A 135,662-nucleotide genomic window follows, 5' to 3' on the forward strand; every position below is an offset into this window, starting at 1 on the left:
CATTTCCCATGACTTAGCAACAGGAGATATTAAAGTGTGACTGACATTCAATAGGACAGTGTGTTTTATGATCACAGATAAGATGTGTTATGTTCAAGCAAACTTCAGTTAAAGCACAAAACAGTAAACATCAGTTGGTTTAAAAAATAAATGTTAAATCCGTTTTAATATTTATATTAAGCATTGAACTGGCTTAGTCTGTACCACTGTTGCCTCACAGCAAAAAGTTCCTGGGTTCAGTTCCCAGGTGGAGCGGTCTGGGCCCTTTCTGTGTGGAGTTTGCATGTTCTCTAATACTAAATTGCCCTAGGTGTGTGTGCATGTGTTTGCCCTGTGATGGACTGGCGACATGTCCAGTGTGTTTCCTGATTTTCGCCCAGTGAATTGTACCCACCGCGACCTTATTCGGATAAAGCGGTGGTAAAACAGAATGAAATAGTGTATCCCAAGTTTACACAAAGTGTAAGATACTACACACTAACACCGTTGATGCTACACATCACAGAAAACATACCTGTCCTCTCCAATGCCTGGGATTTCATCTTTTTCATCCGCAGTGTGAAACACACATGATGCTTGTGATTCTCGGGGAATCAGCAGGCGTGTCTTCTCTGTTTCACAAGGCATCTTGAGCCATCTCTGCAGGAGCACAAAAAGAACACTGACATTCATATTTTTGTTTTTTAATCCAAACAGAAAGGTTAAACTCATAACTACAATGTTGTGTAGCACCAGTGAACTGCCCTCTAGTTAAGACAACTACTACTTAAAGGTCTGGTAAACATAAATGTACTTTAAATAGACTAAAATGGTTCCTAAAAAGTGACTTAACAGTTTTAATTAATAGAATCACTGCTCAGATGTTTGGGAGCTATAACCACATTTCCTAAAAAGAGTAATTGTCAGGGACTGCCTGTATGGATGGGAACCTACTTGATTTTGTGACAGATGTAAATGACCCTTTTAACCCCAGTTACAGATATTTAAAAATAAAATTGAAGATGGTGATTGACATTGGGAAATGTCAATGCAAGGCACACATTTGTGTCAAACTGGTTTGACTACTAAGGATGATCAATTCAAATCCAGAAAAAGTTTTGGGAGTCTTCCTAGGAAAGTTGGGAGAGTATGTAGAATGAAAAAACTAGTAATTTTGATAATTCTTTTGAAATGAAATACAGGTTCAAGACAATTTACAAATCACAGATTGTTTTATTGCATTTAGAACTGTCCAAGCTTTTCCAGAGATTGGGGTAGTATTAAAGTTCAAGATGTTAATGCAGTCAGACTGTGTTCTCGTGCAGTTTGTCACCAATTTAATTTATAAAAATGTTTCCACGAATTAGAAATATTTCTTGAACAAGTAGCTATTAAGGAACTTTATAAAGTTTTTTTTTTTAAACAAAGTTACAGCAGAGTAACACTCCTGCAAGTTTAATTTGTTTGATAATCCATAAGTGGACAGTATATGGATGCCCAACTCTCCCTTGAACCAGTGCACCACAAAAGACTTTCAGTCTAATGATAATGAAGGTAAAAGAAAAACCAGCAGTCACTTAACAATAGTTGCAGGGGTAATCTGTAAACTACGGGTTTAATATCTATACAAAAAACATCAAGCAATAAACTGAGCTGTAGGAACAGAAGATTGTGCTCCTTTAGACCATTAAAAACTCATTAGCTTAAAATAAAAAACACAAGAAGTCATTTAGGAATCACAGTACTTCCGGAAAAGGTTCTATACCCACCATCACAACCTGAAAATGTTGGAAGGTGCGTGAATGGAAATTTATATTAGGATTTTAACATTTTTACGCAGTTTGGTTGTGACATGATAGGACAGGTAATTAATGGTTACACAAGATTCATCATTTCACAAGGTCAGTATCAAACAGTCATGGAGTCATTTGACTAAATGAATATACTTGTGTATAAAATGTTGTAGTCAGACTTTTTGTCCCTGAAATGTAAACATTTGGTTTGGTTCTACCAAAAAATGTGTGTTTAGTCACTGTGGTATGTGGGCAGCTTATGGGTGCTGAGCTCATTTGTGTCTGAGAAAAAGTTAAAAGGGGGGGGTAGACGCAGCCATAGTGGATCTACAAAACACCACCCAGGCAAGGGACTGGGTATCAGAATACACTTAGTTACATACACAGCTCTCCCAAGGGAGGAAGTCAACTAATCCTTCTGGTCGCCCAATTCACCTCCTTTATGTTGGTGTTAGCAATGCTATTCATTCATTTATCGTCTTTTCTGTGCATGCGCTAAACAAACAAGCGCAAAAATTCTATACATCAACGATTTGTGGATTATTGTGGCTTGTTTAAGTCTGTGTGTCTTAAGTCTAGCTTGTTATATTTTAAAGCTAACTGCGCTACTCTTTGTTCTCCAGGTCTCGTCTGAAGGCTGTTAAGTGCAAACATCTGTACCGAGTTCCCGTCATGCTGCTGCTGCAGCTGCTACACACTGAACTTCCCGTTACTGTGTATGTACATCTTAATGAAGCCTGCAAATGTAGTCGTACTTATTAGCACAATTCCAGACCGTTAAATGTTCAACAAACACTCACCATGTAAGGTCCCTGTTCAGCCCCAGGAAGTGACTTAATCTCGGTACTCTCAGTCATCTGGTACTTATTCTCCTTCCCAAAATTAAACCTTTCCATGCCTATTGAAGCATTTTATTCAGAACCGCGCATATTCACTTCTGCACTCGGAACTACATCCCAGTTCAAACTGCGCTTTTTCGGAGCTCTTCTGAAATGTCGATTTTTTTTTGGAAGTTTCAGAGAGGCAAAGCTTCAAAGAGGACGCAGGGGGGAAGACAATTTCAGACAGGAAATATTTATGTATTTCGGGAAATAGCGAGACCGCAGTAATTAAGCTGAGAAGCTGAAGATAAACAGTGCATCTTCATGTTCCAGTCTGATAGCACAATCTCAGCGGCTGCTTAGACTGAACACTAACTTCAGCTTTATATTCCACTAAAACTACTTTAAAGAGAAATACAGGGTGTCCCTAAAGTCTGGACACATAGTTAAAATGCATATTCCAAATACAAAATCTTTTAACAACATTCTTTTTCATTTAAATATTAATCAACAGCATCTTCGATGTGTTTTCCACTATTTGTGATGCAATATGTATTGTGTATGTAATGTGTATTTCAGTAAACATATAGTTAGTGATATTTTCTCTGAGTCCAGACTTTAGGGTCACCCTATATCCTGTCATAAGAATAACCAAATCTAAAGCTTGAGCCCACTTCTTAAATTATTCTCCCTGATTTTTAAATTTAACAAAGCTGCATACACACAGATTAAGGCTTTCGAATCAGACAAATGTATCCATTTATTTTTAAAACACTTAGTTAACCTAGTCTAGGTTGCAGTGTGTCCTGTGTAATCTAAAAACACCAACTGCTGCCAGTGTGCCATCACAGAGAAAATAATTAAGCCTATTTTATAATGGTGTTGTATAGAAACCCAGAACATGAATTACAATGTGTGATCAACACAGTTTAATTATTTCTTTATTAGGATTTTAACGTCATGTTTTACACACTTTGGTTACATTCATGACAGGACAGGTCATCACTGGTAATAAAAGATTCATCAGTTAAAGTCTATAATGTCAAACACAATCATGGAAAAATTCGTATCTCCAATTCACCTCACTTGCTTTTGAACTGTGGAAGAAAACCCACACAGACACGGGAAGAACACGCAAACTCCACACAAGGACCCGGGCCTCTTTACCTGGGAATCAAATCCAGGACCTTCTTGCTGTGAGATGACACTGCTACCTACCGAGTCACCGTGCAACCCCTGAATGAACATACTTGTGTACAGTATAAGATGTTGTAGTCAGATTTTTTTCCCAGAAATGTAAACATTTTGTGCAAGTTTGGTTCTGCACCAAGATGTGTTGAGTCAGCATTGTATGTGGGCAGCTTATGGGTGCTGAGCTCATTCGTGTTTGAGATAAAGTTCTTTATAAAAAAAAAAATTATAATAAAAAAAAAGTAGTGGATGCAGCCATAGTGGATCTACAAAACACCACCCAAGCAAGGGAAGAGGCATCAGAACATATTTAGCAGTTTCAAAACAGTGTCCTCATTAATAAAATTTAAAAAAGGCAGATTTTAATGTGTAAAAGAAGTCTCAATTTTGCACAAATTTTAGTTGATTTTTTTTAATGCCCAAGTTATTCAACCTGATGTCATATATTACCATACCAGCCCATAAAACTCTTAATGCTTTTATTTACTGAAGCAAGGTGTTTTCTTACATTCCTCCAACTAGTTTCAATTAGGATTTCTCTGATTGGTACCGACTGAAATAGTTGGAAAGCTTGGATTATTAGCTGCCATCAGGTTCTCATAATTATTTGTAAAACTGCCTAAATTTCATTAATTTATGTCTTTTTAAATATCAACACAAACTTGATTTTAATAATAAAGAAAAACAAAAACATTTATTTTGATAGGAACAACAAGTAGGCCGATGCTGATATGGTTCAATGACTGATAGGGCACCACCCAAAAACACATTTACAGTTGCAGACACTTCTATCCAGAGCAACTTACAGAAGTGCTTCCTCAGAAAACATTTCCTTTAGTACAAGTACACAAGTATCAAATCTGCTGAAACCTTGTTAGAAGCCTGTTAGAAGTATAGGCAGAATATGTAAATAGTAAAACGATTAGTGCATGTTAGTTTCAATGCCAAGAGATTTTCGACCAGAAAGAGGCAGGCAATTCGACCACCTGGATGCTGGTTCAGACAATAGCATTTTGCCAGTCTTCCTCGAAGGGGCTAGGCAGGGATACACCCTGGACAGGGTGACGATACCAGAACAATACATGCACATACAATTACTTAAACCTAGGTGCAATTTAAAAAAGCAAATCAACTTTTGCAAATTAAGGTTTTTGGAAGACCATAGAAAACAATGACATTTTTGTTCAAGCCCCACTACCACCACTGTTGGGCACCTGGGCAAGCCCCCTAATTCCTAATTACCCCCATTGTATTTTCATACAATTGTAAGCCACTTTGGATAAAAGCATCTGCTAACTCTCATAAATGTCCAGTTAAGAAATAGGTAACTGGGTAAGAACACACCATGGGCAAATCATCAATCCACTGCAGGACACAACACTTTCTCACACATGAATTCTTAGTGAACACCCCATCGTGTTCAGGGTTGCAGTGGGTCAGATGCCAGCCACAAACACTAAGTGTAGAAATAGAAGGGTCCATTGCAGGGAAACACTTACCCATATACTCACTCCCAGCTACAATGGCTTACACATAATTAGATATGTTTTTTGAAAAACTGTTAAACTGTTGATCATAAATAAAGCCTATACTTTACATGTACAGTAATGGATACAGATGAAACACAATTGAAAGGAAAATTGTGAATTATAATTGAAGAAACAATTGCAAATGCTTTTTATTCGTTACACCGTGGGAATGAGGTTAACATTCTGCTAACTAAATGGGATAAAATATTTTCAATTATTCTAAGTTTTATTTAGCTTACAATTAAATGAAAACAGGATTTCAAATTCAAGATTTTTTAGAGTGCTGAGAAAAAAATAATTTACCCCTCAACAATCTGATATTTACTATTACGAGTTTGTCACTTTAAAATTTTTCAGAATTTTCAAATAAAGAATACAACATGAGTAAACCAAGATTGTATTCAAAACCTATTACCCATTTGAAACATTTATTGCCCCACTTAACAGTAACAATGTCAGTGATAACATGTAAGTAGTCTTATAAACCACAGTGGGGGAATTTTTGCTCACTCCTTTTTAGTTCAGCTACACTGAAAGGTTTTCAAAGCATGTCTACAAAGTTGAATCAGTTTAACTGGACACAAAGTTAGGACCAATTTTTGTGTTTAGATAAACTGATTCAACTTTGTTGTGTGTACCTGGATCTTTGAGTATGCATCAGGAGTTTTCAAGCATGAACTGGCCATTTTAAGGACTTGCCACATCGCAACAATGGGATTTGATTTGGGACTAACTCAGCCACTTTAAACCCATAATTTGGTTTCTTCTGAGCCATTCAGAGTTGGATTTGCTTGTGTGCTTTGGAAAACCACCCTGCTGCAAACCCCGGCCACTTGGGATATGACCTAAAGCTTGACAACTTACCGACTATATGATGTGTCATTTATTTTATATTATTTTATTCTTGTCATGTGTCTAGAGCAGGAGTAACTTCTTGCTTTTTGCTCTTTTAGACGCTCTGATAAAAAATGAGTTACTGTGAGGGGCATAAGCCCCATCACAGTTACTCGTTTGTGGTTTACTAATAATGAACTTTTAAAGCATAAATAAATAGACACATCTGATAAAATAATGTGTATTAATTGTTTTAATAAGTTTTAACTGTTTATAATAGAAGAGGGAAACCTGAAGCTTATTAAAATGGAACATGTTCCTTTTAAATTAACTGTGCATTTAGTTTTTGCTTGTAAAAGGTACATTTTCAAACATTGTTTTTTTTAATATCTCATTTCCAAACGATAAAACTGTACTTAGCTTGTACTTTTCTGAAGAAGCTTTATATCCTGCTTGCAGGTGGAGAAACCAGAAATATTTGTTTGCTAAGCCTTTATACTAAGTTTTCCCGCTCAAAAAAAACGGAAGTGACATCACACCACCCTTGTTTGTCGATATAAAAAACTGAGTGGGAGTTCTGAGGATTTTGAGTTTAGTGTGGAAGCTGAGTGATTAATGGAAAAATCTTAAACTGTAGTTTGTATGTGATAAAACAGACTGTTAATCTGAATAAACAGACTGAATATTTTCTTGGTTGAGTTTGGAGGTTTATTAAACATATTGATGTTGCTCTGCCTGACTGCACAATGCTGGAAACTTAGTCATAACAGTTAACTGGAGAGTAAACTCATACTAGTACAAAATGCATTTTTTTTGTCACTAACACATGCATGAATAATTTTGATTGTCATTACGTGTTTAATGTCAAGTACATGTACAAACTAAATACTCTTCATTGTAATTTAGAGTCTAAAAGCTAAAAACCATGTGGATACTGCTTGCATATATTTACCTCAATAAATTGCAAGAGACTAGTAAATATGCTTCATCTCTTCTCAGTCCCGTATTTGCTGAAAGCTTTTGTTGGTTCTGATTTTGCTTTTAAACATGCAGTAACAAAGAACTTTTTTAAATATGTTATGAATTTAAATATGGTCAATGTGTTGTATTATAAAAAAGACCCTAAGTAATCTTTGTAATTTAGTGAACAGGTCAATAGCCTTTTGAGACATGGTCAGGTTGATTTGGTTCACTATGTCATTAAGCTGGGAATATATTGTAATGTTTATTATAATATTTAATGGCTGGCACAGTGGCTCAGTGAGTAGCAATGTTGCCTCACAGCAGGAAGGTCCTGGGTTCGATCCCCAGGTGGGGCGGTCTGGGTCCTTTCTGTCTGGAGTTTGCATGTTCTCCCTGTGTTTGCGTGGGGTTTCCTCCCACAGTCTAAAGACGTGCAAGTGAGGTGATACAAAGTTGTCCATGACTGTGTTTGACATTAAAACTTGTGAACTGATGAATCTTGTGTAATAAGTAACTACCATGTCTGTCATAAATGTAACCAAAGTGTAAAACATTATGTTAAAATCCTAATAAATAAATAAATTAATGAATGTTTACTGTGATGGATGTTACAAATGTTTTTATTAGTAAATCTTACAAGTTTAAAGAAATATTTGAAATGGGTGTCAATGCAGAAAAGTGAAACAAGTTTCATTTTATTATTTAACCCTTTAATGGTCTGCTCAACCATTCCGTTGAACTTACTATGAGTCAACCCAATTAATACTTGGGTAAAAATAAGCTGTATTTTAAAAAAATCTAGTTTGGGCCACATCTGCTCCTTGGTTGACATGTGTCAAACTCAAAAATATTGGTAGAAAACAGCCTTTCTAACCTATATGTCAACTTGCAAAATCATCCGTGAAAGTTGCATCATTTTTGTGATCATCTCAACTGTTTGGTAGAGGCTCATAAAAAATACTGTGTGCACTAGTAAAATAATATTGTTTGTTGTTGGTATAGTCCCAAGAAACTAAGACATGCAAAGAAATAATTTGTTTGACCACAGATCCCATTATTTTCTTGGTGAGACAATTAAAGTGTTAATATAAACTATGTGGCCTCCCCTTCTCATTTTTGAGATCAGATGTTTTGACCAAACCCATTACTAAAATCGATTATAAAATATTTTATTTATTTTCTGCCCCCTTGCACAAAGCAAGGTCTATGAAGACATGGTTTGACAAGTTTGTTGTGGAGAAACTTGATAGTGAGCAAGGCTTTCTCAGGCTGACCTCTAAAGGGGGCGGCACGGTGGCTAAGTGGGTAGCACTGTCACCTCACAGCAAGAAGGTCCTGGGTTCGATCCCCTGGTGGGGCAGTCCAGGTCATTTCTGTGTGGAGTTTGCATGTTCTCCTCCGGGTGCTCCGGTTTCCTCCCACAGTCCAAAGACATGCAAGTAAGGTAAATTGGAGACGCTAAATTGTCCACGACTGTGTTTTGTATAACCTTGTGAACTGATAAACCTTGTGTAATGAGTAACCTGTCATGAATGTAACCAAAGTGTAAAACGTTAAAATGACGTTGACCAACACATCAATAGCCAAGGTTTTTAAAGTAAATGTCTAAGAAGCTAATGGTGAAGTGTTTGCTTACCATTGGCCGTATATTGTATATAGTATATAGTAAATACTACTGAATCTTTTTTTTTTCATAAAAGGATTAGTAATATAGTTTGTTTACAAAATGTTAGCACAAAGGCAGGGTAGAAATTCTGTGGCCCCCATCTTTATCTGCATATAATTTTGCAAAGTCTATCATCCAACCTTCATTTGGCAAAATAAAAAGGGTGGCTAAAATCATTTAAAGGAACAGCTTTTAATCATTGGCTGCTGGAATTGAAGGTTGGAGGAGTAGCAAGAGGGATTAAAGTCTTTGAACAGCAAAGCTCCACATACACTCCGCTTTGCGCTCCAGGCCCTGCTTATGCTCTCACGGATATTGCTCTGATCCCTATAAAAACATCAGAGGATCCAGGCGCAGGTCCATGGTGTCAACATTTCTTTTCAAGCGCGGCGTGAGGGATGAAGCATCACCATGGGTTTTATGGAGTTTTACCTGGAGATTGACCCGGTTACCTTAAATCTTATCATTCTCATTGCCAGCTATGTGATTCTACTCCTGGTCTTTCTCATCTCCTGCATCCTGTATGACTGTCGTGGCAAAGACCCTAGTAAGGAGGATGTTTCAGAGCCTCCGGCCCCACAGCAGCAGTCTCCCGTACGGCTCATTGTGATGGAGAACTCACCAGCACCGGCACGCTATAATGAGCAAAACAACACGACAAAAGCCCAACACAACCATTATGTGCCATCCACCCCGGACCCAAGAGAGAAAAAAACCACACTGGTATAGATGTACAGTGGGTCCCGTGGTTGGCGTACACTGCTTCTTTTTCTTCTTCTTTTTACCTTAGGAAATAATTAACCTACAACTAAACAAGCTAAAAAGGTAAGTCATGGACAGGTTACATTAATGTTAATGAAATACAGACAAGTTTATTTTTAAGCTGAAGAAATCAAGCTGTGCTTGAAGCTCAGAATACTTTATGAATACTAGTAAAAGTACTCTGTATTATTATTTTTTTGCTGACCTGCAGAAATTTAATTTCATACTTCAGTTTTGGCGACAGTAAGTAGGTTATTTGAAATTAGGTTTTGTAATTTAACAGCATGCTATTATGCTGGAAAAGAGCTTTTAGAGATGAAGGGATTATCTCTAGCTGCATCACATCAGAGCTGCATCAGCTGCCAGCACTATGCTCATTTAAACATGCAAAACACATCCTATTTATGTATTACATGAGTTATGTAAATGAAGTGTTTTACAGCACCAGCCTGTCTGGCCATTTTGCAATCAAAGTTAACCCTATTATTTAGCATACTTAAAAATGTATGCTGAAAAGGTACTTTACCTTTTTACTACATTACCTTTTTATTGTATTGTAGTCCCCTGCCTGATTTCAGATGGCTCCTAAAACAGTGTAAAGTCACAGTTTAGTCACAAATACCATCAGCCACCTTACATTAAGACAAATTCAACAGATTAAAACAAGAATTTAGTTCATTTTTTTATTAATGTATTTACTATTTATGCTTTATTTATTTTTACAAAATATTGGTAATTTACAAACTGTTTAAATGACCTTATCTTAATTTTTAAATCACGTCATGTTATTGTGACTGCCAGACCATGAAATATATTAAATAATTAAATTCATTAAATGTTGAGTTTGAAAGTGATTATTAACATGATAAAAAACCACTACAATGCACTTGAAACAAATTAAGTTGCTCTAAGTATTTTCCCATTTGCTGAGTTCTTCAGTTAACAGTAAATATTTTTTTTTTTGTGTCCAAATAAAAACTGTTTTACTGTAATAATACTTAATTGTATTTATTTTTTTATTATTATTATTTCATTTTCATTTTAACTGCTTTATCCTGGTCAGAGTAATGGTGGGTCCGGTTCGACTGGGAAACATTGGGCACAAGGCAGTAAAACCCTGGATATGCCACCAATTCATCGCAGGGCTTGGGCCCCCTTAGACAAAGTCAATCATGTCTGTGTAGATACCGGCCACTAACACTGCTGAGATTCAAACCTGGATCTCAGCAGTGGTGGACAAGCATTATAAAATGCTGCTTCACCTAAGTGCAAATTTGATTTTAAATTTGATACTTTGTTAGGTTATGTTTTATTAATACACATTTTACTTTGTTTGATAAATAAAATAATGAGCAATTGTTTTCCCTTTTATTTCCCAATCTAGTCATTTCCAGTTCCTGACTGTGAATCTGCTGCTGCTTGCACAGCCCCAGTCTGATCAAGGAGAACCAGATCACCACACACCCCCTTCGACACATGTCCAGTCTGTGGCCACTTCTTATCACCTACCAGTGTTGCCACGCTAAGCTCCATGTAACTCCTGTCTCACTCACACAGGCGTCCTGACCAGTCCAGTCCAGCAGATTGCATTTCACAAGGCTAATTGTGTTTGTGTGGATGCCCAGAGACTCTGCTAACACTGCAGTAGTGTGAATGATGTTAAGACAGAACAGATTTATTTTATAATGCTTTATTAATAAAAATAAGACTTTAAACAAAGACCCCTCCCCCCTGTGGCTATAACAGCATTTATTGTGTCTGCGGGAATTTTCGCCCAGTCAATTAAAAAAATGTTTTTAAGGTTAGTCACTTATGATGGATGAGAAGGATGTTTTAAATTATCCCAAACGTGTTAAGTAGGGTTGAGGTCCTATATGTGTGCAATCTATTGAAGTTTATTCACACCATAGTTGTCAAATTATGTCTGTGCTTTGTGAACAAGGGCACATTTATGCTATAACAAAAAAGAACCCTTCTTAAATGGTTGTCACATAGTTATAAGCCTATAATGTATTTTACACATTATTAAAGGGTTTTATATTTTTTATTCTTATTGCATAACAACATCTAGCAAATGATAAAGGTTGATATTCGACCTTCAAGCTACTGCCTATCTTTGAACTGCTGCTCATGCATTGTCAGTTTGCTTGTATGAGGGAAACATCTGCCCCTTTAATTTGATTTATTAATAAATAATAATAATATAGCAACTTACTGGTAAGACCTATACCTGACATGACAAGCTCAGAAAGAGTAATTGTACCTGCATGTGGGGTTTCAGCGAGATGGTGGTAAAATGCTCACAGGTAGTATGAACATGCCTAGAGGGTCTGTTCCTTTCTCCTTTCTGCATTATATTCATGGGCAGTCTCGGATCAGCCTGAGATTAACCACAGATCCCAATCTGTTCTCTCTGCATTTACAAATAGCTTTATATAACTTCATGTCCATTTCATAAATGCCACAGAAATCCCTGCAGGAAGTCATCAGTGTTAGTGTGGGGTAATAGACCACACCCATAGGAGGGCTACATAAAAAACAAGCGTGAGATCTGCTTCAATCCACTGTCAATGTAGCACAAAGCCAACACTACAGCCCTACCATCAGTAGAAAGAGAAAGAATAAATGATCTCATTTTTCTTTTTCAGTTATTGTTTTGTTTTTGGAGGGGTACATGTATTTTTTTTCTTAAGACAAATAGAACTGGCCTAAATATGATCTATTTTTCATGATGACATTTACATTACATTTAAGGCATTTAGCAGACGCTTTTATCCAAAGTGACTTACAATTATAACACGATTTGAGCAATTATGGGTTAATGCCTTGCTCAGGGGCCCAGCAGTGGCAACTTTGTGGTGGTGAGCTTTGAACCGGCAACCTTCTGATTACTAGTCCAGTACCACTGAGCTACCGCTGCCCTGATGAAACAGATGTGACTTTGTGTTAACATCAACAGTTCAGAGTTCACACGCAATATGGCATATTCAATTCCAAAGAAACACAATATGTATATAATTATGTAAATAATAGCTACATTTGGTAAAAGATTATGTTAAAAAACTTTACACCCTGTAACAGAGAAGGTCGTGCCTCGCTATTGAGGCGCAAAGTGAAACAAACCCCAAACCCAGTTTGCAGTGCGCTTAACCAAATGAGCACAATACTGTGGCTAAAAAGACACAAACAAAAAGGGGATGAGCACAAATAAATACAGTGGCCAAAATAATCATCTTCCCCTTAAAGCTTCTTTGAGCGGTCCATAAAGGTGGAAATCAGATAGCACTAAATCCGGACTATAAGCTCTCTCAGTCTCTCAGACACGTACAATTACTACTCCTCCCACCCTCACCGTTTCCAACCAAAATATTTTAACACCCAAAAACTTTTTGAAGATCACTCGTATATTCATTTATTCATTCATTTCTTAACCACTTATCCTTTAAGGGTCACGGGGGGGTTGCTGGAGCCTATCTCAGCTTTTCAATGGGCGCAAGGCACACAAACACACCTATAGGGCAATTCAGTATCTCCAATTAACTTGACTGCATGTTTTTGGACTGTGGGAGGAAACTGAAGCTCCCGGAGGAAACCCACACAGACAGAAAGGACCCGGACCACCCCGCCTGGGGATCAAACCCAGGACCTTCTTGCTGTGAGGCGACAGACTGAGCCACCGTGCCACCCTCCTTGTATGAATTTTCTCCATATTAATGTCATTTTTTAAATAAATTTTATTTAGGGCAACCCAAACCACACATTCGCTTACTTACTCATTTACTTACCCACACTTTGGGTCAGTTTTGAATAGTCAATTAACCTACTGCATGTTTCTGGAAGGTGGAAAGTGTACTGTTTAGACAAAATCTGTGCAATCTATGCATAAGTTAAAAATCAAACCCAGGTCTTTATGAACCCTAAAGATAGGTAGAGGTTTGCCACACAAAAGGTGCCAAATTTAAGACAGTCTGCTAAAAGGAATGGACCAAAATTTTAACAGATTGCATTAAAAGTCCTTAATGTAGTTATTGCCAATAGAGACTGTGCGACAACATACAAATGCTCAAATGCTTGTCAATACTACACTGAAAGTGGTTTTATATGTTTCCTCTCACAGTTATATTAGTTTTAATAATCAGCAACAAAGAAAAGCATTTAATGTAATGACAAAAAAAGAGAAGACAAATAGTTTGTAAGAATTTATTTTGATCATGGGCAAATAGAGAAAGAAAAAAAGAACATTGTATCTTTAAAAATTAAGCATGCTATCATTAATTCCATGTTTCATATTAGTTCCTTACATTCAACACTCACCCAAACAAGAAAAACAAATTATCTTTCAAAAGCAATCAATAAAACAGTGTGTTGACCTTAACAATAGCACTGACAGGAAAAAAAATCTGAAACAACCTTATTTACCCCTACTGATAAATAAACTCAAGCGTATGAATAGAAACCAACAGATGGAGACTGACCACAACCACTTAATGCATTAAATAAATCTCTTGGATTATACTTTACTAATGCCCATGCAGAAATCCAGCAAACTTGAGCTTATTAAAGCTTTTTTTCTGTGTACCGAAATACCCTTTAAAACACATCTTCATAAAAGTATAGGAAAAATACTGTACAAAACCAAGCAGAGCTTTGTAATACATTAAAAATAGTTCGCTTTAATATAACATTACATATAGATTTTTTCTCTTATTTGGTCAGGAATAAAATTTATAATCTAGTTCACAGAAATAAAAACCTCACAATACATTCCAACCATACTGGTTCCAACACAACACCATCTTCTGTTTTTAAAACACACACTGCCTTTCTCTGGGAATCAGACAGTGCTAATAAAATAGAGTTTTTACTTTTCATTTAACTTTCATCACTCACTAACAAAAGCAGCTGAAATGTGAACACATATGTGTGCTGTATGTGTTCAGTATACAATCCGATATACATCCAATCCAGAAGTATGATGCTATGAATAGATTATAATTGTCTTGCAATTCTTGGGAAAGGAACATACTCAACACAAGTACGTAAACGCAAATGTCAACAGGCCAGATCATTGCAAGCATGCTTTCTGTTGTATATACCAAATGTGCATTGTTATATTACTCTGACAACTATAAACGTCAGTACTCAGCGCCAAATCAGTCCCAAAGTTTTCCTTTTTACTCACAATTTTTTAATGTCAGTGAATATTGACGAATTTTTTATGAATATGTTTGTACAGCCAAACTAGCTTCATCTAAAGTTGCTTCTGTAAGCCAATCTGGACATCAACACACTTGTACTTTGAGCAAAGACGAACACACAGCGGTCACAGCACCTTAGAATGCAGATTGTGCTCACAATAAGATATAAATAGCATCCTAACACATTTAGAAAAGCAATGTTGTGTCGCTGGAAGAGTTTGCATTTTTATATTTGTGTTTAGTATGTTCCTAGCCAAAACAAAAATACCTACAACTGTACCATAAAACGTTAATACATGATATATGCATTTAAAAAGCAACCCTCAATGGTAAATGTCAAATGGTCACATGACATAAGATGTTTTTTTACTGCAAATGGCAACATAAACATAGGTCAATGTATTATACATAATATACACTGATCAGCCATAACATTAAAACCACCTCTTACTGTCCATTTTATCAGCTCCACTTACCATATAGAAGCACTTTGTAGTTCTACAATTACTGACTGTAGTCCATCTATTTCTCTACATACTTTTTTTAATCTGCTTTCACCCTGTTCTTCAATGGTCAGGACCCCCACAGGACCACCACAGAGCAATTATTATTTGGGTGATAGATCATTTTCAGCACTGCAGTGACACTGGCATGGTGGTGGTGTGTTAGTGTGTGTTGTGCTGGTATGAGTGGATCAGACAGCAGTGCTGCTGGAGTTTTTAAATACAGTGTCCACTCACTGTCCACTCTATTAGACACTCCTACCTAGTTGGTTCACCTTGTAGATGTAAAGTCAGAGATGATCGCTCATGTATTGCTGCTGTTTCAATTGGTCATCTTCTAGACCTTCATTAGTGGTCACAGGTCGCTGCCCACAGGGCGCTGTTGGCTGGATATTTTTGGTTCGTGTTCTATTCTCAGTCCAGCAGTGACAGTGAGGTGTTTAAAAACTCTATCAGTGCTACTGTGTCTTATCCACTCATACCAGCACAACACACACTAAAACACCACCACCATGTCAGTGTCACTACAGTGCTGAGAATGACCCACCACCTAAATAATATCTACTCTGTAGTGGTCCTGGGAGAGTCCTGACCATTGAAAAACAGCATGAAAGGGGGCTAACAAAGCATGCAGAGAAACAGATGGACTACAGTCAGTAATTGTGGAACTACAAAGTGCTCCTATATGGTAAGTGGAGCTGATAATATGGACAGTGAGTGTAGAAACAAGGAGGTGGTTTTAATGTTATGGCTGATCAGTGTATAATTTTATTGTTGTCAGCAATAACCTATAAAGAAATAAACTGGATATATAGAACGCTGATTGGTTGCCTCTTGCAATGGTATTCAAGCAGTGAGGTGGACCCAGCTTGTTGCTCACAGAGAATTATATGCAAAATATACAAACTTTATTATCTACAGAGTTATAAATCTGTAAAATGTATCCATGCTGTTATAGTAATGTTTAATAATGAACCTGGCTATTTACGTCTACACAAATGTTTTGTTTTTATCATACAGAAATTCAGAAAAAAAAAGAAAGTAGGTACTGTAAAGTGAAAATACGATTCAGCTGACAAGGTAAAAAGTAAAGCAATAGTTATGTACAAGAAAACTGGACAGTTGTTATAGAAAAAGGTTCTGTGCTTTGAGCCAAGTTTATTTATTGCGTGTAAAATCCTAATAATAATTGTGATGTATTTTTCACCAGAGGTAGTATTTGTAGGAAGTGGGGGTCAAAATGAAATTTACAAGTACCAAGTTTGATAAAATGGTTTCTTAGTCCTAGTTAATAACTGAAGCTAAACATTCTAATCTTTAGTTTGAGTAACAGTTCTATGTAAAGACACTTACCTTCGAGGTAAGGCCTAAATATATGTATTTCAGATGTATTTTCACAGCACCCAACTGTTTTGCCACCTCTGTGCTGATTTACCACCAAATATACAGTGGTACCTTGTAACTCAACGTCTCCTAAACTCAAAATCTTTGGAACTCAACACCCTTCGTCGAGAAATTTAAACTTAACGTGTTCAGTTTGTTTTTAAAATGTATTTATTTCATTTCAAATTAACAATGAACAGTCGTTTTGTTCAGCGCTCGGCTTGAGCGGTGCGGTAATACGTCATCAAAGTGTGCATATGCGATGAATCTGCATTTGTGTGGAATAACCGTCAGATTCACTCTGAAAGCTCCACATGTATCTGTGTTTAGCTGGATTTTCCTCCTGTTTCACTTTTAAACTTGTGTTACAGCTCGGGGTTCTGAGAAATTGTAATAATCAGATCTTTATTTCAGTGTTTTTATATTATATTTGTGTTATTTTCAGTGTATAAGTGAAAACAACCCGATTATTTTTACATAAGCCTAAAATATATGCAGTTCCACGGGACCATGGAACGCATTAACAGGTTTCCCGAACATCCTTATGGTGAAAAATACCTTGAAACTCAACTCCTTTTAAACTCAACATCAGTCCCAGAACCAACTGACATTGAGTTTCAAGGTACCACTGTACTCAACAGCTTTTAACACATAGCGCCTGCAAATTTAACTTTTAACATCCTTAAAATAACTGTAACACTGTAGATGTTATACAACAATCTAACTTATGTACAAATGTAGAAAGAAACTCTAGAGATTTCTGAATTACATTAAAAGAACTCAGGAATGAGAACTTAACATTCTTAGTAGCATCCACCTGCTGTAGTAGCTTATATCAAAAGAAAAACACAGGATGGCTGAAATTAAAGCAGTGTGAACATGACTACACACTAAGTGCATTCTCATCTCAAAGTACCAAGAACAGACTGAGGTGAAGGTTAGCAGGATCAGATGCTCAACGGGTCTTACGCCGTTACACCATCCTTTAAACTGCACACGCCCTACAGAGGACCATGCTGAGCTTCATACTTGGCTAGAATATTCTTACAGTGCCCCAGCTCCTTCCGCAGATCAGCCACTTCCTGACGCAGAGCCGAGTTTTCTTTCTCCAGGAAGCCGGCTCGGATGGCAATCTGGTTTTCCTTTAAGCGCCGGGCATCCCGAGATCTCTTGGCAGCCACATTGTTCTTCCTGCGCCTTGCCCAATATCTGTCATCCTGCACAGAATAGACAGAGTATGAAAGAAAAACAGGGTTTTAGCTGCTCTGAGATTCCTACATAGAAGTAGTTCATTTTTTTTTTAAATATGCTTGCTTTGTTTACGCCACTAAATGTAAGAATGAAGAAAAAAGCTAAAGGTTCAGCTTTGTAACCTTTTTATGGATATCACCATTACAAATACAGAGAAATAAAAGAGTATTTCCCCCTCCTGGTTTTCTTTAGAGGTGGTACGATGGCTCAGTGGGTAGCACTGTCGCCTCACATCAAGAAGGTCGTGGGTTTGATCCCTAGGCGGGGGGGTCCGGGTCCTTTCTGTGCAGAGTTTGCATGTTCTCCCCGTGTCCGCATGCGTGTCTCCCACAGTCCAAAAACATGAAGTTAATTGGAGACACTGAATTGCCCTATAGTTGAATGGGTGTGTGTATGTGTGTGTGTGTGTGTGTGTGTCTGCCCTGCGATGGACTGGCGCCCCGTCCAGGGTGTTACTGTGTGCCTTGCGCCCATTGAAAAGCTGAGATAGGCTCCAGCACCCCCCACGACCCTAACTGGATAAGCGGGTAAGAAAGTGAGTGAGTTAGTGAGTGGTTTTCTTTATTTGTGTGTAATACTATTTACATTTTACTAAGTAAGTATACTAAGTAACTTTACAAAGAGCTTCACTAAGAAAAAGAAACTAGTAAGGTGTAAACTAAATGCACATTATGTCCATGTTTTGTGTATGCCAGTGTCATTTTAAGGCTGCAAGCTACAGTGTATCACAAATGTGAGTACACCCCTCACATTTCTGCAAATATTTCATTATATCTTTTCATGGGACAACATTATAGACATGAAACTTGGATATAACTTAGAGTAGTCAGTGTACAGCTTGTATAGCAGTGTAGATTTACTGTCTTCTGAAAATAACTCAACACACAGCCATTAATATCTAAATAGCTGGCAACATAAGTGAGTACACCCCACAGTGAACATGTCCAAATTGTGCCCAAAGTGTCAATAATTTGTGTGACCACCATTATTATCCAGCACTGCCTTAACCCTCCTGGGCATGGAATTCACCAGAGCTGCACAGGTTGCTACTGGAATCCTCTTCCACTCCTCCATGATGACATCACGGAGCTGGTGGATGTTAGACACCTTGAACTCCTCCACCTTCCACTTGAGGATGCCCCACAGGTGCTCAATTGGGTTTAGTCCATCACCTTTACCTTCAGCTTCCTCAGCAAGGCAGTTGTCATCTTGGAGGTTGTGTTTGGGGTCGTTATCCTGTTGGAAAACTGCCATGAGGCCCAGTTTTCGAAGGGAGGGGATCATGCTCTGTTTCAGAATGTCACAGTACATGTTGGAATTCATGTTTCCCCCAATGAACCGCAGCTCCCCAGTGCCAGCAACACTCATGCAGCCCAAGACCATGATGCTACCACCACCATGCTTGACTGTAGGCAAGATACAGTTGTCTTGGTACTTCTCACCAGGGCGCCGCCACACATGCTGGACACCATCTGAGCCAAACAAGTTTATCTTGGTCTCGTCAGACCACAGGGCATTCCAGTAATCCATGTTCTTGGACTGCTTGTTTTCAGCAAACTGTTTGCTGGCTTTCTTGTGCGTCAGCTTCCTTCTGGGATGACGACCATGCAGACTGAGTTGATGCAGTGTGCGGCGTATGGTCTGAGCACTGACAGGCTGACCTCCCACGTCTTCAACCTCTGCAGCAATGCTGGCAGCACTCATGTGTCTATTTTTTAAAGCCAACCTCTGGATATGACGCCGAACACGTGGACTCAACTTCTTTGGTCGACCCTGGCGAAGCCTGTTCCGAGTGGAACCTGTCCTGGAAAACCGCTGTATGACCTTGGCCACCATGCTGTAGCTCAGTTTCAGGGTGTTAGCAATCTTCTTATAGCCCAGGCCATCTTTGTGGAGAGCAACAATTCTATTTTTCACATCCTCAGAGAGTTCTTTGCCATGAGGTGCCATGTTGAATATCAAATTTAACAGCCCTGCTCCCCATTTACACCTGGGACCTTGACACATGACACCAGGGAGGGACAACGACACATTTGGGCACAATTTGGACATGTTCACTGTGGGGTGTACTCACTTATGTTGCCAGCTATTTAGACATTAATGGCTGTGTGTTGAGTTATTTTCAGAAGACAGTAAATCTACACTGCTATACAAGCTGTACACTGACTACTCTAAGTTATATCCAAGTTTCATGTCTATAGTGTTGTCCCATGAAAAGATATAATGAAATATTTGCAAAAATGTGAGGGGTGTACTCACTTTTGTGATACACTGTATATGGTGTCCTAGGTGCCCACTCCTTTAGGCTATTGGGTACCACTAAACACGTATATGCATGTCTTATAGTTAGTGTACGCTTAATACGTAAGTACAAGTTCATATAAGTAAAAAATAAACACAGAGAGTTCTAAAATATCTATAGAGAGGTCAGCATTTGTCTTTGTTGTAATTTGATGTAATTTTTTGCATTATTACAAATCATATAATCCGCATTAAAATTTGAGTATTTGAAATGGCCATATTTATAATAGGTAAAAATGAATTTAGATTTATTAACATAAATGAGCTTTTGTCAGCAAAACACCAGGTTAATTTTACAAATTACAAATCATATAATCAGCATTACAATTTGAGTGAAAAGTTGATCCTTTTAAAATGTACTTTTAAATTACAAATTTACTATTTGAAATTACCATATTTACATTAGGTAAACAATAGATGTAAATCTACTAACGTTTTAGCTTTTGTCAGGAAGTGAGATGGTTAATTTTACTGTGCAATAACTGTGCATACATGCTTTTCATGTATGTATTTTTTAAAAGATTCAACTTTTAAGCAATTAAAAACATAGCATTACACTTACATTACACACCAAAAATGAGCATGTTTATTTTTATTTTCATCAACCACTTCATCCTGGTCAGGGTTGCAACAGGTCCAGTTTGAGTAGGAAACATTGGGAGCAAGGCAACCCACTGTAGTACTTCAGTCACCCCCCTTTAGACATGGCCAATGACATCTGTGTTGGCAGATAGCACAGCTGGGACTTTACCCTGGCTGGTAAGCTAGCATAATAGACCACTGTGCCAATCTGTATCTGTAGGCATAACATTATGACCACCTTTCTAATTTTGTGTTGGTCCCCCTTTTGCTGCCAAAACTGCCCTGGAACTGCGATGCACTGTGTATTCTGACACCTTTCTATCAGAACCAGCATTAACTTTTTCAGCAATTTAAGCTACAGTAGCTCGACTGTTGGATTGAACCCATGTGCATCAATGAGCCTTGGCTGCCCATGACGCCGGTTTACCACTGTTTCTTCCTTGGACCACTTTTGATAGATACTGACCACTGCAGACCGGGAACACCCCACAAGAGCTGCAGTTTTGGAGATGCTCTGACCCAGTCGTCTAGCCATCACAATTTGGTCCTTGTCCTGCTTCTAATACATCAACTTTGAGGACATAATGTTCACTCGCTGCCTAATATTTCCCACCCACTTACAGGTGCCGTGATGAAGAGATAATCAGTGTTATTCACTTCACCTGTCACTGGTCATAATGTTATGCCTAATCGGTGTAGTCTAAGTACCCAATGTTCAGTTGCACTAATTGCACTTTTACTTGGTTTAACTAAGACAGATGACATTGACATAATTATTAATTCATGTGGTGTTGCTTTAAAAAAGAGTCCTGACTGTAAAATCAGCTTTAAGCAATTTATTACTCTGCAAATCTTCTCATGGATCCACTTTTATTTAAACAAATTAAAATGGCTAAGCCTTTAATCCTAACCTCAGCAAAACTAGTGTGGCCCTCGATCACACAGGCCACCAAAAGATGAATGAATGAACTACTGGGCTTAAGCCTCTTAGCTGCAGCCTGACGCATCATTGGACAGTTTCAAAACAGACCCTTATACATGGCAGTGGAATCGTCAATGAAAACAAACTCAATATACTCATGTGTTTCTTCTGTTAAGGGGCAGCTGTTCTTTATAAAGAGCTAAAAACAGCTGGTGCACACACACAACACACATCCACACAGTGTTATATCCAATCTACCTTAATGTCTTCTGGGATAAAGACTTTGCGAGATTTCTTGATGATTGGTTTGGGTTTAAGCTCTTCTTCAGAGAACTTGCGCTTGCGAGGGTCAAATGCTTCCTGGCCGGGTACATGGGCAAGAGCAAGGTCTGTCGGGTCAGGCTCATAGTTCATCAGCACTTGGATGGACTCTGGATCAACTGGACTGGGAGTGTTGCGTGATGGAGGCAGAACTGCTGTAAAATACAAAAATATAAGATACAAAGCTTAAAATGTGTGAAAGAACCGGCACATAAAGTCTTATGAATTGGGATTAAGTTGTAGTAACACCACAAATCCACTAGATGGCAACACAACACATTAAGCAAGAACGCAGAAGGTTTCTTTTAAAAATCAGTTTTAAATATATACTGTCATGATTAGATCTAAGTGAAAACAAATATTACTTTTAAATATAATCAGTCATGTGATAATCGAAAAAAATATAAAGTCTGACTTTTGCTGAAAACTGGTTTTAAACAATCCTACAACTAGAAGCTATTTACATTCATTTATTCATTGGGCAGGAAGCAGGAAACACCCCAACTGGCCGAGCTGCATGTCTTTGGACTTGTGGGAGGAAACCGGAGTGGACACAGGGAGAATATGGAAACTCCACACAGACGGGACGCTGGCCGTCCAGCCAGAAAATCGAACCCAAGACCTTCTTAATGTGAGATGTGAGGCCACAGCGCTACCCACTGCACCACTGTGTGGCCCCCATACACAACAACACAAATGAATTTACAGTATGCAAACTATACTGTATGCATACACTAATGTACATTAATTGTGCTTTCTAGTCGTTTGTTTGTTTATTAGGATTTTAACGTCATGTTCTACACTTTGGTTACATTCATGACAGGAACGGTAGCTACTCGTTACACATGGTTATATCGAACACAGCACATTTAGTGTCTCCAATTCACCTCACTTGCATGTCTTTGGACTGTGGGAGGAAACCGGAGCACCCGGAGTAAACCTACACAGACATGGGGAGAACATGCAAACTCCCCACAGAAAGGACCCGGACCGCCCCACCTGGGGGTCGAACCCAGGACCTTCTTGCTGTGAGGAGACAGTGCCGCCCGCTTTCTAATTGTAAGTTCGTAGTTATTATATACATATTGGTTAAGACTAATCTTTAAATGCAACTCAGAATACTAGTTATTATTGCTTTTATGTGTTTTCACAAAAAACTAATAATAAAATCCTCACACTAAAAAGGTTAAAGTGGTAAAATTTTAATGTTATCCTAAATGTCAGATCAGTTTGACTGAGCAGTATAACATAATTCTTTACTTTTGAGTTCTAGTCTCTGTAAAATGTGTTTTGCTACATCAAAATCATTTAAAATAACATCTTCAGGAAACAAAACTTAAATATAACATTTTCTTTCATTCGTTTGGGTTCACAACATAACATCAGAAACAATAAAACATAGGTGTTGACTTATTTTTATTTAGATCAGAAGTGTCCATTTTTCCCATAATACAGTATATACCAAGTCTACAGTCTAAATAGAATTCATGTTTTATTTTACGTTATAATTCACAATTAAATTGTTTAAATTCTAAACCTGGTAAAATGCTGGCTTCAAGTTTCCCTGGGTGAATATGTAGAAGGAGCTTATCTCAACTGAGTCCTCTCTGCAGCCACATATCTCCCAGCACAGAAGTGCCAATATTAGCTGCAGAAAAACAGTCTGTTGATATTTTTTTCTTTCTTTCACTAGTTATGAAAGGTTAACAGTTCGTTGCAAATAAACGACTGCAATAAGGGGCTGTGGTTCAATTATCTTTTATTATTTATTCTGTAAATAATGCAATAATGTCATCTTACTATTTTTTGAAAATGTGTACACACTGTGCTTATAAAAGCAGAGGTGTGTTTAAACTAATGACATATGGGTCAGTTTTAAACGTGAATGTAAAGTGTTAAGGCAGAAAGAGCATTGGTGTAAAAACCAAGTAAGATATTGAAAAGCAAGTAAGCACATTTGTTAAAATGACCACTCGATTACCAATTACCGAGAGTGGTGTCCTGTCTATTAAAGCACATGCGTAGAAGCCTTTGGACAGATGGGTTTGATTCACTCCATTTTTATGTTTTACCACTGCTATCATGGTCAGTGTTGCAGTGGGTCCGGTTTCGCCAGTATCACTGGGCGCAATGTAGTAACACACACCACACAGGATGACAATCTATTAAGGGGTCTCTGCCTTTTCCAGCCAAAACCAATCATGTCTGTTCGTAGACACCTGACTGCCTAATAGAACTGCTGGGGATCCGAACCCTGGATCCCAGCAGTAGTGGGCTCCATTAATAAATTTGTAGCACCTGTTTACCTTATGGACATACCCAATATCCAATATAATATACCCAATATAATTTCAAAGATTGAACTTTATATACACGTACATATCACCGGCTAACAGGTGTAATGAATTAATTATGTAATTATATAGAAAATTATATGCTTTCAACTTTGCAGCCACAGTTTAGGTAAGGCCCTTTTTTGTTCCAGCATGACTGTGACCCTGTGGACAAAACAAGGTCTATAAGGGCATGAAGAAAAGCTTGGTTTAAAGAAAGTCCAGTGGACCACAAATAGCCCTGACCTTAGCCCCACTGAACTGCTGTGGAATGAACTGGAACATTAATTGAAGCTTTCATGACCAACATTAATGCCCAGTCATACAAATGCTAGTTTGACTAAATGGGCACGAATTCCCACAGACATATTTTAAAGTCTTGTAGGTTTACGGTCAGATGCCCAAATACTTTTGGCCATACAGTGTATCATATGCAACTTATGGTGAGCTTATTATACACATAGACATGTGATATAAATTTCCTTAGTAATATAATGTTTCTATAAAATACACATTTCTGAAGAACTCAAACAGAATTGTCTAGTCTTGTTAAGACAAGAGCTCCTTTAAGAATCGAACCAGATTTTTGTGTACTGGAAAGAAGGTGCACAGGTGGTTCAGCTGTAAAATGTGGTAGCCCACTACTGCTGGGATCCAGTGTTTGAATCCCTAACAGTACATTTACATACATGATTGGGCACGTCTGGGGTGGAGGGTGGCCAAGGACATATGATGAATTGCCGTCCTGGTCCAGTCCAGGGCGTGTTACTGCACTGCATCCAGTAATTCTGGGGAAGCCATACCCAATACAATCCTGACCAGGCTAATGCCAAGTTCACACTACACGACTTTCCAAGTCGTCAGGTCGCTGTACAGTTCACACTATACGACTGAATCTCCTGCACTCGGGAGTCTTTCAGTCGGTGTATATTTCACACTACACGACTGATCGGCGATAGGGGGTTTCACACTACACGATCCATCACCAACTGGAATCGCAGACGAGCTTCTCTGGTCTCCCTTTTTTTCTTTCTTTCTTTCTTTTTTTTTTTTACAAAAACACACGTGAGAAGTGACGAGAAGTTTAATGATACCACGTCCCAAAAAATGAACGTCAACAAGTAGCGAGAGATCAAAGGGTTTGTGCGCTGATGTGCAGCGTAATATCAAGGAGGAAAAATAAATGAATCTGAGTGGATTTGGCAACACGAACAGTATATGGCTTGTTTTGTAGTAAGTTTTGCAATGCAGCGTGGGTATTATGTTTTGTAGAGGACGATCAAATCAGAAATACTGTAAAAAATCCTGTGTTCTCATTGGCTGTTCGACATGTCACTCATTCCCAGTTGCCCGTCTGAGATCAGATATCTGGCGTGCTAGAAAACTCAATCCAGTCGGCGAGCGCTTGGCGAGCCGGTCGGGTCGAGTTGTTGGATAGTTCACACTTAGCGACTGAGAGCTGAGTTTTGAATGCCGAGCAAACGCTGAGTTGCTCCCCCTGGAAAATCAATTGCCGACCAGTCGCCGAGCGAAAATCAGGGCAAAAATCGTGTAGTGTGAACTAGGCATAAAGGATGAAAATGAAATGAAACTAGAAATTCTGTTCAGTTTCTATTCATAGGTATTTTAGGTATAAGTATTTATTATATAATTAATTATTATTATTTATGTTATTACATTAAAATTACTATGTCATTGTTTTTAATAATTATTCATTCACTTAAGGAAATAATGTGTATTTCTTTAAAATCTGCTTAAATGTTATTTAGAATAGAATACACAATAATAACATGCTTTACATCTTTTATCCTTTAGGAAGCTGGCATGGAAAAATCTGTTATAAAACCTGATCTAACTAATCATTGATAATTGTTTTTCTCGTATAAATTAATTAAATAATAAATAATAAAAAAGTAAAGCACACTGTATTGCCCCATTCGCATAATAAAATGTTGTTTATGGTTCTGAATTCTGTACTTCAGTTGCCAAAACTTTGAGTAGATTGTACTATATGCAAATCAGTATGCAACCCTATAACAGTTGGCTGTTCTATTTTTTTTCAGATGTAGAATTAATATTAATATTTTTATAACTAAGTTGACTTGATGAGAAAAAATTTGTTCTCTGTTTATATAAATGTGTTTCCTGTTGATTAACATTACACATATAATATGTATCCTAATATGCATTCTAAATATATACCCCCAGTATAGTCTAACACAACTGGTCTAGTCAGGTGCTCACACACAAATCACCACTTGTGTGGGATGATGGGCTGGATGGAGAGTCATCTACTTGCTACCATAACAATGACTTCTACTGTCTGGTTAAGGCACAGGCACGAGTGGTAGAGAAATAGAGGACGCATAGCAGGGTTTTTTGTGTGACATTATTTTACTTAAAATTTATTATAAATATAAAAAATAGAATAGAATATAACTATAATTATATCATATTAAAATTACCATGCTAGGTTATCATTATTCTTTGGAAAGGTGTGTTTTGATCCTTTCAGCTGTGTTTTTTTGTGGTTTTCTGGTTTATGCTGTCGTACTGTCATAAAGTGCTTTTACCTGGTTGTAAGGGGCTCTGCAAACAGCTTTGAGGAACCATAGGCGTGTGGATGGAGCTGCTGACTCGGTTGCTAAGATCCATGACTGAGACTGGACTCTGTTGTTGCTGTTGCTGCTGAGGACACTGCGTTTGCTCATGCTGGACTGGGCTGGATGGAATGCCATTTTCACACAGAAACTCTTCAAGGTCCATGTACTCCAGCTGGAAATTATCTGCATCATAAGGCAAGGTCTTGCCCCAAAGTACTGGGCCCAGGAAGGCAGACTGCGGGACATTCCTCTCATCTTCTAACTTCTTCTCCTTGTCATAAACTGAAATGGTAATAGACCAAAATGTTGAGATGACTTGGTATTAACAGTTATACATTGTTACAGTTGTTTAATTGTTACAAATTAATGATATTGCAGGTCTTAGTATGTACATGAAATTAACCTTATATATCCAAAATGATGAACATCCAAACCAAAATCAAAAACAGAACAAACAACAACTAGCAGCAATTCCTAATACAATACTTTAACTGGCAATCCTGTGTGGAGCACTGCAGGATAAAGAGCGCTTTGTAAAAACAAAGTGTGTGTTTGTTAACTACACCAATATGTGGGCTTTTAAATAATTTAATATTTTATAGGCTACTATAATATGGGTAAGTGTGTGACGGATGGACACCCTGTGTGCCCAGAGTTTTTGGTTAGGCTTTTCGACACTGATTAGAGTGGCTACTGAAGATAAGTGAATAATTTGATAAAGTTACTCTAGTATTCTTGCACCTCTTAAAAATTCAGAAGGTGGATTTTGAGTTAGTACGTAAACGTATGAGTGTGTTACCCTCTGATGGACTGGTGCTCTGTCCATAGTGTAAAACATGCTGGTTACTAATCACCTTGGTTATTGCGGACCAGCTTTTGTTCCTACAACACTTCATATTGTTGCCAACTGCACTGTAGCGATAACCTGTTGCTATTTTGTTCATGGGTTAAAGGTTGGACACATTATAATGGCCATTTTATAAACTTGGTGACAGATTTATCTAAATAACTGTAATAGTGTGTGCTTGTTCTATTGCTTATAGGGTGGATTTGGGCAGGGAAATTACCTTATGAAGTGTGTTAAAATGTATAAATTTTTCTTATCCTTTTACATGTGGGTTAAGATTCGTTGACACTGTGAAACTGTTCCCTGGTGGACCTTTCAGAACCACCTATGCCAATAAGATTATAGAACAGCATAATTTCAGGTATTCTTTTAAAAGCGTATTATCCTAGAGTTTACATGCATTATGAATATGATACTCTTTAAATGTATTCAATGAAAGTAAAGTATACCTACTATTATACCTAAGTATAATAATAAGGTTTTGAAGATATTAAGGCGAGTGTATTTAATATTCATACATGTTTTTGAAATATTTTTCAAGTGCAAAAGTTAAGGCATATATAGGTTCTATCATTGGACAATATGATACAAAGAAATAGTAATTATGGACAAATAAAAGCCATTTTTGCCTTTATGGAGAAGGTGTTGGATAATTTTCATATAGAAAACAAAATAAATATGGAATGACACCAGTGTTTACCCCAACAACACCACTCCACCCCAGTAAAGACAGGAAAAACAGGGAACTGCGCATTGCGTGAGTGGATTCCCTTCTATACCAACTCACATGCCTTTGTGCATACCCGTGGTTTATGGGCGAATCCAGCTCACTCTTCCAGGGTGGTTCCCATGTGAGACCCAACAGGCTGTGACACCGGAGCGAGTTCCCGGAAATAAACAGAAAGCTAGACTGGATCAAGCGATCTGGCATCACGGCTTCAGAATAAAGCAGATATGCAAACCGTGGTATATATAGAAAACCTTCCACCTGAAGCAAATTAATTTTTAAGGGGCACAGATGACTGTCAATCAGAAGAGTTTGACAGATGACATTTACATTTACATTTTCGGCATTTAGCAGACGCTTTTATCCAGTGCGACTTACAGAAGTGCTTCCATAGTAAACATTTCATTACTCTAGTCTAAGTAAACAACAGTCCAAGAACACAAATCTGCTAAAACCTGTAAACCTGATAAAACCTGATTTTTTTTTTATGAAAAAGAAATGAATTAGAGTGTTAGTAAGTAAGTAAGTACAAGTCAGCTTAAGTGCTTAGTAAAGAGGTGAGTTTTTAATCGTTTTTTAAAGACAGCAAAAGATTCAGATGTTTGGACAGACAGAGGAAGTTCATTCCACCATTTGGGTGCCAGTACAGAGAAGAACCTTGATGCTTGTCTTCCTCGAGTCCTGGGTGAAGGATCAAGTCGAGCGAGACTAGTGGCTCGGACGTTGCGCGGTACAGAGCGGGGTTTGATTAGACCTCGAAGGTAGCTTGGGGCTGGTCCATTTTTGGCTTTCTAGGCGAGCATCAGTGTTTTAAACTGAATGTGTGCAGCTACAGGAAGCCAGTGAGAAGAACGCAGCAGTGGGGTGATGTGGCAGTGTTTGGGTTGGTTAAAAACCAGACAGGCAGCTGCATTTTGAATGAGCTGCAAGGGTTTAATAGTGGACATAGGAGCACCTGCCAGCAGGGAGTTGCAGTAGTCCAACCGTGAGACACGTGCGTAGCTGAGCTCTATAACCCCATTTGCCAGCCAAACTAAGCAGCGCAGAGGGATAAAAGGCATTACTTTATTTATAAGTATAGCATTTGTTGGTTTCTTTGTCTTGTTGTTTTATGAATGCTGTTGCTACACTGACTGCAACAATGTATCTGTATGGTAATCATGTTTTACAGACTTGACAGGCTGATGTAGTATCTGTTGTATAGTAAACCTAAACACAAAGTTCACTTTGCCAATGAGTAGCCACAACACAATGAACAATAGATAAAAAACAGTAAAAATGTAATATTTTGATTAGAAAAGTAGAATTTGACGTGGTTAGGTTATAAACATGTCAAATAACATGACTTCCAGCTGACAGCTTGACCTGACTGGCATGACAGCAAGAAACAAGCGATGACATTTTTATAATGTTGGTCCTACCTTCTTCTTGATGTAATGGCAGTTTGATCGGGTATTCCAGGAGCGATTTAAGAACTCCGTTAGTTGAAGGAGGTAAAAAAGCTGGATTCATCACAAGCGGTCTGGCCATGTCTGCCTGTCTTAATCCGCTCCAACAGAAACGTGAGGCGAGATGAGCGCAAAAGAAAATGCGCAAAAGAAAATGCGCACTCTGCTGTGCAAACCGGTGTGTTTGTATAAAATATATAGATACAGATATAAAGTCAAGTTAAGTACACAGAACACGTCTGTGTGACTTATCGTCCTGCCCAACACAACACAGTATATACAGTAGACTACTGTAAATTAGACTGGAGCTCTCACACTGAAGAGTGCACTCTCACTCTCAATCCCTTCATCACTTCCATGTGTCAACATCAAGCAGAGTGACGTCAAACCTCAAAAGGCTGGACCAACTCTTAGCTGCATTAAATACAAACTAATATACTCATATAGTCAACACAGGACATTCAAATTAACTACAGTATTTTGCCTTTAATGGAATGTACATGAATATATGCGTGACATATGAGTAACCCAATGAAGAAAAAGCAAATATAAAGTTCTAAAATTTGAGTTCACACACACACACACACATATACACACACAGCAGCAGCAGCAGCAATGTTAATCAAATTCTTCATTCATTCATTAACTGTCTGTTTTACCACTGCTCTATCCTGTTTAGGGTTGCGGTGGGTCCGCTTCAGTGGGCGAATGGCAGGAAACACTCTGGATAGGTCGCCAGTCCATTACAGGGCAAACACACATACACACACACACACACACACACACACACTTATACCTAGGGGGACTTTACTATCTTCAGTCAACCCACCTGCATGTCTTTGGACTGTCTTTGGAAACCCACGCAGAGAACATGCAATCCACACACAGAAAGGACCAGGACAGCTCCATTTGAGAACCGAACCCACCAAGCCATGGTGACGCCTAATCAAATTCCTACTTACACTTGTGCTCATGTCCTACATACGATATGACATTCTGCTGTAATAAAGCTTCCAATTTGCGCAGAATGTTTACAGTGCACCTCCATTACAGATATGACAACATCTTTTGGATCATAGTGCTTTTAAGTCGTCTTCTAAATTTCTGTAAACAGTACAACAAAATCTGGGTGGTAGATGTCACACTGTCAAAAATATTTGGGTTATTTTAAGCATGAAAAACCCTAATTGGTCTATCTACTGTTTTAATAACAAGCTTTCTGAACAAATAATTAATTAGTATAAATAACAGTCAATTATAGAATGTAAAAGTATTAATGAAAATTAAATATATATGTTTTAGAGATGTAGGGAGCATATAAAGGCTGTTTAATCCTGCACGTCATGATCAGGACTGCACTATAAAGGTCTGAGTGAGCAAACTTATAGAATGAGTACTATTTTACAGAATGTATACAAAAAAAACAATACAAAATATTTTAGTATAATATCCAAAGCTGTCTGTATCAGGCTGCACAGGGGGCAGAGAGGACAGGGGTTTGTTTGCAGCCCCTATATAGCACGTTTACGGGCAGTTGTAGCCTTGTGGTTAAGGTACTAGACTAGTAATCAAAAGGTCACTGGTTCAAGTCCCACCACTGCCAGGTTGCCACTGTTGGGCCCCTGAGCAAGGCCCCTAACCCTCAATTGCTTAGGCACTATACTGTCACAGTACTGTAAGTCACTTTGGACAAAAGTGCCTGCTAAATGCTGAAAATGTTTATATAGCATGCTAATATGTGGTGTGCATTTAATTTGTTTTATATTTTTATTCTCATTTCTAGCTCAGGGGCGGGGGTCAGTGCCTATACGAGCCTCCAAACAAGATATATTTACCACATACTGTGGGAAATTGGGATTTTTAAACTTTTTCTTATGTTTTTGTCTGTTTTAGCTTTTGGTATGTGTAATTATATGATATAATTTATCCTTATTAATTATAATTCCTCGTGTGTGAAAGTAATTACGTTGCAAAATGTGATTTAAAACTTATAAACGGTCAAACAAAGTCTGCACCTTCATTTTCATTTTCACAACTTCATTCCTCCTGTTAGCTGGCACGAGCTGAGCGCGCTGAGGAGGGAACAGCGGGTCACGTGATCCTAACTGCTTGACCTACTTTTGTCCAATTGACGCGTGCGCACCCGAGTGACAGCCTCTTCTAGTCACGTTGAACCTCACGCGCAGTTGTTTTTCTGACCAAGCACATCTTAATCAGTTTGTTTTCATCAACAGAAGCTTTTTTCTCTCAGACAGATTTATTAAACCTGTAAGGCTTATTTTCTTATTTAAAGTCTCCTTGGTAAATGAACGCTAAAGCAAGAAATTGGAAAGACGGTCATGATAAGTGGCCACTATTATTTGAAAACTATTCCATCACGAGGTGCAACATGTGCATCCTGCATCTTGCAAAAAGTCTTTCAATTAAAAACATGACATATATACTGAACATACCCATATATACTGTTTACATATAATATAAAAATAGTATACCATGTAGAATAGTGTATATAAACATTAAATAGTTTATATAAAATATATTTTGAACACCATACAATGCATGCATTACATTTATAATTGTAACATTTGTAACCTAACTCAAAGAATCACATTTTGGAACTCAACACACATACTGTACACAGAAGCAATGTTGATCAGATTCTTTCTGAATAGGATAAACCACAATTTGATTCTGTTCAGGGTCGCCGAGGTGGGTCCACTTCACTGGGCGAAAGGCAGGTCGAAAGACAGGTCGGCAGTCCATCACAGGGCAAATACACATACACACATTAACACACACACATAGCTAGGGGGCTTTTGTATCTTCAATCAACCTGCCTGCATGACTTAGGACTGTGGGAGGAAACCGGAGCACCCGGGGGAAACCCAAAAGGACCAAGACAGCTCCATTTGAGAACATAACCATATATACTGTTTATATATATTATAAAAAATAGTACACCATGTAGAATAGTGTATATAAACATTAAATAGTTTATATAAAATATATATAACACCATATAATGCATGCATTACATTTATAATTGTAACATTTGTAACCTAACTCTAAGAATCACATTTTGGAACTTAAAACATATTTTCAATTTTTAAAATGGCTCAACACTTGATTCTGATGTGCACACACACACACACAGAAGCAATGTTGATCAAATTCTTCATTCATTTATTCATCAATTGTTTTACCACAGATTTATCCTATTCAGGGTCGCATTGTGTCCACTTCACAGAGTATGTATTATTTGGGGTCATTCTCAGCACTGCAGTGACACTGACATGGAACACAGAAGCACTGATGGGGTTTTTAAACACCTCACTGTCACTGCTAGACTGAGAATAGTCCACCAAACAAAGATATCCAGCCAACAGCGCCCCGTTTGGCAGCGTCCTGTGACCACTGATGAAGATCTTAAAAATGACCAACTCAAACAGCAGCAATAGATGAGCAATCGTCTCTGACTTTGTGTCTACAAGGTGGACCAACTAGGTAGGAGTGTCTAATAGAGTGGACAGTCAGTGGACACAGCATTTTAAAACTCCAGCAGCGCTGCTGTGTCTGATCCACTCATACCAGCACAACACACACTAACACACTACCATCATGTCATTGCAGTGCTGAGAATGATCCACCACCTAAATAATACCTACTCTGTGTTGGTCCTGACCATTGAAGAACAGGGGGAAAGGGGGCTAACAAGGCATTCAGAGAAACAGATGGACTACAGTCAGTTATTGTAGAACTACAAAGTGCTTCTATATGGTAAGTGGAGCTGATAAAATGGACAGTAAGTGTAGAAACAAGTAGGTGGTTTTAATGTTATGGTTGATCGGTGTATTCAGTTTATATATAATATAAAAATAATATACCATGTAAAATAGTGTATATAAACATTCAATAATTTATATCAAATATATTTTAAACACCATACAATACATCGATTACATTTAAAATTGTAACCTATTCATAATTTTTGACCTAACTCAAAGAATCACATTTTGGAACTCGAACATATTTTTTATTTACAAAATGGTTCGACACTTGATTCTGTGTGCTGTTACTTTTGTGGTAAGGCCATCAGCATTTTCTGTGGCATGGACGGTCAGGCATATGAGTGATTTGTGTGAGTTTAAATTCAGGAAGCAGATATATTTAACACATGCATGGGAGGTAAAAATCAATACACATTGCCCTAAGCATTTAGTCTGTTGTGTTGAATTGTGCTGAACATGCCAAGTCAGATCAGAGAAAGACAGGAAACATTACACCTCTCGCAAGAAGTCAAATGCAAACTTAAACTGCACACTGAACTTTATTGTTATCTTAAAATCAGTATACAGTACATTCCCATAGAAAATCAGGAAATATCTAATTAAAGATGTAAATACATATATTTGTACTAAATACATATATTTATACTTGTATATATGTTGGTAGGCATTTAAAAATAATCAAACTTGCACATGGCAAAATAAACCTGCTGAACATACACACAGTGGGGTGGTTGAAGTATTTACAGTTCTGTGAAAAGGTATCTGCCCCTTTCCAATTTCTTCTACTTTCAAATATTTTTATCACACTTATGTGTTTGAGATTATTAAACTTTTCAAACAGAATACTTTTAATATTATTAAAAAGTAACCCAAGTAAACACAGAATACTTTTTTTAAGTGATGATTTCATTAATTAATGGAAAAATGCTTATCCACAAGTAATAAGGAAAAGTGGTGAACCTTCCCAGGAGTGGCCTGCCTACTGAAATTTTACCAAGAACGCATTAACGACTCATCCAGGAGTTCACAAAGGAACCCAGTCAAAGATCTAAAGAACTGCAGGCTGGGTTCCTTATGTACAATGTTCAGAACTCCACAATGTTCAGAACTCCACAATGAGATATACATTGGGCAATATGGCATTCATGAGAGAATTGCAAGGCACAAACCTCTGCTGACCAAAAAGAACCCGTCCAGGAAACATCTAGATGACCCCAAGGCTTGGGATGTCATTCTATGGACTGATAAGTCAAAGGTGGAACTTTTTGGAAGGCATGGGTCCCTTTACATCTGGCATAAGGCTAACACCACATTCCACTATTAGAACATTTTACCAGCAGTTCAACGTGGTGGTGGAGGTTTGATGGTCTGGGCCAGTGGTAGCCTAGTGGGTAGAGCTTTGGGCTACCAACCGGAAGATTGGCGGTTCAAATCCAGGCTCTGCTAGCCACTGTTGGGTCCTTGAGCAAGGCCCTTAACCCTCTCTGCTCCAGGGGCGCTGTACGATGGCTGACCCTGTGCTCTGACCCCAGCTTCCAAACAAGCTGGGATATGCGAAGAGAGAATTTCATTGTACTGTACACCTGTATATGTATATATGACAAATAAAGTATATCTTCTTCTTCAATCTTTACTTCTATAGGACCTGGACACTTGTTTTAATGGAGGGAATCTTGAATTCTGCTCTCTATCAGAAAATCCTAAAGGAGATTGACATCCATCTGTTTGTGACTTAAAGCTCAAGTGCAGCTGGGAGATGCAGAAGGACACTGTTGTAAAGCAGACATGCAAATCCACTTGAGAATGGCTTAAAAGATATAAAATTAGGGTAATGGAGAGGCAGATTTGAAGTCCGGGCTTAAATCACTTTGAGATGCTGTGGCAAGACATTAAACAGGCTGTTCATGTATGAAGTCCTCCACTGTTGCCAAATTACAACAGTTCTACAAGGCAAAGTGAACCAAAACTGCAAACGTTGGATTGCAGTTGTCACTGCAAAGGGTGGCACAACCACTTATTAGATTTAGGGGTGCAATACCTAATTATCACCAATAAATTAATGATTGATTAAAAGCTGCAATTTGTGTATACTCATGTTGTCCTCACTGTATATTAAAATAAGCTAAACGATCTGAAACATATAAATGTAACAAATTAGCAAAAACAGAAGAATTTGGTTGGGGCAAATGCTTTTTCACAGCACGGTAACTAACACATTAGAGTAAATGGTGGAAACTTAATTAGAAACAGGGCAGTGGTAGCTCAGTGGTTAATGTACTGGACTAGAAATGAGAAGTTTGCTGGTTCAAGCCCTACCACTGGCAAGTTGTCACTGTTGGACCCCCTAATCCTCAATTCCTCAAATTGTATTCAGATATTTCTAGTGTACGATAAAAGCATTTGATAAAGGCTGCAAATGTAAATATAAGAGCCACATAGAAAAGTTAAACAATAATAAAGGTTCTATGTTGTAGATAAGATACAGATTATTGTTATAGACTCTTACATCATGCTATCTAAGTACTTAACTATTACTGATACATGTTTAACTAAGTTTACTTTATTCTTTCACAGACTTTTTGGTTACAAGACAAGAAGGCATGTATTCTGATGTAACATTTTTGACATTGACCTCTCTGGAAAATTAAACATGGTAATGTGCCAGGCCAGGGCTTTGGTCACGTTTATACAGAAAGAATGGAGTTTAAAAAGGGTATAAAAAGGCAGTATGGTTGTCTCAATATCTGTGCAAGTTTCTGCTCATCTATCCAAAATATGCCAGGTCTTTTAGTAAAATGAAGCAGTTTTACAGATATAGGGTTGCTTATAAACCTACAGTGGTCCTACTTATAAAGTGTAACAAATATAAACAGTTTCGGGCCACCAACCAAATTTTATCATGCATTTAACAGGCTATGGATAGATCAATCACCAAAAAAAACAAGGTTTGTCCATCTATTCATTATCTACTATTGTAAGCAATGTTGATAAAACTGACCCTTGTTCTCTATATAAAACTTGTTTTCTATTAAAGCTCACAGGCAAGTAAGAAATTATATCTGTTTTACACATTTCAACTAGTGTTTTCGGGTGGAACCCGACCCTCCATGGCCCTGACAAGAATACAGTGGTTCTATCCTTTTACATATTAAAATAAAAACAATGTCTAACCATTACATACCTATTAAAACTTGACTTTTATACATTTATTGCAATAGTTTGTATTTCTTTTCTTTTACAGCATGTTCCTTTAAAAAAGAGATGCTACACTAGACGATTCTGGTGTTGTAAGGCTTGGTCTAACCCATGGACTTCATTTGTTTCTGTTTCAGACAGACCCAGGGTGTTCATCACAGGATGAGTCCATGAAGTCGTCTGAGTTAGATGACTATGGAAACAAAAAAGCAAAGACTTATGTTAAGACAATATTATAAAGATTACTAAGAGTTACATGTATTTAATAATGAATAACTGACTTAAGCAAACTTTAAAACCGAACCTGTTTAAAGTGCCAGACATATTAATTAAAGAGGTAAACTACTGGTTATCCCACACTGGCTGTTATGCTGTTAAGACAAATGGAAAAATCTTTCTTTTTAATACATATACAAACAGACTTAAAATAAAAACAACAGAAGGCAGGTTAGAGCTATTGAATGTACTCTTACTAGTAACTTACTTGATGTAGTATTTGACTCCACTTGCAGTATAAGCTTCATTCCAGCCGTACGGTAAGCCTAGGAGACGTGAAATAGAAAAGGAGATTTTAACATTCCATTTGTTTTACAATTTAAAGCAGACAGGTTAATATTCCAAAGTTCTACTAATTTGGAAGCTTAAAAATTTCCTGGCCATAGTCTATTGAATTAAGTAAAAATTTACTTATTATATTTACAGCATTTCGCAGATGCTTTTATCCAAGGCGATTTACAACTGTGACCAAATACAATGCAAATAATTGATAATTAAGAACCTTGTTAAGGGCCCAACGGTAGCAACTTCAGATTGTCTTTGTCACTTGTCCAGTACCTTAACTGCTATATTACTGCAGCCACTTCTTAACTGGCTTAGCATAAACATTATGCAATAAGTATTTGTCTTAAAAATAATATTTGGTAATCAAATAGCACCTACATATAAAGTTGTAAAGTTATGTAACCCAATGTTGTCCAAATGTAGCTAATTTTATCCACAAGCTAAGTGTTTTCCTACAGCATGGCAACTACTAATCTAGAGGAGGGCTAACACTTGCTGCCTTCAACACCCTTTTAAAAAAATCTGCTAATGCAACACGGGCAGTACTGTTGTAATGTGGCAGCTGCTGAAGTAGTTTACCAGTGAGCCACATTCAGACTTGTGTCCTTCTGAGTTGGCATTTTGGCCGGCAAAGGTGGCACAGAGATGCTTCATGAGTGTTAAATCTGTCCAGTACGAATTTTTCCTATAGACCTATATCACAGTTTCTTCTTTTAAGACTTACCAAAATGTTGCCAAAATGGCAACAAAGAAGGACAATACTCTTAATGACTTGTAACAAGGCCAAACTACTTCAGCAGCTGTTACAACCTTGCTGTATACATTAGATTAGAGATCAACATCACTGGTTGGTGTTATGATTGGTAAGTCTACTAGTCCACCCACAAACGAGGACCAAGTATGATTTTATTACTAATTCTCTTTTCAGATTAGGGCTATTGAATTAGTTTGTTGTGAGAGCCAGATTACAAAAATACCAGGTAAAGAGAAACTAAATTAATGCTAGCTCATACATTTTCTAAAGGAATGGAGCAGATCCTGTGGACATAAGAGAGAGTTGTCATCAAATGCCTGTGCAATTTCTCATCGAGTCACTCCTAAGTCACTCTCAGTGCACAGTAAATAAACGAAGGACATAAGCAGCCATGACAAACATGTAACTTACAGTACAGTCCTGACACTGAGCAGGAAAAACTTGGGGTCAGAATCTTTAGTTGATTAGAAAATCTTATAAACTGTGATTGTTGGCTTAAAATGCATTTAATGGCTTCATGTTGTTATTGATGGTGTAGGACTATTAGGAATCACTATAGGTGCAGTATTATTTATTCAACAGCTGGGTATGGTCCATGGGTGGCTTACCGAATGAATAGCCTTTATTTTGACTGTTGTGCCATCTGGGAGCAGATAGCTTAATTGTTTTGCATTAAATCCTACAATACAAGCTACAATATTATTTGTGCTGGATTCCACACATTTTCTACATCACAAAATTAGGAACACCCAAAGTATGCTTTTAATTTCAGTAATGCTGTTTGTCAGAATTCAATCAGAGCTTGCATCTCACTCTGTGTTCCAGTATCGACTGATTCTTTAAGTACTTTCCGGCTCGTCACATGTAGAAACATTTGTTCAACACTCTTCAAGTTCAGGTTGAGCAGGTGAGGATAGTGTGGCACTCCACGTGCAACACAAAAACACAAGACCGCCCAATGCAGAGCACTCAGCTGAAACGTGAGCTTCGCTGGCTAAGACATCACATGCAGCCAAGCATGCGAGACACGTTTTCCTCATCTCTCTCTCTCCTCTTTTCTTCTGATCCCTCAGCTCCTGTCTGAGTATTTTTTTCGCTCCCTTTTAGTCTTCTAGTCAATCTACAGTCGAGTTAAAAAGTGTACATACACCTTTTTCTACAAATATGAAAACATTTTCTGGGTCAAAAATATACTGTACATACAGCACTAATATCTGATTATATGTCACTTCTCCTTAATCACTCAGTTTTGATAGCCCTAATCAAGCACAGCTCTGGATAGTTCTTCAACCAAGCTGGTTCACCAGTACAGACCTTTCAGTACAGTCCACATATTTACAATCGAATTAGGAGTTTCAAAAGCTTTATTCTAGCCTGATTTAGCCATTTCAAAACTGTTTTTTTTTCTTTTTGCATTTACCCCCTGTTTCTCTCCCAAGGTTCATAATTTCTAATTTCTTATTGTGATTCATATATCGTTTGCCCTACACCCACACTGGACAAGAAGAAGTGTAAGAGACAGAAAGCCTATCATATTCTTTATTTTATAGACAATTGGTTGTACAGTTGATTTTGATACTTGACGTTGCTTAGAAATGGCTCCAAGCAACATTAGATTCTAGGGTCACAATATAGTATTTGGTAAAATAGTTTCATTTTTCAACTACTAGTACCCAACTCAAATTCCTAAAAAGTTCCACCTTGCAGAGTTTGTGCACTTGCGTCTAATATTCAGATGTTCTCTGATGTGTTTGATTTATGAGAAACCCAAACAATAAGAGTTGGTTCCATGCAGGTCAATTAGACAATTAGAAAAAAATATTAAACTGAAACATACCAAAGAATTTTACATTAATTGAGTATGGGTGGTGCCCACAGCAAAAAGGACCTGGGTTTGATTCCAGGGTGTGGAGTTTGCATGTTCTCCCTGTGTCCCTGTGTGTTTCCTCAGTTCCTCAAGTCCAAAAACATGCAGTCATTCCAAATGGAGCTACTTATATTGCCCTAAGTCTGAATGTGTGTGTGTGTAAATAAGAGTGTGTCTGTGATGGGCTGGCGACCTGTTGAGGGTATTTTGCCCAATTAATCAGACCCAACCGCAACCCTGACACAGATAAAGCAGTGGTTAAACAAATGAATGAATGAATGAATGTATGAATGAATAAGTTCAAATGTGTTCTGATAGAAATGATCAATTGTCCAATCATTCTACATGTACTTACTGCCCCTACTAAAATACTGAAAGAAATGTCTGTAATATGGTACGGTTTGATTTAATAAAACCATCTAAAGCCATCTGTCTCTATGCTTACTTCAAAATTTACTCAATTCAGGATACACATTATTTTCCCTTTTAAAATCCTTTAGTTTTAAGTACTCAATGTAGTATTGTAGACCTAAAAATGTAGCAACTAACTTGTTAATGACAGTAGCATAGAAAATATTTAATGAGGATACTGTGCATCTGAAAGGACATGAAAGGTTTTTTGCTTTTCACATTGCATGATCATCTCTAATTAAGATGCTAGCAAGCATTCAGGATACGGGAACATATTTGGAATTTGAACTATTTTATAATTACTTGTTAATTATAAAAATCTATCTACCGTATAATAACAAATATTTAAGCTAATTATAACTGCAAGGTAACTGCCATTAATCCTCAATTTCCACAATCGTGTTTTTTATGCATTGTCACATTTGTGGCATCTAAAGCATGAGTTATGACATTTGTCTCGTGTTAACTGCTCCTTAAATGATCTTTTGTGCAAAATGTACAATTGAAAATTGAAAACCTGTCAAATCATGTCAATGGACCTCGCTTCGTGCACCGGGGCACAGTCAAGCTGTTGCCATCAAAACAGCAGAGCTTAATAATCTTAATAATAAGGAGGAATGGCTTCATAGTAAATTATTATTTCTTATTTATAATATTATTTTGTGAAATCGCTTGTGACATTCTATTTTGTTTAATTCAAGATGTACAGAAATAAAACACTATTTTTATTGTATAGTCTGGAACACATATTATCCTTTATGAAGCACCATCCTGCTAGAACTGAACAACGCTGTCTATATGTACAGCTACTGAACCCTGCAGAATGCTGCATGACATTCAATGCTTTTAAAGAAACTGACAATTACCTGCTCAGAGCTTTGTATCCAGGCAACGACTGCAGCACTAAAGCAAATCAGACCCAATGGGCATATTTATCAGGGTACACAACTAAGATTATGATTACTTAATTGGGCTGGCCTAATTCTTTTCATGCATTCACACAGAGACACCCAAATGACCCGCACCCATAGGTGAGGAGACATCAAAATGCCCCTGAGTCATAAGTATTAAGACACCCAGATGGTCCTGGGTTATAAAACACAGATTACCCTGAACCATAAACATTAAAATAAAGAAATATTCTTAAGCCATAAATATGGACATCCAAATATCTGACTCAATAATTTCAACATTAAGTTTGTTAACAAACTTTTACCTCACTTATTATTCTAGCTCTTTTTATCTTTATAATTTCCATTCCCACACCATTCAATGTAGAACGTTAACTGTGGAAAGTTGTTAAGAATGATTATAGATCATGTTGTTACAAGGTGTGCTTGTGCTTTTGAGTGATCTGATTTAAGGTTTTTATTCTGCCTTGTCAAACATGATTTTTTTTAACAGAAATGAATTATTCATCATACAATCCAGGAGCAGCTTGTTAAATTTGTTCTTCTCTCTGCTGTCGACCTAGATTACTCATTCACTTCAATTCACTATTACCAGTAAATACACCAACAACCAAATGCCACACAGCCATATTGTGTATAGATATAGATATAGGGTGTGTTCGAAAACCTAGAGAGCTCTCTATATAGACAGCATTTTGAGCCATCCTATGCACACTTAGGATGTTCAAATGGATTTTAGTCTCACTGCTTAAGTTTATATTTGATAAGTGTATACCTCACTTTTCTAACAAATAATAAACATAGTGGTGTAAAATTCAACATCAACTATTAGGTACATAAAGGGCAATAAAAATGCTGAAGCAATATGTTTGGATGATGATGATGAAATTGTTCATATTATTTAATTCCAGCCTTTTAATTGACCTAATCTAGTTTTGCACAATACATAAAATGTATCAATATCTATAAAATTATCATGGGAAGTCCTTGAACGCTGACCCAAACTGAAGCAAATGAGGACTGAGGTTTTTTATGACTTTGAATCAGTAATTGATGCACTTTTGCAGGGTTTTTGTAGGTTGACCACTTCTGGAATATTCACTACAGTTTTTCAAGTTTTTTTCCCCCCATTTTGACAGTACAGTGGTAACTTGTAACTCAACGTACCCTAAACTCAAAATCTTTGATACTCAATGCCCCTCATTAAGAAATTTGTACCCTTAAATTTAACCGTTCCTTAAAACTCAACGTGTTTAGTTTGTTTTTTAAAATTGTATTAATTTAATTTCAAATTAACAATGAACTATCGATTTGTTTAGCGCTCGGCTTGAAACTGTGGTAAAACGTCATCAAAATGTGAATATGAGACGAATTCGCATCTGTGTGGAATAACCGTCAGATTCACTCTGAAAGCGTCCACATGTATCTAATTTAGCTGGATTTTCCTCACTGTTTCACTTTTAAACTTGTGTTACAGCTCGGAATTCTGAGAAATTGTACGAATCAGCTTTTTATTTTAGGGTTTTTATATTATATTTGAGTTATTTTCAGTGTAAAAGTGTCAAAAATAACCCATTATTATAAGCCTATAATATATGAAAGTCCACGAGACCATGAAACACATTAACATGTTTCCTATACATCCTTATGAGAAAAAATACCTTAAAACTTAACGCCTTTTAAATTCAACGCCACTTCCAGAACCAACTGACGTTGTGTTGCAAGGTACCACTGTATTGTGCAGATTTTGTATTTCCCAGACAGTGTTGTGCTGATTTGGGACTTAAAATGTGGGCCTAGATAGTTTCTGGCCATAAATCAAAGAGTGAAACTGACTAAATGATGTCCAACACTCTTCTTAAATTTTCAGTAACCTTGATTTGATCAAACCAGTCAAAAGATAACATCCAGCCAGTTTAATTTCACTATTATCTGTGAACCTTAATTCACCTTTAAGCAGATATATGAATATCCTTTTAAATAAAAAATAACAGCACCACAGTTGGACCTATCCCTCTACCTACTGTATTGTGGTGCAGCCCCAGAGGGTTGAAAAATTATGGATCTGTTACGGTAAGTGAATACTGTCCATGTCCATGCCTGGATATCCTGAGACCCTCAAGGCAATGAAACCAATGATGTGAATGACATACTTGCTAATAAGCTCATACCACTGCTTTTTCCAAACCCTGCTAAATTATTCCTCTTAAAGTAAGAATTTAATTTATAAAAGGGATAGGTGTTTTAATTATGTAAGTTCACTAAGCACCTGGGACAGATACTGTTGTTGCCCATTAAATTACCAAGTCCTCTCACAACAAGTTCATTTCTTGGTTGAGAGATCATTTTAAAATACCTAATTAGATTAAACTAATATTGTTGCTAATTATATTTCTCAAAATTGTATGAGTAACTAAGCAACAAAAAATTGAGGGTTTCATAAAGATGTGGAGATGAGTCTTTCTTAATACTTACCTTAAGCTTGGACACTGCATTTTATAAATATAGTTATTTATATTCCTGTATATGACTTTCAGTCTACACAAAAATTAAGTTGATTAAAACAACTGGTTTAGGGAGATAGTTATATAATAAACATAATATAAATAATATAATGATGTTGACATCATTATAAAGTTAATTAAAATAATATAGAGAAGTAGACCTAAATTTAGAACAGTGTAGGTCTCTTAAAAGACAAAGTATATTGTCTGAAACCAGAATAATACGTGATTGACTTGTTACATAGTTGTTGCAATGGGCAATAGAATTGTTTTAATGTGATTTGAAAGCAGTGAAATTGTGAAATAACTTACAGTCGACTTCTACAGTGGCTCTAACAGTGCAAATCAGTTCCTTGGCCTCCGAGACAAGAGTGGATGCTGTCTGAAATACTTTATTTCCACTTTGAGAGGCTGAGGGTTGAAGCGATGTACCCAGCTCTGACTCTCTTTGAGAACTGAAACATGAAACAGTAACATCATGTTACCAATTACTGCATATTATCAATAACTTTGGGCTGTGTTTTAATATGTTTAAATAGTCCGGGTAACACAGAAGATAAAGATAAAAATCAATGGACTGAAAACTGTTTTATTTGTTTTTATTGTTTAGGGCTAAATGCAGAATTGAAATATTATCTGACCATAAATGCATTTGTTAGTTGTCTTGTTCAAAAGTAGCTGTTTATTAATTTAAGTTCAATAAAATAGTTGCATGGTTATTGATGCATTTGTCAAATATTTAAACCCTGTCTAGCCCATGCTGGCGTTCTGCCAAGTGTCCTCTTTTTTGAAAAGTAAAATATGGTCATCATGCCTGTTTCAGATTAGCCTGCATGAACTATTTAGCAATAAAAAATGTTAAAAAATTTGTCATGATTGCACCGTGTTCAGTCTGGCTATTATAAAACCTGTACAGAAGTGCTCTTTCTTTGACCTGAAATAATAAAAGCAGAACAGCAGACATAAAAGCTGCAACTCAATGCCCACCGTGAGACATGACAATACAGAAGTTATTAAGGAATAGGTTTTGTGTGCTCAGGCCTACTGACACAGATAGAGTGTTATAAAATGAAAAAGATGTTGCACAATTGTCATACTTCAGGCTACAAGAAAACAATGTACTGTAGAAACTAGTTCATCATTAGTTTTTTTGTTTCTCTAATGCCTTTAACGTGCATTAAATTCTGAGTTCTTAAAAGTCATTTTAGTCTGATTTTGCCACTGTTTAATCTTTCACCAAATAATATTTAAATTACTGAATATCCAAAGCAAACCACAAGAAAATATCTTAATAATTTCTCATATGGAACATCTTTAAAAGCCAACTCTAAAGTTTTAAACGCATAATCCCCAATCTATCATTAAATTACACAATTAAATTAAATCTCTGTTAGCAGGGCTGTTATTGCTTGTGTTATTAGCACTGTCTTCTTGCCTGCATGTGAAGCTGTAGAATAAACATAAAAATAAATATAAACCTTACCTACAAGTCCCAAAAGATTCTTGGTTCTCTGTTAGAAAGTCTTGAATTTTCTATAAAAGTTAGAAACCAGTATTAGTGCATTAGTACTAAAGTGATGTAGTTTTGTGGGTAACTGGGACTTTTTGTTTTTTGTTTTTTTGGAAGAATGACAAACTTCAAATACTGAAAATTGTAAAATGCTCATAAAAACAGAATTAAATGTTTTGTAAGTTATTAAATTAAATAGTATTAAAGCAGATCAAAAACACTTTATTATAAATGTTGTGTCATTATAAATTTGTAACCTGGCATACAGTTTGAACAGAAACATGTTTACCACTGTGAAATCATATTTCTTTTTAACAGCACTTAATAATCAAGTCAGAAATAGAAAAACTAATTAAACCAGTTTTAAAAACAAAATTTCTTGTCATTGTTCCAGTATTTCAATATTTAGATGTGCAACCCCATACAACCTTTACTGACCTATTGTCTGTGCATTTAAAGTGAGAGACAGGTCTGACCTGCAGACAGGTCAGTCCAGCAACCACTCTCTCTTATCTGTGCTGTGCAACACATGAAAATGTGGCTTGGCATTATAATGTTATAATAAGCGTGTCCCTGAAAAATATGTTGTTTGAATTTTGCTTCAGAAAGTGTATACTGTTTAGCATTAACGGTGCCCATGTCACTAATATAACACCATAGTAGACCCTGACTTTTAAACTTTATATTAATAAAAAATTGGATTGTCTTTTTCTTTGTGGCCTTAACAAGCAAATTACACACTACATTACCTAAATTTAAGACGAACTTCAGAAAAGTGACTGCATTAATAAACAATACACAGTCTTATCTTGCAATAGTGGAAGCAGCAAACATTTTACTGACAAAGGTTTGTTAAAGTATTTCTGAGCCCATGTGGTAATATCCATCACCTAATATCCATCATAATATCCATACCTGTATTTAATGCAGTGTCATCTGAAAGTTTAAAGATCAGGTAGTGGTCATTAAGTAATGGTTTTATCCCTCACCTACACAGATTTCTATAAATGATATTTTAACTAGTTGTAAATTGCCCTGTTAGTTAAACATGGGTTTAACATAATAGTCATTTATAACACTGATGAATTTTCTGAAATGTCTAATTCATGCATTAGGTTGAAAAGATAAAAATGCATTAATTTAAATTCAAACTATTTCTCCATTAAATGAACTGATGAATGGGGGTTTATGAAAGACTTGCATTTGGCGACAACAAAGCAATGGTCTTGAATCACAGCAATTAGATGTTGAATCAAATCTTATTCGGTCTAAATAAATAAGTTTTCAATTGCACATTCATCTATTACCTGGACAAAGTGCAGAAGATTGAGAGTAGACACCTCAAAGCCTTTCTTCACAACTTCGCTTTTTCGTAATTGGCACTTAAGCAAAGCCATTTTCTTCAAATCTTCCTCCTCCTGTATGAAAACTAGAGTTAATGATGGACCAGTTACAGCATTCCTGGTAAACATAAGTAAAAACGGTCACAATACTCATTATTATCACTTATGTTTTAACTTAACCAAATGTGTCATAATTATTGGCTTCCCTAGAAATTATTAGAAACAAAATGCATCCAAAGCATTTTTCCATTTATGTGGTTTAAATTGATAAGAGTAGAAACTGTCAAGCAAAGAGTAGGAACTGTCAAGCTTTTATCTTTACCAGGGGTGCCAGTAACTGTGGACTGTATGAGCGGTAAAAACACGCTAGCACACCAGAGCTGACATTTCGAACTCGTCGGCTTGAAACTTAGCTCTGCCATCTGGCAGGCTGGGCGTTTACATGAACAACGATTGGCTGGGAGCCGGAGCTGGGACCTCATAACTGATGCAATTACAACATCTGCTGGCTGGTTGATGGTGTCTGCAACATGGAGTCAAGAAATAATGTGTTGATCAGGGTGTCTCTCCGTGCACAAAGCTGATCCGCATATGAACTTGACTCTTGCAGGTGAAAAGATGCAGTCGGCTACTGCACACGTGTCGGAGGGGGCCTGTGTCAGCATAATGCAATCGGGTAATTGGATACGACTAGATTAGATTGGGAGGAAAATTGGGAAAAAATGCAAAACAAAAAAAATGGCACATGGAAGAATTTTCAAGACACATTGTAAGTAAATAGAAATAATGGATCCCTGTTCGTCGGCAAGTCAGTCTGTGGATAACTTTATTTTTATATAATAAACAGGACTTCCAATTCAGGTAAAACCTGACTCAAGCATTTGAGACCACTGGACCAACTACTGGATCGTCATATCAATGTGTAGTTGCAAAAAAAGTGTGGACTTACAAACAAAACATGTATACAATAATCTGATTTCACATTACTATAATAGCAGCATGTGTTTGTAATGTATTATTCAATTCAGCTTAAATATATAAGACTATCTGGTTTTAGGTATATGTCTTAAAGATGACAGTTGGGTATTTTTAACACATAAATGCAATTGTAAGATATTTAAAAAATATTAAATAAAAGTCAGATAGAATCAGACTAATTGTATCACTAAGTCTTTGTCAATTTCTACTCTTGGTGGTGCCTTGGAAGGAAAGATTGAAAGGGTTATAAGCCCTATGGTGCTGTAACAGCAAGTACTGTCTGGTTGAGGCATAGTACAAGCAGCAAAAGAATACAAAGAGATGAGCATGGTGCTCTGTATGTGCTGAAGCTCTCCAAAGAAATAGGTGTTAGAGAAGGTGTGTGCTCGCCTGTGGTCCTCTTCAGCCAGTGTGAATGTCATGCAACTGGCTGAGAAAAAATATATGAATGAACCCTTTAAGATTGGTAAAGTAGGTCATTTTTTTCTTTGTCAAATCTGTGGCACACTGGAGGAAAAAAACAATGAACTAGGAAAGCTGCTAACTATTTTAAAAATAACTTAATCAGCCAGTCACCCTGCAAGATCATGTTAAAGCCTTTATTGCACTCCAGCCCAGTTACTGAATAATACAAAGCAAACAGTGACCTACTTTTCAAGGTACAAGAGTGAGGGAAAACCTGATCTGGATCTAAGCATAGAAAAGGGAATCGGAGTTAGTACATTGCACTGATGCCTTTACAGGGTGGGAGACCAGGTTTGCAAGTCTATACCTTGGACTGGCCAAGTTTCTCCACTCTCTGAGACTTCATCTCTGCTATTTCCTCCTCCAGGAGGTGAATCACCTCTTCATGGTCCATTTCCAACCCCTGCGCCTGCTTCTTTGCTGCCTCAGCCAGGTGAATCTGTGCCTGCAGAGCTCTGGCCTCATCCACTGCAGATTTTGCATTCTGCATGAGCACAGTAAAAAGTCAGGAATGAGCTGCTGAGAATACATTCAGTACAGTGCCAAGGGGTTCTTCCCTAACATAGCAAACTCAGCACTGCAGGAGAAATACCTGACCCAAGTTCACCCCCTTCCCAGTCTCAGTCTCTCCACATGCTCACAGCATGACCAAGCACTGTTCTATATCAGCCTAATATTGAACGTGATATTTGCTTGCACAAACATGGTTTAGGACGTGGGAACAAGAAACCACAGGACCACAGAAATTTACACGACACTGCTAGAAATCACAAGTCAACTAAATACATTTCAAAGCTGAATCAGTCAAAAGAATCCCAACAGTGCAAATGCAACTAGGTAAGGATATTTACAAATCTGGCAATTTACATCTCACACATTAACCTGATTAGTTCTTTCTCCTTTATTTGTTAGATATAAATAGCATACATTTAAGAAATGTTACAAATGAAATATATGCAATTTGTATTCAGTAGTGGTGACAATAGTAACAATATCAAATATCCTCAATCTGAATTATTATTATATGAATTAAGTGTCTAGCTATGTTTTTATATATATATATATTGTGTTTATGCATTTTCTCCCCTTTTTTTCTCCCTTTTTAGCGCGTCCAATTGCCCGATTGCGTCATGCTTCCTTTCCACCAATGCCGATCCCTGCTCTGATTGAGAAGAACGAAGCTAACCCACGCCCCCTCCGACACACGGGCAGCATGCCGTATGCATTTTATCTCCTGCACTTTGACGAGTGCAGTGCAGCTCAGCGTTGTGTACGGAGAGACACACCCTAAGAGCACTCTTTTCTCATCTCTGTGCAGGCGCCATCAATCAGCCAGCAGAGGTTGTAATTGCACCAGTCATGGGAGAGAGACCCCATCCAGCTTAGTCCCGCCCAACAAGCCAATCGTTGTTCATGTGGCTGCTCAGCCTTAGCCGGTAGGCAGAGCTGAGATTCGATACGATGTATTCGAGATCCCAGATCTGGTTCCAGCGTGTGTTTTTACCGCTGCGCCACCTGAGCTGCATGTCTAGCTATGTTTAGTGATTTTATTTCATCACAGATTTTGCCCAGTCAGTCTACAAAACAATGCACATCAAATCAAATTACAACGTCCATGCAGTGTGTTGCAGATGTAATATTCTATTGTTTTTTACATCATACAATTCAGTGGCGGCTGCTGGTCTTTCAAAGAGGGGAAGCTCATTGTCGGCTTACATCATAAAATTTGTCAATTTATTTATACATAAATTCTGCCCTCCGTTCCTTTTCAAGAAAATGGCCTGAAATGGGTTGCAGTTTGTCTTTCGACTTCACTCGCAAAATCCGCAATGGGACTGAAGCTCCCAGTGGTTAACTGACGGTGCAGATCTCAAAATAGCTGTCAATCAAAACGGGATTCAGCCTTTCGACTGATCCTCCAATCATCTTGCAGAAGCTCCGCATCCAGACCCGCCCACAGCTCCATTCACCCCCAGAGACGCTCAGCGTCCGGGGGCGGGACAAAATCGTGGCATTTATCCAATGACCGGCGAGTTTCGAAGCAATGAAAAAAACCGTTCCATGCAGTCCCATTGAAGTGAATAGACGCTCAGCTTCTACGGGCAAATGCATTGACGCCACGGGAATGTATGAGAAGTTAACAAAATCGAGTCCGTTGATTTGTGATAAGTAGCTGATTCTGAACGAACTCGTCTTCGAGATGACCGTGTTCTAACGCATTTGTAGTCAATGAAATGTTAACACAACTGTACATATTTAACCATTTAACTTTTGACATTCTTGCAGTCTTAGAGAAATCGCCACTGATACAATTACATTTATTAGTAAAACACTGAAAATGCTTTATTTGTACTTCAACACTCAAAGTTCAAGCAGTTTAACAAATTACAGTTTTTAGATTCCTTGCATTTAAAATTTAAAAATTGCATTTTTTGGAAAAGGGGTTTGTAAATGAAACATGCAAATGGTTTTAAAAAATAGTAATGACAAGTATTACACATCCTGTTTGCAAATAGGTTGATATATTTTGTAAAATGCAATCAAAACAAGTATCTGTGATTTGCTCTGTGATGGACTGGTTACCTGTCTGGGGTGTTTTCTACTTTTCGCCCAATGATGACCCACCCAACTCTGTCCAGGATAAAGCAGGTGTAAAACAGACACTAAATCAATTCTCTTTTATTTAATTTTAATTTTATTTCATTTTTTACTTTATTTTTTTTAATTTTTTTTCACTGATCAACTTACTGCATTCTGTAAATATAATCATGAAAATAAGAGTTTAATACCTGCAACATACAAAAAATTTGGAACAAAGAAAGGTTTATTACTGTGTTATATCAGCTGTCCTATTAATTATGCTTTTTAATCATTTAGGAGCTGATTGTTGCTGTTTTCCAAATGTAAATTTGCCGATTATTGCTTGATACAAGATTTCAGCTGCTCAACAATCTATGGTTGACAGACATATTGACATTTTCAGGAGGAGACAGACCTAGACTGCAGACAGGCCAGTTAAGCACTGGTATTCTGTGTCTATGAAGCTACGCTGTTGCACTATGAAAAGAACTGGGCCTGGAAAAGACATTGTTGGCTTTTGTATCTTTCGTGAAAACAGCCTGGATGGTGTTTTGCATGGAGAACATGACATCCATCTTTCCAAAAAAAAGCAAGCATGGACTATGCTAATCACAGCACACAGATTTACTCTTACTCAGTTTAACTAAAATGAACTCAGGCCCTGTGAACTTGGCAGCATTTCTGCATACAGTTATTGTATAGCTTTCTCTTTGTAAAATACATTTCTGTATTTTTTGTTGCCGTGGCAGACTGTGTTAAGTGACAACGATTTTCTGAAGTACTCACAAAACCATTGAGCCTTTTATTCCTAATTATTAAATTTGAGAGTTCAATAGAGTTCATTGCTGTTTTCAGTTATATACCTGTAAAGGACAGTTTTTCCAAATTACTACTTTTTTCTGTATTTACATTTTTCTTACTGTCCCAGCTTTGTTTGAAATAAAAAAAAAGAATAAAAATCTGTTCTTAATAACTTGCCTGTTTAATTTAAGGTACATATATATTAATTACACCAGAATATCCTAACAATATGTCTTTTGGTCAAACAATTGGCACTAAAGGTAAGTGTATGGAAGCAAAACAACATTGTATTATTGCATGTACTACTTTATAGTAGAGTACATTAAAGCAAATATTTAACATAAAATTTACATGTGGACAGTGGTAACTCAGCAGTTAAGGTACTGAACTAGTAATTATGAGGTTGATAGTTCAAGCCCCACCAGTTACCATTGCTGGGCCCCTGAGCAAGGCCCCTAACCCTCAATTGCATGAACTGTATTCAATTATTGTAAGGCGCCTTGGATAAAAAGTGTCTGCTAAATGCTGTAAACATGTAATTCTTTAATTTAAAGTATGTGCATGGAATAGAATGTATATTACATATTTTTAAATATAAACATGCTGCAAATCACAGTAAAGGACCAATAGAAAACTTAATCCCTGAGCCACTTGACCACTTACACCTCCCATGGGTCACTGTCTCCCCACCCCCCACACACACCTTTCAGTGCTCAGCAACCTTGCTGCAATGCGTGTATGGAACACTCATCTCCAATGGGAAGGCTTAAAAGCCCGCTGCTTCTCTGCTGGGCAGCCTGTCTGCCTACCTGTTACTCTAATGGCATATATAGCACAGAGAGAGTGGGTGGGGGTGAAGAGAACAGAAACGATTCTCAGAGGCAGATCCAGGCTTGAAAGAAGCATATGCTTTAAAAAAAAAAAGACTTTGCTTCCCCTAGACTAGGCTTTCAGCGCTCCCTCATGGCTGCTTTTGCTCTTAGATTGGTGAGTAATAGATCTCAGTGTGATACTGACACCTCAAATCTGAGGGCACCAGCAGGCGGCCATGACCCAACCACAAGCTCACAATGAAGATGTTAAATTGGTCAAACTAACCAAGTCTCCACTACCACTCAACATTTTGAAAGCCTGGAAAACATACTACTGTGTTCTTACTCCCCTATTTGTTAGATATACAGTAAATAGCTTGAATTTAGGAGTGTTACAAATAAAACGTATGCAATTTGTATTCCGTAGTGGTGACAATAGTAACAATATAAAATATCCTCAATCTGAACTATTTTAAGTGTATTTATAGATATAAATATAGAATGCCTTTATTGTCATGTATACATATACAGGTTTACAGTACAACACAATTCTTTCTTCGCATATCCCAGCTTGTTTGGAAGGTGGGGTCAGAGCGCAGGGTCAGCCATCGTACGGCGCCCCTGGAGACGACAGGGTTAAGGGTCTTGCTCAGGGGCCCAACAGCAGCATGGCAGAGCCAGGATTCAAACTCTCAACCTTTTGATTGATAGTCCAAAGCTCTACCATCTAGGCTACCCTGTCCTCCATAGCTATGTTTAGTGTTTTTATTTCATCATAAATTTTGCCCAGTCAGTCTACAAAACAATGCACATTAGATCAAATTACAACGTCAGTCCAGTGTGTTGCAGATGTATTATTGTATAGTTTATTTTTTTACATCATACAATTACATGTATTAGTAAAATACTGAAAATGTTTTATTTGTACTATTATCAGTCAACTTAAAGATGCCAAATTGGTCAAACTAACCGAGTCTCCACCACCAAGTCTTATTTAATACATGTTTTATTTGCTGATTGTATGCTTTGTAGCATTTGTTTTTGTTTACTTAGATTTATTTTGTATTTTAAGTATTTTTTTAATATATAAAATTGCATAATGGTAAAATCATAATTATTTTACATGCACATATGCATTAAAACAATGAAAAGGTAAAAGTAAAACTAAAGCAACATGGACAGTTACTCAACTGTATCTTTACACCAAAATACTGTACATGGTTTCTTCATTGCCTTTTAAAAGCTTTAAAATACTTTTAAAGGCTTCACTGACAAAAAAATGTATAAATCTTTACACACTGACGGCCAAAAATTCCCTCTTTGATAGTTAGCACTCTATTTGTGACTTTTGGAGACCCTTACATGAACCATCAGGTCTTAACGATATTTATAGACAGCTGTGATCCTTTTCAATTTGGTTTATATAACACACTCTAAGATAGAACCTATAATGTAAGTTGGAGTTGTTTCCATTTTTATGACTCACATTTTTTTTTCTCTAATGTGCCCTAAACACTCCAACTCCCACATGCAGTGGGTGGAACATACCTCCTGAACCTCAGTGTGCTTATTTTATCACACATATAATGGTAAAACTGGGACATCCTATAATATACAGAGTATTATAGGACGTTCAACAGTACCTCTCTAGGGTTACTTGAAAACAGTGCAGGTATAAAGTTTTAGAAAATACGGGTAGATGCTCACCTGTTTGACTTTAGACAGCTCCTGCTGCATTTCATTACAATATCTCTCAGACTCTGTCAGCTTATCCTGTTAGACGGAATACATCAAAAAAGCAGAATGAAGTGAACTTTTAGAATAATGATTTCTTATAGTGATGCTGCATTAACCACCTGATCTGTCATTGCAAGATATTATCTTTTAATCATACATTATCTGAGAAAGTTTATAAGCTTTTAAAATTCTGTACTATTTACTTAACTGTATGGTCTATCTTAATATAAATGAACTCAATCTGCCTTAAATAATAGCACACATAAAATTCTGTTTCATTAGTGATTAAAATTCACAGTCCAATCTGGAAAAGAGTATGTAGGTCTACAGAGGTCTACATACGTACTGTGTGAATGAATAATTAATGTTTGCACTGAAGACATGGAAAGGAAAAGTGTTCTGTGTTTATAGTTTAGGCAGAATATTTGTCTAATGTCTGTTTGTCTATGTATGATGTAAAGCAAAAAAATACCTGCAGTCGCTTTATATATTTTAAGGCTTCACTGTGATCTTTTCTTAGTCGCTCAGTCTCATCAAGGTCATCAGAGTCAGATGTAGAAACCTCAGAGATTACACAATAAAACATTATTTCTTCATGTTCATTTAATTAAACTGTATATACCGATCAGCCATAACATTAAAACCACCTCCTTGTTTCTACACTCACTGTCCATTTTATCAGCTCCACTTACCATGTAGGAGCACTTTGTAGTTCTACAATTACTGACTGTAGTCCATCTCTTTCTCTACATACCTTTTTAGCCTCTTTTCACCCTGTAATTCAATGGTCAGGACCCCCACAGGACCCCTACAGAGCAGGTATTATTTAGGTGGTGGATGATTCTCAGAACTGCAGTGACAATGACAGGTGGTGGTGTGTTAGTGTGTGTTGTGCTGGTATGAGTGGATCATACTGTTGGCTGGATATTTTTGGTTGGTGGACTATTCTCAGTCCAGCAGTGACACTGAGGTGTTTAAAAACTCCATCAGCATTGCTGTGTCTTATCCACTCATGCCAGCACAACACACACTAACACACCACCACTATGTCAGTGTCACTGCAGAGCTGAGAATGATCCACCACCCAAATAATGTAGTGGTTTTGGGAGGGTCCTGACCATTGGAGAACAGCATGAAAGGGGGCTAACAAAGCATGCAGAGAAACAGTCAGTAATTGTAGAACTACAAAGTGCTTCTATATTGTAAGTGGAGCTGATAAAATGAACAGTGAGTGTAGAAAAAAGGAGGTGGTTCTGATGTTATGTCAGTGTATACTTCTGATAGCATAATAACTTTTTTTTTATTGGGACACAAGTTGTTTAATGTAAAAAAAATAAAAATATTGATTAAATCCTACTGGAGGGTTTGATGAGGAGTCACTAAGATCTTCATTTGTGAGTTGAGATGTTTGCAGTCCCAGTCTTGACTCAACCTGAAGAGTCAACCTGAAGAGTTCCTTTGTCAGAGTCATAAAATCTGGTTAAACACAAACAAAAAACAAATATTTATGTACTTCAATTTTTCTGTCCGTGCTAAAAATATGTAATATCACATTAGCCATGTGTAGAGACAAGGACGCTCTTGCAAGCTGATGACAACAAGCAAAAAGAAATCAAATTCTACTAACAAACCTTCCATTTTTAAAAGTCGCCCACTTCTACTATATGAGTATTATGCGCCAGCTGACCAATGGTGGGTGGACCCGGAGTAAATACCGTCTGCCAGCGAGAAAGGCTATTTTCCTTAATGCAACTTGACACTTACTATGTTTTTACACTATTTTTTATCTTCCTATCCTGCTGAGAGGCATGGAGACATAATCAGTTCAGACTTCTCTGTCCATGGCCTCAGGTTTCAGCACTGGGGATCCTTAAACTTTCCCATACCAACTTTGAGGAACCTCTCATAATTTTGAGCAATTCCCCACAGCTCATGCTAATAGATGAGGATAGAGAAGCAGACAGACTGGTATACAGAGAGCTTTATTTGAAAATCTTCTGCCTTATTATAACAATAAGGTACTTTGCCACAAAACTGCCAACGTCTTTTGATCTCCACCTTGTGTCTCCTCATGTTACTGTACACAACTTTCTGTGGTACCTTAGTTCCTCCACCAGGGGCAGGTTCTGCCGATACGTAGAAGACTCGCTGCACTTTCTTCCATAAGAAAAACACTGCCTATAATTCTGGCAAAGTAAATAGAATGCATGTAATTTGAAATCAGATGTTGTCTGACCTCTATAGGCCACTGTTCTCTCCTGGTCCACCTGGAGTCTTTCCCTCAGAGTCTGAAGCTGAAATTCAGTTGGCTTTAGCCCCAGCGCCTCCAGAACCTGTGGATACAACATTAATCTTTTGTATTAACACTGGTTTGCTGCTTTTTATTCACATGTAGAAAAAAGAACGTTCTAGGAGTAAGGAACAAACCTGCTCTAGCTGCTCTGTTTTAATTCGACTGCTAGAAGTAAGTGAGGGGGGCTTTAACTGGGAGGCTGTGGGAGTAACACTGGGCATACAGGCAGCAGTGGCATCTATAGACGAAGAGAAAAAACATGTCTCTGGAAATTCAAGTTAACAGTTAGTCTCTGAACATGTTGTAAAACTTGTATGTTCAACGCTCCAATTTTCCAGATAATACTTGAACGGTGTAGCTTGAACCAGCCCCCTTCTGATCACTATTGGACTACTTTAACCACTACGCTATCAATGCCCACAATAAGCACAGGGTCTATGTCTATTATTAGGCCAGTCTGGTCTGTCTTAAATGGGCAGATAAAGATGGTTACAGTATATTACACTTTTATGTCCATTATTCAATATTAATCTGTCCATTTTAAATGTACATACAAAATGTCTTATGACTTTGTACAAAAATGTACTTTAAACATAAAATAAGCCATGTGCTTAGGCTATATGAAGAGGAGAAAATCTGGTATAGGATGAGACACAGGTGTTTGTAATTAGGTAAATATTGTGATGAGTGCTGAGCATGATGGGACTTGGAGATCATTACTCTAACTTTCTTAAGGACAAAATTAATTCACAGTTTTAATACACAAGACTAGAGAGCTATATCAAACATCCTACACATTTTTGACAGCACTTTTAGTGCTTTTTTTATTTTATTTTTATCAACGGCTTTATCCTGGTCAGGGTCGTGGAGGTTCCAGCTCCACCAGGAAACCCTGGGTGCAAAGCTTCTGTGCATATTTTGGGCAGAAAAAGCTATAACAGTGTTAGTACCCGACCTCAACCGTCATGATTTTAGCTGATATAACCACATGGGTGAGGGATTACTTTTGCAAACCTGTGTCAAGCACTACAATACGGAGTTACATGCACAAATGCCACTTAAAACTTTACTGTGCAAAAAAGAAGCCTTATGTTAACCATGTCCAGAAGCGACGTCGACTTCTCTGGGCTTGGAGGCATCTAGGATGAACCATCACACAGTGGAAACGTGTATTGTGGTCAGATGAATCAGCATTCCAGGTACTTTTTGGAAAAAAATGGACGCCGTGTGCTCCAGACCAAAAACAAAGAGGACTGTTATATAAGCTATATAACATTTCGTGTAACACTGTTAGTACCTGACCTTAACTGTCATGAGTTTATGTCTGTCCTGTCCTGAAGGATTACGCAAAAATGCTAATGAGATTCATTTTCATCATTTTAAAGTGAAATTGCAGGATCCCTTTGGCTGGATTATCTGTAATTATCTGTAAACACTCATCAGAACAATTAAAATCCTTCACTCTAGCAGACAGGTAATCCAGGTTAAGCCTAAATTATGTTCCATATCACAGAATGTTGGATTGACTCAATTTTGCTAATAGTGCAGTAGTTGTAATTATCAGCGGGCAGAATTTACCATCATGAACATTAAAGCATTAATATACAGTAGATACTGTACACATATACCATTTATCCTTCTTATCCTGCTAAAAACTAGACAGCAGATACAGTAAAAATAACTTTTAGTACCAGATTTGTAAACAGTGGTGCAGGCACTTTCAGATGTAGTGACAGAAGAAAGCTCTGACTTCACTGGTAATGCTCGAACCTACAGCAGTTGTAGACAAAGTGACAAATCAGTTGTTAGACTTGTCTTGGACACTTGATTTGCATATTTGTCTAAGTTTCCTCCCGTGAACAGTGTTCCAATGACTTCTGATATCTAAATAATACTACAGTATTAATATTATTATTGATTATAATTAGTACATGAGTATACTTTTGCTGATCATACATGTACGCCAAATATGAAATTTCTGAGAATCAAAACTATCAGTAACATTTGTGTATGGCTGGTTAACAATTTGATCTGAATTATGGATATTAGCCATTGTCATTATCTAATAATTATTTAAAAGGGTCTAACACAAAGTTGTGAAGGCTACAGTGTCAATTTCAAGTGTTGGAATTATTTAGTATGTCTTAGTGTTAAATGTAAGAAACACAGCTACAACCAGTACAAAAAACTGTGTTCACAAGGACCTTTTTAAAATCTTTAAAGAAAACCTTGTTGCCATTGTTTGGAAACACGATTAAACAAAATTCACTTTAATATACTATATATATATATATATATATATATATATATATATATATATAGTATATATATATATATATATATATATATATATAGTATATATATAGTATATATATACAGTGGGGCCAAAAAGTATTTAGTCAGCCACTGATTGTGCAGGTTCTCCTACTTAGAAAGATGAGAGAGGTCTGTAATTTTCATCATAGGTACACTTCAACTATGAGAGACAAAATGAGAAAAAAAAATCCAGGAAATCACATTGTAGGATTTTTAAAGAATTTATTTGTAAATTATGGTGGAAAATAAGTATTTGGTCAATAACAAAAGTTCAACTCAATACTTTGTAACATAACCTTTGTTGGCAATGACAGAGGTCAAACGTTTCCTGTAAGTCTTCACCTGGTTTGCACACACTGTAGCTAGTATTTTGGCCCATTCCTCCATGCAGATCTTCTCTAGAGCAGTGATGTTTTGGGGCTGTCGCTGGGCAACACGGACTCCACACATTTTCTATGGGGTTGAGGTCTGGAGACTGGCTAGGCCACTCCAGGACCTTGAAATGCTTTTTACGGAGCCACTCCTTCATTGCCTGAGCGGTGTGTTTGGGATCATTGTCATGCTGGAAGACCCAGCCACGTTCCATCTTCAATGCTCTCACTGATGGAAGGAGGTTTTGGCTAAAAATCTCACGATACATGGTCCCGTTCATTCTTCCCTTAACACGGATCAGTCGTCCTGTCCCCTTTGCAGAAAAACAGCCCCAAAGCATGATGTTTCCACCCCCATGCTTCACAGTAGGTATGGTGTTTACTCAGCATTCTTCTTCCTCCAAACACGACGAGTTGAGTTATTACCTAAAAGTTCCATTTTGGTTTCATCTGACCACATGATATTCTCCCAATCCTCTTCTGGATCATCCATAAGCTCTCTGGCAAACTTCAGATGGGCCTGGACATGTACTGGCTTAAGCAGGGGGACACGCCTGGCACTGCAGGATTTGAGTCCCTCTCGGCGTAGTGTGTTACTGATGGTAGCCTTTGTTACTTTGGTCCCAGCTCTCTGCCGGTCATTCATCAGGTCCCTCCGTGTAGTTCTGGGATTTTTGCTCACCGTTCTCATGATCATTTTGACCCCACGGGATCGAGGGAGATTATCAATGGTCTTGTATGTCTTCCATTTTCTTACAATTGCTCCCACAGTTGATTTATTCACACCAACCTGCTTGCCTATTGTAGATTCACTCTTCCCAGCCTGGTGCAGGTCTACAATTTTCTTCCTGGTGTCCTTTGACAGCTCTTTGGTCTTGGCCATGGTTGACTGTTTGAGGCTGTGGACAGGTGTCTTTTATACAGATAACGAAGTCAAACAGGTGCCATTAATACAGGTAACGAGTGGAGGACAGAAGAGCTTCTTAAAGAAGAAGTTACAGGTCTGTGAGAGCCACAAATCTTGCTTGTTTGTGGGTGACCAAATACTTATTTTCCACCATAATTTACAAATAAATTCTTTAAAAATCCTCAATCAGTGGCTGACTAAATTCTTTTTGGCCCCACTGTATATATATACAGTGTATCACAAAAGTGAGTACACCCCTCACATTTCTGCAAATATTTCATTATATCTTTTCATGGGACAACACTATAGACATGAAACTTGGATATAACTTAGAGTAGTCAGTGTACAGCTTGTATAGCAGTGTAGATTTACTGTCTTCTGAAAATAACTCAACACACAGCCATTAATGTCTAAATGGCTGGCAACATAAGTGAGTACACCCCACAGTGAACATGTCCAAATTGTGCCCAAAGTGTCAATATTTTGTGTGACCACCATTATTATCCAGCACTGCCTTAACCCTCCTGGGCATGGAATTCACCAGAGCTGCACAGGTTGCTACTGGAATCCTCTTCCACTCCTCCATGATGACATCACAGAGCTGGTGGATGTTAGACACCTTGAACTCCTCCACCTTCCACTTGAGGATGCGCCACAGGTGCTCAATTGGGTTTAGTCCATCACCTTTACCTTCAGCTTCCTCAGCAAGGCAGTTGTCATCTTGGAGGTTGTGTTTGGGGTCGTTATCCTGTTGGAAAACTGCCATGAGGCCCAGTTTTCGAAGGGAGGGGATCATGCTCTGTTTCAGAATGTCACAGTACATGTTGGAATTCATGTTTCCCTCAATGAACTGCAGCTCCCCAGTGCCAGCAACACTCATGCAGCCCAAGACCATGATGCTACCACCACCATGCTTGACTGTAGGCAAGATACAGTTGTCTTGGTACTTCTCACCAGGGCGCCGCCACACATGCTGGACACCATCTGAGCCAAACAAGTTTATCTTGGTCTCGTCAGACCACAGGGCATTCCAGTAATCCATGTTCTTGGACTGCTTGTCTTCAGCAAACTGTTTGCGGGCTTTCTTGTGCGTCAGCTTCCTTCTGGGATGACGACCATGCAGACCGAGTTGATGCAGTGTGCGGCGTATGGTCTGAGCACTGACAGGCTGACCTCCCACGTCTTCAACCTCTGCAGCAATGCTGGCAGCACTCATGTGTCTATTTTTTAAAGCCAACCTCTGGATATGACACCGAACACGTGGACTCAACTTATTTGGTCGACCCTAGCGAAGCCTGTTCCGAGTGGAACCTGTCCTGGAAAACCGCTGTATGACCTTGGCCACCATGCTGTAGCTCAGTTTCAGGGTGTTAGCAATCTTCTTATAGCCCAGGCCATCTTTGTGGAGAGCAACAATTCTATTTCTCACATCCTCAGAGAGTTCTTTGCCATGAGGTGCCATGTTGAATATCCAGTGGCCGGTATGAGAAAATTGTACCCAAAACACCAAATTTAACAGCCCTGCTCCCCATTTACACCTGGGACCTTGACACATGACACCAGGGAGGGACAACGACACATTTGGGCACAATTTGGACATGTTCACTGTGGGGTGTACTCACTTATGTTGCCAGCTATTTAGACATTAATGGCTGTGTGTTGAGTTATTTTCAGAAGACAGTAAATCTACACTGCTATACAAGCTGTACACTGACTACTCTAAGTTATATCCAAGTTTCATGTCTATAGTGTTGTCCCATGAAAAGATATAATGAAATATTTGCAGAAATGTGAGGGGTGTACTCACTTTTGTGATACACTGTATATATATATATATATATATATATATATATATATATATATACCCTATCTACACTTACTAAACAACTAAAGCATCCTAATAAAAGAATTCGTTCAATCCCATGTCTTACCTGAGTCAGCTTGACAGAAGGCAGTGTCTCACTTCCAGATATGTGGTTAGGGGACATCCTGGGTACAAGCCCTACAGGTATAGTTACACCACTCAGGGCTAGTGGTCTAAGCTGGGAACCTGGACTGAGCATGGGCTGCAGGGAAATGGGGCTTTGGGGGCCACTGCTGGATCCAGAAGAAGATCTTCGTCTGATAAATGCAATTTCCACTGTGGGGTCAGGTCTGTGTGGACAAACCGACAGACATGTGTCAGCTCTAAACACCTTTATGAACTCTGATTGGTCAAAAAGTAACTTACAGGTGTATATTAACTTATTTGTTAAATTGTCATTTACTGTTTCTGTAGTACACTTCGTTGTTTGGCAAATCAGTAAATGAAGATTGCCTAAATTTGTCATATATACATATACACATGTACAGTACAATGAAATGTTGTTTGGAAGCTGGGGTTATCAGAAAGGGTTAAGGGCCTTGCTCAAGGACCCAATAGTGGCTGCATAGCAGAGCCTGGATTTAAACCAACAATCTTCTGATTGATAGCCCAAAGACCAAAAATGTCTATGTATATTTATCTTTATATGGATATTAAGTTGGTATGGTCTAAAATTATGAAATGAGAATACTGATAAATAAAATAAATGATAATGAGAGATCAATCTGCTAAGGCATTAAGGCAATGTCTACAAGCATATAGATTTTTTAACTTATTATTTAGCTTATTTATTTGCCTTTTGTCCTCCATCCACAGGAATACATTTTAGGTTATTCCAGGACACTGAAAATGGATTTTTCCAAAAATCATTTACACACGAATAGGTAACATACACAGTGACATCACAACATTCATTAATTTGTGCATGCCGATTGATGTTTTGTAAGTATTTAAAATGCACTCAAAGAAAAGGGCAGAAATGTTTTTATATTATTTGTGGTCGCTAACATTGCATTAATTTTTATGTTTACATTTTAGCATATTTCTCTAATAATCATGTGCAAGCTGCAGGTAACAGAAGAATAAAGCATTTCCATGTACATTTATGGCACTTTGCAGACGCTGTTATCCAAAGCCACTTACAGTACTGTGACAGTATATTATCTAAGCAACTGCAGGTTAAGGGCCTTGCTCAAAGGCCCAACAGTGGCATTACTAGTCCAGTACCTTAACTGCTAAGCTACAACTGCTTCAAGCACTCTTTAGTGACATCACACTAGTCGAGCTTTGCTTAATTCTCTACATTAGATTATGAATACATGTAAAACTGACAGTACGGTTGCAGAAATGTGCAAGAAATGTGCAAAAATAAATTACCTGAGTTTTGTTCTGGTAAGTATGCTTTTAGCCTCTTCATGTGTCACTCCTATTAGAGACTCTTTGTTGATTGATATGAGTTGATCTCCTGCTTTTAGTCTTCCATCCTAAAAAGCCACATAGCAGAGGAAGAAAAAAGCAAAAATCAAGACAATACAAATAGACATTTTAATTAGAAATTATTAAAAATGAATTTAATCAAACATATTCATTTATGTGTTATTAAACTGTATAATTTTCTTGATTTTTTTAGTCCCCCTGTTCCTGTCTTATATGTTCTTCAAAAAGTTTCCTCACTTTTTTAACTCTATTTATTAAGAATTTAAAAATTACATCACTTTTCTACATAGTCACCTTCCAGTGCATTTGTCCCAGCATCATACCAACTTTTTAATGCCATCAGCAAAAAATGTTTTTGGTTTAGTATGTAGCCACTGATGCACTGATGCCTTAAAGCTTCTTTGACTGGTTCAAAGAGGTGGAAATCAGATGGCGCTATATGGCAGACTATAAAGTCTCTCAGTCTCTCAGATACGACTAATTACTACTCCTCCCGCCCTCACTGTTTCCAACCAAAATATACAAGTGCAGAAACTTTTTGAAGATCTCTCGTATTAAAGATGTCTCTGGCTTCTCATTTATAGCCAGTGTGTTTAGAAAAGTGCAGTAATTCAAGATAGTAGAGTAGCGGGTCCACATTTGGCATGTTTTTAAGTGCATAAAAACTGTATTACTCCAAGCAAGCCCACATGAACATAGGAAGAAAATGCCAAACCTCTCATTGGCCAGAAGCAGTCATGTAATTATTAGATTTTAACTTTTTTTGCATTGCCTAAGCACAATCATCTGCTAATCTTACTCAAAGTAAGACAATTTCCCATATTTCTATGAATTAAAATGCTGATAGTCATGCAGATTTACCCTTTGGCAATCACCTCCAGGAACGATTTCCTGAATGAACACCATTGGCCCCTCTGCACGGTTTGCACCACCTTTTATGACCAAGCCCAGGCCTGTTCCCTTTGCAACACATATCATCTGAATCATGCAGTCACTGAGGGAAGAGAAAAATATATTCACATGTACAGAATAATTTCTGTTTTTTTTTTTACTTGAAGCAGTTTGTATTTTCCACCTGTGCAAGCAAAGCAGTCAGTCTGTTCAGAAATACACCTTAGAAACAAACTCTTTGATTAGCTTAGAAATGTATTTAACAATACCTGTGCACATGTCATCTCATACAGTATATTAATAATATTTTAATGTAACCTCAGTAAGTAAACCTACTTTTTAATTTAAAATGATACAAAGTTCCACTGTGTAGCTCTTACCTGCAGACCTGAGGAATAACTGAAGCAGTGCTACAGTCTTTAGGGCTCAAAATCTGAGGACTTGTTGATCTAGATGATGATGACGATGAAGCAGTGTCAGTAAGCTTGCCTAGAAATGAGACATAGTTCAATAAATAGTATTTTTATAAAGACGCTCTTTGGTTTGTGCACTATACACTGAGAGTAAATATAATACCATAAATAAGTAACCACCCTGCATTAGATTTTCTTTTTTAGTGTTTCAGGTCCTATTACAGCATCTATTGGTTTTAAGTCAAAACTTTGTTGTAAACTAGCTTTTGTGTCTTAAATCCTAGTTTTGCTGCATAAACAAATTATACCTTAGCTTCAGCTTACAGACTGATGACCCTATGGTTGCCTTAAATCATTTGGTAGTGTGTAGAATGTATCATTACCTTAATAATGACAAGCTGACAAGGTCTCAATGCAGCAAAGCACCCCCACACCATCACCTTACATTCTTACCATGAAATGTTTTGCTGTTTTTTTATTTTTTAACAAACGCTTGTTGTCCAAAAGTTACTTTTTTTCTTTCCATAGAACATCATAAGACATGCTAAGGACTATTAAAGAGCTTTTTTTGCAAATATGAGATGGGTGCTGATCTTTCTATTGGTGAGGTGTGTTTTCCTCCTAGTCCTATTGTGTCTAATTTCTTTTGAGATTTAAACACTAAACCTAACAAAGGCTGGCCACATTTGCAGTTCATTAGATGTTTGTGGGATTTTTGGGACTTCGTGAATAAAGTCAAGTCAAATTTATTTGTATAGAGCTTTTTATAATAAACATTGTCTCAAAGCAACTTTACAGAATCCAGGACCAACAGACCAAAAACCCCTGTTGAGCAAGCCGAGGGCAACAGTGGCAAGGGAAAACTCCCTCAAAAATACAGGAAGAAACCTTGAGAGGAACCAGACTCAGCAGGGACCCCCATCCTCCTTGGGTGGCCTGAAGGATAAAATAAAGCTTTACCATTTACCATTTGCTGAACCATTATAAAAGTTTCAAGTTGATATGTAACAACCTGTTTAGTTAATCTGGATTTTTAAAAATTAGATTGTGGAATAGTGTTTCTGTATAAATTCAAATGTGACTGCTTGACTTTGATTCATGGTGAGATTTATATTCTACATGTCTGGCTGAAATCAAGCCAGGCTGTGTTAAATGAGCTAAATTGACAGACTGGTTAGGTCAGTAACCTTAAGTGTGATTAATTTTTTAATCCAAATTTTGGCTTGCTATGTTTCCTAAATAAATAAAATTGTCTTTTACTAAAGTATTTCTCACTCGGGTTTGATATATGTTTTTTATATTTTGTTTAATGATTTTAATCATTAATTGTGTCAAACATGTAATAACAAAATCAATCTTAAAGGGGACATTTACTTTTACACAACACTGTATATCCTTTGGTATTCCTTGCTCTTTTCTTTGGCTGCAGTGTTGTGTGCACAGCATGGGGGTACACGAGGTTGGTAAAGTAGGAATAAAAGGGTTGCTCAAAGGGCACATTAGCAGTGACCATGTAAAGGCTCTTAAATCTTTGGCCGTCTGGTGATAAATCAAAGCCCACTGATTCCTTGTATAGACCTGGTATAAACTACTAATAAATCTGAGTCTTTTAAGCCCCATTTTAAAGTACATAAAACTATTCTGATGTATTGTAGTAGTGTAAATAAAAATACCTGTGGATTGAGGAACAGGGGAAATCTTGTCAAACGCTGAGCTGGTATTGCTATTGGAGCCATATTTTTCCATAAGTTCAGCAAATTCTCTCCTAAAAACACACACACACATACTGGTTTCACTCTATTGTTTGTTTACTTTGGTTCTTGTTATATATATTATGAATAAATGATTAAAAAATGTGCTGCTTTAATATCAAATCAAAATCTTCCCTTACATACCATTATGAGTCATGATTAGATTTTTCTTGTGCTTAAACATTTTATTGGGGAAATTTACTGTACAGTTAAAATATAACTGACTGGCCAGCATGATTTACAACAAATGTTTTTTTTTCTATATTTTTATGTGCTTTCATATGTGTTCTCAGTCTTGTGGGCACTTTTAGACACTATTTGTATTTCTTGTCTTTGTAATGGCAATATACACAGTTGAGTCACATTATTATAACCACCAGCTAATATCCAGCGTAACCGCCGTGTGCAGCATGGACAGACACCTATACAACACCATTATCCCAGAAACTAAGAGAGTGCCTTTACTGACACAGTGTTTTTACTATCAGGAATTAGCTCTGAGTGTTTCTAATGATTTCTGCATGTTATATAAGGGGCTAAAACTGTACTATTAGGGGCAAACCAACAGAAACCAATGTTTTAGCAGCTGCACCACCATACCAATCAAAATTGGGAAATCAACAACCAAGCAGACACAGGATATGGCACATGTAGAGATTTGTTTTTAACAATCAGTGAGTTGTGCATTAGCTGAGATGTTTGTTTGTGTCCTGTAGCATCTGATTGACTGGTGGCCCTAATATGTCAGGATGTATTCAGCCTCAAGCTTAGAGTGTACCAGCTTAGAGTCCCAGAGACCAGCAGAATGCCAACACAGTTAAAAAGTCATCAGATTCTGACAGCTGCTCTGGAAAGCAACCACCAGTTATTCAGTGCTGCTTAATTTAAAACAGCAGCTAGGTTGAGTAATTAGGATCATTTCCCGCAACACAAAACTAGCAATGCAGGACAATACTATACATAACATATTGTCTTAAACACAACGTAAAGAAACACTGTGATTTTATGCCAACAATTCCCATTAAGTAACAAATCCGTAATGTTGCTGATGTATTAGGAAAATTATTAGGTACTAATGTATTATTAGATACTAATGTTCTATAAGCTGCTAATGTATTAGTACCTAATATTATTAGGTATTTTTATTAATAGGATTACCTGACAAACTAATGTTTTGTTATCCAGAGTGTAATACCACTATAAAATGTGCAATACATATTGCACTATATTGCACAATAAACAATGTGGTCCAAAGTATGTGGCCATGTGACAATAAGCTAGTTGAGAATCTCCTTTCAAAACAATGGGTATTTAAATGTAGTTGTTCTACTTTGTAGCTTTAACAGCCTATTTGTTTTACTCTTTTGGAAAAGTTTAAAGAGTTTTTTGGTGTGTGTCTATGGAAATATGTACCTATTTAGTCAAAAGAGCCCTGTGAGGTCTGGCACTGTTACGGCTCCATTCACACGTTTCCCAGACATCCTTATGGGAAAAATTCCTTGAAACTCAACGCCTTTTAAACTCAACGCCACTCCCAGAACCAACTGATGTTGAGTTTCAAGGTATCACTGTACTTTTTTTTTTATAATTGTTTATATAATACACCTGTTAGCACCTAATTTTAATAATTAGGATGGATGTTTACATACTATTAGACTTTTCATTTCAATGTTCCATTATTTTATATATACCTGGATTTGGGGAGCTCGGGTGGTGCAGAGGTCTATTACGCTAGCCCACTACCGCTGAGGTTCAAACCTCAACAGTACTATCAGCCGGCTGGGTGTCTACACATACATGATTAGCTACGTCTAAGATAATGGATGGCCAAAGCAATGTCCTGCAATGGATTGACACCTTGTCCAAGGTACTTCTGCTTTGCACCTAGTGTTTCCTTGTGGAACAAGACTTCTGCAACCTTGACAAAAATGAAACAAAACATACCTGGACTCTTCATCTCGAGCAATCAGAAGAGACATGTGGTTTGTGGCTGAAGCCGTGCGCAGGATCTCCACTGCCCTAACAAAATATAGCCAAGAAAATGTATTCCAAACAAGCAAATAATTTATTAATGATTTTGTCTATAATGTGAATAATAAAGAGAAGGAATACATAGTACATCAGCTGTATTTACTGATTAGATATTTTACTGTGCTTTTTGCGGGAAGCTGGGGTCAGAGCACAGAGTCAGCCATTGTACGGCACACTTGGAGCTGAGAGGGTTAAGGACCTTGCATAACAAACTCTCAAACTCTCAACCTTTGGATTGATAGCCCAAAGCTCTACCCACTAGGCCTCCACTGTCCACTAATCTCATGTGTTGCATAAGATTAAAGTTGTTGTTGTTTTTACATTCGGGTAACAAGTTGAAAGGCTCTGACCTTTTTCTTTTACTTTTTATACACAATCTTATAGATTAACAGAATAAAATATGCAGAGAGAGACATCATCACAACACAGACAATACATACCTTTCATTTGTTACTCCTCCTAAATTCACGTTGTTGACATCTAAAATAAGGTCACCGGCTTTAAGTCGTCCTGGTAAAAACAACATTCATGTTATTCCAATTATCAGGCACTTATCTAATGTACCGAACCAGCATTAAGTTGTCCTAAACTTAAAAACTCATAATTTTAATAAATAAACTGCTTATTTTGGATGTTATTCCATTTATGAGATGATTAATGGATTTCAGTCTGCAATATTTAAGATGTTTAGGATCTTACATGAGATGTTTGACAAACAAAATGTTAAATTAAATGTATGTTAATGTAAATTTTTTAAATTGTTTTTTATTTATTTATTTTATTAACTGCTTTGTTCTAATCAGGATTGCACAGGGTCTTAAGTCCTTTTTTCAAAATTATTATTCTATTTATGCATTTTTCCTTTTCTCCCAATCTAGTCATATCCAATGTCCCACTTGTATTTCTCATCTACTGCTGCAGACTCTTGCTCTGACCGAAGAGGGCTGTACTTAACACACGCCCCCTCTGACACATGTTTAGTAGCCAACCTCCTCTTTTCACCTGCCTGATGAGGGTTCACAAAGGGATCAGTATCACATATAGACAGTCACGCACTGATCTTCACTATCCCACTCTCTGTGCAGGCACCTTCAACCAGCCAGCTAGGGTCACAATTGAAGCAGCAATGTGGAATCCCTTTGGTCCTCCCACCCCCAGACATAGCCAATTATGTTAGTGTAGTGTAAGCGCCCACTCGGCTGATAGCAAAGGCTGAGATTCGAACTTGAGAGCTCAACATCTCAGCAATGGCTGGCTAAAGTGCTAGACAACTGTGTCATCTGAGTGTGAAGTTTCTAAATGACCCAAAAATACAGCCCCAAAAATGTCTTAAAAGCTAGTCCTCACCATCTCTAAGACTAGAGTTCAAGTGCTATGCTAGCAACAGGCGTTGGCAAATTGCACAGAATAAATTGGATACATTTAAAATTAGGACAATGTAATTTAAATGAAACCTAATCATATCTTCACAAAGAGGGTGTTTACAAATGCTGTGAGCTTTACAATGAAATTCCTACCATGGCACCTATTAAAACATGTATATCTAAGACTAATGTACACAGAATTATACGTTGTGTAAGAAGCACGTTAACAGGAAAGGTAACATCTAGTTGTTGCTCTGTATGACGTAAACAAACCTTATTTTGCATTTAGTTCATTCTAAGCGCTACCTACCTGAGGAAAATTTTGGCCTATTGTAATAATGGCCCAGTAATGTGATAAACAATGTGGACAATTACCAACATACCATCCTGTGCAGCCACACCACCTGGTAACACTCGCTTAATAAAAATGCCGAACTCTTCACCACTCAGCTCTTTGTAACCTCCAATGATCTTAACACCTGACAGAGAGAAGGAAAGGCTCGGTATAGTATATTAACCATCAAACAGCCAAAAGAAAAGCAGTAAGCTTATTCAATTAATTGAAAGAAAGAAAGAAAGAAAGAAAGAGAGAGAGAGAGAGAGAGAGAGAGAGAGAGAGAGAGAGAGAGAGAGAGAGAGAGAGAGAGAGAGAGAGAGAGAGAGAGAAAAAGAAAGAAAGAATTTAGCATCCTTTTTATGAACTTCAATTGTAGGTGAAAAAATGTGTAGTGTTTGAGGTTAAGGGTAGAGACTATAGAAGCTATCACTACTAAGTAGGAGCCTGTAAGTAATGAATAATACTGCATAATACACAATATGGACAAAAGTAGAAAGAAGTTGGCCACCTGACCCTGAGCTTGTTGGACATCCCATTTCAAAAACAAATAGCACTAAAATAAAGTGACCTCTATGTGATCTAACACCATTCGTCTGAGAAAGCTTCTCACAAAGCTTTGAAGTATATCTGTGGGAATTTGTGCCTATTCAGTGATAAAAAAAGCATTTGTCTGGCTGGTCACTAACGTTGGTCAAGAAAGCCTCAATTGATGTTCCAGTTCATTTTAAAGCTGTTCAGGGATGAGATCAGGGCTCTGTACAGGCCACTGGAGTTTCTTTAAACTTAGCTTTTCTTCATGTCTGTATAGACCTTGCTTTGTGCACAGGATTACAGTCATGCAAACTGTTGAAAGCACATCATTTTCTTCATAAAACTGATTTATAACACCTGTGAGCAACTGTTACGGCTGAAACACATGGATTCAATATTTAGAAAGTGTTCCAATACTTTTCTTCATATATACTTCTATTACATTAACATTCATTACATTATTATCTATTACATTATCTATTACATTATTATCTATTACATACCTGTATATTACACATTAACCTTAAAGCTTTAGTAAAAATGCTTTAGTAAAACAACTATTTTGGTAATAAGTAAAACATGGTAAACATTTTATTTTTCATCAAATCATTCCATTAACTATAAAACATTTTTGACCCTTACCGAGTCCTTGTCTGCAGTCAGAGAATTCAAGTCTTTGCACAGCCCGGTTAATACCATGGGGGCCCATGATTGTCCTGAAAAATCCATAAAATAATCATATACACTCATTTGTTCCATGTTTACCTGTTTGTTTTTGTTATTGCTGAACATTCATGCTGTGAATCTCTCATTCCACCACAACTTAAAATCTGGATCCAGATCTGGTGACTAGGAAGGAGACTTAAATACACTGAACTTATTGTCATGTTTATAAAAATCAGTTTAAAGTGACTTCTGGCCAGATGCACATAGTCAGCAATTATACTCAATTATGTGGCATTCAGTAATAATATATTGAGTGATTTATGGGGACCTGTTTGTGCGAAGAAAACATCTTATATTATCTTATATATTAGGTGGTCCATAAAATCCATATTTTTACCCTAATACCTACACATCACAGGACAAATGTTAATTAATTAGACCAGGTAATGTTCTTCCAGTCCTAAACTGTTCAGTTTTGGTACCCTTGTACTTGGCTGATTAGTGTGGAATCCAATGTGGTTTTCTGCTGTTATAGCACATCTGAATTAATGTTTGATTTGTTGTGCATTCTGAAATGTCTTTTTTGTTTTTACTGCATAAACTACATGAACTGTTGAGCATGAAAATCCCAGAAGGGCTGGTTTCTGACAAACCATCCTGTCTGGCACCAACAACCATACCCTGGTCACAGCTACTCAGAAAACATTTCCCCTATTCTGATGTTTCACATGAATAATATTTAGAGCTCTTGACCCATATCTGTTTGATCTAATGCGCTGTGTTGCCGCAGCATGAATGGCTATTCAGATAAATATGTGAATGAGCAGACAGTGGTCAGAAAATGTAAATTTCCATCATAAAAATGCAAAAATTACATGAATAGGAACTGTCAAGACCAAAACTGAGTACATAGATAATAAAAATTATTTTAATCACTGATCATCCTAAAAAGTGTGTGCATTTACTCTGTTAAAAAATCTTATTTCTGTTGGTTTTAATCCGCATGACAGACAAAAACAAAACACTGCATTCTTTATAGGCCGTCTAGGTATTGCTTTAAAAAATGGTGTACCACATAAAAATAAGTCTTGAAAATAATGCAATACTGTCATGTGAGAAAGGTTAACGACCCCATATAAAGCCAAGTACTGAAGCCAGTCTGCTTTTTTCAATTTTCTTTAATTTTCATCAAAATAAACATAACCATAACTCAAAGACTTATTTGGTTTCTTAAAATATGAATGAAGTTGCAAATCAACACAAGGGCTAAGTATTCATAGCCAGTATTTAACCTACTTTGTTTGAACTTTCATTTAAATGCACTGTCCCTGTCCATGTAAACATATTAAAGCTGTGTGTTTACATCGTAATGAGCTCCTTCTTTAGACGTATTTTACTATGGAATAGTCTGCTATGCTAATCTGTCTTAACCTTTTTGTTTACTAGCACTTCTGAGAGCCCACTGCCTAATTAGGGTTAATTAAAATAGTCACAGCTTTCTCATCTTTTATGCACCTATGTTCCTAGGTACAAACCTACTTAGTCTAAAACATGGTTCCCATTGCATAAGATTGACCTGACAATAATGGTATCTTTGAAGATAATGACCTTTAAGCATACAGTGTGTGATACTGAAAAAACATAAATAAATAAGTCAGCAATAGTAAAGACCTAAATACTTGACCCATACAACAAGGGGGTCCAGTGCAGCTGAGGGGGTCCAGTGCTTTTTATTTTGTACATGTTTTACACTTACATGTCAGTGTGATGATGCATGAGTTAGATTAATGTTCTTTATTAATGAAAGTGAATTTTATTTGTATTTTAAGTAATACACATTAAATAAAAAATAAGACTAATAATTACTAATAATTTGTTTAAACTTTCCCTTAAATTCACTGTTCCTGTAAACATATTAAATAACCACATTAAATAACAAATTAAGACAATAAGATTCACTAATACTTTGTTTAAACTTACCCTTAAATTCACTGTCCCTGTCCATGTAAACATATTAAAGCTGTGTGTTTGCATTGTAATGAGCCCCTTCTTTAGATGTATTTTACTATGCAATAGTGTGCTAATCTGTCTTAACCTTTTTGTTTACTAGGGCTTCTGTGAGCCCACTGCCTAATTAGGGTTAATTAAAGTGGTCACAGCTTTTCTATCTTTCATGCACCTATGTTCCTAGGTACAAACCTACTTAGTCTAAATTATGGTTCCCATTGCATAAGGTTAATGTGACAATAAAGGTATCTTTGAAAATAGTGACATGTAACACTGAAAAAAACATAAATAATTAAGTCAGCAATAGCAGAGACCTAAATACTTGATCCATACAATGAGGGGGTCCGGTGCTTTTTATTTTGTACATTTTTACACTAACATGTCAGTGTGATGACACAGGAGTCTTTATTAATGAGTGAGTTTTATTTGTATTTTAAGTAATTTCAACCACATTAAACAACAAATTAGATTAAGATTCACTAATACTTTGTTTAAACTTACCCTTAAATTCACTGTCCCTGTAAACATATTAAAGTTGTGTGTTTACATAATAATGAGCCCCTTTATTATGCAATAGTCTACTATGCAATTTTAGCTTAGTTTCATTTAGTATCATTTTTATATAGCAGAACCATGTAAACATCAGGTGACTAAGCTTACTACAACAGACTGTGTTGTTAAGGAAGGGGTATTTAAACTGATCACTTACTATGTCTAATCTGTTTTACTCTCCACAAGCCATATTAGGATACACATTGAAGACACATGCTGCATGCACATCTACAATGCATACAAACAACTAAACCCTAGACACGGATTTAGAATGTGCACTTCAAAAATTGCTCTGTAAAATCTCCTTAATACACATACAATACAAAATTATGCACAAGAAGATTTAGCTTACAAAATTCAAAACATGCACAGCTTATGTAAACCTGAATTCTGACATTCTGCAGTAAAAACAAGCCCAACCTACCAGTAGAGTAGGGATAGTCCGTCAAAATGCTCTGCCTCTGACTGTGGCAGCAGTGGCATTGCAGGTCAAAAACAGCTGATGAAATATTATAAAGGCGACCTCATCACCAATTTGAGGGAGATGACGGTTCAAATCAGGGCAGCTCAAAATGACGAGACACTGCAATCTATTCAGACAGTTACAGAGACACGCTTACCTATCCGCTAATCTCCTTTGATACCCAGCAGTCACATGATGTACTTTACCTCTCTGTCCATTACCCCTGCTGAGGATGTGTCTCCCTCTGAAACTAACAAATAACCAAATACACAGCACAGAAAGGAAGATTCTTGTACTTTTACAAAACCAAGCTGCACAATTATTGAACAACCTCTCTATGCCAGCATGTAAACATTGAGTCTTCTATAATGTTGGATAAGACTGGAATATACAGTGGGGCCAAGAAGTATTTAGTCAGCCACTTATTGTGCAAGTTCTCCTACTTAGAAAGATGAGAGAGGTCTGTAATTTTCATCATAGGTACACTTCAACTATGAGAGACAAAATGAGAAAGAAAAATACAGGAAATCACATTGTAGGATTTTTAAAGAATTTATTTGTAAATTATGGTGGAAAATAAGTATTTGGTCAATAACAAAAGTTCAACTCAATACTTTGTAACATAACCTTTGTTGGCAATGACAGAGGTCAAACGTTTCCTGTAAGTCTTCACCAGGTTTGCACACACTGTAGCTGGTATTTTGGCCCATTCCTCCATGCAGATCTCCTCTAGAGCAGTGATGTTTTGGGGCTGTCGCTGGGCAACACGGACTTTCAACTCCCTCCACAAATTTTCTATGGGGATGAGGTCTGGAGACTGGCTAGGCCACTCCAGGACCTTGAAATGCTTTTTACGGAGCCACTCCTTCGTTGCCTGAGCGGTGTGTTTGGGATCATTGTCATGCTGGAAGACCCAGCCACGTTCCATCTTCAATGCTCTCACTGATGGAAGGAGGTTTTGGCTTAAAATCTCACGATACATGGCCCCGTTCATTCTTCCCTTAACACGGATCAGTCGTCCTGTCCCCTTTGCAGAAAAACAGCCCCAAAGCATGATGTTTCCACCCCCATGCTTCACAGTAGGTATGGTGTTCTTGGGATGCAACTCAGCATTCTTCTTCCTCCAAACACGACGAGTTGTTTTAACACGACAAGTTCCATTTTGGTTTCATCTGATCACATGATATTCTCCCAAACCTCTTCTGGATCATCCATATGCTCTCTGGCAAACTTCAGACGGGCCTGGACATGTACTGGCTTAAGCAGGGGGACATGCCTGGCACTGCAGGATTTGAGTCCCTCTCGGCGTAGTGTGTTACTGATGGTAGCCTTTGTTACTTTGGTCCCAGCTCTCTGCAGGTCATTCATCAGGTCCCTCCGTGTAGTTCTGGGATTTTTGCTCACCGTTCTCATGATCATTTTGACCCCACAGGATGAGATCTTGCGTGGGGCCCCAGATCGAGGGAGATTATCAATGGTCTTGTATGTCTTCCATTTTCTTACAATTGCTCCCACAGTTGATTTATTCACACCAACTTGCTTGCCTATTGTAGATTCACTCTTCCCAGCCTGGTGCAGGTCTACAATTTTCTTACTGGTGTTTTTCGACAGCTCTTTGGTCTTGGCCATGGTTGAGTTTGGAGTCACTTTTGTGGGCCTATTGTCTAATTAGGGTCAATGAAATCAATCACACCTTCTCTATGTTTTATTCACCTTTGTTCTTAGGTACAAACCTACTTAGTCTAAAACATGGTTCCCATTGCATTAGGCTGACCTGGCAATAAAGGTATTTTTCAACAAGATAATGACCTAAACATACAGCATGTGAGAAAAAACAAATAATTGAGTGAAAAATAGTACATGCCTTAATACTTGATCCATCCAGTGCAGCTGAGGGGAGCAGTGCCTTTTATTTTGTAAAAAATTTTGGACTTACATGTCAGTGTGATGATGCAGGAGCAAGAATAATGGTCTTTAATTATGAAAGTGAGTTTTATTTGTCTTTATTGAAGTATTTCCAACCAAATAAAAAAAATAAGATTCACGTTATTCATGCTATTTACAGCTCTGGAATGACTTAAACTCATTTATTTACTTATTGTTTTACGACTGCTTGTACCCTATTCAAGCCGTAGCCTAGTGGTTATGGTACTAGACTAGTAATCAGAAGGTTGCTGGTTCAAGCCCCACTGCTGCCAAATTGATGCTGCTGGGCCCTTGAGCAAGGCCCTTAACCCTCAATTGCTCAGGCTGGATACTGTAACTGTAATGTAAGTTGCTTTAGATAAATGCATCTGCTAAATGCTGAAAATGTGAATGTATTCAGGGATGTGGTGGGTCTAGTTCACTGAACGGAAGGCAGGAATACAGGCAGGGATACACACATTCACACACACTCATACCAAGGGGGACTTTAGGTATCTCCAATAAACCTGACTGCATGTCTTTGGACTGTGAAAGTAAATTCACACAGACACAAGGATGACATGCATACTCCACACAAAAAGGTCCAGGACTGCTTCAGATGGGAATCGAACCCAGGACCTTCTTGCTGTGAGGTGACAATGCTACCCATCAAGCCACCATGCTGCCTACAACTAACCCTGTATTTGCTTAATTTACTCTTTATTTAGTTTGCAATATACACCCTGGCTATATCTACATTCTGATACAACAGGCCTTTGTGTACACAGTTAAAAAAAAAACAATTTATTTGTAATGATAATTAAAAAGTTAGCTTTGTTTTCAATATTGGTCTCTTTAGCCTGAATAACTGCGTCTGATAGAAAAGCGTAGGAACTATTGTTGTAACACGTTGTTTTGGGGGGAATATTAATTCGGTAGGACTGTTGTGCCTGTTACATGGTGCAGATGGTGCTGGGTATCGCTGTCATTTGTTAGGTAATTATTATATCTTACATTTTACTGTCTTTACAAAGTAGTATTTAATTACAGTATAAGTTTTCTGCTCAGTGCTTAACGATAACTTTTAAATATAGTGAAGTAAGAGCGACTAAACGTTTAAAACTGGCTGAAGCTTGCTTTTTAGTTAGCATCATAGATGTCCTTTTCAAAGTGTCATTGCTTTGAATTCTTGTTTTATAAGACGTATCACTGTTAATGAGGATATAATTGTATATTCTTTTTTATGTAGTTTATTTAAATAATGCAGAATTAATAATAGTTTTTCCTAGCAACTGCAAAAATGTTTTTACTGTCAATACATTACTAGCAATAGAGTCACAGTGTTCCGCACATCAGTGATTTTTACTGTTGGCTTTATAATTAAAATTTTATTTTAATAAAAAATTCTACTAGAGTCAAGAATATAACATAGTTTGCGTTATTTGGTCTGATGATCTTAATATAATTAATACAAACCTCTATGGAAAAACTTAAATTGTAGGAAGTACTGACTGCCTCCTATTCATTACATGTTATATAAGGTTACAGTATTTCATACAATGCATAGAGCATACTGTGATTTATACAGTTTATCTTTATTATTGAATTGTATATCCATTTTATATCCATCAGTCAATAAAACAATTGTGCACGTGTCTATTTTAATGTGAATTCATTCTGTAAGGCCATTTATTACCAGCCAGTTAAACATTAGCAGTGGAGGAATTCATTTATTATATTAAAGAAAATAACTTGCATCATATTTTTATTTATTAGGATTTTAACGTCATGCTTTGGTTATATTCATGACAGAAAGGGTAGTCACTCATTACACAAGATTCATCAGTTCCCAAGTTGTCAAACACAGTCATGGACAATTTAGTATCTTCAATTAACCTGACTGCATGTCTTTGGACTGTGGGAGGAAACCCACACAGACACGGGGAGAACATGCAAACTCCACACAGAAAGGACCCGGACCTGGGGATTGAACCCAGGACCTTCTTGCTGTGAGGCGACAGTGCTACACACTGAGCCACCATGCCGCCCTGCACCATATGTGTTCCTGTTAACACTGCTAAATGTACATTAGCCAGTAGTGCATTGCCATCACATTTGTAGCATTGTAAACAACACATCAACAGAAATGTAGCAAAGAGTAGCTTTACTTGCCATAAAATTGGCAGCAGTAGATCAGTTATTGGTATTGGCCAAAATACAGCTTTGATTTTATTATTAAAATAGAAAAAAAAATCAGAGTATCTCGCTCATTTTAATTGTATGTGCTTTTGGCTAAGAAGATGTCATGTATTGTCATTTATACTGTAAAAACTTAAGTGCCTAATTTAGGCATTGGCAAAGATTCTTTGGAATGTAAATTCACTGGAAATAAACTTCTTTAAAACGTACTCACACTGCCATGTCTACTGTACAATCTCATTTTTTAAATTATAATAAGTAAAATCTTATAAGTATAATCTATCTGCTAGTGAGTGTACTATTTTAGTTTTATGATGACTTGTACTCCTTGATGACTGTTGCTGGGAATGCACAAAAAAGATATTTTATACCAGGGCCAGTACTGGACTAAAACACTAGAGAATGTGTTTAATGTCACCTGACCTGTGTTTAATGTCACCTTATAGTATTTGGGGCGGCATGGTGGCTCAGTGGGTAGCACTGTCGCCTCACAGCAAGAAGGTCCTGGGTTTGATCCTTTCTGTGAGGAGTTTGCATGTTCTCCCCGTGTCTGTGTGGGTTTCCTCTGGGAGCTTCGGTTTCCTCCCACAGTCCAAAGACATGCAAGAGAGGTGAATTGGAGATACAAAATTGTCCATGACTGTGCTTTACATTAAACTTGTGAACCAGTAACTATTGTTTTTGTCATGAATGTAAGCAAAATGTGTAAAACATGATGTTAAAATCCTAATAGATAATAAATATATAGTAGTATTTGGATGCAACATCGGAGTTGTAAAGGCTTTTTCTATCACAACTATGACATTTTATCTAAATGGGTGGCAAGCTTGCAAACTGGTACCTTTTTCTTTTTAAGGATGTCTGGACTGCCAAACATTCTGTGCTCTACTGTATTAAAAATATTGGTATAGCCCCCACAATAATATCACACCAGCCTATTTGTAAAAAATGTGTACATAACTTTTACATATTACTGGCAGAATAAGGTTAAAAGTTAGCGACATACATCACATACGAAAAAAAACAATCTATGCTTTCCACTGTAGGATTTCACACCTGTAAATATAATGTTTATGATAATAATATTTTATTTTGTCCTACAGACTGGAGCAAAGATTGTCTTAAGAGGATTTTATTCTACTGGGGGTAATGCTCATGTCTTTTGCCCTCCGTGGGTGCTGTGTGAAGCACTATGTACAGCCTTTCTTTTGTAATGCCCGGACACTTGCTAGAAACTTGAATACCAGAGGGCTAGTGACATTCAGCAACAAGCAGTTTGTCAAGAGATCCTCTTTACGGTTTGCCAATCAGATACGAGGAGCCAAAACCCACAGAAACAAACAGTATAACCAACAGGATGATTGGAAACATAAGAACAAGACCATTCTTACGTATATTGTAGCAGCTGGGGTTGGAATGATTGGCATGTCATATGCTGCTGTGCCACTCTACAGACTTTACTGCCAGGTCAGTGTTGAATGTCTCACACCTGTAATTACTACTATTTACTTGTTCATATTGAAATCGCTTACTGTTATCTTCATGAATTATTTTGTATTTCAGGCAACAGGACTAGGGGGCACAGCGATAGCGGGACATGATGCAGACTTGGTCGAGAAAATGAAGCCAGTTAAGGAGCGTGTCATTAAAGTCACATTTAATGCTGACACGCATGCCAGCCTCCAGTGGAACTTCCGTCCACAGCAGTCAGAGATTTATGTATGATGATTAAGCATCACTATTTAGTGCAATTTCTACATCATTATAATTGTGCAAAATCTGTGCTTTTGTTTTAGGGTTCTAGCTCATGTGATAAAGTTAAATATATAGTCTTTTTATTGTATTTTATTATTTAAAACAAATTCATATTTTAGGTTGTACCAGGAGAAACTGCACTGGCATTTTACAGAGCACAAAATCCCACCGACAAGCCTGTGATTGGAATTTCTACATACAATGTTGTGCCTTTTGAAGCTGGCCAGTATTTTAACAAGATTCAGGTAATATATAGGGTTTTTTTTTTTTTTTTAATCTACTTTAATAGCTGTGAATTATTGGTAATCATTGATGATTAAAAGTGCTTAAGATTTTACATTCATTTGTTGCATCTAGCCCTGACAACAATATAATGTTTTAAGTGCACCTACACTAAACCTTTACCCCTGTGAAAAAGTAATTGCTTGTAGCCAGTACAATATAAATTGAAGGTTGCCATTTAAGTAAGGCAATTATCTTGATGTTTCTGCCACAGTCCTAAGAAATTTCAGAGATCAGAAAAAAACAATTAGTCTATCAGTGTCAGTCTGTCTGTAAGTTATTAAAGTAAAGAAAATAAATACATGAAATAAATGAGATAAGTAAGTAAATTTACTGAACCACATTGAGAGCCATTGTCTCCGAATAGAGAAAACCTGGAACACCTGATGTCCTATTTAGAGAGTCACGAAAGATCTCAAAATATAAAACTGCAGGCATCACAATAAAAAAGAAATAAATTGGATTATTACTTTTTCTGTTTTATTTTTGAGTGACAGTTTTTTTAAGCATGTTTTTCGTAACTCTTTCCACTTGTACAAATAGCATGCCCCTTAATCCCAAAATGATTATAAAACAAAAAAGTAAATTAGCGATCTTTGTCTCACTAGGTATAACTAGTGTCATTTTAATTTCTTGCACTTAACTGTCTTGTTTTCTGATCCACAGTGCTTCTGCTTTGAAGAACAACTGTTAAACCCTCGAGAAGAGGTGGACATGCCTGTTTTCTTTTATATTGACCCAGAGTTTGACGATGACCCCAGAATGGCACAGGTTGACACAATTACACTATCTTATACCTTTTTCGAAGCGAAAGAAGGACAAAAGTTACCCCTTCCTGGGTACAGTTAAATAAGCAGCACACACTGTATTCTGTTAAGACTTTATATTTCAAATTGTAACAGAGAGAGAGAGATCGAGGTATTTATAGAATATCAAATTGCTGCAGGCATTTTGTCAATGTAAGTATGATGTCTGTGAATATGTTGTGGCTAATACAACATGCTATTTTAATGAAATTCTACTTGTGTTATTATTTTAACTGAACAAGTAAGTAAAACAGTGCAGCTCAGTAAACCACATCTTTGTACTGTAGTAACTGAGTGCAGGTAAATTGAAGTACCTTTTAATAGCACTAGAGGGGGACACGGTCACACTTTTTGTACTTCATTGCAAGCCATTCAACGAGTGATGTAAAGTACATCTGTGTGTTTTGTTAGCTACAGATGTCAAGTGAAAGTAAAAACACAACAGAGTAGAATAACGTTTCTGGAATCAGTGTGATGATTTAAGACAACAAAATATGTATGGCTCAAATGTTCTGTTGTTGATTTATGCTGTATTTTGAAAAGCAAAGCAGTTACAAGGATACACCTGGTTGAAGTGTAAATTCATGGTATATTCAAGCTGTATGCAGAGCCTCATGGCTGTGAATGTCACATTTTGAACTCAGGACCGAAACGTAACTTCTGTATTAAACAGCACATGGATATAAATTCTCATTTTGAAAAAGAAATTTTGGTTCTGTGATATAATGCACTCTTTTGTTGTGCAATGAAAACAAGGCATTATCAAATATTGAATTTGTAGGATTTTTTTGTGTGGCCTCTACAAATGTGATTGTGATACAAATATTTAAATTCCTTACTTTATCAAAATGTACCTTTCTGTTTTATGGTAAAATATTTACATTGCTGAAAATTAGGCATTCTTAGCTTTTATGTGTGGTCGGAGGACTTATGGGCTCAGTGGCACCAGTGAAAAAACATGACATGTAATCACAACTTGTCAACAACTAGTTCAGTCTGCATTGATTGCAATGTTTTACACTCTTTAGTTACATTTATGACAGAAACGGTAGTTACTTATTACACAAGATTCATCAGTTCACAAGTTTAATGTCAAACACAGTCATGGACAATTTTGTATCTCCAATTCACCTCACTTGCATGTCTTTGGACTTTGGAAACCGGAGCTCCCAGAGGAGACCCACACAGACACGTGGAGAACATGCAAACTCCACACAGAATGGACCCAGACCTTCCCACCTGGGGATCGAACACAGGATCTTCTTGCTGTGAGGCAACAGAGCTACACAGAGAGCCACCGTGTTATATTTTGTTATTGATTTACATTTTCGACATTTAGCAGACGTTTCAGCATTTCAGCATTTGTTCAAAGCGACGGTATACAGTATACAGGGGTTGAGGTTTAAGGGCCCAACAGTGGCAACCTGGCAGTGGTGGGGTTTGAACCAGCAACCTTCAGCTTACTAGTCCAGTACCTTAACCACTGGGCTACAACTATAACTGCATTGGTTATTTGCATTGAAGTGAATGAGTTAGTTTGAACAAGTTCTGAAACAGGGTTATTATTGTAAAACACAAAGTACTGTACAAAGCACATGAAGTACTTCCACTAGAACTTCTACCTTCTGATTTTTTTTACAACCTAGGTCCATGAGGTGTTGGATTTATTTTAGAAATAAAAAGCTTTACTACATACATAATATGGAGATGCAGATTTGTATTTTTAAATTAGTTCCCTGACTGCAGAAAGAACCCCTACATGGAACGTAAACAGTCATGTAATGTTTAGGGCAGCTGATACTTGAAGACCAGGTATTTACAAACTTTACAAATCAAAATAAATTGTCACAACTGTAACTGGTGGGATAAAAAAAGGTTAATACTCTAGTAAATATATTGGTAAGTTGTTAATAGTGAGGTCAGTTAAGACTGTAAATGCCATGCATGCCACAGTCACTTTATTTCTTAATTACGCCTGTTTTTGTGCTCCATTCGACGACGTCATTCTTTTTTCCTCGGAAAACAACAAACCTAACCACGTTGCGCATGGAAATAGCGCACTGACTTTGAATCAGGCGGATGATTTACTTAACTGTATAGGTTAATCCGAGTGCATGATGTCACCACTGATCCGGGATCAGGTCTTATCTTGTATCTGGAGTCTTGGCAGCTCTAGTAGCCACGCCCACTCCAGTCCTACTGCGCGGGTACAAACTTTGACGGACACACTGGATAACTAGTGAAAGGACAGAGTTGCCCTAGCAACTCCGCCGAAGAGCCAATCAGAGCAGGTGGTGGTAAAGTAACGTTTTCCCTGTTGAGGGAGGCTGAGGTACAAGCACAATCCAGCCTGAACTATCAGTGACGAGAAAAATCAAACAAGGAATCCAGTCGCGCAAAGTGTCAGGAACTGTTTTTCTAGTGCGTTTTTTGATGTGAACAGTATTTTATATAACATTAAGAAATATCGCTACAATTGCTTAGGTTCCAACAGTCGCATGTGGTCTTTATTTATTTAGTATAACGTAATTCCTCGACAGCATCACTGAACATGGTGTGTGGAAGCGACACTGCAGCCATAAACGAGACCTAAACAAACTGTCGAACAAATTCAATCAGTTCTACACAGGAGAACAGGGCAGAGGAATACAGCAAATAAAAGATGCTGCTCTGTAATGGGCCATGGCAGTGAGTGGTTGCTGAAGATGAGCCACAGGAGCAGCCCAGCAAAAGCCTACGATTTTCTTTTAAAATTCCTGCTGGTGGGAGACAGTGATGTGGGCAAGGGTGAGATTTTGGCCAGTTTGCAGGACGGAGCTACTGAATCGCCATATGGCTATAACATGGGTAAGTCATTCACATCAGATGTTCTGTTGTCTCTGTTTTTGGTACAGACTGTGTGGCATTGTGTTTTGTTCTTTCTTTTCTACCTGAATGTTAAAAAGTTCCAAGTAGGGATGACAAGGTTTGGGAATAAATCATCCATAATTCCCAAAAAAAGGGTTTACATACCACCCAAAGGTTTATCTATTTGGTTTCTTAAACATTTAAAGCTGCTATATGTAACTTTGGGGCCTTTAATAAATCAGATATCCACCTGATTAAAATGTCTTCTTGCAAGCAGGTATACAGGTATACAATGATTATTTTGATACACACACAAGCATCACCAGTCAACAGTCCTGGTGGTTCTCAATTTTAGACAACCAAGACCCCTAGGTACAACCTATACTTAATCTTATAGGAAAACAGGTGTCATACACAGTACCACATATTTACAGTGAGCATCTCTGAAACAACTGTTACTTTGGGGCAGCCCCGGTTCTGGACTGCTTTGCTTGGGGGGGGCAGTAAAACCTAATGAGGGGGCATGTTGATAGTCATGTTTTTGAAGCCAGAAATATATTCAAAGCTTGATTTGTGCATGAATGATGACAGCCAAGCTATTGATACTGGCTTAAAGTGATGTATGAGGTAAAGAAATAAAAATGCATGTTTTCGAACTTAAACTTAAGACCCAATGATTAAAAAATACATGTTGATTATGTAAATGGAGAAAAAAGATTATCTAATTGTATTTCATTTTATTACGCCCCCTTAATTAAATTGCCATTACTAATAGAACAACTCTATTTCTTGAAAGGCTTTAATACAAATTTAAGTCAAAGCTGACAAATGTACCTACACACAGACTGAGAATATTCAAACGTGGAAATAGGAATGAGTGAGAATATTTATATTATTGGGAAATTAAAATATAAAGAAAACAAAAGAATACTAATTCTGTAAAAAAAAAAAGTGTTTACCAGTATACCTGCCTCTCTCGCTCACACTAACAGAACATATACTGCCGAACTGAACTGTTTGGGGCAGTCTGCCGATTTTTATATGACTCAAAGAGCCAATCAGGAATAAGCAAGGAAATATCTTCACGCTGTAAAACAAAATGCATTTTTGTGATTGGTTCAGAGATAATTTTAAAAATAGCCGTTGCTTGCATTGTGCTTGGGGGGGCAAAGACACAATTTGGGGGGGCAATGCCCCCCTCAGCCCCCCCCCTAGCGCCGGCCCTGCTTTGGGGCCTTTAAAAAATCAGATACCCACCTGATTGAAATGTTTTTCTGCAAGTAACAGGTATACAGTGATTATTTTTATGCACACACAAGCATCAACAGTCCTGGTGGTTCTCAATTTTAGACAACCAAGACCCCTAGGTACAACCTATACTTAATCTTATAGGAAAACAGGTGTCATACACAGTAGGGCTGGGCGATTTTCACGATTAATTCGGTTAATTCGCATGAGCGTTTTCACCCGATGTTAGAATGTGACAATCGCGATTGTTTACATACTTTATATTTTCATTAAAATACCAACATGTCACGAGGCAGAAACTGACCAGACGCTCGCGGAATATAAATCAGGGAAAGTTTAATATCAAAATGGCAAAAATAGTGTACAAAACCAGGTAGAGTCCAAAACCAGAGGATAAACTACACAGTAAACGGAAGACAACAAGGATTATACACGGTAACGGTTAAATTCAGTAATAAGGAGCGCAAACACAATCGGCAAAACGAGACACAACAGAAGAGTTTAATTAAGATTCACTGAATCAAACACCGCCGAACTGAATCAAAACTCCGGTGAGCGCGATCAGGATTGGCTGACCGGGACACGTGACAGTCCGTGAGAGCATGGGATTTGTAGTCCATATAGTTAGAATATAACCCCCCCCAGTGTAGATACTGATACAGACTCACTCAGTGGTGGAAACAGCACAGTACAGGCTCGTGTTCTTTTTAAGAAACCTGTAAAGAACTTTTTGTAGTTCTTTTTCTAATGTAAGGTGGTTCTGCTGCACAATATTTAAAATAAGAGCTATTCTTATAAAGGATGTAGATAATTCAGATTTCTATTTTGTTTTAATTATTGTTAATTATTGTGATATTGTTATTGTTATAAAGTTTGAGTCCCTTGAAAGGATAATTATAGGTGTTACTATTTTCTTTTAAATTACAACACAAAAAAAAGAAATTTGAGTCTTATTTCAATTGCATTATACAAGAACAAAAAAAAATCGAAATCGTAATCGACAATCGGTTATAATTTTAAAATAATCAAGATTTTTTTTTTGTGCAAAATCGCCCAGCCCTAATACACAGTACCACATATTTACAGTGAGCATCTCTGAAACAACTGAGCCTGTTTAGGATCATAGGCTTGATTCTTTCACTTTCCCCTATTCCAAACATGGATAGTGTTTTACCTTCTTGCAGCCATTTTTGCCTGCCAACACTACCATTTTTGTGTTTGAAATGTCAAATGACCAGCCATTATTCTTAATCATGACAGGTGTGTCTGATGTATCATTCTTACAGGCATCTGTTGCCTTCAGCCATAGTAGCTCCAGAAGACACACCAGAAGTCAGGGGAATGGGCAACGGCACACGTGATGTATGGCTGTAGTGTATAGTATCCATTTAGCCTAAACACTAATGCTCTAATGCAAATAGGGTATGGATGGATGGATGGATGGATGGATGGATGGATGGATGGATAGAATCAAAGACACAAATATCAGCCTGAATACAAACTTTAGCAAATACTGACTTCATACAGCCTCTAAGTAAACAACTGAAGTTTCTTATACAGTGGTACCTTGAAACTCAACGTCAGCTGGTTCTGGGACTGGCGCTGAGTTTAAAAGGTATTTTTTCCCATAAGGATAACACAAATATAATATGAAAACACTGAAATAAAAAGCTGATTCTTACAATTTCTCAGAACCCCGAGCTCTAAACAAGTTTAAAAGTGAAACAGTGAGGAAAATCTAGCTAAACACAGATACATGTGGACGCTTTCAGAGTGAATCTGACGGTCTCATATGCACTTTTTGATGACGTTTTAGGTACCACTGTATATTCTTTTTTTTAGATATATTCTTTTGATATAGAAAAGTTATTCCTTACTTATTTATGCTTATCTCTGTGAATTATATAAAACTGGTAGCCCGCAACATGCAGCTCAGCAGACGGGTTGTAAGCTTTACTTTGTGATTTGAAACACCTTAATGCATTTAGCTTGCATGGTAGCTGTATTTTGGTGCATGATTGTTTCATATTGTATTCCTTTCACATTTCAAAGCAAATTTACTTTTATATTTTGTTGCTTACTTAATAATCTTGTTTTATTAGGAGCTACTATTGGCAGCTAATCTCTGTTAGTTCAGCCTGTTGCTACCTCACCTTATCTATCTTACTGCACTGTCAAAACAGGGTTATGTCAGTGTCCTACTTAACAGTCTTATTTAATCAACTGGAGATTTCAGCTCTCCCATATTGCAAATAGACTCCATTCTTTGATGTCATTTGTTAATAGAATTACTTTTTTAATTCTTCAAAGCATTTTCTTCAGTCATTAAACATTTGACTTAAGAATTTGTTTTATTAACTTTTTATATAAGCCTATTTTCATCTTTAATTTAATTAAACAATCCTGGGAATAGGGCAGTATCAGCACCATTCACAACTGAGACCTGTGACGGGGGTCTTGTGAGACACTTGCATGGAGTAATATATAGGGCTAAAGCACAAAAGTTTGGGCAGAACCTTCATGTGTCACAGGTCACAAACGGCTAACTGGCGAAAGGCTGAGAGCCCCTGCATTATAGTAAAAATACAATTAAAACACTGTCTATCAAAAGAATAGGTTTTGCTGATTTGGTGAGGAAATACAATTTTGCTTTGCAGGTAAATTTTACCAGACCAGTAATCACAATGGGAATGTTGACACTTGGTAGTAGAATAGTGAAATTGTGGGATTCTGCATAAAAATGTGTTTCCAGTGGCTGCTGACTGACACAGTTAAATTACTGTGTAATCAGATACTCAAGATACTCAGAAATACTAAGAAATTTAGCTTAACTTTAATAATTAGTTTTTAATGCAATAGAAAGTGACTTCATTATTAGATGCTGAGATTTAATCTTTTTTAAGACTAATAAGTGTCTGGGGTGGCACAGTGGCTCGGTGGGTAGCACTGATGCCTCACAGCAAGAAGGTCCTGGGTTCGATTCCCAGGTGGAGTGGTCCGGGTCCTTTTTGTGTGGAGTTTGCATTTTCTCCCCGTGTCCGTGTGGGTTTCCTCCTGGAGATTTGGTTTTCTTCCAGTCTAAAGACATACAAGTGAGATGAACTGGAGATACACAATTGTCCATGACTGTGTTTGACATTAAAAGACTTAAACTGATGAATCTTGTGTAACCAGCAATTACCTGTCCTGTCATAAATGTAACCAAAATGTAAAACATGACGTTAAAATCCTAATAAATAAATAAATAACTTTGTGAAATGCCATGGTGGAAACATAACAAAGCAGCACTGCTTTTGCTAAGCTCAATAACACATCATGTTTTAAGTGTCCTATAGGGAATTGCATTCAGCAATTGACAAGTGTGGGTATTATTTGTTACAAAACCATTGGTAGTGTATAACGTTAAGTTTTTGACTCAGTTTTCTATAGCACTATACAAAAGCCTGTATTTTTCTTTATTTAAAATTGGACCACTTCCACCACCAGTTATCCGCACATCCTCTGTAAACATGTCTAATGTTTATATTCAAATAAAGAAATCCATTGTTCTATCTATTGTTTACAGCACTAGCATTGACCGTATATTTTAATTTCTAAAATTAATGACTGTGTTTACTCTATAGAACACTTTGAAACATTTGGCCAGTAATTACTAATGACACACTCCTGAGCAGACAGACCCATTGCAGTTGTTATCCATTTGGCATCGATTATATTACATCCAAACTGGTCCAAGATTAAATTCCTGTGGGGAGAGCTGTACATACACAGATCATAACACCACTTGGGATTGTTTTCAAAAAAGCTATTGGCAGTGTGTAATCTTTAAAGCTTTTTTTGGCTTTGTTTTCCTAGCGCTGCTCCACAGCTGCTCATATTCTGCTGCTGTTAAAATGACTCCCTCCTATCTACTGCCTGTATATGTGCGACTGTTTAAAACTGTAGCAAACTGTTTATTTTCACCGTGTCAGTTGACTTATTGTTTTTTGTTTAGATTTTACCCTAAGCTTTATTCTCTGCCAGGTTCAGAGTGTACTTTTTAAAGCCAAAATTTAGGTTAGTTATCTGCTGTTGTTTAGGCTAAGCAATTTAGGCCTGTACATCTTGTGTCAGTATTAAACATGATTAATTCAAGATCAAGATTTTTATGTATTTAGTTCAAGTCTTTGGGCGGTACGGTGGCTCAGTGGGTTGCACTGTTGCCTCACAGTAGGAAGATCCTGGGTTTGATCCCCAGGTGGGGCGGTTTGGGTCCTTTCTGTGTGGATTTTGCATGTTCTCCCCGTGTCTGTGTGGGTTTCCTCTGGGAGCTCCGGTTTCCTCCCGCAGTCCAAAGACATGCAAGTGAGGTGAATTGGAAATACAAAATTGTTTATGACTGTGTTTGACATAAAACTTGTGAACTGATGAATCTTGTGTAATGAATAACTACTGTTTCTGTCATGAATGTAACCAAAGTGTATAAATAAATAGTATAAATAAATAAATAGTTCAAATCTTCAGAAAGTATTTAGTTTATGTGATTTTTGCACACTATTTCTTTTCATTTTTATGTTTTCTCACCGCTTTATCCTACTCAGTGTTCCGGCTGGTCCAGCTTCCCCAGAACCACTAGGTGCAATGCAGTAACAAACAGAAGTAGCGGACAGAACACCAGTTTATTGCAGGCTCGGCCACAGTCCTTCCCCTCCCCCCACTCCTAGACATAGCCAATCATCTCTGTATGTAGATGCCTGACTGTCTGATAGCACTGCTGGACATTTTAACTCTGGCTCCCTGCGGTAGTGAACTAGCTTAATTTATCGAGCAAACTTGATCATCCATAATGACGACATGAAAACCTGGTTTTAGAGATTTTCAAAAGATAATTAGAAATCAAAAACGCACCAGAGCGGGATATTCCGCTAGCATACCAGCGTTGAGATTCTGAACTCCTCGGTTTGAAACTCGGCTTTGCCACCAGGCGGCTGGGCGCCATCTAGCGGGTGTAATTGGCAGCTCCTGCAGCAGACACGTTTCTGCTAGGGCGGGATGACCGGACTCATCAAAAAAAAAAAAAAAGAAATCAAAAACTGATCTCTTTAGTATTCAGCCCTTTTTGGCAGCAATTATAGTTGCAAGTCTTTTTAGACTGTGCAAGCCTTGCATACCATGGTATCTGCTTTATCCTGGTCAGGGTCGCGGTAGGTCTGAATCATTGTGCGAAAGGCAGGAAACACTTCAGACAGGTTGCCAGTTCACCACAGGGCAGACACTATCTCACACACACCTAGGGCAGTTTTAGTAGGGCCACTTGACCTGACTGCATGTCTTTGGACTTGTGGGAGGAAACCAGAGCACCCAGAGGAAACCCACGCAAACGCATGAAGAATTGAACTTCGGACCTTCTTGCTGTGCCATCCTGAATATTAATATGAATTGTTATAATGTTGATAGTTGTGATGGAGATCTCATTGTGATTTACGATGCTTCATCTTTGGCAACATTTGTACGTACAGCTGCCAAGATAGTTAAATTTAGACCCTCTAAGATATTGAAAATGTAGTCAGTGAGAATAGAAGAGTGCAGAACAGTGATTAAGCTTAACAGATTAATGTTAATATTGAATAGATTAGGAGGTCCTGTTCCTAACAGTGCAGAGAAGCCTAAATGTCTTTTTTATGACTTGCTCATTCATTACTAGTGTCAGATCCATTTATATAACTCTGCCTTCTGCTGTAGACAGGCTCTAAACATGATGTATTATTTAGCAGTATGAATTCAGCCAAGGTTTTCTGGAAATAAAAGCTTGCAATATACAGATGTTTCTGTTAGTGCTTTGTGTGACTCAGTTCTTGGAATAAGAACAACCTTTCTAAGTATTCAGTTCATTAATGCAGTGCTGACAAATCAAGCTTCTCAGCTGCTTTTTCCAAGCAAATCTGAAAAATTCTCGCTGCCTTTTAAATTATAAGGTCATGATGACCATTATTAGGTTGAAAATAAAAGAGAAGCTTCAGACAAATAAAACAATTGGTCTCTTTAAAGGTCGAGGGAACACAGAGGCAGTTTGTGTTTTGATTTGATGTGTTGATGTGCTGTACCAGGGAGTGTGTGCCAGTGATGGCTCGGCAAGACTCTAGAATGTCATCACCTACTACAGCTTTTAGCTGCCTACTTCTCTCTCCTGTTGTTGCAGTGTGCGTCATCCTGTCAAAACACCTCTGTGCCTCCTGCTGTGTGGTGTGAATGATAAAAAAAGATGTGCGGAGAGCTGAATAATTGCACAGGGACATAGGAAGAGCTTGTGTGAGAAAGAATCTGCTGTGATGAATCAGAGGTTGCCCACACAAACGGGAGGATTGCATTCTGGAAGCAGAGATTTAATGAACAAAATCACACAGGTTGATAAAGGCTTATCTCTGATTACAGTCTGGGATTATAAACACTATTTTAATAATAGTCATGTTATTGCTATTTGTAACTTCATGCAACCAGTCTACCCAAGATAATTGCTTATTAATTTAACAATATATAGGTTTTTTCATTCGACTGTGAACCCAGAATATTAATTCATGCAGTCAAGTGGTCTGATTGGTCTGATTTAATTCCAGTGGCAAAACAACCCTAAAGGGTCCAGTAAAACATGCTATCACACCAGAGCTGACAAGAGTTTAAATCTTAGCTTTGCTACCGGCAGGCTGGGCTCCTACATGGACAATGATTGGCTCGTCAGTCAGGGTTGGATGCCGGAGGGAATTCCTCATAACTGAGGCAAGTACGATCTCTGCTGACTGATTGATGGCACCTACACATAGACGAGGGATAATGGAGATCAGTGTGTGATTCTCCATGTGTGAGACTGTCTCGTGCAGGTGCAGTCACTACTCTTCTCAGTCAGGAGTGGAAGTCAGCAGCAGTAGAGATGAAGTGAAATTCAATTGGGTAATTGGAGAAGATGACTAGATTTGGAAGGTAAATTGGGTAAAAGGGATATGAAACCTTTACGTTATTCAGTACCCACGCCTTTTACTTGTCTGCTTCCCTTTGTCCTTCATTTTACAGATCGTACACAGCATTGTTTTAGGTCCTTCTTTTTTCCAGTTTTTCCCTGGACATTCAGCAAGTAATTGTATAATTAAGCAGATACAAGTTCTTAATTAAAATTCTGACAACTGAGTAGTAAAAAACATTTTAAAGTGTGTTATACTGTGTTACGAGGGATCTTCAAAAAGTTTCCGCACTTTTATATTTTTGCTGGAAACAGTGAGGGCAGGAGGAGTAGTAATTGGTCGTGTCTGAGAGACTGAAAGAGCTTATAGTCTGGATTTAGCGCCATCTGATTTCCACCTTTTTGGACCGCTCAAAGAAGCTTTAAGGGAAAGAAGATTTGTATGTGATGATAATGTGACAGTGGTGCATCAGTGGCTACACACACAACCAAAAACATTTTTTGCTGATGGCATTAAAAAGTTGGTAAGATGCTGGGAAAAATGCAGCGCAAGGTGACTGTGTAGAAAAGTAATGAAACTTGTTTTTGAAATTCTTAATAAGTAGAGTTTTAAAAAGTGCGGAAACTTTTTGAAGAACCCTCGAATATATTATATATAAATTATGCATGAATAGTCCATGTCACAAAACTCAAAACACTTTGTTGTCTTTGCAGGAATTGACTATAAAACAACCACCATACTGCTTGATGGGCGCAGAGTCAAGCTGCAGCTTTGGTAAGTAACTTTTGAACTGAATTAAGCCCATGTTTATTTACTAATCCAAAAAGCAGACATAGAAGCAGTATTCAGTATTTACTAAAATGTATTTTTCTGTATTCATTTGTAAGTATAAAACGTGTAGAATACTTAGAAAAGCTCTTTGGTTGTTTAAAAAGTGCCAGAATTCTTAGAATGTAGATTATGCCATTCCTTGCCATACACTGTTTACACTGAAGCATTCCACTAAGCTATTCCTGCCAAGCATGCCCACAAGCTTTATTTACATTTCTAACTGGGCTGCACTCTTACCTGAGTCATTCTTAAATTATTCAACTAAGATGACTAAATTTATATTATAGTAATTTTAACTGCCAATTTCAAGCCAGTGTTTATTTTGCAGGGACACCTCTGGGCAGGGGCGCTTTTGCACCATATTTCGCTCATACTCCAGAGGAGCACAGGTATTTTACATTTAAAATATTCATTTAGACACTGCATGTTGTTGAATTGTTTAAAAGTAATTTCACTGAACTAACCTTGGCATAAAAGACTGACGTTGCTGATAAAATGTAGTGTTTTTATTCAGTGTTTTGAAATACTCCACCCAGAGATCAGCAGTTCCTGTTTAAAGTGTGTGGTATGTGGGTGTGCCATCGCTGTTGATATGACATTTCCCAGGTTCTGGCCCACACCCACATATCAGAATCCTGTCCACAATAAAAGGAAATCATCCTCTTGAGGGATACAATGCTTGGCCTGCTATTTAATGCTCATACAGTTATCAGATTTGTTTTGTCAGCTATGTAAAAGCCAAAGAAAACACCACTAAAACATTATATGTATGTAATGCAAAAAACATATACAATACATATTTTTAATGGACTGTTCAATACACCACAAACTGGCTTAGTAAGGCTCTGGTCATGGTCATAATGTTTTGTGAGTGTGGAGACTGCATGAAAAACTAATTTTCCCACATTTATTACAACATTCTATACTCACTGCTATAGTGTTTTGTATTATATTATATCCTGCCCTGTGTGTTTGTGTGGCATTAACAAACATAAATATAATTCAAATATATAACTACATGATAAATAGTAGATAATGTTATTTACCCTTAATTATATTACTGAAATATTAAGAGCAAAATAAATACATTTGATAACTTTAATTGGTAATTAGTCTCCTGTTGAATGATTACATTTACATTTTCAGCATTTAGCAGATGCCTTTATCCAAAGCGACTTACGGTGCTATTACAGTATACAATCTGAGCTATTGAAGTTAAGGGCCATGCTCAATGGCCCAACAGCAGCAGCCTGGCAGTGGTGGGGCTTGAACCAGCGACCTTCTGATTACTAGTCCAGTACCCTAACCCCACTAGGCTACGACTTGCCTTAATGACTATATCAAGGGTATTCCACAGATTTCTAGGCTATGTGGCTCTTACTTTAACCCTTTAAATGTTAACATTTTTCTAGGTCAATTGTGGATCTCTTGCCTATACAAGTGTCATATACAAACCCCATTTCCAGAAAAGTTGGGACATTTTGTAAAGTTCAATAACAAAAAATATATTTAATTTGTGTATTTATTTAACTGACTGGTGTTTTAAGTGACCAGTGCAATTGCATTTTGTAAAAAGTTGGGTCACTGTGTAAAATGCATTAAAAGAGGAATCTGTGATTAGTTAATCTGTGATTAGTTCATTTTTTTTACTATTAATGTTTTCAGTGATCAACTTCATTGTATTTTGTAAACAGAAACACATTTAGAATTTGATTCAAAAAGACACTCAAAAAGTGAGGCAGGTTTACCACTCCATTTTATCACCCTTTCTATTAATTACACCTTCTAATGATTTGGGAACTGATTATAATTAATGTAGGCTTGCAAGTGGAACTTTTGGCTATTCTTGGGCATGTATATCTCTAAATTCCCAATACCCACCTCCACATCAATGGTACCTTCACACATATGCAAATCACCCAGGTGCTGTGGGCACCTGTTTAAGGATTAAAGTCGCAGAGGTTAAGGATTAATGTCGAGACTGCAGTGCCAACGATGCTGCTTCTGCCAGATGTGACGGGTCGGGAGTAACTGCACCAAGAATGACAAGAACTAACTACAGACTTTATTAAAGACTAGACCGAATAATAACTCTTATTATTTATTTCTTTATTTATTGCCAGTTATAACTTTTAGTTCATTTAATTCTGTGTTTGTATGATTTGTGTAAATCCTATTTATTTAAAGTATCCTCGAGACCACCCAAGGAGGATGGGCCCTGCTGAGTCTGGTTCCTCTCAAGGTTTCTTCCTGTAATTTTCAGGGAGTTTTTCCTTGCCACAGTCGCCCTCGGCTTGCTCAACAGGGGTTTTTGTATCTGTTGGTCCCGGATTTTGTAAAGTTGCTTTGAGACAATGTCTATTGTAAAAAGCGCTATATAAATTAAGTTGACTTGACTTGACTTGATACGCCCTCATATTTTTATCACAGTAGCATGATGGTTTCTCATACAGTACTGTTTGAAACATCAAAAATCATCCACATACAACAGTGATTTCTTGCCTTGCCTTACACAGACTGAGATTTCTCTGGATTCCCTGATTGTTTTCACAATATTATGTACAGTAGATAGCGAAAGACCTTTTCTTGCATTGAGAAATGTTGTTTTTGAACTGAGTGACAACCCTCTCAGGTTTGCGGTGAGCCACAGCCTACAAAAACAGCATTTGATGGATCCTCCTTATACACCTAATCAGTATAGCCTCACTTGTTCCCAATTCGTATTGCTTATTGTGGAATGTTTTAAAATGTGTAACTTAAACATTCTATATACTTTACATTATTATTTTGCCCAGTTCCAACCTTGTTTGCAGGCATCAAAATTCAAATGTAGTTTTTTACAACAAGTTGGTCCTTTAAAACATTTAAAGTCATTTTTGTATTATGTCTAATAAATAAAGATTAAAGGATCTTTATAAATCACAGACTCTTTTATTGAATAGATGTCTTAACTTTAACAGAAGTAGGATTTGCACAATCCAGTTATATTTACTATGTATTTCTTACAGGGGGTTATCCTGGTATATGACATCACAAATCGGTGGTCATTTGATGGAATTGACAGATGGATTAAAGAGATTGATGAGGTAAATGACATTCACAACCTTCTGTCATTTAGATCAAATTAAATATCAGAAAATACTATACTATCAAGTTAGCAGAGGCATGATTTTGTCAGCAATTTTATCTTACCATGCATACTGTTCATTACTTCAGTGTGTTTTTGTATCTACTGAACTTCTTGTTTAGGATATATTATATTTAAAAATCCTAGCTAACTCTTTATTACAGAGGCCGTATTATTGTGATTTGTAGCTAATAGGGTAAATACCTTTTCTGTTGTACCATATTAAATTAAGAGGTAGAAATGAACATTGCTTTTAAATTTGTCCAGTCTGACACATCTTCCTGCTAAGATACAGCATATGCCTTTTGCTACCATTCTTCTATTACAACTGAGCACACTGAAGCAAACTATCATTCGGTTAATTTACATCTAAATGACTGTTTGTTTTCTGTTTCTTAACTTTTTATTACCCAGCATGCGCCAGGAGTTCCGAAGATCCTTGTGGGAAACCGTTTGCACTTGGCCTACAAACGTCAGGTGACGACTGAAAATGCCCAAGCCTTTGCCGAGCGTCTGGGGGTTACCTTCTTCGAGGTCAGCCCCCTGTGTAACTTCAACATCACAGAGTCCTTTACAGAACTGGCTCGTATAGTTCTAATGCGCCATGGCATGGAGAGATTGTGGAGACCCAACAAAGGTACTAGCACTATAGTTATCATATAAACTATTTTATTCATGTGGCAGTGGTAGCGTAGTGGTTAGAGCTGTGGGTTACCAACTGGAAGGTCATGGGTTTAACTCTCAACACTGCCATGTATTGACTTTTGGGCCCTTTGGGTTGACTTTTTACCTTCTTGGCTTCAGAGGTGTGGTACAATGACTGCCCCTGCATTGTGACCCTCTTTCTTTAGACAAATAAAGAATTTTAATGTACTGTACACATGTACACTAATCAGCCATAACATTAAAAACACCTCCTTGTTTCTACACTCACTGTCCATTTTATCAGCTCCACTTACCATATAGAAGCACTTTGTAGTTCTACAATTACTGACTGTAGTCCATCTATTGCTCTGCATACTTTTTTAACCTGCTTTCACCCTGTTCTTCAATGGTCAGGACCCCCACAGGACCACCACAGAGTAGGTATCATTTAAGTGGTGGATCATTCTCAGCACTGCAGTGACAATGACATGGTGGTGGTGTGTTAGTGTGTGTTGTGCTGGTATGAGTGGATCAGACACAGCAATGCTGCTGGAGTTTTTAAATACTGTGTCCACTCACTGTCCACTCTATTAGACACTCCTACCTAGTTGGTCCACCTTGTAGATGTAAAGTCAGAGACGATCACTCATCTATTGCTGCTGTTTGAGTTGGTCATCTTTTAAACCTTCATCAGTGGTCAGGATGCTGCCCACTGGGCGCTGTTGGCTGGATATTTTTGGTTGGTGCACTATTCCCAGTCCAGCAGTGACAGTGAGGTGTTTAAAAACTCCAGCAGCGCTGCTGTGTCTTACCCACTCATACCAGCACAACACACAATAACACACCACCACCATGTCAGTGTCACTGCAGTGCTGAGAATGATCCACCACCTAAATAATACCTACTCTGTAGTGGTTCTGGGAGAGTCCTGACCATTGAAGAACAGCGTGAAAGCAGGCTAACAAAGCATGCAGAGAAACAGATGAACTACAGTCAGTAACTGTAGAACTACAAAGTGCTTCTATATGGTAAGTGGAGCTGATAAAATGGACAGTGTGTGTAGAAACAAGGAGTTGGTTTAATGTTATGGCTGATTGGTGTATATGTATATATGACATAAAGGCATTGCATCTGCCCTAGATTTTTATTGTCATAGATATCCTTATTATTATTAGGACTTTTGGAATGAATTGGAATGTCAAACCAATCTAACTAATGTTTAGTGTAGTGTGGCAACACAAACCCATTATCAAGTTCCAAAGTGTAGTAAAATGGCCTTCCCAGAGGATTAGAGGTGTACCAACTCTAAATGAATCCCTGTGATTTGCAAATAAGTGCTAGATACTTACTACTTTTTGTCCATGTAGTGCATGTTAGGCTCAGCCTTCCTGAAGAAGTTTGGCATATGTTTAAATAGCTCAATGACCGTATAACTTTACAGAGCAATTACATCTGCAGCTAAGGAATGCCTGATTTTAAACCTCTGTGCTTTCTTTGGAGACACACAGTGGTCAGATACCAAGGCAACATCCAAATTACCCCATTAACTGTTTCAGATTGCTAGGAGCGCCTCATAGTGCAAATTAACCAGTAAACATAAGGCACTTGAATGCTACGTGAATAAAAAAACATTAAATCCCTAAACACAAACCTTACATTTAAAATTTCTAAGCATTCCTCATTTAGACTGCTGAATGGTCTATTGCTTTACAAGCGGAATAGTTACTATACTATTGTTCAATACAGATACATTTAATATTTACTGTATCCATAAATCAGTGTGTTGTGTGTGTCTTTCTTACATGAACAGTACTGAGTCTGCAGGATCTGTGCTGCCGATCCATTGTCTCCTGCACCCCTGTGCACCTGGTGGACAAACTCCCGCTTCCTGTTGCCTTAAAGAGCCACCTGAAGTCCTTCTCCATGGCCAACGGCCTTAATGCTCGCATGATGCACGGGCGCTCCTACTCGGTCATAGCCAGCAGCACCACAAAAAGAAACGGAACAAAAAAATCCAAACTCATCTACCCACCTCTGAGCCCATCACAAAGCTGCACAAGGACCACCTGCAAGATATCATAGTCTAATCACACTCCACGCTCACTCTGATCACTCTGAACAACACAGTTTACAGCACAAAGCCAGGCTTGAAGTCACCAGGGTTTCACTTAATTGGAGATGTTTCCCAGTGGCATGTGACATCATTTGCCATGATATTTTGATTACAAATTGGTGCATCCTACATACCATATCTGAATGTGATTGCTTAAAGAGATTAATCAGACCCACTAAGAGGATTTTTGTGAAGCCATTATGTCACTGTATAAATATATGTACATATTTCATCACGTTTGTAATTGGTGGGATTAAACATACTGGTACTGTGTTCAGATCAGAGAAAAGCATGAGAACAGTTGTGTATTTTAAATCTTTTTTGGACCTAGGTAAAAATACCAGCTTGTTTTCCTACCTTTATTTTAATGTTCTTCAGGATACATACACTTAATGAACATCAGTATTGAGAAATGCAGCTCTTTGTAATGTGTATTTGTCACGTTGTTTGATACTATGTTGTTATTATTCTTAACTATTGTAATGCACTTGAACAGTGATCAGTATTGTAGGATTTTATATGGAGTGACACCAAAGACATGGGAGACTGAATATGAAGCTTATCAGCTCTAACACATTTTCTTATGGATTCAACAGTAATATTTCAATACACTGCAAAGCAACAGAAATTCCTAACTTACTATCAGGTTTTTAATAAAAAAGTGTGTTAATGACAAGATATCTGGCTTGTTTTTTTTACAGTAATTAGTTAAAAAGAACAGCATAGTGCAGTAGGTTGTACTGGTGCTACCATCTTCAGGGTTCTGGGCTTAAAAGGGGACAGGAAAATTCCCTAAAGTTTCGTACAGAATTAAGTGTGTTTAAATTTATAAAAAAAAAAAAAAAAAAAAGGAAAATTATAATATGTTAAACTAAAAAAAAGTATGTTGCCTGTTACATCGGTGACTATGCCAGAATGTAGGACAATTGGACAGCAGTCACAGTAACTTCCAGTTGCTTTAAGGCATAAAGACAAAACTAAGGGGTATTTTGAGGATATTAAAAAAAAACAAAAAAAAAACAATGACTTTATCAGGTCAAGCCCCACTGCCAGCAAGTTGTTGAGCCCCTGACCAAGACCCTTAACCCTCTAGTGTTTGCATTTTAAGACGCTTTGGATACAAGTGTCTGTTAAATGCTGTAAATGTTGTCTGCCATTGAGCAAACACTTTCATTTCTTATAATACTCATGGTAGAGTTTAATAAGAAATTTACTGCAATGTTGCCTTGACCTTTGGCCTAACATTGTACTAGAAAATAATGGTGTCAGCATTTGTACACCTGACCATGAGTTTTTTTAAACATCTAATTCCAAAACCATGAGCATGAACCATAAAGTTGCCCCTTTATAGCTATAAGAGCCTCCACTCATTGTGCCCATTTAGTCGAAACAGAATTCTTGAAAAGAATTCATTTAATCTCAGTGGTGTTCAGTCGGGTTGAGACCAGGATTCTGCAGATCACTGGACATTGTATGGATTTTAAGATTGCAGATTAATGCAGTGAGATTTATACATTGACAAAGTAGAAAGGTTCTCTAAACAGTGATTAAACTGTTACAAATATCATTGCAGCATGTCTAGACAAAACTATATATGTTCAGTGATGTAAAATCATTATAGGGATCTGAAAACAAGCTCTGCTATGAGCATGTTGTGCAGCCTATAAACCTGGTGCAGACATCCCACCATAATAAACGCTGATGTAAGCAAAATACTGCACATGACACCACTGTCATTTATTACAGAAAAAAGACAACATCCCTAAACCTTAAATCCCATTTTATTTCAACACTGCCATTTACCAGTTTGTAATTTCTCCAGTTCGGCCATTTTCACAACATGTTCCGCCCTATTAAAATTACTACGCAGGTTCTGAACATTCATTTATTTTTACTAACCGTGTTATCCTAGTTAAGGGATGTTGTGGATCTGGCACTACCAAAATCATTGAGTGCAAGGCAGGATTACTCCCTGGACAGTGAGCCAGGCCATTGCAGGACATCCCACACTCACCTTAAAAGTAATTTAGAGAAGCCAATCCACCTTCTGTGTGTTTTCTAAGGGAAAATAATCCAGAGAACCCAGATGAAGATGGGGTGACCATAGGTAAGGATCAAACCTAAGTCCACAGGACCCATAGAATGTGGCATGTTGCACCATTGTGCTGCCCAGGTTTCTGATAATGTTTTGGAGAAACATCTTTACTGTGATAACCTTACGTTTTTTTTTTTTTTCAATTGTCTCAGAAAACACACGAGTCATCAAGCTACATCATGTATATTATTTTGTCACACATATTTAGTATTTTTGACAAGATAATTCTTTACTGAGGGTGGCTCGGTGGGTAGCACTGTCGCTTCACAGCAAGAAGGTCCTGGGTTTGATCCCCAGGCTGTGCGGTCCGGGTCCTTTCTGTGCAGAGTTTGCATATTCTCCCCATGTCTGCGTGGGTTTCCTTCGGGAGCTCCGGTTTCCTCCGACAGTCCAAAGACATGCAGTCAAGTTAACTGGAGTCACTGAATTGCCCTATAGGTGAATAGGTGTGTGTATGTGTGTCTGCCCTGCGATGTACTGGTGCCCCATCCAGGGTGTTACTGTGTGCCTTTGCGCCCATTGAAAAGCTGGGATCGGCTCCAGCACCGACATCCGACATTGTTAGTAAGCAGGTAGGTCTATTATATTTTTATTTATTTTATTACAAAAGGTCTGTGACCCGTGTTTGCATATTTTTACTCCATCTGGCCCCATCAAGAAAAGTTTGGACACCCTCTTATGCCTAGTTCACACTACACGATTTTTGCCCTGATTTTTGCTCGCCGACTGGTCGCCGCTAGATTTGCCTGCTCAGAGGCAACTCGGCTCTCGATCTCGAACTGTTCAACAACTCGATACGAGTGGCTCCGAGCGAATGAAGAAAATTTTCTAGCATGTTAAATATCTGGATATCAGTCGGGCGACTGGCAGAGGAGGAGTTGTAAAATCGTGGGAAAGGGGCATAATATAGTGGTATCATTAAATCCCTTGTCACTTCTTGCGTTTGTTTTCGTGACAAAACGTAGTTTGGGAGACCAGATAGACTCATCTGCGATTCCTCCTGATGGTAGATCGTGTAGTGTGAACCCCCTATCGCCGATCATTTACATTTTTGGACATTTAGCAGACGCTTTTATCCAAAGCGACTAACAGTACTGTGACAGTATATTGTCTAAGCAATTGAGGGTTAGGGGCCTTGCTCAAGGGTCCAACAGTGGCAACCTGGCAGGGGTGGGGCTTAAACCAGTGACTTTTTGATTACTAGTCCAGTATTTGAACCAATAGGCTACAACTGCCCTTAGTTGTGAAAACCACAACGACTGAAAAGACTACCGAGTGCAAGAAATCCAGTTGTGTAGTGTGAACTGTACAGTGATCTGAACAACTTCAAAGTCGTGTAGCGTGAGCTTATTATTTAGAAGCTGACCTGATCACAGATATTACCTAAATATCCAGCAGATGGCAGTCTTGTCACATTACTTTAAAATTCTAGGGCTTTCCTGCACCTATCCAGTATCCTCTAGTGTTATATAAGCACATACTGTACTCTAAGACAAAAAAAATGTGAACACCTGACCATGAGCTTGTTGAACATCCAGTTGACATTAATATGGAGTTGCCCCTTTTCTTTGCAAAGCTTGTTAAACCGAAAACAGATTTAGTGATTTAAGTGTGTTATTAAGTGGGTGTTACTCTGCCAAGGATGAGAAATGAACAAATGATCATGAAATTATTATTATTGTTTTTATCAATCACATTATTTTTGTGATTAATTTAGTTTCCCAGACAACAAATAAATGATTTATTGCTGGTTTTGTGTCTTCCCTCAGCAAGTAGTTTTATGTCTATAAACAATGTGCTTTTGTGTCATACAAAATAAATTCAATTTGGTAAGCCACATATCCAGGCTAGGAGTTGGTCCCAAATAGAATTTAGGCGTTTTGAATTGAAAATCAACTCCAATTGTATTAGATTCGGTTCAAGTAGATAGATGTTCTTCAAAAATAGCCAGCAAAGCTAATCTAGCATCAAATTACAAGCAAATAGATTAAGCTGTTCAAATAGCAGTCAGGTGTTAACAGACTGACCACAGGCAGTGATGTTAAATGGTTTGTAAATAGTGTTGCTGTTTAGTCACTTTTTTTGGTTACCTTGTTTTGTGCTGTTCAATGGGAACAGAAATTACAGACAGTCTCCAGGTGGGTCTGTGCATATGGAGCGAAAACTCATCATCATTGCATGCTGCCATCTGGCTAGGAGAAAAAAAAAGCTGTCTGAGAGAGCCACCCCAGGCTGTATGATCATTAAACTTGTCCAGGTGTCAGCTTTGGCCATCTTAATCCCAGTGAAAAGCATTATTCTTGTAAGAGTGAAGCCATACATATATTTTGCAACTATATTCACTTTACTGTCAAACTACATTAAAATACCATTTATGGAAACAAAGAAAGAGCCTATTCTTTGGTAGGTGCACTTGCCAGTGCGCTCTTAGTGCCGGTCTCAAGCTCGGATAAAAATAGGATTGTGTCAGGAAGGGCATGTTTCATGAAAACTCTGCCAAGTCTGGACCAGTGCTGACCAGATCCACTGTGGCACCTCTGAATACAGTAGCAGCCAAAATAAAATTAAAAAATAAATAAATAAAGTGTAAAAATAAAGCTTTTTCAGTACAACTGTGGAGCCACTTTGCCAACATCAACACTGCTCCTCGTGTGTTTCCAAGCAGCTGGTGAGATAATAAAAATTAAACTACAATATCATTTCATCCCTTTGTTATCTAAGGTAATGTGTCAAGTACATTGCTTTCAATGTTACTGGCTGGTGCCCAGTCGAAGTTTGTAAGTTAGGAAGAATCAAAACATGATATCGCTTTCCTTTACTTTACTTATTTCTGTTTTAATATTGAAGAATTAGTATTGGAATTTTTTAAAGATACCTGAGCAAAAAAACCCCCAGAAAGGAACAGGTGTGGCAGTGGTGCATCAAATCTGATCGAAATCCATAACACATCCTGAAAAAAATATATTACAGAGGACATTATGTACTGTTCATGCACATTTTCCAGCTGAAGGTTCAAAGGAGTGATTAAAAATGCATCATTTTGGTTTGAGTCCCATAGATGGCAGCAAGGTCATACAATGAGATTGTGCCCTTCACACAACAACCATGATGCTCAGTCCCTGTTTGTAGGGTTAGTTTGTGTAGTTATTTTACTAGAATGAACACACTTTGCATATTACTGAAATAAATGTGATATTTGTGCAATTATTTAATGAAGTCTTGATATTTCCTCTTCTCATTTATGTACCATTTTACAGTGACAGTCTTACGTTCCAATTCCTGACAAACCTGACATTATTATTCACCAGCAACTCTAGCCTAATTAGCCTTGGTGAGCTCAGATGTTTCTTGGCCAGCCTGTGCTTTAGTCGTATGTGTGGCAAACCTCAAAACGAAAGTCACAACACAGACTTATAGAGAAAGGGTTAAATCCATCAACACCCCTGATTCTATTTCCAGGGATGCTTTTATAGCACTAATGAGCTTTGCCTTTGAGTGGCACCAACTAAATTTATTTTCCTAAATTGCGTAATTACTGGGCTCCAAATCAAAGTGTGGATTAAACCCAAAAATGATTAGCGGCCAATGTGTGAGGCCATTGCCAATACAATTCTGAAAGTGTTTTATTTACAATACAGGTGAACCTAAAGACTGATAGTAACAGTTAAACAAGGTTAGCTAATAAACTAGCTAGTAAACTAGTCAAATTGTTCACAAAGTTAAATGCTGTTACAAGAAATGCAAATATAACAAGTACAAGACAGAAAAACACAAATGTTGTATTAACCTTAACATTTGTGAATACCCAACATCAGACCAGCTAACATCTTCATGTCCCAAAGCACAGTAAGGATTTTTAGGCTATTTTTGTATTTGCTCTTATGGTCGATTTGATAAAGAGAGTCAGGCAGCTGTTTTCTGGGTGTTTTGCTCTCTACTGCTGAGAAACCTGACAGACTCTGTCCGGGCCATGTGGGAACACAGAACCACACAGCTACAGCCATGTGACTACCAAGTGCACTTGAAGGACCCAGGACTCACAGGAGTACCTGAGTGCATTTTACATGACTGGTCACTGTACATGAGTTGCTTGTAAAGTACAAATGCAATGACTAAAAGGTATACACAAATTGTATTGCTGTAAAAAATAAGATACTGTATATAAATCGTGGTGTTAAGCATTAAACATTTTACTCATACACTTGTTTACATTTAATTAATAATTAAATACTGTTGACCTTCAGACATTTCTAAGGGGTACAACACTACCAGCAATCATTACAATATATGGCATATGGATTAAATGCTGGTGATTACAATGAATTATAGTGAATAATATTTTTTACGCCTCATGAGTTATGAGCAACAATTTGAGGATGGCAGTTTTCTGTTTCGGCATTAACTGTGCTCCTGTGCTCAAAGTGAGATCCCATAAAACAATCTGGTGTTTAAGAACTCATCTACACAGCCTACACAGAGCCCTGACCTCAAACCCCATTGAACTCCATTGGAATTAATTGGAACAACGGTTGTGAGCTATTGCTGTCTGACCTTCCTCTGCACAGACACACTAAATCTTGTGGAAAGCTTTTCCAGAAAAGAAATGCTCTTATAGCCACAAAAAGGGGTTTAATAATAATAATGCCCTTGTTTTTGGATGTCCAACAAGCTCATATTGAGGTGTTCACATACTTGTTAATAGACTTAACATTGCTTACAAATGTTCTGTATGTAAACTGCATGTATATGTTAAAATGGGGTCATGAAGAAAATTGGAAGACATCAGTGCAACTAAATCAGGTCATTTAATTTAAATACAACCACTATTCTGGACTGAACAGAAGTACAAATGTATAATTATGTGTAAGATATTTATCTAAGGTAAGTAGAATTAATGTAATCAATACACCATCAACTTCCATACCTGTCAGCATGCCATTACTACTCAAAAAAAGCTCACTTGTATAGTAGCATTATTTTGAAGGTTCTGCATGAACAAAGCATGTCAGACAATTTCCAGCCTTCTCTTTGAGCTAACATAGGATGAAAGTAGACAGGAGCACTTCAAAGTCTTTGAATGAAAAGTACAAAAAAAGAAAGCTCAATGAGGAAAAACAAAAAATGGAAATCAGAGCATTGTGACAGGAACTGCTGATTAGATGTATAGCAGGGACAGATTGCATAGAATTAGGCATATTTATTTTAAAACATGTTAACAATGAGACAGGTGAGAATTGCTTAATCATTTTCGAAGTAAACACAAGCAAGCAGAAATACCATAGGAGTTGGTGTACCAGACAGGTGTGGTTTACTTATAATGTTCGTTCATTCATTTAATCAGCCATTTATTTATAGGTGAGTTCAGATCACACTCTGTATCTACACAGGATATCATACACTGATACACTAAATGGAAATATGTATGGTAAACCCTACCCTATAATTGACCCAAAAAGTATAAATAGATTTGGTAAACCTCACCAAAGTGTTTAAATTATGAGTCATTTATCTTTTCATTTAGTCATTCATTAATCAGTTTGGAGCCCAGAAACGCTAACATCAAAAAGAAACCCTGAAAAGTGTCAAGTCAAGTCAAGTCAAATTTATTTATATAGCGCTTTTTACAATGAACATTGTCTCAAAGCAACTTTACATAATCCAGCAACAACAGACTAAAAACCCCTGTTGAGCAAGGTTGAGCGAGGGCAACAGTGGCAAGGAAAAACTCCCTTAAAAATACAGGAAGAAACCTTGAGAGGAACCAGACTCAGCAGGGACCCATTCTCCTTGGGTGTCTGCTTATAACAGGGCATCACACATTCAACAACATTTCTCAACATTTTTAAGTAGCTGGTTCACCATCTAGCATGATTTTGAAACATAAAAGAAAACTGCTGTATCAAATTAAAAGCCTGAATAGACTGAAGCTCTGATTTAAAGTCAGGACACTGGAGCTGTGAGACACCAACACTATCTGTCGTGACATGGCATCCCAGTTACTGATTATTATTTTAGTATTATTTATTTGTGATTTATAAAAGAAAATCTGTTAGGAAGATAAGGCAATGTCAAGATGGTAAGGAGAGATTTGTGACAAGACAAAGGGGGGTAGAGTGAGAACACCAAAAAATAATAAAAATGACAAAATATAAGACCTGTGTCTTATAGCGTATTTGGAGATTAAATAGAATTTACAAATCACAGATTTGTAAAACCTTATCTTTATTAGGTTTTACAAAATGTCTCAGCTTTTCAGTAAGTGTTTGAATAAAGAAATAATTCATTAATAAATAAAAGAAACTCCTGTCATCTCCATGCAACTCTAAAACGAAGGTTTGTCATTTTTTTTCTTTTTACAGCCATTCTCTTGAAGTCATGTCTTCTCATGTGAAGATCAAACCCCTGCATTTAAAATGCAGCCCATTGCGACAGATTTATTCCCGACTCTTTTTTGTAATGAGACCTACAGGGTAAAAAGAACTTTACCTGGGTATCTAAACCTAAGCCCCTTTTTGAAGACCCACCTCTTTATTTTGCACCTCACTGCAAGTAGTAAAGCTCTACCTACAATTCTCAACACCAAGCAGATAGTCACTACATTCGAAAACCAGTACCAGTATTTTCTATTAATGCATTTTCTCCCCCTTTTCCTCCCAATTTAGCGCAGTCAATTTGTCTTCCGCTGCTGAGGGATACCCGATTGCATCCGAGGAGAGCACGTCGCTGCTCAAGACCTTCTGACACGTGCACAGCCCTCCTCTTCTGGCCTCTTCTGCACTCTGCATAGGCGTCTCTTCTGCCAATCAGGGTCCTTACACAGCGTATGAAGATCCCACCCACACATAGTCCGGTCGTCCCACCCTAGCAGATACGGTGGCCAATTAGTATCTGCTGCAAACACTGCCAATTATGCCTGCCAGATGGCACAGATCCGACCGGGGGCAATGCCGAGTGTCGAACCGAGGAGTTAAGAATTTCAGCGCTGATGTGCTAGCGGAATACCCCGCTGCGCCACCTGGGTGCCTAACCAGTATTTTTTTAAGTACATTATATGCACTGTAATGTATGTCGTAGTATACACACTTATTGAGCACTTTAGGTTAAATCTGGCATTTATGTGCATTCATGTATAGGTTTATAAGCTGCACCTACAATTAAAATTTCAGACTGAAGTATGTATGTTGCTTTGTTGAGTCTATCAGCCCAATGTAATACATTTATCAGTCAAAAGGGACCCACATAGGACCCACACTGACCAGATGTTATTTGGGTGGTGGACCATTCTTAGTACTGCAATGACATTGTAATAACATATAAAGTCTTTCAGATTCAGAGATGAATATATGAAGCCAGCTGTGAATGCATTAATTTGGGGGTGTGATTTGAAAACTGTGATCAACATAAACGCTTCAACAAAATCACTGCCTTACTGACTCTGAACTAAAACACTGCAATTACATTGTCTTTGACATAATAGACTTAACTTACATTCTAGATTTTTTTTAGAACAAATCCCACTCAGTGAGAAGCAAAAAAGCTTGCCAACATAAATTACATTCACACAGACTTTTGCTTTGCTTGTCAGAAAAGACAGCAGCAGCTGGAACAGAAGAGGTCAGATTTCACACCTTCTCTCATGTTAGCGTGGTGCTTTTTAATCAGCTGCTGCCTTTTTCAGCTTCCTTGTCATTTTATCCCCATTATTTTCACCCAACCTGGGAGAAGTAATTTTTTGCAGTGAGAAAAATAGTGACAATAAATTAGGAATCAGAATTAGAATCGTTGTGTTAACTTTCTCACATTGAATGTGACCTTACATGCGTTTTCATCACAGGATCATTTGAGAGATCAGAGAACTGGTGAAAGCTAAACTGGGACACAATTTGCTGCACGCTATTAACATAACATTTGCGGGGAGCAAATAAAGCAAAGCAAATATGTATGGATATTTCATTCTGGCTTACAGAGCAATACATACACACACACACACACACACACACACACCAGACACACACACACACACAGTTCTGGCAGGGAATATCCACTCTGCTCACCTCGCCACCTGCACTTGCACCTTTTCCCAGTCAGAATCGTAACTGCGGTCCTCCAGGTATTTCTCTCTGCTATCACAAGGCATCAAAACTGGCAAGAACCACCTTGTTTTTTTCCTTGTTCTGGGACTCAACTTTCTCCTCCTCTTTGTCCTCAGAAACAACTTCTTACAAAGGATCAACAACACAGCAAGATTTTGAGTCTGGTGGAGCACTACACATACACAGGTGCTAAAACAAAAAAGTGTTAAATTGAAATAGAGAGAGACAGAGAGAGAGAGAGAGAGAGAGAGAGTAAGAGAGTGAGAGAGAGAGAGAGAGAGAGAGAGAGAGAGAGAGAGAGAGAGAGAGAGAGAGAGAGAGAGAGGGGCACAAAAGGAAGAGAGGAAAATACTAAGCCTGAAGGAGAAAACGAGGGGGACATGCAGTGAAGGAACATTCAGCTGGAGGTCAGGATCGGATGAATCCGGTCAGTTCAGGTAAGTAAGTCATCCTATTCTTTTCTGTCATTAAGACACAATCATAGATTTCTAACTGGAATACTTTGCAGTTAGTATTGGACCTACTTTGTGCACAGGTGTTGTTTAGATTTTAAAGGAAATGTGAGGTTAACAGGTGTGCTTCTCTCAGCAAGCTTGTAGTAATATGATTCTTAGAAAGAGAAAAAGCGTTAGAAGAGTCATTCTAAATAGAGTGATATGCATCAGTATGCATCAGTATGAAATAAAGACTAAAAGTGTGCTCAGATTGGCATATTTCTTTATAAACCTGCAACCTGCTATTTAATTATATAAACGTTCCCACCTGATTAATACTGATTCACAGATTGCATAGTCAGATTAATAAAAGTTCTGCTGTGAGCAATTGACACATATTTAAAGAACTAAAAATATAAGCTATACGTTTAATTTTTCTTTCCTTCTGTTTCTATTCTTTTTAAACAGGATAATCCGTTTTAGATGGTGCAAACATACATAGATAAAAATAAGTTTTATATAACAACAATACTTCTATGGTATCAAATAATAATAATGTTAGTAATAAATATTCATGTATGTATAAACATTTCTGTAAATGGACATATCATATACAAAGCATATCAGCTGACTGTCCGGTTTATAAATATGCATCATTTTACTTTTATTTGAATCATAATTTAATCATTTAAAGTCAAAAGTCAAACAAAAATTTACACCTGGATATTTTATTTCTGCCAAAAGGGTTAAAAAATCCATCTAAATTCCACAAAAACGTTAGACTTTTAATTGTTTTTAAACCATCTACAAACAGCATTTTTAGAAAAGGGGCGTTTTCCAAAATGCACTAAAAGGAAGAATATATGATTTGTTAATTCTCTTATCTTTATGTATCTAATAAAAGTAGTAAAACAATTCCACTGTTTTCGCTTATCAGCTTCATTGTATTTTGGATGGAAATGTTGAGGGTGGGAGGAGTAGTAATTGGTCGTGTCTGAGAGACGGAGAGAGCTTATACTGATTTCCACCTTTTTGGACCGCTTAAAGAAGCTTTAAGGGGAAGAAGATTTTCATGTGATGATGATGTGAAAGCAGCATTGCATCAGTGGCTATATGCTCAACCCAAATTTTTTTTTGCTGATTGCATTAAAAAGTTGGGGAAAATGCATTACAAGGTGACTACGTAGAAAAGGGATTAAATTTGAGTAAAAAGTGTGGAAACTTTTTGATAAACCCTCGTATAAACACATTTAAAATTTGATGCCTGCAACTCTACAAAAAGTTGAAACAGAGATATGTGTACCCAGAGTTCCATCACCGTTCCTTTCCTTTTCTTTATTGAGACTTGTTAATGGTTTGGGAACTGAGGACACTAATTTGCAAGTGGATGTTTCTTTATTTTTGCCTGATACAGGACTTCAGCTGCTCAACAGTCAGTGGTAGTCGTCATCAGATTTTCCTTTTCATACTTCACCATACATTTACAATAGGAGACAGATCTGGACTGCAGGCAGGCTAGTCAAGCACATGCATTCTGGGTCTGTGGTTGTGTTTTCATACATAATGAGGCCTGGCATCATCTTGCTGAAATAAAAAAAGAATTATTGGAAAAGACGTCGCCCTGACGGCGGATGTGCCTTCACGTCAATGGCGCCTTCACACATATGCAAATCTCCCATGCAGTGGGCACTAATGCACCCCATACCCTGACAGAAGAAGGCTTTACACCTTTGACTGTGGACTCACCTGACCACAGGACACGTTTCTTTTGGATCATCAGATTTGATGTATGGCTTTCTCTTTTCTCTGTGAGTGAGTTTCTGGTTGCATTTCCTGATGCAGCAGTGGACTGAATTAATTGACAACAGTTTTCTTAAATACTCCCGAGCCCATGTGGCTCTATTTATCACAGTGGCATGATGGTTTCATATTCAATAGTGGGTTCTGGCTTTACCATACACAGAGTAAGACTTCTTCACATTTCCTGAATCTTTTCACAATATTGTGAACAGTTGATGGTAAAACAGTAAATTATTTGCAATCTTGCATTGAAATGTTCTTTTTAAACTGATTGGTAATTTTCACCTTAAGTTTGGCACAAAGTGGTATGCCACAGCTCATGCTTAGTGGATCCTCTTTTTATACCCAATCATGTGAATAATTTACATGCTTATCGTGGAACACTGTAACATGAATATGTTACATATGAAATGTGTTTTTATTTACAAAATGCAATAAAGTTGATCAGTGAAAAGACTGGTGTCTACTTGTGTTTCAGACTGGTGTCTACTTGTGTTTTAGACTGGTGTCTACTTGTGTTTCAGACTGGTGTCTACTTGTGTTTTAGACTGGTGTCTACTTGTGTTTTAGACAGGTGTCTCCTTGTGTTTTAGACTGGTGTCTCCTTGTGTTTTAGACTGGTGTCTGCTTGTGTTTTAGACTAGTGTCTACTTGTGTTTCAGACTGGTGTCTCCTTGCGTTTCAGACTGGTGTCTACTTGTGTTTTGAGACTGGTGTCTACTTGTGTTTTAGACTGGTGTCTACTTGTGTTTTGAGACTGGTGTCTACTTGTGTTTCAGACTGGTGTCTACTTGTGTTTCAGACTAGTGTCTACTTGTGTTTTGAGACTGGTGTCTCCTTGTGTTTTAGACTGGTGTCTCCTTGTGTTTTAGACTGGTGTCTCCTTGTGTTTTAGACTGGTGTCTACTTGTGTTTTAGACTAGTGTCTACTTGTGTTTCAGACTGGTGTCTACTTGTGTTTCAGACTAGTGTCTACTTGTGTTTTTAGACTGGTGTCTACTTGTGTTTTAGACTGGTGTCTACTTGTGTTTTTAGACTGGTGTCTACTTGTGTTTTAGACTGGTGTCTACTTGTGTTTTTAGACTGGTGTCTCCTTGTGTTTTTAGACTGGTGTCTACTTGTGTTTTTAGACTGGTGTCTACTTGTGTTTTTAGACTGGTGTCCACTTGTGTTTTTAGACTGGTGTCTACTTGTATTTTAGACTGGTGTCTACTTGTGTTTTAGACTGGTGTATACTTGTGTTTTTAGACTGGTGTCTACTTGTGTTTTTAGACTGGTGTCTACTTGTGTTTTAGACTAGTGTCTACTTGTGTTTTTAGACTGGTGTCTACTTGTGTTTTAGGTTGGTGTCTACTTGTGTTTCAGACTGGTGTCTACTTGTGTTTTAGACTGGTGTCTACTTGTGTTTTAGACTAGTGTCTACTTGTGTTTCAGACTGGTGTCTACTTGTGTTTCAGACTGGTGTCTACTTTTGTTTTAGACTGGTGTCTACTTGTGTTTTTAGACTGGTGTCTACTTGTGTTTCAGACTGGTGTCTACTTTTGTTTTAGACTGGTGTCTACTTGTGTTTCAGACTGGTGTGTACTTGTGTTTTTAGACTGGTGTCTCCTTGTGTTTTAGACTGGTGTCTCCTTGTGTTTTAGACTGGTGTCTACTTGTGTTTTAGACTAGTGTCTACTTGTGTTTCAGACTGGTGTCTACTTGTGTTTCAGACTAGTGTCTACTTGTGTTTCAGACTGGTGTCTACTTGTGTTTCAGACTAGTGTCTACTTGTGTTTTTAGACTGGTGTCTACTTGTGTTTCAGACTGGTGTCTCCTTGTGTTTTAGACTGGTGTCTACTTGTGTTTTAGACTGGTGTCTACTTGTTGGTTGAGGCAAATGCCATGACATTCTGTTTTGTGTTCATTTTTAGCTGTAATGCTTTAGAAAAAAAGATACATAGTCTTATTGTAAGCCTGTACAAATAGGTAGTCTAAATATGTCAGTTGCTGTGTAAATAATAAACATACACAAACATGGTGATGTGTTACTTTGTGTTGTGCTGGTATGAGTGGATCAGACACAGCAGTGCTGCTGGAGTTTTAAAACGCTGTGTCCACTCACTGTCCACTCTATTGGACACTCCTACCTAGCTGGTCCACCTTGTAGATGTAAAGTCAGAGACGATCACTCATCTATTGCTGATGTGTGAGTTGGTCATCATCTAGACCTTCATCAGTGGTCACAGGACACTGCCCATGAAGCGCTGTTGGCTGGATGTTTTTGGTTGGTGGACAATTCTCAGTCCAGCAGTGACAGTGAGGTGTTTAAAAACTCCAGCAGCGCTGCTGTGTCTTATCCACTCATACCAGCACAACACACACTAACACACCACCACCATGTCAGTGTCACTGCAGTGCTGAGAACGATCCACCACCCAAATAATACCTGCTCTGTAGTGGTCCTGGGAGAGTCCTGGCCATTGAAGAACAGGGTGAAAGCAGGCTAAAAAAGTTTGTAGAGAAACTGATGGACTACAGTCAGTAATTGTAGAACTACAAAGTGCTTCTGATATGGTAAGTGGAGCTGATAAAATGGACAGTGAGTGTAGAAACAAGGAGGTGGTTTTAATGATATGCCTGATCGGTGTGTATATATACATAATTTTACATATACAGTTATATTATATACTGTGTATTGCAGTGAACATTCAGTGAATCTACATCAGTATGTAAGCGTGCATGCCTGTTTGTGCATATTTATGTGTCCTTTAATATTTGTGTAACCTTGAAATGTGTTGTATCTGTCTGCCTGGAAGCCTGATGTGTCTACATTGTGTTTCATTTGGACCACCTGCCTCTGTTCAGTAGTGCAGTGGAAGTGCAGTGATTATGGTATTGGAATAGTAATCAGAAGGTTGCCAGTTTAAGCCTCACTACTGCCAGGTTGCCATTAGCAAAGCTCTTAACCCTCAATTGCTTGAAATATATTTATTGATTCATTGGGTGAAAGGCAGGAAACACCCCAGACAGGTTGCCAGCTCATCATAGCGTAGACACACACATACACATTTACTCTCACACTTAGGGCATTTTTAGTAGCTCCAATTAACCTGGTTGTATTTAAAAACTGAAGCAACCTTAGGAAACACACCCAGACACAGTGAGAACATGCAAACTCCAAACAAAAGGGCTCTGGATGCCTGGCCGGGGAATCGAACCCAGGCCCTTCTTGCTGTGAGGCAATAGTTTTAAACAATTTTTAAGTTTATTAAATGAATCCATGCATCATGTTAATAGTTTATTTTTTAACATGACTACTAAAACAGCCATTGATAAAAGGCCAGTGTTTAGGTGTCACCACAGCAAAAGCCCCTTCTGAAACAGCCCTCCTATTTTTATCCAGGCTTGGGACCCACCACCACTAAGATCTTAAGCTTTTAAGCTCGAATCTCAGCCCAGCTGAGTGCCCAAACAGACACAGTTGGCTGTGTATGAGAAAGAAAGAGTGGAATGGGTTCTTCAATGCTGTTGCAATTGCAACCTTTGATGCCTATCTGTAGCTATCTGTAAAAGACAGTTTACAATTCTCTGCTTACAGTTTTTCACATTGAGATTTTTTTCTTGATGATTGAAATTGTGTTTGTATATAGTATGGTAAATACATGCTTTACCAAGGGTGTGATTTGTATTCTGACACACTAGTAGTATTATGATTCAGCCTTAAAATATTTCTTTATTGAAATCTAAGTGGTTTACATTGTAGTTTTGTTTTATTTAATAGTAGCCAAACATCTCAAAATATACCATTATGACCATGATTTAATGTAGGTAACATTAACACGGGGTAGTACAGTGGCACAGCACTTGGTTTCCTGCCTATTTCCCAAAACATGCTTTTAGGTGGATTGACTAAATTGTTAGAGATGTAACTGAGTTAGTAAGTGATGAGTGAATTATGCTCAATGACTGGAGCCCTGTCCAGTTTGTATGTTGTTTTTAAACCCACATGACCAATGAAAATAAAATGGTTAAATAATAATAAGAATATAATAATAATAATTTTCTAAATTGGGAACATTTGGATTTGCTCTGTGATGGCCAATATATATATAAGTTCAGTAGTACCGTAACCTTTTGTAACCTTCTCTCAAGTTGATTCGTGCAAGTAATTTCCAATTGTGAGACCAGACTGTCATCAGTTAGTGCAGTCACTGTCGTTTGAAGTGTGTCTAATGGATCATAGTTAATTAAAGTCTGCTTATGTCCACACTGTCATGCAGCTAATAAATGATAATGATGACTCCTCCAGTACTTGTTGAAGCCAGTCTTGTTTATTCTCTTAAGCAGGACTGTGATTATGTCCTTGTCACATTTATGGCTTATTGAAGCAGACTCACCAAGCTGCCTGCATATCCTTATCACGGTTCCTCTTTTTTATTGTAATTGCAAGGCACCTAGCAAGACAGCTAAAACATGCATAAGTTGCAAAAAATACCATTCCGTTTTACTAGGGACAATGTAAAAACCTGGCAAACACAAGTAAACAAAATAGCCAAAAGTATTTGGACACTCGTTCTAAAAAAGTACAGTATACACTGACCAGGCATAATATAATGACCACTGACAGGAGGAGGGAATAACACTGATTATCTCTTCATCACAGCACCTGTTAGTGAGTGGGATATATTAGGCAGCAAGTGAACATTTTATCCTCAAAGTTGATGTGTTAGAAACAGGAAAAATGAGCAAGTGTAAGGATTTGAACGAGTTTGACAAGGGCCAAATTGTGATGGCTAGACGACTGGGTCAGAGCATCTCCAAAACTGCAGCTCTTGTGGGGTGTTTCCGGTCTGTATTGGTCATTATATATCAAAAGTGGTCCAAGGAAGGAATAGTGGTAAACTGAAAACAGGGTCATGGGCGGCCAAGGCTCATTGATGCACGAGGGGAGCAAAGGCTGGCCCGTGTGGTCCAATCCAACAGATGAGCTACTGTAGCTCAAATTGCTGAGGAACTTAATGCTGGTTTTGATAGAAAGGTGTCAGACTCCATGCCTCGATGGGTCAGGGCTGTTTGGCAGCAAAAGGGGGACCAACACAATATTAGGGAGGTGGTCATAATGTTATGTCTGATCGGTGTATGTACCTATCTCAGCCACACTCATAGATAACAGGTGCATAAAATTTAGGGGCTTGGGTTACTTTGGCTAGTTTTAACATACATAATGTCATGCATCATTTGGTGTGGTGAATGCACACAGCAAATAAACAATAAATCAGTGAAAGCACCTTTTCTGTAGTGACAAAACTTGGTTCACCATATGACCACAAAATGCTAACTGCTAACTAGTTTTGCAGATGAGAAACAAGAGTTTGTAGATGTTCAGGCTGGGCTTCTTCCAGAGAAGGAAAATCCTTATTGAACACCATACAGTTGCTTTTTATAAAATTGTAAGCTTCTAACTTTGTAGCAAAGTTTGCAAAATGTAAAAAAATATATTTATTTTATCTTGAAAACCCCTATGAACAAAAAATTTAAGAAAGGGTTTGCCACCAGAGTTGGGGTTTCGAAAACATCGTATCGAATCTCAGCTCTGCATTTCCGACTGGGCTGGGCGGCTGCATGAACAACGATTGGCTGTTGTTCAGGGTTAGAGGGTAAGAAAGTCGGATCATAGGTCCTCATAACTGGTGCAACTGCGGCCCCTGCTGGCTGACTGATGGCGCCTGCACAGGGCTGAGGAATAATACTGATGGGGGTGTGGCCCTCCATACACAGTGCCCGTCAAGTGTATGAACTCGAATGCAGGTGAAAAAATGCTGTCTGTACTGACTGTACGTGCCAGAGGGGGCGTATGTCAGTTGAGAGGCGTTCTCAGTCAGCGGTGAAGGGTCGAATCAGTATAGAGGGTAATCAGGGTAACTGGACACAACTAGATTGGGGGGGCAGAAAGGGTTTGCCAGGCACTCTGGTGGTGCACATTTGGTAAGGTTCAACTTGACCTCAACCCTATCCATCAGGTTTAAGATTAATTAAAATGCAGACAATCGGGCCCAGGTGGCGCAGCGGGATATTCTGCTAGCACACCAGCGCCAAGATTCTGAACTCCTCGGTTCGAAACTCGACATTGCCACCGGTCAGCTGGTTGCCATCTAGCAGGCATAATTGGCGGTGCCTGCAGCAGACTTTAATTGGCTACCGTGTCTGCTAGGGTGGGATGACCAGACTATGTGGGTGGGGTCTTCTAACGCTGTGCAAGGACTCTCATTAGCCGATAGAGGCGCCTGTGCAGAGTGCATGGGTGAAAAAGAAGGGATTCGCTAAGGACTGCGCTCTGGTCGGAGGAGTCGTGAGCAGTGATATACCCTCCTCTAATGCAATCGGGGATCCCCAGCAGTGGAATAGAAATTGACATGCTTTGGATAAAAGTGTCTACTAAATGCAGAAAATGTTAATTTATTTAGTTAGTTAGTTGGTTAGTTATTTCAGTGAGATGAAAGTGAATCTCTTCTTTCATGTTCCAAAATATTCTGGAAAGCCTTCCCAGAGGAGGCTGTTAAAGCAGCAGTATTGGTTTGGTTTTGGATGAGAAGTTTCAGGCGTCAAACCTATAGGCATGTAGCATGTATCTTTTAAATGTTATGATAAATAACATAGTCAAGAGAATTTAGCATAAAACTGCATTAAAACCCAATAGTAATTAAGTTCCACTAAGTGCAAACAGATACATCAAACTGTGATGGTGAAAGCAAGTGATCTAAATCTATTACTGCCTGGAAGCACGTGCTGACAGACCCAGTGAGATGTTAATATGGTGTTAATATGACATGTCATCTCCCTTTGCTTTATTTGTCTCATTCCATATGGCCAGCAGGGCAAAGAGACCACTGTCTACTTATTACTGTTCTGTTCACTCTATTAAAGTCACTATCCACTCATTCAGACTGTGTGACCTTTTACTCCTAAAAAGATATACACTGATAAGGCATAACATTATGACCACCACCTTGTTTCTACACTCACTGTCCATTTTATCAGCTCCACTTACCATATAGAAGCACTGTGTAGTTCTACAATTACCGATTGTAGTCCATCTGTTTCTCTGCATGCTTTTTTACCCTGCTTTCATGCTGTTCTTCAATGGTCAGGACTCTCCCAGGACCACTACAGAGTAGGTATTATTTGGGTGGTGGATCATTCTCAGCACTGCAGTGACAATGACATGGTGTGTTAGTGTGTGTTGTGCTGGTATAAGTGGATAAGACACAGCAATGCTGATGGAGTTTTTAAACACCTCACTGTCACTGCTGGACTGAAATTAGTCCACCAACCAAAAAGATCCAGCCAACAGCGCCCTGTGGGCTGATGAAGGTCTAGAAAGTGTCCAACTTAAACAGCAGCAATAGATGAGCGATCGTCTCTGACTTTACATCTACAAGGTGGACCAACTAGGTAGCAGTGTCTAATAGAGTGGACAGTGAGTGGACACAGTATTTAAAAACTCCAGCAGCGCTGCTGTGTCTGATCCACTCATACCAGCACAAAACACACTAACACGCCACCACCATGTCAGTAATACCTTTTTTTTTTTTAGATTTGTTAGATAGATTATTTTTTATTTTATATACATTAGATGATAATGGCCTCAGATCATTAGCTGTAGTTTTGGCCGAATTACGACTTTATTGTCTGCTTTGTCTTGATTTGGTTTGAGAAGAGTGTAACAAACAACTTCTTTAACGATGAGTTTGGATGCCACCTGGCATTCACAGCTGAAGTTGTGTCAGAAGTGAATTTTACCAGTGATTACATTTATGTTTACATTTTTGGCATTTAGCAGGCGCTCTTATCCAGAGCAATTTACAGAAGTGCTTCCTCAGTAAACATTTTCTTTACTCTAGTACAAATAGTTACTGTTAGAACTAAAGTATAGTTTTAGTTGATAATGTAAATCAGCAGTTCTAAACATTTTTTTCTCATAGACCCCCTGTGTAAAAAAAATTACTCTTGGCCCACCTCTAAACAGGTTATTATATTATTCTAACACTTACAGCATGGATGACAAAAATTTATGTGTTTCTGCTCATGGGAAATTCGATGAATCGATGATGAAGGTATATTATTCTTGGTATTTTTGCTTTAGTGGGTTTACTTCTGGTGAACTGGTGATGGGAGCTTTCTCACCTGGGTCTACTTCAGCCGGATCTGCATCAACAACTAAATCAGAACATGTCGTAGTCGTTGCTGTTGACCTTTGCATTTTTGTGGTGGGCAAAATAAATATGTGTCTATTCTTAAAGACCCAGGGTAAGCTATAGGCAGTTTAAAATAGATCTATATGACATCACAAGAAATCTTACATATATGCCAATAGTTATCAATAGTTGACATAGGTTATGATATTATTCTTATGCTTTCAGCAAGGATGACAAAAAATATTGTGTTCCTGCTCATGGACATTTTGATGAATCCTTAGTAAGAGTATATTTTCTTGGTATTTTTTATTTAGGTTCATATAATGGGTTTACTTCTGGTAAACTGGTGGTGAGAGCTTCCTCGCCTGGGTCTACTTTAGCGGGATTTGCATCAACAACTGAATCAGAACCTTGACATAGGTTATGATATTATTCTTACGGATGACAAAAAAATTGTTTTTGCTAATGGGAAATTTGACAAATCAATGATGAAGATATATTTTTCTTGATATTTTCTGATTTAGGTTGATGTAGTGGGTTTGCTTCTGGTGAACTGGCAGTGAGAGCTTCCTCACCTGGGTCAACTACTGAATTTCAGAATTTCATAGTCGCCTTCTGTTGATCTTTGCACTTTTGTGGTGAGCAAATCAAATATGTGTCTATTCTTAAAGACCCAGCGTAGGCTATAAACAGTTTAAAATAGATCTATATGACATCACGAGAAATCTCCCATATGCTTACATATGTCTATTGACCCTCCTTTTCTCTAGACTAACTGAGGCCCCCCTAGTTGAGAACCACTAGTGTAAATGATAGTAAGATGTAAGACTCAGATGTTCCAGCTGACAGGGGAAGTTCTTTCCATGATATGGGTCTTGGTACAGAGAACAGCCTTGCTGCCCATCAAGGTTAAACAAGATGAGCTTGCATTGGGGCTCAAACGCTGCATGATTACAGTGTCTGATGGATTACACTTTAAGCAACATGTACAATAAACACAAGCACTAATACTAAATAAATGGTGCTAATCTGGAAGAGCAAAACGAATGAGCTCAGCAGGAAAAAAGTGCAAATTTGTTAATGCTTTCTATAGCACTGTCATGTTGAGGTGCTGAAGTTCTATTTATATAAGGACTTTCTATAGTTTCATGATTTTATTTAGGCATTTGAAGTGAAAAAAGAGGTGGTGATGCTGTTGGGAATGATAAAAACTTAAAAGTACCACATTTCTATAGCAAATATATAATTTTTTATCAAGATTATTAAATTTTGTCTATAAAATGAGCAAAATGTCAGTTATGCATGTTCACCTTAATTAATATGCAGTGTGTCTCATTTCTGTCTGCAAAACACTGGGCAGGGTTTAATAAATTTATTTAACACCATCTGTAATGGGGCATGCTGTGCCCCGCCACTGAGACAGCAGGTGTAGTCCCGTATCTGTGAGAATGGGGAGGAGGAACCCAATATGCAGGATGCTTAACCAAGCAAGAACAATACTGTGTGGCTAAAGAGTGACAAACAAAAAATAAAACCACAAGGGTTGAACAGATAGATGAACGCCCCACAGGGACACAAGTCTAGACTGCCCCCAAAAAGCAAACTCATGTGGGCCATGTGCTTACCCCACAGGAACAACGACAATCACCCCCAGCAAAACGCACACAGGAAAAAAACTGGGGGAAAGTGAGTAATTACAATACTAGCTACTCGGTCCACCAGCATGTGATAACCAACATTTTCGGAAAAGAGAGATAAAAAGATGAGCTCAGTATACGTTGGGTGGAAATAAAAAAAAAAAAGTGGAGAAGCCCATGTCCAGTATGGATTTGTCTGTGGGGCTTTGGTCAAAAGGGTGCAGGCACACCACCTCTAGAGGTGACTTTCCTATCCAGGGTGGTTATTCTGTGGCGGTCAAAGGGTGCTGCAAAACCAGCTGAGCTCCTCAGATGATGAAAGAATGCCTACATCTGAGCAGGCAGAAAAAAAAGATACCAGCCTCGTAGAGTGTGCAGGTGCCACAAAAGCCCGGACACCATACAACGCAAAACCAAGGCGCCAGCAAACAAAAGTTCAATAAGAACAGTATTTAAAAGGCTCTCCCAGGTGCAGCGTATTACCGCAGATGAGACGCAGAGACTGTCATGTACCTCCATGGCCCCTGCTTGGCCATTAGTGGCAGGGCAGTTGCGCCTGCTTACTAACAATCCTATTACATGCAAAAAATACCATAAAGAATATTAAGCTGGTTATTAAATTGCACAATGTGCAATATAATATAAGATATAAAAACCAATTAATGAGGGTTAATTCAAGATGTAGACATCAAGAACAAGTCTTCATTTACTGTTAGTTTTTTTTTTTAAATATTGAAATGCCAAAGACAAAATCTTAAATATATTGTTTGCTCTACATTCTCTGCGCTTTTATTTTGCTTGCGTCTGCCTACCCATGTGTGATTTGTCTTTATCAGTTATTTTCTGTGCTCATGATGTCATTTTCTCTTGCACACACAGAGCAGTTGCTTTTTTTGGTATTAGTCCCATTAGGCCTCTGGTAAAACATATTACTCCAGCCCGCTGCACCTGTCAGTTTAGTCCTGCCCACACCCGAATGGTTGCTGGTGTAAAAATAATTATCTTTATCCTCTATCTTAAGCTCAACCAATTAAGGATGTGTATTATTGTATTTAATCATTTTGTACAGTGTTTATGCCTTGCTTTCATGTAAGGTATAATTGTTTTACGTATCCATAACAAATTCCCTCAGAAAAATAAACGTACTTTTATGTATTTATTGATCATGTTGTCATGTACAACATATCCTTAGTTTAATATTTGGAACATACCCACTGGCTACATGCTCTATCTATTAGACTGCACATGAGAATTTGTGCTGTATGATTTCCTAGTAAATCAAAACCTTTGTACACAATGGATGTGATACATTTAAAGATCATTTCACCTGTTTCCATTTGCCTACATTCAAATACAGACTAGGAATTTCTTTTCATTTGTAAATGAATGTAGAATTGACCCCCTACAGGGTTCCAGATATAAAAAGAAAAGGTTTATCGGTTTGTATGAAGTACTTGCTCTCAGGGGTTTTCTTTCATCTTGTGAGGGTCATGCTTCAAGGGATCCCGTGTACTAGTTGTCAAGTCCATTGTCCTCAGGACCTCAGATCAAACACATAGAGATCAGAAGAGATCAGAGAAGTTTTAATTGCAGACATGAGACAATCCTCACATTAGCAGCACTTAAATGATGAAAATGTGAATGTAATGTGAATATATTATCACTCTTAACAGCTTTGATGGTGTTTGTGAGTTACTGATCACTATGAAAGCAGGACTGCAGGTGTCTCAGTGTTTTACTCTAGTGGGTTTTACTTTAGGCGGGGACAAGCCATACTCCCCTATGTTTACACTCCAGTTCCCACAAGAGGGATTTTAATAGTGTGTGGCAAGATTCAGTATAATTTTGTACATTTACTTCACTGACTATAGAGAATCTCTGCAGATTGTACAAATTACTTATTACTATTTATTACTACTACTATAACTATTGCAATTGAGAAAACTACTACTACTAATACTACTACTATAACTATTGCAAAAAAAAAAACTTATGATGTGGCCATTAAATTCAAACTAGAACATATGCTATTGACAAGCCCTCATGTCTAGTACTTTCACATCTTTTTGGTTACATGATAGCCCATTAGCTTTAAGCTCTTGTTTTGTCTTTTGAGTCTTTATGGAATAATCATAATTAGGCTCTGTTAAAAAATAACAGATCCAAGAACTTCACATGACATTTATAGCACCTGTCATATAATGGGTCATTTAAGGATAGCATACTTTATAATAATGTGTTGTTTCTAAACTATTTATAATTACTTCTGTTGTATCTGTTCAGGAGTGTACATTGCTTTAAAGAAGTGCCATGAATGCAAATGTGAAGTAGAAATACACTTCCAGAACACCCTAGGACAGGGTTCTCTGGGTTACAGAGAAAATAATAATAATTAAATAAAGTTGTATGCGAATGCCCCCTTGTCAAAGCTTTTTGTTACATTTTGTAAATCACAGTGAGACCTGATAGAGTAAGATGCATTGTTTGTGTTGCCTGGGTCGCAAAAAAAAACATGGACCAATTGTGGGTTGCTTGAAAAAAAAAGTTTGATAAACCCTGCCCAAGGTCCCGCTCAGGTGGCGCAGCGATAAAACACACGCTGTTCACCAGAGCTGAGATCTCGAATACATCGTATCGCCTTGCCGGCTGAGTGGCTAAATGAACAACGATTGGCCTGTTGTTCAGATAAGGGGCGGGACTAAAGCCGGATGGGGACTAGTGCGATTACGACCTTTGCTGGCTGGTTGGTGGCGCCTGCATGGAGATGGGGAAGGAGTGTGGTAGGGGGTGTGGCCCTCCGTGTACAGTGCTGTACTGCACTGCGCTCGTAAAGTGTATGATAAGATGTTTGATTTCTGTGCACGTTTAGGAGAGGGCGTGGAGTAGCCTCGTCCTCCCCAGTCAGGTTCAGGGACCAGCATTAGTGAAAGGATGATTGACGGGTAGAATTTGGATGCGCTTAAATGGGAGAAAAAGGGGTAAAAGAAAAAAAAAACCCTGCCAAAGGACACCCCTTGACCAACATTAGCAACCCTAGTGCATAGAGTTGTACGACTCATTCCACAATATGTGAATAAGCAAAGTAATTTAATACCAAAACCAATACAAAGTAATGCCAGGGGCAAACCTTTTTGTGGCCTCCAGACCATTCTATATAACCCGAAGATACAGTTGATCACGGATCAGCATGAGTCACTGTTATGGGGATTCAAACAACCCCTGGAGGTTAGTTTGGAACCACTACTCGGGAAATCAAGCTCAGAAACAGAAATAAATGAAAGAGGGTTTTAATACCAGTACCCCAAACTACAATCAGCAATGTAACAAAATACTACAGCGTAAGTAAAGGAAGTTAATGTTCATAAGCACATAACACATGTCCAGACGAACGGAGTCGGTTCCAGGGCTTCTAAAACGTAAGTGTCCAAATCTCAAGTATCGCCTGGACCGCTCCCACCTGCAACAAACAGAATAAACACAGCCGAGGTAAAGGCTCAAAAGAATAGGAACAGGGATCTACTAATAATGCTCTAGTCCGACGACCTAACGAGACCAACTGGCAACAAGGATTCCCACACCACTTCTATATATAGTGCTCGTGATTAGACTACTTAAGCCCCGTGCACCAATAAGAAAAGAACAAAAGGTGTGGCTAAAACCCTCCACCAATGTGACCCCGTAACAGTACCCCCCCCTTAACGGGTGTCTCTCGGCACCCTAACCAACTTGCCCGGGAACTCTCTCCGAAACTGTTGGATGAGCGAAGGGTCGAGGATGGCAGATCTCGGCACCCAGCAACGTTCCTCCGGTCCGTACCCCTGCCAGTCGACGAGGAACTGGATCCCCCTGCCCCGTCTCCTGGAGTCCAGCAGCCGGCGCACCGTGTAGGCGGGTTGATTCTCCACTAATCGAGGTCCTGGTGTCTCATTCGGGGAAGAATTAAGTGGAGAATGCAGCACCGGTTTAATGTGGGACACATGGAATGTGGGATGAATCTTCATGTGGCGAGGAAGCTTAAGCCGAATTGCCGATGAACTGATGACACGAGTAATGGGATAAGGACCAATAAATCGGGGGGCTAGTTTGTTAGATTCCACCCTTAAAGGAATGTTTTTAGAGGATAACCAAACTAGTTGTCCCACCTTGTACAGCGGGCTCGGCCGTCGCCGTCTATTCCCGGAGATGACCGTGGTCGCTTGGGCTTGGCGGAGAGCGATGCGCGTGTTCCTCCACATCTTCCTACACCTCCTCATGTGATGAGCTACTGATGGGACTGCTATGTCCACCTCGCCCTCCGGAAATAATGGTGGAAGATAACCCAAAGCGGCCTCGAACGGCGACCTTCCTGTGGCTGCGCTTCGTGCCGTGTTGTGAGCGTACTCCGCCCAGGACAAGAACTTGCTCCAGCTGTTAGGGTGTTGAGCGGCTACACAGCGCAGCGCAGTCTCCACCTCCTGGTTAGCCCTTTCCGTCTGACCATTAGACTGCGGGTGGAACCCCGACGAAAGGCTGACCGACGCCCCCAATGCCTTGCAAAAGGCTCTCCAGACCTGTGACACGAACTGTGGTCCTCTGTCTGACACAATGTCCGCGGGAATCCCGTGGACCTTAAAAACATTGTCAAATACCAAAGTGGCTGTTTCCAGCGCGGAAGGGAGTTTAGGTAACGCAAACAGTCTGATAGTCTTGGAAAACCGATCCACCACATTTAAAATCACAGTCTTACCGTTCGACGGTGGAAGTCCTGTGATAAAATCCAGAGCTATGTGGGACCAGGGCCGCCCTGGAATCGGCAGAGGCTGAACCAACCCCGCAGGTGGTGCATGAGACGCCTTGTTGCGGGCGCAGACGGGGCATGCTGTGACGAACTCCCTCACGTCAGTAGACAAGGAAGGCCACCAGAAATGTCTCCGAACCAAATCTTCCGTCCTGGCCACCCCCGGATGGCAGGCGAATTTGGAGTCGTGCGTCCATTTCAGTACCTCCGATCTGGCTGTTGTAGGCACAAACTGGCGGTTGGACGGTCCTGTGCCCGGGTCAGGGTCAGCGCGTAGGGCCCTCTCGATGGATCGACGAAGCCCCCAAGAGACCCCAGCGATCACTCGAGCCGTCGGAAGTACGGACCCCTCTGCGTCTGTGTCCTCCGCCCCCGGATGGAGTCTCGAAAGAGCGTCTGGCTTAGTGTTCTTGGTGCCTGGACGATAGGTGAGGATAAAATTAAATCGATCAAAAAATAACGCCCACCTTGCCAATCTGGAGTTCAGTCTCTTGGCCGTCTGCACATAGGACAGATTCTTGTGATCGGTCCAGACCACAAACGGTTTCTCTGCCCCCTCCAACCAGTGTCTCCATTCCTCCAGGGCCATCTTAACTGCCAATAGCTCCCGGTTGCCGATGTCATAATTCTTCTCGGCCGGTAATAGCTTCCTGGAGAAAAAAGCGCATGGGTGGAGACGACTTTCCTTACCCGAACGTTGGGAAAGAACAGCTCCCACTCCCGTGTTGGAGGCATCCACTTCAACCACGAATTGCAAGGATGGGTCCGGTTGAGCCAGGATCGGGGCGGACGTGAATCGGTCCTTCAAGTCCTCGAACGCGTCTTGAGCCTCTCTGGTCCACTTGAATTGTCTCTTCGTCGAGGTGAGGGTCGTCAAAGGGTTAGCTATATTGCTATACCCCTTAATGAACTTCCTGTAAAAGTTCGCAAAACCTAAAAAACGCTGAAGTTCAGTACGAGAAGAGGGCACCCTCCATTCACGAATCGCCCGAATCTTCTCTGGATCCGCCTTAATACTATTGGCCTGGATTATAAATCCTAGGAAGGAAATTGAGTCCTTGTGGAACTCGCACTTCTCAGCCTTTACAAATAGCTGATTTTCTAAAAGTCGAGTCAGGACCTGCCGGACATGTGCAAGGTGCTCTTGAACCGAACGCGAAAAAATGAGAATGTCGTCCAGATAGACAAACACATAATGGTTAAGGAAATCCCTTAGAACGTCATTAACTAAATTTTGAAACACGGCAGGTGCGTTAGTGAGACCAAACGGGACCACGCAATATTCGTAGTGCCCACTAGGTGTGTTAAATGCCGTCTTCCACTCGTCGCCCTGTCTAATCCGGACCAAATGATAAGCGTTCCGAAGGTCCAATTTAGAAAAAATTACCGCCCCTTGCACGGATTCGAACACCGTAGAGATGAGGGGTAAGGGGTACTTATTACGAATAGTAATCTTATTCAACCCCCGGTAATCAATGCACGGCCGTAAGGACTTGTCCTTCTTTTCAATAAAAAAAAATCCCGCCCCCAGTGGCGACGAAGAGGCACGTATGAGACCCGTAGCGAGACAATCCGCAACGTAGGTGTCCATAGCCTTCCGTTCGGGAATTGACAATCGAAAAGACTTGCTCTTGGGGAGTGGTGCGCCCGGGAGGAGGTCAATAGCACAATCGTAACTGCGGTGTGGTGGTAACTGACAGGCATTGTCTTTAGAAAAGACTTCCTTGAGATCGTGATAAATGGATGGAACGTTAGTTAAGTCAGTAGAGACCCTAAGCGACGCCACCTTCTTCCCTTTGTCCGAACGTAGACACCGAGATAGACATTCCCGGCCCCACGAAGTAATTCGCCCCTTGCCCCAATCGAACTGAGGGTTATGAGTACGCAGCCACGGATGCCCAAGAATCACTGGTGTGTCGGGAGAAAGAAAAACAGAAAAACATATCATCTCTTTATGAGTCTGCTTCACTGTCATCCAAACAGGAACTGTGCGGTGCGTAATATGAGTTAATCTACGTCCATCCACTGCGATAGTGCTTAAGGGAACCTCTAACCTTACCAGTTTGCAACCCAAACTAACTGCAAACTTGGCGTCAATCAAATTCTCCTCTGAACCAGAGTCTATCAGTGCCCGAGAAGAGAATCTTCCCTTACTGGTGTGCAGGGAGATAGTTATATTACAACGGGGAACACGGTTAGTAGGGATTCGGCTCGACCATGCCCCGTAATTCACGGTCGAGCCTGATCTTTTGACCGATTAGGACACCAGGCAGCCCAATGACCCTTCTGACCACAGAAGAGGCACGTCCCATCCTTGTGAGGGGATTGGGCCCGCCTTTCAGTGATCTGGGTCTTACCCAGTTGCATGGGCTCGTGTACCTCCAAGGATCTGGGAGAGAATGAAGTGCCCCTTCTACCTATAGGTACCCCCCCACTAGGAGATTCCGCTCTAAGCCCCCCGGTCTGAAGTGCCCCCCCTGAGTCATCCCATCCAGACGAATGGCCAGGTCTATCAGTTCTTGGAGAGAGTTAGGCTTCTCCCTGTTGGCCAATTGAGTCCGGATGTGAGGATTCAAGGCCCGTCTAAACACTGCCTTGAGGGCGGTGTCATTCCACCCTGCATCGGCCGAAATGGTAACAAAATCCACCGCGAATTCTGCCACCGACTTATTACCCTGACGAAGATCTAATAATCTATCGTCCGCGTCGCCAGCACGTTCAGGTTTATCAAAAACCGCTAAAAAACGCTGTAAGAACGCTTGGTAGGTACAAACCGCCGGAGAAGCGGTGGATTGTGAAGCCTCCGCCCACGCGAGCGCCCGACCACGCAATAAACCAATAATGTAAGTGATCTTGTGCCCATCGGTGGGGAAACCGGAGGGACGGATACCAAACACCAATTCACATTGGTACACAAAACCACGGCACTTATCAAGGTCACCGAAATAGGGTTCAGGATGAACCGTAACGGAATCGGTACGAACCTGAGGTGAGTCGGCAGGTAGCGGAACAGCGTCGGCCGTGAAAATTCCCGACGAAGCCGGTCGTGACGGAGATGGAAACGGGGGGGCAGGTGCCGCGATGGCTTCCGAGATACGTTGCACCTGACGTGCCAGATCCGACACGAAACGTACGATCTCACGGTTGCTCTCCACGAGGGACGCCATTGTTGGGTCTTGGGAATTAGCTCCGGGTGGAAACGCGGGCGCAACGGGATCTGATCCGGGCTGATTTCCCGAGGGTTCCATAATGGGCCAGTTGGTACTGTTATGGGGATTCAAACAACCCCTGGAGGTTAGTTTGGAACCACTACTCGGGAAATCAAGCTCAGAAACAGAAATAAATGAAAGAGGGTTTTAATACCAGTACCCCAAACTACAATCAGCAATGTAACAAAATACTACAGCGTAAGTAAAGGAAGTTAATGTTCATAAGCACATAACACATGTCCAGACGAACGGAGTCGGTTCCAGGGCTTCTAAAACGTAAGTGTCCAAATCTCAAGTATCGCCTGGACCGCTCCCACCTGCAACAAACAGAATAAACACAGCCGAGGTAAAGGCTCAAAAGAATAGGAACAGGGATCTACTAATAATGCTCTAGTCCGACGACCTAACGAGACCAACTGGCAACAAGGATTCCCACACCACTTCTATATATAGTGCTCGTGATTAGACTACTTAAGCCCCGTGCACCAATAAGAAAAGAACAAAAGGTGTGGCTAAAACCCTCCACCAATGTGACCCCGTAACAGTCACAGTTTAAAAAGGTGGTGACTTTATAAAAACCTGTTTACCCTTGCCCTTTACCCTGCCAGCCTCGTACCTGTTATCTCTGCCAGTGGGTAAGAACTGGTAGCAACAACAACAATAAACCTTTAATTTCACAGTGAAGCAAAATAAAAATAATAGAAATAATCCATAACACTATATGAAAGATCAAGTGTGTGAAACTAAATAAGAAAATTTGGACAAACAGTTTTATTAATAAAAAAAAAATATATATAGTAGTTAAATTAGTAAAGATATAAAATAAGTCATTACAACTATCAACAGTAAATTTTCAAAACATTATTTACATATGTGAATAATGAGGAAAAGTTTCAGCTTATCTTTATTATTTGTCAATTTGCAGTAAAGCTCAGCTCAATTTACTGTTAAGCATGGCATTGTAGGCAAATGATAACAAAGAGTTCAGATTGGCCTTACACATGATGCTATAAACATGACATGACAACATTCATGACATGACGTCTATATAATTACAGTATCTCTGTCTTCTTTCTTTACTATTTAGATCATTACTATCTGTATTAATATTACTATCTGTGTTAGAATGACTACCTGCGATAACGGTACCTTGACACTCATGCAGATATGTGATGCAGTTTATTATATCCTTATGAAGATGGCAAAACAACTGAAGTTATTGTAATTCTGTCTACAAAACCCCCAGAGTAAAGACTAAGGATCCCTCAGCCAACACTGATTGTGCTAAAGTGGAAATGGTTTAATGAGGATAAGGGAGTCTGGGATTCATCTTGGCAAGCATTGTTTTGTTTAGCTGATCTTCTTGCAAGTGTTCAACGTTCTGTCTCCCCAGCCAGCTGTTCACTCCACACTGTAAACTTCATCTGAAACATTTTCAAATGAGTTGTGTCTATGCTGGATTTAAAAAATAATGAATTCAAACATTATATTGAAATGTAGTGTCCAGAATTTGCTAAATGCCTGGTGTAGATGACCTAATAATATTTCATATGGTTGTAAAATTCAGGCATGAATAGATAGAACTAGCATATAGGACTATAAATCAGGTGCATCTCATTAGGCTATGATGTTTGTCTTCAGACAAAGCAAGGCTTGTTGTAATGCACACATTTAATCACAAAATTATATGTAAATAATTTTTTGGAACCTAACTATAGCTCAGAAGGAATTATGGAAACACCTCACTCACTCACTTGGAGGATGTTCACTCACCTTTTTTATTTCATAGCAAACAAATCACAGATATGACACAACTATTTTTGTTTAATACAAACCCCATTGTTTTTTAAACATTTTGTGACTGAGAATTTTCCGGATTTTCTGAATCTTTTCACAATATTATGTATGGTAGATGGAGAAATGAACAAATTATTTGCAATTTTGTGTTGAAAAATGTCCGTTAAGAACTGTTTGTCAACTCTTTCATAAAGTTTGGCACAAAGTGGTAAGCCACAACCCATATTTGCTTGCAAAAACTGAGGTTTTGGTGGATCCATTTTATGCCCAATCATAGCACACTAACCTGTTACCAATTCACCAAATAATTGTGGAGTGTTTTGAATGATGTAACTTAATTATGCTATACATTCTCGGTCTTTCTGAGAGTGCTGTAGGCATCAAAGTTTAATTTTTGAAATTACAAAATACAATCAAGTTGGTCTGCAAAAACAAGTCATTTTTTTACAGTAAATAGAGGTTGAATAGAATTAACAAATCACAGATTGTTTTATTATATTTTACTATGTTCTAATGTTTCAAAATGTGGTTTGTTGCTGATCATGAACCACACTTATAATATATAGCATATGTTTTTATGTATGGAATCATTAACCAAACAATGTAAAATGATTAATTTATTGTTCCTCCTCAGGCTTTGATGACAGCCTGAACTCTTTGAGGCATGGTATCCATCTGCATTAAGCTGGTTCCACTTCAATAGCATTGAAATGATCAGCTTTGCATGATGGAACCCTGTCATAGACTTTTTTTTTTCAGTAGAATTGGGATCTGGACAGTTTGCATGCCATGTTTTTGAGTTGATTTGCCATTCTTGAAGAAAACCTGTGTACCTTCTAACTATCTACCTACCTACCACTCCTGTTTTTATTTTTGCTGTGGAGTTTCTATTTTAAGGTGTATTGCTATGAGTTTTCTAGCCACATGATTTGATGTATTGTTCGATCTATGGTTTCATTTTATAATTTTCCTATTTTGTTTAAACTTGCACTAAATATTAGACACAGATGACAAGGAACAACCAATATATTTTGCCACATTCTGTGTCAGATTTCCTTCTTGAAGTTTTATAATCTTTTGCATTGTTTACAATGACAAATCTCTTGTTGGAGCCATGTTTTCTTTTAATTAGCCAAGTCCAACAGCTTGTTATGGTCTGTAAGCTCTGTCTGCAGACTGATTTGCATTTTCAGACTTTTAGTCAGTGTATGTTTTAGAAATGCAGATTCCAAAATGATTTCATATATTTTTATCAACAGTGAGTGATTCCATAACATCTTATATTGAATCTGTAAAAATGTCATAAATTATTGTCTTTACTTTTTAAGGTATGTTTCATGAGGCCAGAATGTTCAAAATGGTTTAAGTAATGACTTTGTTTGTTATGGAGTGAAATATCTGGATGAAAATACCCTAGGTGTGGTTATTCCATGATTTCTAAAATGAACATAATGAAAAACGGCATCTGGGAAAATTTACTCAGCAATAAATAAATAAATAAAAATTATTTTTAATGTTAGAAAAATTAAATTGGATAACTAGAATTGTTTGTAGTGAGATTAACAAAATAATGCCTATGTTAGGCCTAACTTATCCTCTATCCTAGGTAGGACCCCCTTACCTACATCATATTGGCCTGCTATTCTATTTTTTAAAACGTATATGGACGTATATGTGTATGTCCTTCTGATTGGGACCTTGTGTCCTTTAGTAACAATTATTTAGCTTAGGGATTCTAAGCCTTAGCCTTGGAGGTTCACTATCCAGCGAAGTTTTAAGTTTTCCTGCCTTGGCGCCCAGGTGGCGCAGCGGTATATTTGGCTAGCACACCAGTGCCGAGATTCTGAACTCCTCTGTTTAAAACTCAGCGTTGCCACCGGTCGACTGTGCACCAACTAGCAGGCATTATTGGCAGTGCCTGCTAGGGCGGGATGACTGGACTATGTGTGTGGGGTCTTCAAATGCTGTGTAAGGACCCTGATTAGCAGATAAATAGACGCCTGTGCGTAATGAATGGGTTAAAAAAGGTTCCGCTAAGGGCTGCGCACAAGTCGGAGGTGGTGTGAGCATCAATATACCCACTTCAACTGCAATCGGGGATCCCCCAGCAGCAAAAGACAAATTGACTACACTAAATTTTCCTGCCTTAAACACACCTGATTGGACTTAAATGGGACTTAGTTAGGATTAAGTCAGGGCTAGAGGTATTTTGAAACCATTACCAAGCATCTAAAAACATATAGATTATTAGATAAATAAATCATTAGGATTATCTAGTTACAACATGCAAACACGCTGACCCATGTTAAGAGTCATGTCCTTCTGCGTTTACATTTTTGGCCGGCAGAGAGGACAAGGAGATGCAGATGACAGAGGTGTCAGTCTTTCTTGATTGACAATCACCTGTGCCTCATAAACGTGCAGTGTAAGGTTTTCTACACACTACAGTTTCTTCCTTTCAAACCTGCCAACAGGTTATAACCTAAAGAGCTTTATGTATTTTGATCCAGGATATTTTGGTATTGTATATTTTGGTACCTTCATACAATAAAATTATAAAGGAATTTAAAGTTGTACTTTTTTTGGATGAGGTGTGTTTCAATCATTCATTCCCACAAAAAAAGTTTATTTCAAAACTTTAAGTTTTAATTAAGCTTGCAAAACATTTAGAAGAAAAAGAGATTGACTTACATTTGAGATGATGGTCTGAAATGAGAAATGAAATTAGAATGCTGATCATTGTTGTACATCAGTATGAACAACACACCTTGCTGTAGATAATTAGCATCAACATTCTCAGCTACATAGCAAATCTAATGTCCAACATGTTGAGAATGCATCATATTTTTATAATTAACTGGTTAAACCCAGCCACAGCATATTTTAAAACAAATTGCAAAGTTTGCTGAGGAAAGCTGCACTCTCATCAACCCACTACTCTGACACTGGTAAATTCATCATTTCCATTTTAACCATCCCTTAAATACATAAAAAATCTAAATAAGTGAAGCTGAAATGCTTTTTTTCTAATGAAGCATCTTTGGTAAACAAGCAGTCTTGTTTCTCTAAACACAATAATTCATTGTACTCATGCTATTATGTCTTTACTACCCTCGAGTGAGCAGTGTTGTAAAGCTGACGAATGATTTTGAATGATACACGTTGTTAAATATTGCACTAGACATCTGTCATCGAGTTATTTATCTACTTTATTTATCAACACCGGCAATACATAATCTAAAAAATGTGTTCTATTAAAGCATCCAAGACAAACTGCATATGTAGTACATGACATTAATGAATATAAATTATTTTCATTCTGTCTACTCCTTAAATTTCTGTAGCAATTTATACAGTATGATTTGGAAAATTCTAGACCAGGGTAGCAGATAACATACTGACACTTGGTTTTTATAAGGGATTGTACAACAAACAAGCACCCTCTGTGTGTTAGTGCGGTGAATGAATGACCACTGAGAGATGTTGAGTTAGCACAGTTTGCTGTGAATTTCAGGCTGCTATCTCAATGTGTTTCTTCCTCATACTGCTAACCACCTGTTGTGTCTTTAAGCAATTTTATAGCTAAGAAAACAGACAAATAAACACAAAAAACCGCCCTGTGTCCTCTTCTCCATTTCCATGTGGGTTTCTTTTGGGTACACCAGTTTCCTTCCACTCCAAAAAAAAAAAAAATGGTGCTAGGTGAAGGAGATAAAAGTGTAAAAGTAAATGAGTGGCTGTAAGGAAACTGTGTCATCTTTCCTCGCCAAATTTCTGACTTTACTGTTTTAACAATGTTCTCTGGACCCACTGAGACCCTGATCAGTATAAAGCAAGTAAAGATACATTAATGAAAAAATTAAACAAAATGTAAATAAGGACAAGAACTAATAAAACGTTACCTTCCATTAAATCTAGACACATTTATGCGTTTGTGCCATAAGGTTTACTTGGTTGTGTAAACTTGCCTTTGTTGCTATATTTGTTGCTATTATACCACACAACCATACAAAGAAATCATTGGACCTTATGATTTCCACCAGATCTTGTGTATACTATTATAAATCCTACTGTATTTACAGTTGGCAGCAGACATTAGGGATTAAAAGTATCCTTTGGCAGGGCGCTTGGGTGGCACAGTTGTCTAATGCACTAGCCCACTACAACTGAGATCTCTAACTCTTGATTTCAAATCTCAGCTGTGCTACAGAAGGGCCGGGCGCCCACACAGACAAAGTTACCTGTCTGAGGGTACAATAGTTACATAGATTCTTTATTGCTGGCTGGTCGAGGATCCTGCATGAGAGATGGTTAATCACAGATAGTAGTGTGTGACTCTCTGGATGTGATACTGCTATCTGAGAGATCCTGTTTTGACAAGTAAAAAGAAGCAGTTGGTGACCATATACATGTCAGAGGGGACGCATGATAGTCTGTGGCGCTCCCCAGGGTCTGCAGCAGCAGAAGAATTACAGTTAAGAAACTGGATATGACTAGAATGGAACAAAAAGGGGGAAATGCAAAGATTTTCCTTTCTTCAAACATAAATACATCCAGGTAAAAGTGGAAATCCAGTAAAACTCTT

The 135,662-nt window shown here is 38.2% G+C and overlaps 5 protein-coding genes across 6 annotated transcripts; 3 read left to right on the forward strand and 2 right to left on the reverse strand.

Annotated features, from left to right (window-relative positions):
- Positions 1 to 9,187: 9,187 nt before the first annotated feature.
- Positions 9,188 to 9,505, forward strand: si:ch73-256g18.2 (small integral membrane protein 36). Its single transcript, XM_063002588.1, has one exon. The coding sequence runs from the start codon at positions 9,188 to 9,190 to the stop codon at positions 9,503 to 9,505; it is 318 nt and encodes a 105-aa protein (XP_062858658.1).
- Positions 9,506 to 15,951: 6,446 nt separating this feature from the next.
- Positions 15,952 to 30,212, reverse strand: hlfb (HLF transcription factor, PAR bZIP family member b). Of its 2 annotated transcripts, none has more exons than XM_063003699.1 (4): positions 29,931 to 30,212; positions 26,906 to 27,217; positions 21,937 to 22,151; positions 15,952 to 17,839 (listed from the first exon to the last, which is right to left on the reverse strand). In XM_063003699.1, the coding sequence occupies exons 1-4, from the start codon at positions 30,037 to 30,039 to the stop codon at positions 17,624 to 17,626; spliced, it is 852 nt and encodes a 283-aa protein (XP_062859769.1). In that variant the 5' UTR covers positions 30,040 to 30,212; the 3' UTR covers positions 15,952 to 17,623. The 2 variants fall into 2 exon arrangements, with proteins under 2 accessions (XP_062859769.1, XP_062859767.1); XM_063003697.1 differs by having other exon boundaries at positions 21,937 to 22,154.
- A 6,666-nt stretch (positions 30,213 to 36,878) lies between these two features.
- Positions 36,879 to 74,388, reverse strand: stxbp4 (syntaxin binding protein 4). The gene is made up of 22 exons (XM_063003701.1): positions 74,330 to 74,388; positions 71,323 to 71,396; positions 70,196 to 70,291; positions 68,889 to 68,958; positions 68,362 to 68,436; positions 66,340 to 66,431; positions 64,634 to 64,742; positions 64,224 to 64,356; positions 63,303 to 63,409; positions 61,993 to 62,215; positions 58,159 to 58,237; positions 56,602 to 56,705; positions 56,411 to 56,507; positions 55,532 to 55,650; positions 54,647 to 54,736; positions 54,145 to 54,210; positions 48,552 to 48,728; positions 46,766 to 46,870; positions 45,432 to 45,481; positions 44,261 to 44,403; positions 37,425 to 37,482; positions 36,879 to 37,133 (listed from the first exon to the last, which is right to left on the reverse strand). Exons 1-22 carry the CDS (start codon positions 74,386 to 74,388, stop codon positions 37,010 to 37,012), a joined length of 2,250 nt encoding a protein of 749 aa, XP_062859771.1. The 3' UTR covers positions 36,879 to 37,009.
- Positions 74,389 to 77,209: 2,821 nt separating this feature from the next.
- LOC134321857 (cytochrome c oxidase assembly protein COX11, mitochondrial) lies at positions 77,210 to 81,525 on the forward strand. The gene is made up of 5 exons (XM_063003700.1): positions 77,210 to 77,269; positions 79,576 to 79,939; positions 80,036 to 80,191; positions 80,347 to 80,472; positions 81,176 to 81,525. The coding sequence occupies exons 2-5, from the start codon at positions 79,622 to 79,624 to the stop codon at positions 81,356 to 81,358; spliced, it is 783 nt and encodes a 260-aa protein (XP_062859770.1). The 5' UTR covers positions 77,210 to 77,269; positions 79,576 to 79,621; the 3' UTR covers positions 81,359 to 81,525.
- A 2,148-nt stretch (positions 81,526 to 83,673) lies between these two features.
- Positions 83,674 to 99,734, forward strand: rab40b (RAB40B, member RAS oncogene family). Its single transcript, XM_063003702.1, has 6 exons — positions 83,674 to 84,162; positions 93,056 to 93,116; positions 93,502 to 93,562; positions 96,182 to 96,259; positions 96,715 to 96,937; positions 98,756 to 99,734. Exons 1-6 carry the CDS (start codon positions 83,991 to 83,993, stop codon positions 99,025 to 99,027), a joined length of 867 nt encoding a protein of 288 aa, XP_062859772.1. The 5' UTR covers positions 83,674 to 83,990; the 3' UTR covers positions 99,028 to 99,734.
- Positions 99,735 to 135,662: the final 35,928 nt, after the last annotated feature.

The sequence above is a fragment of the Trichomycterus rosablanca genome, chromosome 10 (genome assembly GCF_030014385.1).
Source record: "Trichomycterus rosablanca isolate fTriRos1 chromosome 10, fTriRos1.hap1, whole genome shotgun sequence".
In the NCBI taxonomy this organism is placed as follows: domain Eukaryota; kingdom Metazoa; phylum Chordata; class Actinopteri; order Siluriformes; family Trichomycteridae; genus Trichomycterus; species Trichomycterus rosablanca.

Excerpts from the sequence above, each read along its gene's own strand:
- LOC134321857 (XM_063003700.1), top strand. The coding sequence starts at position 79,622 with ATGCTCATGTCTTTTGCCCTCCGTGGGTGCTGTGTGAAGCACTATGTA. Across the intron at positions 80,192-80,346 it reads CACAGCAGTCAGAGATTTAT|GTTGTACCAGGAGAAACTGC; the intron begins GTATGATGATTA and ends TTCATATTTTAG. Across the intron at positions 80,473-81,175 it reads AGTATTTTAACAAGATTCAG|TGCTTCTGCTTTGAAGAACA; the intron begins GTAATATATAGG and ends TCTGATCCACAG.
- hlfb (XM_063003697.1), bottom strand. The coding sequence starts at position 30,039 with ATGGCCAGACCGCTTGTGATGAATCCAGCTTTTTTACCTCCTTCAACT. Across the intron at positions 27,218-29,930 it reads GCCATTACATCAAGAAGAAG|TTTATGACAAGGAGAAGAAG; the intron begins GTAGGACCAACA and ends TTACCATTTCAG. Across the intron at positions 22,155-26,905 it reads GCAGAGCCCCTTACAACCAG|CAGTTCTGCCTCCATCACGC; the intron begins GTAAAAGCACTT and ends TGTATTTTACAG.
- rab40b (XM_063003702.1), top strand. The coding sequence starts at position 83,991 with ATGGGCCATGGCAGTGAGTGGTTGCTGAAGATGAGCCACAGGAGCAGC. Across the intron at positions 84,163-93,055 it reads GCCATATGGCTATAACATGG|GAATTGACTATAAAACAACC; the intron begins GTAAGTCATTCA and ends TTGTCTTTGCAG. Across the intron at positions 96,938-98,755 it reads ATTGTGGAGACCCAACAAAG|TACTGAGTCTGCAGGATCTG; the intron begins GTACTAGCACTA and ends TTACATGAACAG.
- stxbp4 (XM_063003701.1), bottom strand. The coding sequence starts at position 74,388 with ATGCCACTGCTGCCACAGTCAGAGGCAGAGCATTTTGACGGACTATCC. Across the intron at positions 54,211-54,646 it reads AATATATAAAGCGACTGCAG|GATAAGCTGACAGAGTCTGA; the intron begins GTATTTTTTTGC and ends TCCGTCTAACAG. Across the intron at positions 48,729-54,144 it reads AGCTGTCTAAAGTCAAACAG|AATGCAAAATCTGCAGTGGA; the intron begins GTGAGCATCTAC and ends GTGCTCATGCAG.
- si:ch73-256g18.2 (XM_063002588.1), top strand. The coding sequence starts at position 9,188 with ATGGGTTTTATGGAGTTTTACCTGGAGATTGACCCGGTTACCTTAAAT.